Source organism: Camellia sinensis, unplaced genomic scaffold (genome assembly GCF_055761805.1).
Source record: "Camellia sinensis isolate YWXY unplaced genomic scaffold, ASM5576180v1 Unanchor12, whole genome shotgun sequence".
NCBI lineage: Eukaryota > Viridiplantae > Streptophyta > Magnoliopsida > Ericales > Theaceae > Camellia > Camellia sinensis.
In genome coordinates this window covers 8,016,001-8,160,179 of record NW_028128998.1, presented here as the reverse complement: position 1 = coordinate 8,160,179, position 144,179 = coordinate 8,016,001, and the positions used below count along the sequence as shown (strand labels likewise).

Sequence of the window (144,179 nt, the reverse complement as noted above, 5' to 3'; positions counted from 1 at the left end):
TTAGTAGTGTTTGTAATCGGACAAAAGTACTAAGGCCCTGTTTGATTGGGGGATATAAAGATTGGGATTGGATATTATATTCGGTGGGGTCCATATATCCCATGTTTGCAATTTTTTTTTGAAGGAGATATAATATCCGGCGGGATTGTATATCCCCCAAAAGTGGAGGATATACAATACCACACCCCCCCATTATATCATATCCCCTTGGTGGGGATATGATGTAAAAAGTCCAATTTACCCTTTTTTCTATCTAACATAATATAATTTAATATATTTTTTTGAATTTAATATAATATAATTATTGAATTTAATTTAATATTATTGAATTTAATATAATATAAATATTATTGAATTTAATATAATATAATATTATATTATTTAATTTAATTTAATTTAATATAATATAATTTAATACAAATTTTGAATTTAATATAATATAATATTATTGAATTTAATTTAATATAATATAATTTAATATAAAATTTTGCATTTAATATAATATAATATTATTTAATTTAATATAATATAATTATTGAATTTAATTTAATATAAATATTATTGAATTTAATTTACTTTAATATAATATTATTTAATTTAATACAAATTTTGAATATAATATAATATAATATAATATTATTTAATTTAATTTAAGTTAATATAATATTATTGAATTGAATTTAATATAATATAATTTAATATAAAATTTTGAATTTAATATAATATAATTATTGAATTTAATTTAATATAAATATTATTGAATTTAATTTAATATAATATAATATTATTTAATTTAATATAATATAATTATTGAATTTAGTTTAATTTAATATAATATTATTTAATTTAAACCAAATTTTGAATTTAATATAATATAATATAATATTATTTAATTTAATTTAATTTAATATAAATTTTGAATTTAATATAATATAATATTATTTAATTTAATTTAATATAATATAATATAATATTATGAGGGCAATCTTGGAAATTACTTGTTATATCCCACAATATATTTTGTAAAACAAACATGCATAACATATATCCAATCTTATATATCAAGTCAACAAACATGACTTGGGGGATATACTATCCAATACTTATATCCTATTCATTATATATCCTGACTAAATCCCACATCATATTATATCCTCCATTTTATATCCAACGAAACAAACGGGGCCTAAGAAACTAGGTATGTGTAGATATAATTTTACCTTCCAATTTATATCTAGATGATGATTAATTTAATTATACATTTCTTATAATTTCAATACTGAAATTTTAAAATTTTATTTCCCCCCCTCCAAAAAAAAAAAATCTTAAAAACATCAATTAAACCCCAAACTTCATATTGTTTAGGAGTCTAATTGATATTTTGAAAATAATTTGAGGAATAAAATGAAATCTCAAATGAAAATAGTAACAAATGCCGCCTAATTATAGATGGTAATTGATAGCAGGAGTTAAATTGAAAAAAAATTAAATTGTTTAGATATAAAATTAAAATTATAAAAAGTACAGAGGTTAAACTAATTATCAAGATGTAATTTGGAAAATAAAATGAAATTTTCTCAGACATAAGTTAGATAGATGTTGTCTCCTCGGTTGTTTATTCTATAACTCATCTTTTCACATCAATAATTTTATTTCGCTAATGCTAATAAAAAAACAAAGAAATATCATAATCGAATAAGATCACAAATCTTCATGAATAGGACATGATACACATTTTTTAATAAGGACCCTTATAAGAAAAGAAACAAAGATAAAAATACAACAACGTAAAAATATTCAAAATATAAGTTAGGCTAGATAATGATTATTCTCAGTTAGACCTTTTTTTTAATTTTTTTTTAATAACTCAGATATTCTCAATCTTTTAATTTTAAAGAAAGTCAGGACTAATCCTGAGGGGTAAGTAATCGGTGGAAAGCCGTGTACCCTTTTCAAACTATTGCAAGCACTCACCCAATGGAGAATCGAACCGGGGACGTGCGCCTTACCCACATATCCTAGATTTGAACAAAAATTTTAAGAGAGGGAAAAAAAGTGAAAATAATGTAAATGAAATATTAGAATTTTTTTTTTTTCCATTTCTTTCCCTTATCTTTTATTTTTTTAAAATTGTTATTCAAATTCATGATCCAAATATAAATTTAATGATTCAATGAGTACATACCGATTTCCAATGATTTGGTGTAGCTTGATAATTGTTTCTTCTTCTTCCCTAGTGAAGTTTCCTCGCTTAATATCAGGCCTCAAGTAATTAGTCCATCGAAGTCTGCAACTCTTACCACATCTAAGTAGACCTGTAACAAATATATATACATATATATATATATATATATATTACATTTTCAAAGAATTTATTTTGATTTTGGATTAAGAATATTTCCAAGAACCTTCAAAATTTATCTGAACATTAATTTGCAAAAGATTGCTTCAAAAAGCAAATTGAAAAGCAATTCTACAACATACATCATATACAAGTTATAACATTTTATAGTTTTAACATTGCTTAATTGTGTTACAATTAAGTTACTCTCAATCATAACCAAAGAAATAAAGCATAGCCAAAAACCTTACAATCATAGTTAAAAATAACAATCACAATAGATTATAATTAATCCTTATCAACACTATAATAAGCTATAAAAACAATATTAAAATAAGTAAAAATAAAAAGGGTAATGCTTCGGAGCTCTAATTAGAGCTGCAAAAGGATAGTTCTAATGAGCTGTCAATCAATAAAAAAAATAAATAAAAAAAAAACAATGAAGTAAAAGATAAAAAAGAGAAAAGAAAAAGACAAATTAGTGCTCTATTAGAGCTCTTCCTTTAGAGGTCTAAATCATTTTTGAAATAAAAATCATAACTGAGTCATCTATTTTACTTTTTTTTGAGGGGTGTGTTATAAAATTTCTCAAGAAGTTGAATTCCATTTCCATGGTGTGTGCCAACCAAACCAGAGCTAGCAATTACTACAAGTTGTATCAAATTAAGAAGTAGGAGGAGGAGGAGGAGGAGGAGGAGGAGGGGTTTTTGTGTAATTAAAAAAGTTATTACCAGCTTGTTTAGGGAGTGCCCTCCAATTGCCATGGCCATAACTTTGGACGTAAGAAATCAATATCTGATCTTCTTCAGGGGTCCATGGTCCCTTCTTCATCCCCATCTCCTCACAGCATGGAACCCTCATCTCTCTCTCTCTGTCTCTCTCTAGATGTGTGTTTCTTTGCTTTTCTTTAAAGATCACAGAAAAGACTATCCACCCCCTTACTACAACTCTGCTATGTGAAACCCAAAAAAGGGCAACATTCTTTATAAAGCAAACCTTTTATGGGAAAAGAATCTCTCTCTTTCTCATAATTTCAGAAATGCTATAAGCACACAAATAAAATACAAAAAAGGTCCCATGTAAAATAAGTTTTATAAAAACTTTTGTGTATTTTTTGTTATTTTAATTCTATCATTTAATATTTTTGTTTTAGAATATAACTAGGATTCATACTAAATGTGATGAGGGGTCACAATTAAAATAAATCCTCGTTTTCTTTTTTAGATAGAAAAAAAAAAAAAAAAATCTTGGTGTTTGGCAAGAAAGTTTGGGTGGGTTAGGGGCTAAAATAGCCACAAAAAACAAAATAGGCTATTTTAGCCACAAAAAACAAAACATCAAATCCAACCCATAATTATTACAATCTTCTCTCACAAAAAAAGTCAAAAAAGTCAAAAAGTTAAAAAGCCCTTCCCAAACCAGGCTAAAATAACCCAGGCTAAAATAGCCAAAAAGCCAACCCACTTCCCAAATTTTTTGTGTTCTATGTATGTACCCTTAACATTTTTGTTTCTTTTAATTTATCTTTTTGTTGTGTTCGTTAATTACTAAGAGATGGGCCATTGAGGATTTCTTCAACTATCTGTTTTTCTGGATTGTTCATTTTCTGTTTTTCATTCAAATTTTACATCAATTCTTTATTTTCTAATTATGACAATTAAATTATGAAATTTCAATTATTGTTTGAATATAATCCTACTATCAACTCACCGTTAAAAAAGTAAACAGAGGTGGTGTTTGACAAGTGGGTTGGGGCTAAAATAGTCACAAAAGACAAAACAGGCTATTTTAGCCACAACAAACAAAACATCACATCCAACCCATAATCATTACACTCTTCTCTCACAAAAAAAAGTCAAAAAGCCAAAAAGCCAAAAAGCCCTTCCCAAACCAAGCTTTTTAGCCCAGGCTAAAATAGCCAAAAAAGCCAAAAAGCCAAAAAGCCAACCCACTTCCCAAACGGAGGCAGAAAGTGTTCACATGTGTTTAAAATTTTCACCATTCAAATTTCAGTTCCAACATTTATGTTTTAACTTTTATTTAAATTTTAAACCATAGTGTGATAGGAAGACTACACGGAAAATTGGGTTAAAATCTAAAATTGTTACAATTAAAAATAATGGATCAAAGTAAAGTTTGAATGAAAATTAAAAAAAAAAAAAAAAAGTAATTTAATTTTTAATTTTTAAATTTTTTGTTGGGTGATAGATTTTGAGGTGGTGACCATTTGTCATACATGTATGTATGTATGTATTTGCTTTTGACTAACCTTCTTGTTTGCTTCATATTCTTGCAAAGTGTAGTGTGACATCTTTTGTACTTCATTATAGTCAAAAATAACATGCTCTGTCTACAAAAAAACATTTAGCTAGCCGCCCCTTTCAAAATCTACATATGCCTACCGACAATTAGGTCTATTTAGGGTGAATTAAGTCAACATAAAAATAGAATTTTTTTAAAAACATAATCAAGTACGTTGTTAATCCCTCCCAATAATTAAGTTTAAGTGGACATTGTGAGATATGACTCAACTGTGAGCAATAACATTTTGGCCGCCAAAAACATACATACATAAGATATTTATTTATAAATCTTTCTTTACTTATTTATGTTTTACTTACGTTCTATATTTATTTATAAATCTTTTTTTATCTCTCTTTACCTATTTATTTATGAAGAGTAATGTTAGAAATTTTAAAAATTCTATCAAAATTTTTACCAAATGTTTCACATGGGTATGGGACCCATATTCTGTGGATCTCACACCCATGTGAGACATTTGATAGAACTTTTGAAGTTTGTAACATTTTTCTATTAATAAATCCTAATATTCACACGATAATGTTTACATCAACAAATTGTTAAGGGTTCGAAGAATATTTATAATGATAAAACTATTTGTAAAATACCTTAATATGATAATTAGAATTTGATAGATCAAATGTCCAAATAATAGAATTTACTGAAATATAAGAATATATAATGCACTAATTAAATTACAAGTATTTAAAAAAGATTTCCAAATAAATTTTTCATATGTAACTTTTCATCTTTTAAAATTATTTTACTAATTAGTGGTATAATATAATAATTTTTGCAATTTTTTTGGAGTGCGACCACAATCTCCCCCTCCTAGATTCATCCTTGACTATAAGACTTATCGTTGTTTGTTTCCTATTCTCTTCCGACCTTGCAATATCAAAAGTCTTGTGCATTAAACCATTCAAATTTTATTTATTTATTTATTTAAAATTTGCCACTTGTGTCCCTATTTATTTATTTTCAAGAGACTCTTTTGAGTCTTTTGTTTTTTCTCGGTTGAGCCTATTCACCATTTATCTACTTCTATTACAAAAATGTGAAAATGTTGTCATGTTTTCTACTTTTTCAAATTTCAATTTTATCTTCTTGAACTTTATATTTTTTAAAATCATGAAAATTCTATATAAATTAACTATCTCTTTATTTTTAGAGTTAAACACTTAAAAATAATATATCTGCTTTCAAGAGTCCTAAATAAATATAAACAAATCGTCTCACTTCTTATCAAAAAAAAAAAAAAATTGTCTCCATAATTTTACATTGATGATATTGAAGAATAAAAATTAATTACTTTTTTTTATATTTTTTTGTGTCTGCTTCTATATTGATATACATAATATTTATAATTGTCCATCATTAATCAAATCACTACAAATAATTTTGGTTGAATCTTAAAGTTGTATGTATTCGTTTGAATCTAAACAGAGGAAAGCGCATGCATTTTTAAAATAGAGATTTATGTTGTATCTTACAAATTCGCAAGTTATCTTCATACACTTTCTTTTTGTTTAAATTATATACATATATAAAAAAAAATGAAAACCAAAAAATTCAAAACAAAAGTTTGAAAAAACCAAACCAAACCAAATACTATAAACTTCTTTTTTTTTAAATTTTCTTCACTAATCTCTAATTTTGCATAAATTATTCACAAATTCCTTTTAATTTTTATATGAATTTAATAATTTAATTAAAAAATGGTGTATAAACACAAAAATGTAACACTAAATATCTACATTATGACCAACTATTTAATTATGAATAATTAACTTATCATTGTTACTTGTATTATATTGTTGTAAAAGATTTAACATATTATTTTTGTAATATTTTATATATGTCAATGTCTACATATACATGCTACTATATTCATATATTGTCAATCTGTAGTGTATATTACCATCGGATATTTTTAATTTGCTAACATGTATCGCTTTAGTAATATAGTTATATTTGTGAGGAACAAACTGCGGAATTGTGTACTGTGCTTGTTTGGCAGAACTTAAAAGCAGCTTATTTCAGCTTTCAACTTAATTTAAACTATTTTGATGTGTTTGGTTTAGCTTATAGCTTATACCTTATAACTTATACTTTTTTGAAAGTCAGAAATCAGCTTATTCTTTGAGTGGGGCAGGAGATGCTTAATTTATAAGTCAGAAATCAACTTATGTTCATAGTTATAAGGTATAAGCTGTTTACGCATAAGTTATAAGTACTTTCCCACAGCTCTACCAAACAGGGCCACTATTCTCCTATCAACTTATGTTCAATACATATATACATACATATCATACAAACAAATGCCCACAACAAACACTTTCAATAACAAACCAAGACTTTGCAAAACATTTACATCACGAAAATAATTGTATTTTTTATATTTATTTTTTTCACTACAATTGTACAACAACTGTATACTAATGACTAATGTTATATTTTTCATCAGTAATAATTTAGAACTCTAAATAAGGAGCTATAAATCCATCACTAGTGAGGTGAAAAAAAAAAAAAAAAAAACTAGGCACGACATACATTGTGACATCATTAGTGGTAGCTCTAATTAGAACTCCCAAGTATTTTTGATTTTTCATTTTGCAAGATATTCATAGCATATGAAATGAGATTTAATAACTCTTGATATATAAAAATATATTATATATTGATATTAATACATTCTTACACTAATAGTATATAAATAATATGCAATAGTGGGTTCAATGAATTTGTATTATAAGATGAACTATTAAACAAAATTGTGTAATTGTACAATTCGTTTCATACCTTCAATTGTATTGCAAGTACGGATTATGAAAAATTAAAGTCGAAAGTTGATAGAAAAAAAATTGTGTAATACTATATATTTAAAAGATATGTTTATTGTTTACTGTTTAAGATAAGATTGTAATATCAACAATCTAACTATAAATTAATGTTTATGTATATAAAATTTTTCATTTATTATTTAAATTTTTCGGTCGAGTATATATTCATTTCTAGTTTAATTATATTTTAGATATAAATTAATTTATTTATACAGATCTTTAAACTTTATATATATATATCACATACTAATTTAAGAGACATATATAATTATAATATTATAAAGTAATAAAAAATTACATATCAGGTACAATGCATGTGTCCAACCATTAGTTTAAGAAGGGTATATATATATATGAAAAATGATGCAGACCACTAATTAGTAGTTGCACTAGGAATGTGGCAGCCACATGTGTTTTTGTGTCTTAGTTTTTGTTTTTTTTTACTTGTCACATTATTAGTAATAGTGTTAATGATAAAAATTTAATGATCTATAACATTGTTAATATATATATATATATATATATATATCATGAGTCAGATGCATAGAACGTCAAAGTGGACTAAACTTTTCATTTTTGTCAGACTTTTATGCTAAAGGTTCTCTGACGGCAGCTTTGACTATAATACAAGTTTGAACCTGCTTCAAGTTATTGCTGTAAAATAGGGAGAAAAAGAAAAAGAAAATGAAAAAAACCATATATACATAGGTTTAACTTTCCTTCCGTCCGTCGAATTGGAGGATATTGTGTCTGTTTGGTGCAGTTTAAAAGCTGTTTATTTCAGCTTTCAACTTAATTTAAGCTATTTTAATGTGTTTGGTTTAGCTTATAACTTATAACTTATAACTTTTTGGAAGTCAGAAATCAGTTTATTCTTTGAGTGGGGCAGGAGATGTTTAATTTATAAGTCAGAAATCAGCTTATGTTCATAGTTATAAGCTATAAGCTATTTAGGCATAAGCTATAAGCACTTTTTCACAGCTCTACCAAACATGGCCATTATTGGGACTATAAATGTTTATTACGAGTTTTATTTTGATAATTTAAATTATTTAATATATAAAATTCATCGAGTATTATATGTTTGTAAAAAATTACATTGATCAAATATCGACAGTTTCGTGATCAAATTAATTTTGTATTAAAAAAATAGAGTTTGAAAAAATAAATAGTTGACATAAATCTGATCCGATGAAATAGCTATCGATATCTGATCAATATGATTTTTTACAGACATATAATACTCAACGAGTTCTACACATTAAACGGTTTGGATTATCGAAATCCGTAGTAGGCCCTCATGGGTCCAAAAGCACCCCCCCAGCCAATCTCTATATATATACCAGTTTACACGGGTTCGTGCATGGCACGAGCTATTATTATAGTATGTTTATGTTTTGTACTTTGATAATTTTTTAAAAATCAAAATATTGTCATATGAAATTGAATAGAATAAATCATTAAATAAATGATAGAATTATATGGTATGATATGTATATTTTTTGATTTGTTATACATCTAATGATGTCAACTTCAATTCTATTACTTATCATTTTGTGTGAGTTTATGAGTCATTAACATTTTTTTCGAATTTATAAAATAAAAAAATTATGGTGTATAACTTTTCTCAACAGATAAATATAAAATAAATATTAAGATAATTCTCCTATCTAAAAAAAATTACTAAGATAAGTCACTGAACTAATAAAGAAACAAAAGAAAATATATATATATATATATACAAATTACTAAATTTATTAATACATAAATCATACTCGCATAACAAATGATTAATTTTATTAATAATATATAATAGTGGATTCAATGAATTTGTATTATAAGATGAACTATTAAACAAAATTGTGTAATTGTACAATTCATTTCATACTTTCAATTGTATTGCACTGATTATGAAAACATTGAAGTCGAAAGTTGATAAAAAAAAATTTGTGTAATACTATATATTTAAAAGATATGTTTATTGTTTACTATTTAAGATAAGATTGTAATCTCAACAATTTAATTATAAATTAATGTTTATGTATATAAAATTTCTCATTTATTATTTAAAATTTTCTATCGAATATATATTCATTTCCTATTTAATTATATTTTGGATACAGATCAATTTATCCATATAAATCTTTATACTTTGTACACATATCACATATTAATTTAAGAGACACATATATTTATTGTTAGGTTTTTATTCTTGGCAACCCCGTTTGAGAAAACTCCTTTCAGATGTATTTTTTTTTTTGCACTTTTATTTCAGTGAGGCTATGAGTTTATTAGATGCGAATCCAAACCCGAATCGAGCCATGCAGAGAAGTTTGTGATGTTAATGCTTTCAAGATTGCCACTTCGCTGATTATTACGGGGGTCGAGCTGCCTGGTCAGCTCGCGGCCGAAGCAAAATGCAAAATTGCATTCAAAATTGCATGTCCGTCGTTGCTCGCTCGAGCCAAGGAATTCTCGCTCGAGCTAGGGCTTGCTCGCTCGAGCCAAGGAATGCGCGCTCGAGCCAAGGATTGCGTCCATACAAAAACCTGAAAGAGTGTATTCCTCGCTCGAGCCAAGGATCCGTCGCTCGAGCCAAGGCACTAGTAGAAATCATGAAAAATACACTGCTCGCTCGAGCCAGAAAAGCTTCGCTCGAGCGAACCTCAGAATCCGAATTTCTCAAGAAGTTTGTTTTCTTCCCAATCTTGGATTACTTTTGGTTCTCTATAAATACTTGGTTTTCTCCCAAAACTAAGAGATTGATTGAAGTCCTCCAGATCTTCTTTTTGGTTCTTAAAGTTTATATCTGGGGATATTTTGTTTGTTTTCTTTGATGTTTTTATTGAGTCTTCAACTCATGATTTAAAGAGAGTACATCAAAGGTTTGTTTGTTATACACAAAAGAGAGAGTTATTCTTCAGTTGTGGATTCTGAAGAATTCGAGCCTAAAGCTTTGGTAAAATCCGGAGTGGCTCATCAGAAAGACAATTTCGTGGTGAAGATGGGGTTGGAAGAGGCACATAGAGGTTGGTTCAATTAGGCGTTGTGGATTCGCTAGGTAATTGAGAGTATACCTGTGTAATTCCTTTAAATCTTCTTAGTGGATTGTTCTTGTGGCTGTTGCACGTGGTTTTTTGATCACAGTTGGAGGTGTCCAATTGTGGTTCCACGTTAAATCGTTGTGTCTCTTTGTCTTGATTGTTTGATTGAGATTGTTATATTCTGCTTAAAATTGATACATAATCACAAATCAACATCTAGGGGATTTCTAGATTTTTCATTTATAATATTATAAATTGATAAAAAAAAAAATTATATATCGTGTGCAATGCACCAACCATCTATACTATATATTAAGTAAAAGGGGATTTTTAACCCCAAGGCCTGTGAGAGTTTCAATATACCAATCTGAATTTTCTAAATTTTTTATTTTTTTAAAAAAAAAACTCAGCATTTATTGATTTGGTCAAAATCCTCTGATCAGCATTTGTTAACTTTTTTTAATCCACATGTCTTTCTACATGCTTGCATTTATTGATTTGGTCAAAATCGCCTAATCAGTATTTAAAATCCCCTCAAACAAATAATTATAGATACAATCCGTGTATAGTTACTACAATATCCTTTTCAACTTTTTCTATATATTATGGTTAGTAATAAGATTGTTAAATTATTTTTATAAAAAACCTTAAAAACATAATTTGTATATTAAAAAAATTTACAACAAATATAAATATTTATAATTATTCCGCGCGTAGTACAGATGATGGGCTAGTTAGTATTAATTAAAAAGGGTATATATATATACCATGATTAAGATGCATGGAACGTCAAAGTGGACTGAACTAGACTTGAATGCTAAAGTTATTCTGGCGGCAGCTTTGTCTATAATGACACTAGGTTTGAACCTTCTTCAAGTCATTGTTGTTAGATTAGGAGAAAATGAAAAAAACCGTATATATATATATATATATATATGGGTTTAACTTTCTTCCAGTTCGTCAGATTGCAGAACAATCAGTTGTTTAGTTTGATTTTTTTGAATTAAATTTTTTAAAAATTGATTTTTTTAGTTTTCGTGTTTTTTTTATTTATTTTTAGTGAATATTTTTTAAATTTTAATTTTTTTTTTACTTTTTTAGATGCACCTTATTCAGATGTATCTAAAATGTAAAAAAATTGTGACAAAATATTTTAAAAAATTAATAAATACATAAAAATATAAAAAAATGTACTGAATTCTTATATTTTTTTATATTTTTGGTATTTAGTAAATTTTTAAAAGATATTTTTTACAATTTTTTTACTCTTTAGGTGTATTTATGTTAGGTGTGTCTAAAAAGTAAAAAAAAATTACTTAAAATATTAAAAAAATGGCAATTTTTTTTAGGATCCCTAATAAGAGTAATTTACAGCATAAAGGACACCAAAAATATGAATGATGTCTCAGGTCCCTCACTAACGACCGGCGCGTTTTTATTTTTTTTTGGGACCAAAATACCATTCACAGATCAACATAGAACGCTCAACTCGATTGCATTCCGACGACTCAATTCATTCCAAACATCCAACCATTTTCATGAGCAAGAGAACATGAGAATTAGGGTTTCACTATCATCTTCACTGTCGCCATTACGGTTTCATTATCTTCTGCCAAACTCTTTTCAATTCGTTCCTCACAAATTTCTCTGACCCGTTTTCATTGTTCATCGTCATCTCAGTTCATCTTCATCTCATTGCATCTTCATCTCAGGCCATTTCAGTTCGAAACTAGGGTTTTCATCATCACTCTGGTAAGTTTTCTCCAATCCAACTAGTTTTTCTCCAAAACACAGTTGACTAGCCTTCAATTAATTAGGATTTCAATTTCGTAATAAAAACCTACATGAATTTGAAAAATGTTATTTCTCTAAGTTTCGAACTTATTCTTGAAGATGTTTGTGTGATTTTGTCTGTAAATTTCTCTGTCATTTGAATTTCTCTGGTATTTGCTTGATCTATGTGTTTTCTTTGAATTTTCTCTGGCATGTTTATTCCCCCATTTGTTTCTAGTTATTCCCTATTTTTCTCTGGTTTTCTGTAAATTTCTCTGGCATTTTCATATTATGGAATTCATATTTTTTTTGACTTGCCATGTTTAATTTTCTCTGTTATATATGTAATTTTCTCTGGTATGTTTATTTTGTTCCATTCTTAAATTTTCTATGGCCACATCACTTTTCTCTTTTGTGTGGTTCTGTCATGTTCCATTTTCTCTAGTTGTTTGTAAATTTCTCTGGTATTTTCATATTATGGAATACACATGTGTTTAATTTTCTTTAGCTTACCATGTGTAATTTTCTCTGGTATGTTTATTTTGTTCCATTCTTGAATTTTCTCTGGCCACATCACTTTTCTCATTTGTGTGTGTCTGTTATGTTCAATTTTCTCTGGTTGTCTATAAATTTCTCTGGCATTTTCATATTATAGAATGAACATTTTCTCTAGTTTGCCTTGTTTAATTTTCTTTGGCATATATGTAATATTTTCTGGCTTACCATGTGTAATTTTCTCTGATATGTTTATTTTGTTCCATTCTTGAATTTTCTATGGCCACATCATTTTTCTCCTTTGTGTGTGTCTGTCATGTTCTATTTTCTTTGGTTGTCTGTAAATTTCTCTGGGATTTTTATATTATGGAATGCATATTTTCTCTGGCTTGCCTTGTTAATTTTCTCTGGCATATTTGTAATTTCTCCTAGCTTACCATGTGTAATTTTCTCTGGTATATGTTTAGTTTGTTCCATTCTTGAATTTTCTCCGGCCACATCACTTTTCTCCTTTGTGTGTGTTTGTCATGTTCCATTTTCTTTTGTTGTCTGTAAATTTCTCTGGGATTTAATGTTGACATCTTTATGTTTTCATTGTCTAAAAATAACGAAACGTAAAAGCAGCAAAACACTATAAACACCAAGTAAGAAACAGAAACTCTATAAATAAGATAATCTAATTTGAATATTTCTTAAAACTAACTATACCTATAATTTGTATGCAGTGTGGATTGTGGCCTCTTCGTTTGCTACATAATGAGACAATATAGCAACCATGAACCTATCAGCTCAACATTGTCAAAACAAGACGTAAGGTTCACGAGGACAGAAAATCATAGAGAGATTTGCGACCGAAATTGGCCGGTCATGGACAGAACCAATTGAAATACTACCAAAAGAAGAACTGAAAGTATAATAGTGAAAGCATACTAGTGAAACGAAAACAATGTACACAGTGTAATTAGGAATGACCCTTCAATTTTTTTTTTCGTACATTGAAGAAATGACGTTGTTTGACATATATGTATATATATTTTTTTAACTAATGTAAATTTTATAACTATCAATGGTTAAATATTTTTTTTTATAATGCATATTTAGTGGTGATTATCAACACAATCCACATAGAGAAAATTGTCTAAAGAAAATTTTCTTGTATGAAGTTACCAGAATTTCACAGAAAAATTAAACTCGTATCGTGCCAAAAGGGTGCCTATATGATCATGTAATTTGTAATGCACTGTGTTGGTACGAAACAATCATCAAATTCAAAAAACACAATACACATTATAGTTTTCTCTACTATTGGCAAATTTCTCTAGATGAATTTGAGCACACAAAACACAGTGCACTATTGACAAATTTCTCTAGATGAATTTGACCTCACAAAACATAGTGCAGAAAGTAATTTTCTCTGCTAGTGGCAAATTTCTCTAGATGAATTTGCCACAATACACATAGTAAATTTCTCTGGATGAATTTCACCTCACAAATTTCTTTAGATAAATTTGACCTTACAAAACATAGTGCACAAAGTAATTTTCTCTGCTATTGGCAAATTTCTCTGGATAAATTTGTCACAATGCACATGGTAAATTTCTTTGGATGAATTTGACCTTACAAATTTCTCTACTATTGACAAATTTCACTGGATGAATTTGACCTCACAAAACACAATGCACATTTCAACAAACACAATGCACATAGCAAATTTCTCTGCTATAGGAAAATTTCTCTGGATCAATTTGACTGGTATTATAAAGGCACTCCCAAAGTATGTTTCTAAAAACGTAACACAAAAAGTAATTTTCATTGCTATTAAAAAAATTTCTGGATGAATTTGATTGGTATTATATATGCACTATCCAAAAAGTACATTTTACAAAACAAAATACACAAAGTAATTCTCAAATGTATTATTCAATCAATAAATGTAATATCCTCATCTATTTAACAAAGGTTCCTTGTATGTCCTCTTATTATGGCGATCAATCCTATCACATCGACTACACTTCATCACCCTTTTAAACTCTTCAGTAGAAGCAATTCTGTTCTTCTTTGGCCTCCTAGCTGATCTCTTACTCAATGCAAGTAAAAACATAGCATCATCAATTCAATTCACATGAAACATTAATGATAATAGTATCATTCCCATATTTGCATAGCAACAACACTGCAAAAAATACCAAAATAACTTGTTTAATATAAAAATACTTCACAAGAATAACATAAAAGTTTAGAGAAATTTCTAATAATTATAATTTTCTCTGGATTATAATACCTACGTTATAATTTTCTCTGGACTCAAATAAAGTCCAGAGAAATTTACAAACTTAAATTCACCTTCAAGATAACAAAAACAAAATTACAGAAGAATTAATGAATCTAGAGAAAATCACAGAGATATTCAATGCTAACTATTAAACACAATCATAGACAAAAATCACACAGAAGATCAGTTATCAAATTATAAGCTTCTCTGTGATTCTCACTGGACTACAAGCTTATAATTTTCTCTGTCTCATTGTGCATTATTGGACTTAAATCAGAATGCAGAGAAATTTCTCTAGAATATAAACATACAATTTTCCCTGGAATATGAACATATAATTTTCTCTAGAATACAAAGCAAAGTGTAGAAAAATGAAAAGTGCAGAATAAATGAAAAAAACAGAGAACAAAACTTAAGACAGTGAAGAAAAACAGAGCCGGTCTCCAAACACGAAGAACAAAACTTATCATTGATAAACATGTAACACAGAATGAAAAATCAACTCCATTGTCAAAAGCAAAGAATGAAAAATCAACTTCAAAAATCAAAAAATAATTCACTAAGCTGGCTTTTCTATCACATTGATCAAAATTGAAAATAAAAACCTAATTCAAAATAAACTACAAAAAACTTATTTGAAATCGGAGTCCATATATACAAATCAAATGAAAAATAAAAAACTTAAATGATTGTTAAACTTACCTGATTCAACTCTACTGAAAATTCGAGCTTCAACACGACTTCAACTTCTATACGATCAACGAAACTCAACTACTATACGACTACAAAATTCCTATAAAATTTTCACGAAATCTGCATCATCGAAATCTCCATCTATCGCCAAGTTCATCCCAAAGTAATCTTCCACAAAAATAGTAACGTAATCTTCAGATTCCAAAATTGAAAACCACGTATAATATACAAAAGGGTAAAATAGGTATTTTATAAACTAAACTAACATTAAGGGACCTTAGACACCAGAAAATATTATTATGGATCTCTCCTCATACTAAAAGTTGGGTAGGGACCTTAGACCAATTTCCCCCTTTTTTTTTATAAATAAAATGGATTAAACTATTTTCTTAAATAATTTTTATAATCCTACGAAATTCTTATCTTGATTTTTTTTTTTAAATGTTGTAGAAACTATGCAAGTATTATTCAAGTTATGGAGAATGATTACTTACAAATTATAATTAAAAGTTGAGATTTATTCATAATTTGGTCCCACAATAATAATATAAATCATTGATTTAAAATAAGTAAATTTATGATAACTTATACAATTTATTTCTTTTAATGCTTTGTTTTTGTTTTTGTTTTTTTTTTTTTTTTTTTTGGCATGACACTATAGTCTGATACAAATTATTTATGTTAGCAAGTGATTGTAATACTATTATCCTAACAATCTTTATAATTAACAATTTTTTATGTATATCAAATTTTTATTGTGAAATTTTGTAGATTAATTATTGTTAACATCAACCAAGATGGCTTAACATCATGGCTTGCTGCTATTAAAATATAATTCAAGATTAGAATAATTTATATATCACACAAAATATATATAGTTTATTTTTCGATGTATCGCACGGATTATCGCTAATATATATATATATATATATACAAATGATTAAGATGCATAGAACGTCAAAGTGGACTAAACTAGACATCAATGCTAAAGTTATTCTGGCGGCAGCTTTGTCTATAATAAGACTAGGTTTGAACCTGCTTCAAGTCATTGTTGTTAGATAAGGAGAAAATGAAAAAAACCATATATATATATATGGGTTTAACTTTCGTCCAGTTCGTCAGATTAGAGAATAATCAGTGTGTTTAATTTAAGTTTTTTAGATTAAATTTTTTAAAAATTGATATTTTGATTTTCATGTTTTTTTTTTAATTTTTAGTGAATATTTTTTAAATTTTAAATATTTTTTTTACTTTTTTAGATGCACCTTACTGAGATATATCTAAAAAGTAAAAAAATTGTGAAAAAATATTTTAAAAAATTAATAAATACATAAAAATACAAAAAAATATACTGAATTCTTGTATTTGTTTATATTTTTGGTATTTAGTGAATTTTTAAAAGATTTTTTTTACAATTTTTTTACTTTTTAGGTGTATTTATGTTAGGTGTGTCTAAAAAGTAAAAAAATTACTTAAAATATTAAAAAAATTCAGTAAAACCAAAAAAAAATACGAAAAAATAAGAAACTAGAATTTTGTGAAAAGTATTTTTTGAAAAGTGGAAACAAGCAATAGGTTTATAGAGGCTCATTACGGGTCTCATTTTGATAATCTGAATCGTTAATGTATAAAACTCGTCGAGTATTATATATTTGTAAAAAATCATATTGATCAGATATCGAAAGCTACATGATCAAATAAATTTTGTATTAAAAAAATAGAGTGTGAAAAAATAAATGGTTGACATAAATCTGATCCGATGAAATAGCTATCGATATTCGATCAATATAGTTTTCTACAAACATCTAGTACTCGACGAGTTCTACACATTGAACGGTTCGGATTGTCGAAACAGGATCCGTGGTGGGCTCCCATGGGTCCAACAACACCCTCCAGCCAATCTCTATATATACACTAGTTTACACGGGCCCGTGCATGGCACGAGCTATTATTATAGTATGTTTAAGTTTTGTATTTTGATAATTTTTTAAAAATCAAAATATTATTATATAAAATTGAATAGAATAAATCATTTGATATATGATAGAATTATATGTATGATATATATATTTTTTGATTTGTTATACATCCAATGATGTCGACTCCAATTCTATTACATATCATTTTGGGTGAATTTTTTAGTCTTTAACATTTCTTCTGAATTTATAAAATAAAAAAATTATGGTGTGTAACTTTTCTCAAGAGATAAATATAAAACGAATATTAATATAATTCTCCTATCTAAAAAAAACTACTAAGATAAGTCACTGAACTAATAAAGAAGTAGAAGAAAATATATATATATACAAATGACTAAATTTATTAATACATAAATCATACTCGCATAACAAATGATCAATTTTATTAATAAGTAAATCATTAAGTAGATTAACAATTTTTAATAATAAGAAAAATATTTTTCAATTAACCCTTTTGTCAATATGAGAAATATTTTTCAATAAACAATTTTGATAATTTATTAGAAGATTTTTTTTTTCCTTGAGTATTGTGTTAGATTAAGTGCTGGTTTGACATGTTTGAAAAAAGTCAAAAGGTCAAAAAATCATTATCCTATTTAAGTCACATCATCTTATTTAAGTCATTTCACCTCTCTAACACATCACTTCAAACTCAACCCAAACCCAATCCATATTTCATAAAAAGTTAAACAACAATGATTTAGATCACTAAAAAATACATCACTAATAGCACTAATGCATTGGGAATGGTAAAAAAAAGAAGAAAAAAAAAAGGCATAGAAAGTGGGTGGGGGCACTGCCACATCATTAGTGCTCCTTCTAGTGCTCCCTTTTTAGTGCTCCCAAGCATTTTTCAAAGTCAAATAGTGTACTTATTTAGATCATCACAAACAACTCCTAAAATTTATAATAAACGATAGTTGTAATTTCTAGTATTATAGGACCGATTTATATTTTAAACAAATTTTATGAGTGTATTTGTAATTTGTCAAAAAATAAAATATTTATATTTAATAATTAACCAAGAATGTTTGCATAATTACGAAAAAAAAACCTATTTTATAATTGATCAAGAAGGTTTGTGTAATTACGAAAAAAAATCTGTTACATAATTGACTAAAAATGCTTACATAATTACGAAAAAACTTACAATCAACATATAATTAATAAATTATTCAAAATAAAAAAACAAAATCGAAAAGAAAAGATGAACTTCAAACAGCTAAGTGCCTCTTATATATATAGATATATGCGCACACTTTTTCTATTTCTATCTAGCCTAAAGCTAACAATAAAATCTAATTATTAAAGCTTTAAAAAAAAAGAAAAAGAAAAAAAGAAGTGAATAAGTATTTTTGTTTGGTGTAATTATTTATAAGCAGAAAGTTGATAATTAGAAATTATAAAGTATAAGCATTCATTCTCATCTTTTCAATAATAATTTTTTAAAAATTTATTTGAATTATTTCTCTTTCATAAATTGTAAGTAAAAACTATACAAAATAATCTTACATAAATTTCTAAGTAATGACAATTGGAAAAAAATGCTTAGACAACCTAATAAACTGTATTAAGTAGGGCTGTAATTGTTATCCTTACAGGTCAAAAGACATTTACGACAGAACTAAGAGATTGTCTGGAATGACCTAAATAAGTGCACTTTTTGTCTTTTTACGAAAAGATGTGCAGTAAAGTAGAGAGGTGATGTGATGAAAAAAAGATAAAAAGATAAAAAGATAGATTATTTTGCAATTGCCAAACTTGGCCTAAGATTTCGGGCAAAAATTTGAATTAAAATTTTTCACCATATATACTAGTAAACATGTATATATAATATGATATGTAAGTTATATATACACACACAAAAATAAAAAAAAATAAAAAAAATCAAACACTATGGAAGTAATTTGGTATTGGATGAAGAAGTCTTTTTGTGCAAAATAAAATAGAATGCATGATCATCAGAGAAGAGTGAAATATATAATTTTTGTTAAAGCAAACAGTATTCTTCATAGAAATATGGAGGCCATGAACCCTTATAGTTTCCTCTAGTTCCATCACTACTTGTAACTAGGATCAGCTTGTCTCTGGTCTACTTTGTAGATTGAATGTTGGGGTAATTTGTTGGGGAAACCGAGGGCAATTTCATGTGGAAAAAGAAAAGTTTTGACAGAGGGCATTCTAGTTTGAGCTGTAGAGGCAGGGTTTGTAGATGTAGTCGTTTTGTTTGGATTCCTAAAAACATGTCCAATAAGGATGTTCCTGCTTGTGTCTATTCGCCTCTTCATCATCGTCCTTCTCCATTACCACCACCACCATCTTCGGCTACTCCTGAAGATGTTTCACTCTGAAGGCTTCTATTTCATTTATTCCAACTTCACAACATTTATTCCTCCCACTGCACTTTGTGTCTTAGAACACAAAATGTGCAATGTGAATAGGGTTTTTTGACTCTCTCTTTCTCTGTTTGTGTGTGTGTGTGTGTGTGTGTGTGTGTGTGTGTGTGTTTGTGTTTTTACGATGAGCCTGAATCTGAGTCTATCCCTAACCATGGTTGTGGAAAAAACTTGAAAGTGGAAGTTTATGTTCTTTGGGTAAGAGAGGGTGAGTTTGCATCTTTCTTTTGAAATTTGAGGTCAAAATGTAATTTTTTTTAAAAACTTTTTCCGTTTAAATGTGACAATAGGGATAAATTGATACGATTTCAAAAACTTTGGGAGTAAAGTAAAAATTATTCAAAGTCTATGAGTGTAATTGATCAATAAGGCAAAGTATAGGGATAAAAATGAAATTTTCTCCAAATAAAAAATAGAAATGGTACAAGATGTATGATAAAATTAAAAAAATGTGAAACAAGTGCAATATTTTGGTTATTTAATCTTATTGTATTTCAAAAATTAAATTAGATATTAATATAAATTTATACAAAAATATTTAACAAATATGATCGGCGAGGAGTCAAGAAAATTGGGACGGGGAAGTAAATATTGTTCCTCTCCTTGCTTTCTTATTAGAGCGGGAGGACATGGAGACGTAGGAATTAGGAAAAGGGTCCAGCTTCTGTCCAGTTCGGGATCGGATTGGACCGTACTGTTGGGCCCATGGGGGCCTACCACAGGTCTCGTTTTGAAAATATGAACCGTTGAATGTGTAGAACTCGTTGAGTACTACATGTTTGTAAAAAATCATATTGATTGGATATCGATAGGTATGTGATCAAATTAGTTTTGTATAAAAAAAAAATGGATGGTGAAAAAATTAACGGTTGATAAAAAACTATTTTGTTCACATAGCTATCGATATCCGATCAACGTGATTTTTTACAGGCATATAGTGCTCGACGAGTTCTACACATTGAACGGTTCAGATTATTAAAACGAGACCTGTGGTGTGCCTCCACAGGCCCAACAGCACGGTCCAGTCCGATCCCGGACTGGACAGAAGCCATGGCCTTGGGAAAAATATCAACAATGACACAACTAGTGTATTTTAAGTGGTGTTTTTACTTTATGAGTGAGATAACGCTGATCTACTTTTGTTAAGTAATTAAAATATCACAAACGTTGTATCTAATGAATTTTGTGATTTTTTATTTATCAAAAACATATGGGTAACTATGTGAAATGATTATTCTAGTACTCCAAAACAATGTAGTAATTTACTTATTTATTTTTTGTGTCGGCTATAATTTTTTGGGCTATAAATTCAAAACTCACTTTGACTTTTGCACCTCAAAAGATCAGAAACTTTAAATGTAACACGGTGATTAGGGTTAGATTTAAGTTTTTTTTGACGAGACAAGATTTTAGTATCAAAAGAGTCCACCATTCTCTGCTGACCTTTATGTAGCCATGTATCATTTAATCAACATTTGAATTAGTATTCAAATGTTTCTTTTCTGCTTTCTTGTCTTGAGAGAGAAAAAAAGACTTTTTGAAAGAATTAGTGGGGGGAAGGCCTTTTTAGGATTAAAGGATTTCAATGCAAATCCTTGACTTTTACCCACACTAGATTCGGCTAGAAAAAGTAAGCCCAAGCACGCAACATATAAAAAAAAAAAAAAAAAAGTGCAGTTGCCTTTTGCTTAGAAAGTAATTCAATAATTTTAGATAATTAAATTAATTTTAATTTTAAAAATTATAAGAATAAATTAAAATAAAAATTAAATTGCTCTTTCAAAACTATTTATAAAGAATTTATTTTAAGATTTTTGGTATTTTTTCATAATAATATATGAGAAATATATAAAATAAATTAAATAAAAATGACAAAATAATTTTTTATTAAAATGATGAAATACAGAATAAATGACATAATTAAAAATACAGAAATGAATTAGATTACATTACTAATAAAACAAATTATTAACATGGATAGCTAAAGATTAGAACTCATCTTTGTAAACTAAATATTGAAAAATTTAAGAACAAATGTTAAGAAAAGAAACAAACCGAAATCTGCACTAAACAGTTTCCTTAAAACAGATTTACCGCCTCCCGATGGATGCTGGAGGTACACCGGTGTTTGTCTCTCAGGATACGACGGTTGAAACCAGCTAATACAGAAGCACCTTCTGAAGAGTTTCGGTGAATTTAACAATAAATGCACACTCCCTAACAAGAACCAAAGAAGCGGCTAATCAAAGAAGATAGGAAAATTTTTCTTTAGTGTAGAAAACCATCTCCAACTTTTTATTTCAAAACACCATCTCATTTCCATCACAAAACCTCTCTAAAACAATCGACTAAGTTGGAAGAGAAATGTCTCTATTTATACTAGTAAGGGAGAGCTTTAGCGATGAAGGCTAACATTAATGGGGTCATCAAATGTCATCAACTCTAGCTATTAGGGCTAGAGTTACAAATGTTCAAAACTCCAAAACCATTATATAAATCATAATGTGTATATAATGCATAAGTTTTGAGAATTAAACTAGAAGTGTTACAAAATAGATACGGGTATTGGGTCACAACCTGATCCAAGCCCAATCTCAAACACATGCACAAATTAAGCTCAGCACAGCTCAGCCCAAAGCTCAAGACTAGGTCCAAGTCCAAGTCTAAGTCTAAGACCAAACCCAACACATGCACAAGTGCAAGTCTAGGCCCAGTCCAAACCAAGACTAAGTCCAAATCTAAACTCAACTTTATTGATGCCCGTTTTATGACATAATTCTCATTCACAACTCAATAGTTTCAACTCATTATTTTTGTATTGCAATCTTCTCACTTAAGAGAATACAAAACCACTTAGACCCACCTCCCACTTAGACCCACCTCAACTGGCGATTAGATCCCACTTTAATTTTAAATTAAAGTTGCTGAAAAACTATTATTTTTCAACAAGTGATGGTGGAGAGATCTTTGATAATCCTATAATTCTATTATGATCAATGTTAGAATGATTAGTTTTTTTTTTTTTTTTTTTTTAATAGTAATTCCATTCATATCTTTTAAGGTTTAGAAAAAATACAATTAATTTCACACGTTGACATAATTATACCAAACTCTCTTGAAGATAATTGTTACGACCCAAGCCCGCCCCTATAGGCTTAATATCATGACCGGCCAGTAATCCGAAGATTACCGCAGGCCTCTTAAACAAATACATAATATTAGGGCCTAGCAGAAGCAAAATAAAAATATTCTTCGTCCATTGAGCTGTACAGACTTATATGAGACAGACAATATTTAAAATTTTTCTTTTTTATATACATCTATTATTGCATCAATCATGCATCAGCACATATATAAAGAAGATAAAAGGGACTTAGCCCTATATACAGAATAACCAAAAACTTAAACTTTAATCACATAGCCTTGGCATTTGACATATTCGGAACCTTCACAGGAAGCAAATAGGTTGGTTGACAAAACAGAGTCCAGGCAGAAGCTCTAGGCTTGGTCACGCCCCTGATCACCTACATGCATATATAACACAATGAGCTAAAACCTAGTGAATAATAACAGTGTAAAGAGGTTATGAATGATATCCTTACTGCAATCCAAATCGGCCAATTTTAGTAATAAACAGAAGATTAGAATCATATGTTTAGCAAATCCATATTTCATACGGAAAGCATAGTAGTTATACGTGGTACATCCAATAGCAAAACAATACAGGCAGTCATGAAGACCGAACAATCATATATGATGGCCATCAATACAGTAAACAAGAGTTCCAAGGAGTGGAACTGACAGAGATCTCTGTAACAATGGTAGTAAACAGGTGCTAAAGATGCCATGAATACAGTTCAAGAAAATAGGATCATAATTCATTAAGTAGAAGAACCATTTCAGAATAGAGAATAGTGTAATGTAGAAAATAAATACTTTTACTTAAACATATATTTACAATAGTATTACTCACAGATAACTCCAGAGACAGAGTAGACGGACCATAACGCGTGAACTACACAAACAAATAACAAATACACACTGAAACACAATATCACTTCCTTGATCAAACTTAACTTTTATTGTCTTTTCGCTAGTTAAGTAATCTGAAGTTCTACTATACTTATTATTCTTTATTCAAATGAATCGGATTCTCATTTTACATATTCTTTTATTACCAAATCCTTTTTTTCCAGACAGACTGATTTCTTACTTGGCTTGTTAATCAATTACTACTAAATCAATGATTTCAAACTTTTTCTTATAAAACATAAAATTAAAGCTATAAAGCTTTTAGGAGCATCATTGCATGTACGAAATTTAATTCACAATCAAACCAATTTTTGATTCTCAAATTCTAAATTTAGCCAAATTTAGCTTTAATTCATTTTCTTCATATCAAATCCAATTTTAAACCCACAAATTCTAACACATGAATTAAACTTTCAAAATATCATTCCAAAACTTAGGTATAAACACGGTTTGTCTAAAAATATACAAACTTTTAAATAATTAAGAAAACTTGATCATTTTTAAACCATTTACCTATAAAACTCTTCTTCAAAATCAATTATATATTCCATTGTATGGATCAAGTTTTCAAACAATTTTTGTTGGATGTAATTTATAGAGCTTAAGTCAAGACTAATTCTCAAAATTGAATCCAAACTTAACAAATCTAAAGAATCATAATTCATATTCTTCAACCTAACTTAATTTAACATTCAAAATCCAAAAATCATTAATTGATAGAATTAATCTCCAAATTCCTTCATCCTTTCATTATTTCTTTCCAATTACTTGAAATTGAAACCAATTATTTCTTAATTTCAGCTCTTAGCTAAATTATTTATAAAATCTAAGCTCAATGTCTTACTCAAAATCCAATTTCTTACAAAATCCATAAGATTAATTCCATAGCTTTCTTACTTTCAAGTTCAATTCCTCAATTCATCCAAATTATATACAATTGAACCTAATTTCTTTCTAATTCCATAACTATAATCTCAAATCCTTCTCAATCTTTCTCCTTAATTCCTTCCAATTGCAAGATATTGATTCTAAATACATCTTTAATTTCAAGTGTAGTATAAAGATTTTTCAAAAATCAAGCATGATTTCATACCTTTAACTTTAATGTCTAGAAGTTTAGTTGATTCCCTTCAATTCCATACCTTTCCTAACCTTTTCTTCCATATTTTTTCTTCTTCTTGGACTCTTGAGTTAGATTTCTAGCACAAATCTCTCTCTCTCTCTCTGGGTGCTCTCACTTTTTCTTCTCCCTTCTTTGAGCTCACAATGCTTCCAACATACACACATGAACCCTTATATTGGTATGTATATAGGAAAATGCTAGAGACCCTAATAATCTATCAAATGTTTTACCAAATCTCTCATATGGGTGTGAGACTCACACAAACCCACATGTGTGTGAGTCTCACACCCATGTGAGAGATTTGATAAAACATTTGGTAGATTATTTGGAGTCTCTAATATTACTCATGTATATATATATTTATGTCTATTTATTGCCTTAAAGCTTCTAGAATACACCAACACTCAGACTTTTCTACATACCCACACCCATATACACCCTTCAATTAGATTCCTTCCTAATTTAATTTATGTTTGGGATTAATTTAATTAAGCAATATTTAGGCTTACTAAATCTTGATTAACATATAATTAAAATAATCATAACTAATCACAAATCTCACATAATTTAATTAGTTTATTTGACTTCATTTAAAGTCCGATTAATTATATTTAAATTTATCAGTCTGAATCAGATTTTTAATCAAACTCTCAATCAAACTTATTTCCATCTTCAATTTTAGTTTCTCACATCATCAAGGCCTTCCATTTTAGATCAAACTCAAAATCTTCGTCAATAAATTACATATTCAATTAAATACCTCATAAATAAGTTGTATTTATAATAATCTTAATTCCCAATTTTCAATTCTCATAACTTAATTAACTCTAATTCAGACCCACTTAATGAAATATTAATTTTACTAAATTGTATTGAATATTTAATTAAACTCTCATAGGGCTCGATACTCGAAATTAAAATAATTCAAGTCACCAATTATACCTTCTTGAGCTATTTAGGATTTCAATTTCTAATTCCAAAATAAATCCTCAATAGAACCATATACGAATTATAATAATAGGCAATTAAAATTTAAATCTCCTTAATTAATTATGTGCTAATTATTATACGTGATGGGGTCATCACTATAATTATAAAAAAATTATATTTTAATAATTAAACTCAATAAAAATGTACAAAAAATATTTAAAATATCTGTTTTCATTGAATTTAATGACTAAACACACTTTTTTTTTTTTGGAGATAATTTTATCTATAAAAAAATAAGTGAATTATTTAAATTTAAAATAATAAAAAGATTAATATTTAAATTGATAAAATTAAAATTTTAAAATTTATTTTATTGTGACCTTTTTTTTATAATAATTTTTCCAAAATTATTACATTTTGACAATTTTATCTTTATATGGACAATCATGATTCATGGGCCGTCTTGGGCCCGATTGTTTATTGTCGAGTCTGATCTACTCGGTTGGGTCAGGGGCGAGTCGGGTTTCAAACAGCCCAGGGTGAAACTGTCATATTCCGAAGCTCTAGGGGTCAAAAATAAAAATAAACCTAACCACAAGGGCTAAAAAATAATTTATCCTTTCAAACCAGTTGGAACACTGTTCAGAGACACGACAACGAAGAAGAAGAAGAAAGAACAAAGAAGAAAACCATCTTTTGAATAAGAGAAAAATTGTGCAAATCCCAATAAGCTTTTCTCAAGAAAATTCAAAATTTTCTCCAGGAAGAAAGAACAAAGAAGAAAACCATCTTTTGAATAAGAGAAAAATTGCACAAATCCCAATAAACTTTTCTCGAGAAAATTTTAATTTTCTCGAGAAAATCCCAACGTTCTGATATCTTGAATTTGTTTCAATTGCGATGAAACCGAGTAATTGGAGATTAGGGATTGTGTTGATTCTATTTACTTTGTCTCAGCATACGATCCATGCTCTTCAGTCCTCCGCTGAGGCCTACGTGACTCTTCTCTACGGTGATGAGTTTCTACTCGGTGTTCGTGTTCTCGGGAAGTCGATTCGGGACACCAGATCTACTAAGGACATGGTTGCTCTCGTCTCCGATGGCGTCTCTGACTACGCCAAGAACCTCCTACAGGTGTTAATTTTACTCTCTTCCTGTTTGGTTGCTAAGAAAATCTAATTTAAGGATAGAAAATCATAAGAATTAATGTTTATTTGGTTGACGTACCGTTTAAGCTCCTAATTTGTCAATTCTACTTATTGCTTGTTTGGTTAATAAGAAAATTCTGGAAAAATTCAAGTCTTTTTTCCTTTCATAAGGTTTCCCAAATCAGTTTTTGGCAGATTTTGGTTTATAGTAAATCATAAGACTTAATGTTTATTTGGTTGCTTGTTTGGTTACTCAGAGAATTTCGGAGAACTTTTAATCTTATTTTCTTTCATAGGTTCCCAATCAGTTTGAGGCAAGATTTGTTTTTGGGGCAATATGTATGAGAGTTAAATTCTGATGTGTTTGTATGTTGTCTTACTTGCCAAAGTGTCAATTCTACTTCATGTTTGTTTGGTTAATAAGAAAATTCAGGAAAAATTCGAGTCTTATAAGGTTTTGGGTTTGTGGGAAGTTTGGCAGGTTTTGGATTTGTGGGAAGAAGTTTTAAATTCTTTAGTATTGTTATGTTTCTTTACTTGCCTAACAGAGAGATAGTTAGGAACATGGAATTGTTTATGTTAGAGCTTATGAGGACTTCAGATAATTAGTTACCAGTTTTTCTCACCTGTTTTGTTGCCAAGAAAGTTAAGGACAAGGAAAGAGGTTTGGATTTAAGTTAAAAAGAGCTCACTGGATTCAGAACTGAGTTAAGGTCTATCCTTTTTGGAAACATTACTGAATTTGTAGTTGAAACTTTTGTTATTTTCCTCTGCTTTCCACATAATGAAATTAATGTGTAGTTTCTTTATGTTTGGTTGACATTTTGGAAGCCATAATCTTGCTTTTGAAAGCAAGAAGCAAAGTGTGGTTTAGTCTCAATAGGATTATGAGAACTCTTAAATGTTTTCTAACTGCTCTGTTAATGTCTTGAGTTTTTTGGTTTTTGCGAAAAGTTTCCTCAATTTTAGCTTAGTTAGTTTTCTCTCCCTTTCTCTTTAGCATTGATGCGTTTTGGTGATTTTGTATTTGCAGGCTGATGGTTGGATTGTGAAGCTAATTAGTTTATTGGCAAATCCTAATCAAGTGCGACCAACAAGATTTTGGGGAGTCTACACAAAGCTAAAAATATTCAACATGACTGACTACAAGAAAGGTAATGTACTTTTATTTTTTTAATTGCAAAGAAAATGGAGGACTGTCTAGAAGAAAAACTAAAACCCCGAATAAAAAATTTCCTATTCTTTTGGTTTCCATCTAAATGAAAATAAATTACTTGAATCAACGAAGCAGACTAGTTGCATTAAGGAACTTGATTTGATCTGTTTTTGGTATTACATGAGTTATACCGTTCTCTGTGGGAGAGCTTCTATCTTGTTGGGATTATTGATTCTTCTCCGCCTGAAGTAGGATCTGCAGTCCTTTGCCACTCCAGTAGTAGGCAAGTTCCCTTTGCCTTTTCCAGTGCTATCCACCCTATTGAATCCAAATCCAAGTTTTTTCCTACGGGTGCTTTTAGCATCACCAATAGATCTTTCCATGACTAGAGACCTTGTCTCTTTGGGTCTTTTTAACCACCAATTGCTGACTAGTTTTGGGTGGTGTTGGTGCCTATGACCCAATTATTATATGTATGCCCAGTCACATTAAGGTGATCGCACACAACTGGCTTTTACTCAAATTGAATTTTGGTTTATGAAGCTTTCCTTTGAAACTGAGGACAGAGCAACCACAGGTCGATCTGCTTGAATCTCCACACACAGTGACATCGGATAATCTCTCTATGGTGGCTGTAAGTTTATCAGTTGGAAGTGGTTTTCCAACCTTGCTATAATTTTTTCTCAACATGTGAGCAGAAAAATAACACTGTTTCCAAATGAACATGACCTAGTTAAATATCTTGTTGTCTAAGATGAGCATCGGCAAAATCAAATATACAATCCCCCTCACTTAGGGGAATTTTTATGTATGTAAATTATATATATCAATATGTTGTAAGAATTTTTTGTATTCTGGTTGTAATATACGTGTTAAATGTCTACAATATATTACCACTTAAACTGTTAAGCATAGTAATTTTTTAGCATATGTTCTTGTCCCTATTTTGATTTTGATTTTGATTTTGATTTTTTTTTGGGTACATTTGTCCCTATTTTGATTTGTTCTTCATATTTTGCTCTTATTTTCTTCTGATGTAGATTGCTATTTTCATCATTTTTTTTTTATTTCACATACTATGGCTTGGTTTGGGCAGTGGGTTGGCTTTTTAGCTCTTTAGCTTTTTGGGCTATTTTAGCCTGGGGCTAAAAAGCCTGGTTTATGAAGGGATTTTGGCTTTTTTGTGAGAGATAGAATGTAATGATTATGCGTTGGATGTGATATTTTGTCTTATTGGGCTAAAAAGCCTATTTTATTTTTTGTGGCTAAAATAGCCCCAAACCCACCCAAACACACCTCCCAAACAGAGGCTATATATTTGTTCTTTATAGATTTTCTTTTGTCTTGGTGGCCTTCTTTTGTTTCTTTGGGATTCATATGTTTGAGAGGTCCCATCCTATTTGGAACTGCAATTCTATCTCGATGGGAACATGATTCTAACTCGATTCTTGTTTAAAACCGTGGAATCGAAGTTCTAGAGTGAAAACGTCACCTCTAGTAGGTGATTTCTGCAACTAGGCCCCAACATTTACCATATTACTTTCACCTAGTCTCAACTCTCGACAAGTCTTTTCATCAACATGTATGTTGGCTTCACACCAACGACATATCCAGCAGTTACATTCTCCCAAGCTCCGCTTGGACGTCTACAAGTGAATTAAGTGCCTAAGACCCTGGACTATTTCAGGAGAGAATCATGGTCTTCAAGTGGATTGAGCCCATTTGTGTCACTTGGTGACCATCCAAAGCATTTCCAGTCACTGGTTGATCAGGCAGAGCTCCGCTTATGATGATGGATGGATGAGATTGCTTTCTTGTGCAATAAATTTGAAATGGTTGCTGAACGCATAGCCATCTTCATCTAGCTCCTTAATAATATGTCCTTGTTCTGTGATATCCTTCTCAAATTCTTCTGCCTCCTTTGCCTCTAACCAGGAATCTACCCCCTCCGAGGAGTATGAGCTTCTACTTTGCTTCCGCTTAAGAATGATGAAGGAGCAAGTGATCTTGGTCTCCGAAGTTGCTAATGTCATCATGACTGGGAAATGGAAAAAAAATAGTTGATTCAGAACAACCAGCGAGCCCTTCTTTCTCCTTAGAGCAAAGCAGAGCTTACTTATATTTTCCGAGCAAAAATAATTTTTATTGTTTTTCTTTTTAAGTAGCAAGTGATGGAGCTTACTAATTTGTATCCTATGGTTAGCCCAATGGTATTGATGCTTTATTCTCTCTCTTTTCTTTGGTTGTTGCAGTGGTGTATCTTGATGCTGATACAATAGTTGTGAAGAGTATTGAAGATTTGTTTAAATGCGGGAAGTTCTGTGCTAATTTAAAGCACTCAGAAAGGCTTAATTCAGGAGTTATGGTAGTGGAACCGTCTCAAGCGGTTTTTAATGATATGATGAGCCAAGTAAAAACTTTGCGTTCTTATACTGGAGGTACAGGCTTTGCTTCATGCATTATTTGTTGTCTGCTACATTTTATATGTTGTTTATTGTTTATTAATTGCAAAAGTTTTATATTCTATTCTTAGTAAGAGTATTGTCTCTGTATGTTTGCAAGGTCAAGCAGATTAGGCTAGTCCTACTGTCAAATAATTAGCATCCATCATTGCAACAAAGTTCAGAAATTACTTTTTTAACCGTGGAACTATGAAATGTGGGCTTTTTTTTTTTTTTTTGGGTGGTGAATTCAAGAGTTAAATTAAAAGCTAACATCCTATTTACCTCACAGGAGATCAGGGGTTTCTGAACTCCTACTATGCAGGGTTCCCCAATGCACACATTTTTGAGCCAGATTTGCCACAGCATGTGTTAAATTCTCGAACAGTTCCCGACATGGAGAGACTCTCAACTCTATATAATGCAGATGTTGGCCTTTACATGCTTGCAAATAAGGTACTGGTTTCTGAACTTCAAACAATGTTTCTATTTATACTTGATTTCCATTGCTGGACTAGTGTATTTATTTCTTCATTAGAGTTGAATCCATCCATTTGTTTGTTTTTATTTAGCATCCTCCCTAACGCACATTAATATGTACTATTTGGGTGTTGTTTTTTTATCTGTTGACTTCGTATTTGTTTGCACTTGAGGATAACAGTTTAAGTGTAGGTCGATATATCAATCTACATCTGTACATTCTCTCTAATTACATCTATAGCTGCCTTGATATTGGACAATGTTGCTGAGAATTTTGGCTGAAAATTTTGTAATTGTAGATCTGGATGCTGCCAGCAACTGCTGGCCATTTTTTGTTGCAGCCATCTCCTTAACATGATACAAATAACGGTTGAGTTCAAGTGCTGGACCTACCTTCTGTTCCTTCATCGCACTTACTGATTCTATCACAATCCAACTATGATGGTGGCTGAGATATCTGTGATAGTGGATGCCTTCTGTTTCCTGTTTTATCACAATAGCATTTATGAACTTTCTTATTTTTTGTGATGATCTCATACAGATTTACTTTACCAATTAAAGAAGAATTTGTCTTGGTTGATTAACTATATTTGGTTACTCTTTTTTTTTGTTCCCCCCATCCAACTGCTGGCCATTTTCTATTCATGTTTGAATAATATCTAAATTATGAAAATTTAAAAATATGACTGCCATAACTTTTATAATACTATAATTTATGTGTTCACTGTTAGATGGATGACACAGTGGCTTAAAAATAAGACTGAGTGTGACTTTATTGCATCGAATTTGTTAATTAAACTTTCTAATGTTTTTATCAATTGACATGCAGTGGATGGTGGATGAGGATTTACTTCGTGTTATTCACTATACACTTGGTCCCCTTAAACCATGGGATTGGTGGACATCTTGGCTGTTAAAACCTGTTGATGTCTGGCAGGTACTTTTCATTGTTACTCGTAACTGTGATTCGTTTTCTTTTCTTTGCCCACACTATAAATTTCCATATTTTCATCTAGTTTTTCTGCATCGGATCCTTCATGTTTGGCATTTTCTATTCCATATATGGAGAATGGTGCAAGTTGGTTCATGCAGTTGAAGAGCTTCATGTAACAAATCCACCCCATACTTATCTGAATTTTTTGTTTGTTACTACTGCAGAATGTTAGGGAACAGCTTCAAGAATCTCTTCCTGGAACTGGTGGGGGCAGAAATCCTAATGATGAACTTCTTGTCAAACTTCTTTTTCTGCTACCATTATTTGCTTTACTTTTCTGTTATTATCGGTATTTTCTTCAGGTCAGCAGTTTTCTTATAATCTCTCGTTCCTTTTTTTTTTTTTTTTTTTTATGACACTTGGGCAGATATGAGATATATAATTGTTTTTTGGAGCTGAAAGCAGTTGATTTTGGTGCAGACACGTTCATTTTGCGATCATATTAGGCACCTTTCCTACATATTCAGATCTAGGGGTGCTCTTGCTTATTCAGCTGTTTCTTCTACGGCTAATTCCAATCAACAGGTTAATTTTCTCTTCTAACTTCTAGGAAATAGTGCGTGCATGATCATTTGGATTTTTTTTCTCTTTATATATTAATGTTTAATATATATACACTTCTCATTCCAAGTGCTGTGACGATGGCCAATGCCCATATGCCTTTGCTGTCTCACAGAGTTGGTATTAGTCTTGATGCTTTCGACATGTGCAAATGGGAGTTCAACCTTTCCTAGCTTACTGTCTAAGACTCTAAATTTAAAATTATATATACATATTTCTTCTTTTTGGTGTTGGTTAAAACACTTTGTTGTGGTCATTAACAGTTCTGAAATGGAGTGCAGTATTACTTTGAATTATATGTACATATATGTTCTTTTGATGTTTGTTGAAACTATTTGTTGTGATCGTAAACAGTTCTCAAATGGAGCACAGTCAAAGGTGCCTGCGTTTTTGGGTGGACTTTCTGTTTCCGTCTGTTTAGTGGCTGCTCTGGTGTCCCTTGCACTTGCACTTATGATTGTCCCTCGGCAAGTAATGCCATGGACTGGTTTGCTCTTGATGTATGAGTGGACATTCACAATCTTCTTCTTGTTGTTTGGAAGTTATCTATATTTGATTTATCAGTGGGGAAAAATGAAGGCAAATCAAGTGGGTTCCTTTTCTTCTCGTCCTGGATCTATTGATTGTGATTCTGGAAAAGGTTGGTTGAGTTTACGCATAACCAAGTTTTATGTAAGTTTTGTCATTCTTGATTGATGCCAATCAATTCAACTTTTTTTTGGGGTCGTGTTGTAGGCCATCAGCTGCAGGTATCTTCTTATGATGTTGCTATATGTTATTATGGGTTAGGAATGGCATTCCTGGCTATTGCTGCCCCTTCATTGCCTTGTTTTCTCGGGATCACTGCTCTGTTCCCCAGGTACTTTGCAGGAAAAGTTCTGTAGTGATATCACTGCCATGCATTAGGTGGTCATTGATTTAAAAGCATGAAATTTTTTACAGGGTGCAATTCCATAATTAATTATTTGATTCTTGCTTGTGTTTGTGGCCTCATTTCCTGTCAAACAATGGGTTGCATTGATTTTTGATGCACTGTATTGGTGCAAATCATGAAACTTCATATTTTCTCTTATACGTTGTGTTCAAATCTTTATAACATTGTTCATCACACGTTGTTAATAATCTGCATTAAAATGTCTGGGCAATTATAGTTACTAGAAAATTATAATTCTCTAGCTATCTTCTTTTTTGAACATAAATAGCAAAATATGGAATACTTCTGTTAAGTTACTGAATTTCGAATCCGCACAGGTAGCTCAGTGTTGAAGGGGCTTACCTTGGGATGAACTGTAAACCAGGATATCCAAGGTTCGAGTCTTCCTAGTGTTGCTCCCGGCGTTAAATGATATATGTGGTTGCGCGTATCAGGAATTTACTCTGTAGGAATGGGTCCAATGTGGCCCTATCTTGGGGAGGAAAAACTATTGAATGTAACGGTGATACCATCTTATGTGGTGTATCACCGGCCAATAAAAAGTTGCGAATGCCTTAAGTGATCAACCCTTGTCTCCCACTAACCCAACAATATTGTGGTCTCTGCCGCAAATCAACAATGCTTATTAGATGGTGATACTGCCACATGTTATCACCCTTGCATCCAATATTTACTCCTTGGGGAGGTCTCTTCTCAACAAAAACAAAAAAAAAACCTAAATTAAATTTGGAAAATCCAAATAATTCCTCATATCTTTCCATAGTTCCCTCTTGTAAGAAGAAACATAATGAACTTTAGTAGAATAGATAGTTTTCAGAATAATAAAGGATAGTCATACATGAAGAGCTCAATATGTGTAAGATACAAGAAGTTCAAGGCTATGCGTGATTCATCCGAATATCACATATTTCAATAATAAATGAACTTGTGAACTATAATATGTATAACATTTAAATGGCAAGAACTGGGATAGATATTTACTGGATCCATGGAAGAATTAATGTTATCCAAACTCATTTGACAGGGCATTTAAAAGTCCAATTTTCAGGTGAGTACCAACATATTTGAAAGTCCGTTTCTTGAAATTGCTAAGTTCAGCTTGAGTGGACTGAGAATATTCAGATCGAGTTAGCTGAGTGCTTAGGTTGGAATTGGTGAAGTTTGTTAAGAAGTTGCTTTATCATCGCAAAGAAATTAATTGTGTTGGGTGAGTGACAATGATGAACAATGGTCATGTTCTGCATCTGGGCTGTTTATATGTATAGACAGTGTGTGATCTGCATATTAATTATTTCTTCTATGTACACTATCCTTCATGTTCCCTTCCTCTTTGGGTGTGGATGTTGGGAATGAGGAAGGTTGAATTTTGTGATGCATTGAAATTCAATATACTATAATTCAGGTTCTTCCTGTCAAGTATTCCTCCCCCCCCCCCCAAAAAAAAACCACCCACCCACCCACCCACACACACAAAATGATTACGAAGAAAAACTGCTCTTATGGGTCACTAACTCCACTTTGTACTTGTGATGTTGTTTGATACCACCAAAAGTTTGGAAAACTTTCATCATAAATTATTAGTGTCTAAAAAGTTTTTACTGAATTAGTAGCAGTAAGAGTGCCAGACCAAGGGTTATTATAGTTTAAGTTAACACTAATTGTATTTATCAAAAAAAAAAAGAGACACTAATTGTGGATTGTTAAATGCACCTAATTAAGTTTTTAACTTTCAGCATCTAATCTTGTTTCATTGAAGGCAAGTTTGTATTTACTCTCAAGAACTGCAGTGCCTTCTGTTTCTATTTTCCGGAGGCTCAATTATGCTATATGTAGTTAATATTTACACGGTGACCCTTGAATTAAGATGCAATTCCAAAATCCCTGTTTTGCTATTTTTACATAGTGACCGTTGAATTAAGATGCAATTCCAAAATCCCTATTTTGCTATTTTTGTTTGTGATCAAGTCAATAATTGTGTTTTTTTCCTTTGTTATCTATGCGTGCAGGTTAGGTTTAATGTTTGTGGGAGGCCTAGTTTTGGCGTCTTTCATGACGTATGCTTCAGAACACCTAGGGATTGGATCATTTTTGAGAGGTTTTGAAGAAAAGGACACACCACGGACAAGGAGCATATGTTTCTTATGCTGATTGGAGGCTTGAATCTAATGATGTAAGTTATAGACAGTAGCTATCTTTTTCTTCCAGTTTTTATTTTAAATCTGTGATTTGTTTGGCATATATTTCTCCCTAATTGAGTTGTAATATAGTGGTGCCCCGCGTGCAGCCGGGGGGGGGGGGAGGGGGGGAATATTAGGGGGTGTTTGAATTTTGTTAGTTTAGAAATTTCATTTTTTTATCTTTTGGTGTTGCTTCCTCTCTTGTTGAAAGCCCTGGGAATCCTACGTTGATAACATTGGACATGGTACAGTGCTTTTAACCTCCTCTCGTCGAACAACATTAGTTCCTTGGACCTGCTCTACTGCTAATCCGCTTCTGCTATCTGGCACTCAGCCATAACTCGCAATGACAGAATCTTAACTTCAATCGGCAGAACAATTTCCATCCCATAAACCAGAGAATTCGGAGTTGCCTCAGTAGATGTTCGAATTGAAGTCTTGTAGCCCCGGAGAGCAAATGGCAACTTGTCTGGCCAGTCTCTGTAGGTTTCCACCATCTTCTGTTGAATGTACTTGTTGTTCTTGTTGGCGGCTTCAACAGCTCCGTTGGTTTGCAGCCGATATGTAGATGACTTGTGAAAAGGCACGTTGTATTTCTCCAAGTCGACCACTTCTCTTTTGAAGTGGGAACCATTATCTGAAATGATCTCATTCGGGACCCTATAATGACAGATGATATTATTCCTGATGAACTTGGCTACGTGCGATGCTTTTAGTACTGCATAGGATTAGGTTTAGATCCACTTTGTAAAATAGTCTATTGCCACCAACATATACTCATGCCCATTTGACCCCTTCGGAGTAACTGCCCCAATAACATCAATTCCCCAGACTGAAAACGGCCGTGGTGAAGTCATGTTGTACAGTTTCGACGACGGGATATTCATGCGATTTGCATGAATTTGGCATTTGTGGCATCGCCGAACAAAACCAATACAATCTTCCTCCATGGTTGACTAGTAGTAACCCTGCCTGAGAATCTTTCGAGCTAGCATTACCCCGTTCATGTGTGAACCACATTCTCCTACATAAATGGCCTTCATTAGCCGCTTTGATTCTTCTTCATCGACGCACAGTTTGTACATTCCTAGATGGCCTCGTTTGTACAATTTACCCCCGTAGATGATGAACTGAGTAGCCATTCGTCGTATTGCCCTTTTATCTTTGGCATTTGCCCCTAGTGGATAAGCCTCATTTTTCAAGAAGTTCCAAATGTCATGATACCATGGGTTCTGATCTTGCACTTCATCTATTGCGGTGATCAGCTCGTAGACCGGCACATACCTCTGTTCAATAATGATCGGGCGCATCCGGACTCCCAAAGGGATATCTATTATAGAAGATAGAGTTGATAAAGCGTTAGCGAACCCGTTGTTCTTTCTTAACAGGTGCGTGAAGGTTAGCTTCTCAAACCTGAGAATCTGAACATCCAGGGTTTGGTGATAGATTTTCATCCTTTCTTCCTTAATCTTCCAGTCTCCTTTTGCTTGAGACACAACCAGGTTCGAGTCCCGAATGACGTCCAACCATTTTGCCTCTAGTTCCAAGGCGGCTTCCAAGCCAGTGATACATGTCTCGTATTCTGCTTCGTTGTTAGATATCTTGTACTGGAGTTTGAAAGCTAAAGGTATGCGGGAATTGTCGGGTGCTATCAACAACACCCTTATCCCATAACCGTACTGGTTAGACGCTCCGTCAAAGTACATAGTCCAAATCTCTTCCTCGACCTGCAGAATGGCCTCATCTGGGAACAAATACTCTACTGCTTTGTCTCACTCGACTGGGTGATCTGCTAGGAACTTCGCTACCGCTCTCCCCTTCACAGACTTGCGAGTCATATACTTCAAATCAAATTCGGAGAAAAGAAGCAATCAACGGGCTAGCCTACCCCTAAGCGCTAGTTTCTCAAAGAGATATTTGATGGGATCGAATCTCAAAACCAGAATTACGGAGTGAGCTAACAGGTAGTGCCTCAACTTCTTGGTAGCCCATACCAAGGTCAAGCAAGCCTTCTCCAACAGGATGTAACGGGTCTCATATTCTAGCATCTTTTTGCTCAGGTAATAGATGGCTTTCTCCACTCTATCCTTAAATTCTTGCGCAAACATGTAGCCCATTGTCGTGTCGGTTACTGACAGATACAAAATCAACGGCTTCCCCGACTCCGGCAGTGACAACACGGGTGGGTTCTATAGATACTGCTTGATCTGCTCAAAAGCAACATGGCATCGGTCATCCCATTGGAATTTCCTTCCTTTCTTCAGGAGACCAAATAGTGGTTCATAAGTCAAGGTTAATTTTGTAATAAACCGTCTTATGAATTGCACTTTTTCTAGAAAGCCTCGCACCTCCTTTTCAGTCTTTGGTGGTGGCATTTCTAGGATGGCCTTGATTTTGGAAGGATCGACCTCAATGTCCCTCAGTGTAATCAAGAACCCCAGCATCTTCCATGCTGTGACACCAAAAGTACATTTTTGTGGGTTCAGCCTCAACTGATATTCTCTGATCTGTTGGAAAAATTTCTTCAATGCGGTGTAGTGGCCCTCTCTTTCCTTGGACTTGATAATCATGTCGTCCACATACACCTCAACCTCTTTGTGGATCATATCATGCAAGATCATGGTTGCAGCCTATTGATAAGTAGCCCCAGCATTTTTCAAACCGAACGACATCACCCTATAGCAATAAGTTCCCCACGGCGTGGTGAAGGCGGTCTTCTCCCTATCCTTAGGTGCCATCAAGATCTGGTTGTACCCGGAAAATCCATCCATAAAGGAGAGCAAAGCATGGCTTGCGGTGAAGTCCATCAATTCGTCAATGTGCGGTAGAGGAAAGTTGTCCTTTGGACTAGCTTTGTTCAGATCTCTGAAATCCACACATACCCGAATTCTACCATCTTTCTTCGGCACCGGAACAATGTTGGCCAACCAAGTAGGATACTCAGATACTAGCAAGAACCCTGCATCTATCTGTTTGGTGACCTCTTCTTTGATCTTCAAAGCCCAATCCGGGCGTATTCTCCGAAGCTTCTGCTTGACGGGTCAGGCCTTAGGATCAAGAGGGATCCGGTGCTGTGCAATCTCAGGATCGATTTCAGGCATGTCTTTGTAGGACCACGCGAAAACATTTTTGAAATCTTTTAATAAAGCGACTAAGTGCTCGCGTTCCTCTAAAGACAACGTGGACCCGATCTGGACCAGACGCGGATCCTTCTCAGTACCCACATTAATTGAAATGATTTCATCAACCAAGGGTTGTTCAAACCTCTCATCCTCTCGATCAATCAAATGTTTCAAAACTAAAGGAATTCCTTCCTCATCGTTTTTATCAAAATTGTGAAAGTCATGATCAATGCAATATACAAATGGCACAATAAAGTATTCAGAAACAGCAGTGGTACCATTCTTATTCAAAGTTTCCAGTTCGTCCAATTCCTCGGTTACAACCGACTCAAAAGAAAAGGAAAAAGACGACCTGGACAAAACAACGGCATCCGGGTTATCAACCCCAGAAATACCAGACTCCAACTCAGAAGAACTGGAATCTGATTCCGACTCCACGAACTCTATGGAATCAGATCCCCGTTCACTACTTGATTCAGAACTGCTGGACAAAAAGCCCTTCTGGAACTGCCAAACGAGGGAAAGTGCGATAGATGCATCCAGAATACCACCGGAAGGGTCCACAACCGATTGATCTCCGATCATGGAAATGGTGAAGTCATCCCCTAAGCTCTCCGGTTTGATCTGAGGATCCAAAAGGGGACAAGCCAGCGTTGCTCATATCTCAAGTTCACTGCCATTGGACTCATCCTCTATACTTTGTTCAGCCTCAGTTGGTAGGTCAGTCTATTCTTCTGCAACTTCATCTCCTTGCAACTGGAGGTCGAAGAAGATCTCAAAGCCAAGCAAACGCCGCTTCTCAGAGTTCAACCATGGCTCAGGAAAGCTGCAAAATGGAAAATCTTCCCCCTCCCGGACAAAGCGGCTGTTCAGGGTTCCTTGAATGGGTCTATGCACCATCTTATAGTGCTTCCCACTTTGCTTAGCTTTGGCTCTTCCTGCCATTTCCTTTCCTTTTCTTACCCAGTCTTCTTTGGTAGGCGTATAACCTAGACCAAAGGTATGAGGGTTATGTGACACTTTGGCCAATGCAGCAACGCCATTCCGGTCGCTCCTTCCCAATTCCATTCCGGGTACATGCTGTAACTTATTCATGAGGTAGACTGATTGAGCACTGATGTACGACTCCTCATCAATAGCTAGGATATCTTGCACCACCCGGGCCTCAGCCAAGGTAAACCCAGACATGAAAACATCTTCATCACCCTGTACAATTTCCAGTACCGGTGTAGTGACTTTCGGCGGAGGATGTATAGAAGAATTTCCAAAAGCAATGGCTACCTCCTTCCCATGGGGATACTTCAACATCTGATGCAGAGTGGAAGAGACAGCTTTTACTTAGTGCAGCTACGGTCATCCAGGGAGTAAGTTAAAAGTGGTTGGAACATCTAGGATGTGAAACTCAACATCCAGTTGTACCAGGCCGACCTGCGTTCTAACCCGAACTGTCCTCATCACTTCCCGACTTGTATTGTCATAAGCTTGAATCATCTGGGCCGTTGGTACAAAGTATGCTGGCTTCAAGCCAATAGTATAGGCTGTGCGCGACGGGCACACACTAATTGCAGACCCGATATCAACCAAGACGATTGGTACCCACTTCTCTTTACATTCAACAGAGATGTATTGTGGTTTGTTATGCTCAGAGCCCTCAGGCGGCAATTCTTTATCTGTAAAGGTCAAAGTTGGCGAAGCCCTTCCCAGGAAGACCAGTCCCATTAACTGCTCGGGGGTTGTGTCGATAGAGAGCTTAGCCTTATCCATTGCTGATAGGACGGCTTGTCTGTGCACCCATGAAGCCATGAGCAAACCCCAGATGGATATGTCCGCCTGAATATTTTCCAGCTACTTCAGTACAGCTTCCTCCTCTAACAGTTTATCCTTCTGTTTCTCAGCTTCCTTATCTTTCCTAGATGCTTCTGGTTGGTCCAGGTATGGGGACTTAAAGTACCGCCCGTTCCTAGTAATGTGATCAACTTCCTCGGAATACCATGTATCATCTGGCAGATTTTGTCCCCAATCTTTATCTGTGTGGACAAGATGCAAATCATCATCTTCCCACCACATTCCCTCGGCAACCGACAAGCAACTGTCCGGTTCCGTTGTAAATATTCCTACATCCGCATCACAGTCAATCCCTGCAGGGCCTTTGGCTTTTCTAGCCTTCTGATCATTCTCAATTCTTTCATGCTTGAATCGCTTCAGCGCAGCCTCCTGTTTTGTATCGGCTGTACTAACGCTACTCAATTCCTGAGCAAAATTCTTAGTACCGGTGCTTTCTGACAAATTTCCCTTGTCGTCGACCATTCTGGCCGTTGCAGCAATCCCTGTTTCCAGCTGTTTCTGTTTTGGTTAAAACCCCTCATCAACATCCGGTTCATCACTGAGCCATCCCGTATTATCCGTTGATCCATTTATATCAAACCAGCCAATCTGTACACTCCCTAGATCTTGTTCATCGAAGAACTGCAGATTGCTGATGTCCTCCTCGAGCTCGGCTAAGTCATCCAGTCCCTGGCTTGGTCCGTCCTCCCGGGCTACATTAACCTCAATTCCCATCAGCAATTCCACCCCTGGTTTGGCCTGACTGGTTGGCAAAATGTAGCGACATGGGTTGTATTCCTCTTCAGTTAAGCTCACGGAGCCCTCAAGCATGCCTTCTGCAACCACAGCTACCACCACAGGTTCGAGTTAGGATATGGACGCGATCATCATGCACAAGTATGTGCTTTCTGGGATGAACAACGCCGACTTAAGTAGGTGGAAAGGGGTGATGTATGTACTGGGGTCGTACGGGACAGCCAGTGTTTGGATAAGGTTTATTTACCTGGGTAAGGGGGGTTGGTTATGTGGTGGGAGAGGATTTATAGTGACGTTAGGCTTTTGATGAGGCGCTATCACTTTGTTGTCAATGAGATCCTGAATTTCATGACGTAATCTAAAGCATAGGTCGTTGTCGTGACCATGCTATTGGTGGAAAGCGCAGTACTTGGCCGGGTTGTGTGTAGGAGGGAGGGGATTAGGCAATGGGCATGGCTCTAGGGGCTTCAGATGCCTTTTTTTTATTAGGACCTTCAAGGCCGAAGATAGAGACATGTAGAGTGGGGTGAAAACCCTTTGGCCTCGGGGTTGGTGCTTTGCAGGTTGTGAGGTGGTTTCGGATGTACCAGAAAAGGGGGTAGCTGTTTTCGGTGTGGTGGTGACCATACCAACATCAGAGGTTCTTGCAGCTGCATTACTACTCGTAGCTGCATTGGAACTGCGTATAAAAGCCCTCTTGGGCTGCTCATTCTCATGGTCTATCAGACCCTGCTTCATTGCATCCTTTATCTGCATCCCTATTTCATGGAGGTCAGCAAATGTAGGTAGAGGTAAGACTATCATCTTCTGTAGCAACCTTGGTCGTAGATTATAGACGACCATTCTGATCTGGTCCTTTTCGGCTGGTCGGGTGGTCATCATGGAGGCCTTGGCCCTCTACCGAGTGACGAAATCGAAGAAGCCCTCCTTCAGCTCTTGGCGAGTTACTTCGAGATCACGAGTTGTGACCTCGATTTGAGTGTTATAGGAGTATTGAGCAATAAAGGCCTCAGCCTTTTCTTCCCAGTTCCTCTTTACAAAATCCTTAACATACCAAATGGTTGCGATACCCGACAAGGTCCGACCAAAGAGGGATAACTTCTACAGTCTAGTTAGGCCCATTGGCTGCAAACTGTCTGAAAATAGCCGCAAGTGGATCATGGGATCACCCGAGCCATCAAAGCGATCTATATGCGGCATTTTAAACCTGTCTAGCAATGTCACCGCCGCATCAGTATAGCCATCCTCTATATCTGGGATCGAATTGACACCCTGAGCTCATTTGAAAAGCTTCTCAAGCTTGCTCACTTTCAGTGCGGTAGGATCAACCTCAAGCTCAAACGGTGCCTCCGTTGGGTAAACCGGTGCTTTGGAAGTCTGGAGCGGAATCGGATCCACTGGGATGTTTGCATTTTCCTGGACATTGGCTGTGGGAGCAGGAGCTCTGGGTACTGGAATGTTTGCAGGAGGTGGATGAGATGCAGAAGCTATTCCCTATTGCGACTGTTGTTGCTATATAGCCTAGCAATCAACTCAGCTTGCTGGGCTGCAATTTCCACTTGGCGGGCAGCATCCAACTGCATATTCTTGATAATCTGTTAAAGTTGGCGCATTATATCCTCCATGTTGATTGAGGGGTGTTAATCTATCAAAATTGGTGTGTTCTCCCTTTCTGAAGTTGAAACAGATGACTGGGTTTGGCTGAGCACAGGTGAAGTAGTCAGTAACTGTTGAATTGGCGACTGTTGAACCGGTGAGCTATGCCTAACTCTCCTCCGTTTGGTAACCGGAGGTAGCGAAGCAAACACTAGTTGTCCTCCAATAAGATCCTCAAATCGGTAAATTCGCCTTACTCAAGTCCAGAGTGCTCGGGGGGTAATTGCCTCGTCTGAAGCAATTGTGAAACACTACCTTGCAAAAAGAAAAATAAAGAAAAAGAAACAAAAATCAGAAAACACACTGCACCTTGGCTTAGACAAAGACAACACACAGTTGAAATCTTTAAGCTGGACGACTGTACTCAAACACTGATACCCTCAAATTGATACCCGAACTTGCAACTGATACATACATTCCTGCAGAGTTTCACTCTAAAAGTACATACCAAGCAAGTGAGAGCCAAAACACTCCTATGATGGGCTAGGGTTACCCTGTCCTAATTTCGTCAGGAGCTAGGGATTCACTACGCAAATAAGCGGTTTCATATAATCCTGTATTGAGCAACCTATCCTAATTTGGAACAGTCTCTATGGCTTTCAATATGCAACTAGGCTGATTGGTTAAAAAGGGTACCTCAGCAAGACTACCTAATATACCTCTCACACCTAACACCGAGAAGTGAAAAGAGGATCAAACGGTGCAACGGTAGTCCAGATCCAAGGCTTGTGTTCCCATCGTGGCAGAGCCCGCAACCGGTCAGCCTTTCGGCAAGCTTTTCCAAGCAAGCCTCTAGCAAACTGCTCATGAATAGCAGATGGCAAACACTGTGACTTAGGCGCACCAATGCAAATGCAATGCAAAGAAACACATAAATGTAGATAAAATAACATATCATGAGTTTGAGTAAAGTTCTCTAAATCCCCAGCAAAGTCGCCAGAAACTGTTGGCTCGCCTTTTTCCGGGCCCCCAGCCTTTTAGAAAGGGTTTGAAAAGAAAGGCCTCACAGTTCGGACTCTACCTGTGGTTCTGATTCTAATCTCACAAGTGCAGTGTGAAATTGATAAATATCGAAGAGTCCAATCTGGCAAATCATTTTGAAAAATCAATTTTAAATCAAATAATGCCAAAATTAGACTATTTTGCCAAATTACAGAGTCGCCACCTAAATATTTTATTTTTGAAAAATTTAGGAAACCTTGACTCGTGCCAAAGGCCACATGTCCATCATCACCAAAGTTGCATCGACTCGGGAACTTAGGTACGAAAGGAGAAGGTCATGAAATGAGCACCCCCGCTTGCTTGATCAAAGATCTGCCTCTACTAATCACGATATGTTTTATAAACCTTATGTCTTCTTGTTCCAGTTATTAGCTAACTTTACTATGTGACGCACACAAGCAAGTATAGACTAAATAATAAGAACTGAAACATTTCAAGTCATGTTTGTTTTGTGAAAATAGTTTGAATTTGCCACCCTCAAGTGGGCTTGGAAATGCGGATTTGCCACCTCAAGTGGACTTAAAACATGATTTGTCATTTCTCAAAGTAGACTTAAAACACACATTTGTTGAATCGTTCCAATTCAAACAATCAAGCCTTCATCCACAAGCATTCATGCAGTTTAGCAAGTAAGCACATAGCCACATGGCAAGCATGCGAAAACATGGCAATATGGCAATCATACTCATGCAAGTATGCTAAAGCATAAAATTTACCGAGTACTCCAAGCCAAAACAAAAATTAGTTAGAAAAATGTATGATCCTAACTATGCAAGATGCCTAATGCAACACATGCAATATAAAATTAATAGGTTCGGTTACTAATATGACATTTGCAACACTTTGATAGAATGCTTTGAAACACGTATTCAAAGAAGTATCGAAATTACGATGCAGTTTGAATGATGCGTCGAGCCTCGGTGCATGCAAGACAAATGAATGAATGCAAACATGTAAGCATAAGGTATGCTAATCGAAAATGATCCCTAATCTAACCATCAAAAGAGTTTAAATAAAAGGGAAAAAGACGCGGGGTTGGAAGACATGCACACACACGCACACTTATTACAACGATGCGCCCTCACAAAAGATGGTCCGAATGAATAGGCTAAGCTAACTAGCTACGCTAATTAAGCTAAGCTATTACAACACAATTAATTAACTATTCTAGCTAATCATATATTACAAACCGAATTAAGTTAATTAATTACAACACTTGTATGAATGAATTAGCTACGGTTAACTAATTAAACAAAGCAAGTAAATGGCCTCGAGGGTGAGGGACGCATGCATGCTCGGATGGTTTCCTTCCGAATATCCACCACCTTGCCATCGGACACCTCTATTTGCACTCACTTGAACACTAATAGTCCTGTCAACTTCTAGAACATCTATGCTCTAACTCAGGAACCCACTTGTGCAAAAATTCATTTCTGGCCGGTCGGCTACCAATGGTGGCTGTCGGCTACCATTGGTGGCCGGTCAGCCACTACTGGTGGCTAGTCGACCACCCCTTCCCTGAATTTCTCTTTTTTTTGCTGCAACAGAGAGCAAACAGAGACAATGCAGTGTATTCTCAAGGAGTGTATGTACTGCTAACCATGCATGATAGCTAAAGAACCAAGCTTGTACAAGTTTAATGAGTGCAAAACAAGACTCATCAAAACCACTACCCTATCATGCACGATCAAGGGCAATTGTGACCAAGAAAAGTGGCACGTTTCATCACTTTGAGTATGAAACGTCTCATTTTTCTCAGTTTCGAATTAACGTCTGATTCGAACACACGCAATGCAATTGCCTCTTTTACTTGTCATGTTTTATTTACCCATTTTAGATTACCAATCCATTTTTTAATTGATTAGTCCAAAAGATGAGTGTCTTCTAATAGAAAGAGGGCTTAAATCACAAGTACCTTGAGCATGAAAAAGGTCTCATGCTGTTGGTAATGAATTCCCGAAGGAATAAAACCATTAGGTATGAGTGTTTCAATTCCACACTCAAGCTAATAAGGGGTTCAAAGCCACTTTCAAAACAAATGAAATAGTGAAGAATAGAGGGAGATTGCAGAGATTTCAGTGCTGAAATGGAGTGCAACATGACACTAAAACATGCAAGCAACTCATGCAATTCATGTTTAAAAGCCTAAAACATTAAGCTAGTGAAGGAGATTGCACCACAACCACACAATACAAGCGTCAAAGGACCAAACCAGCTGAAAACAGAGCTAAAACAGTCCAAAACAGTAGCAAAAATATGTTGAGATTGAGGTACAAAATGCTAGAAAATCATGCTCACATGTTAAGTTATCTAGACTTGCAAACAAGACACAAGAAGGGGAGGCTACCCCCTCCAATTTTGGACTTCAAAACCAAGTTTTTACCACTGAAATAATTCTGAATTTCAATGGTTTAAAGAGCCAAAAAGTTTGATGTGAATATGCTAAAAGATGGTACAAAAGCTTACACAATAAAGCAACAAGAAGGATGGATTATCCTTATACACAAAATGACCTCAAACCATCACTTTTAGGTCTCAAAAATCAGAGTTTTTTGTAGTTAAAAACTAGGCCAAAAACAGTATAAAAAGATGGCAAAACAAGTGTTCAAAGCAAAGCCTACAATGTAAGTCTTAGACCTCTTGAAGCAAGCACAAAACAGCCACAATTTTAGGCTCAAACCTCCTTCCAAAGCTCAAACTAGGCTCCAAGGGACCTTAGTTCCAAGGTGATCAAGTTTGGTTAAGAGTTAGTGTGCAAAGGTGTAGAGAAAACTAACTACAAAGTACAAAACAAGAAGAGAGGGAGAATTCTATAGAGAGAAAAAATTTTGATCCAAAATGTCTAACCCTCCCAAATGGGAAGGACACCCCCTATATATAGAAAATCAAGATTAAAACTTGTATTCATTCCTCCATACGCGTGTATAGAGATGCACTTCAGTGAGCAACAGTTGGCACAGCTGGCAAACAAATATCTGAAAATGAAGAAAAATGGCCGCCGGCCATCACTAGTGGCCGACTGGCCATCAATGTGGCCGACCGGCCACACTGATGGTCGGCAGGAACAAGCCATGGCCAATGGACTGTGGGAATGGCCAGCAGGCCACCTTCTCCTCCAAACTTGAAGCAACAAGCTCTTGGTCCACAACCAAGCACAAAACAGACAGGTTTAGAGGTTCAAAGGCAAGGCGCTTGGCCGAGACCTTCGGTACTCAAAACGAACACGAGCATGCAAAATCATCGAGTGTTCAAACGATGACGTCCAAGTCTTGAGGATGGTCAAAAATTGGGTGTCTACAATCTCATTTCCCTTCAACAGATGAAAGGCCAAGAAGAAAGAAGAGCCCCATAAAAGTGCCTATGAGTGTAGAGCCTATCCAAACAATATTCCCTTTTCCTAGCTCCCCACTTTCCATTTCTTCTTTGAAGCCAAACATCCCTATTTCTTTATCCCTGGGCTTAACTCCATATCTTCCTCATCTAACCTTCTCATCAGCCCAATTCGTTCTCCCTATAGTCCTTGCTGCTTCTTCCCCACCTGGGGAGGTCCCAGTTATCATTTCTTCTTCAATGATAGCTGATACTCCCAGAGAAGACACTAGTAGCTCACCAATTCCTTGTCCACCACCATCATCCAGCTCTAGTCTTTCTTCTCTTGACTTGCTGGTGGCCAGGACTATAGACACTGCTAAGGACACTCCAACCTCCTCTCTTATCCCTATGCAACCATCCCTTCTTTCCAATAGAGACCTTTATGTACTTTCAATGTCAGTGGAAGAGATGGACATTTTTGAAGCTAGGCTAGCTAGCCTTTTTGACATAACTTATGCCATTCCAGCAGCCAGTAATGAAGCTGAGCCTTGGGTTCTGGCCGACTCTCTCTTGGAAATTTTTGAGAGTTCTTCAACCATCAGTAGGGCTTCCTCACGCCCATTGGACTTGGGTACCTGTTTCGAATTGCTGACATTATTCTCAAGGATCTCATTCGAAGCCTTACAAAGACCTACCATCAAGAATGGTTTCCTCCAGTGCTATAAGGTCATTGAGCAATCCGATATGGCTATTTCAAGTCACTTGTCCCAGGCAACAACTACCATAGATTTTTATGTCAACATCTGCCATATTGCCAAAGCTGTAGAGGAGAAGCTGTTGAAAGACTAGGAATTTGTTTCCCATATAGATGCTGAAGTATATGAATTGAAGGGACAACATTCCTCTACTTCTTAATCTCGAACCCAGCTCTTGGAGAAGAAGGCTCAATTAGAAGAAGAGTTATCAGTAGTTAATCTAGCCTTGGATCGAACTGCTATAAAGTTGTAAATCACCGATCAAGGGCTAGCTGATCGAAGGCAGGACATGGCTACAGCCATTCAATTGTTCCCATCTCTTAGGAGTAGAGAATCAATAAAACATTGTGCTGATTTTTGGGCAAATTTATGGCTGCATGTACTCAACTCTATATAAAATGAAATCCCTATTTATTGTTTAAGTGTTTTGATACTTCTTGTGTTTATTTTGACTTAGCATTTCTCACACTCCTTGTGTTTCCCACAGTTGGATAATAAGGCTTCAAATACTTGCTATTGATTTTCTTGGGGTGTACATAACCATTTAGATTTCTCAGATGGTATGCTCTCCCAGGCAAAATTCTATGGACTTGATATGGTTCTTCCCAATTAGGTGATCATTGACCAAATTTATGGCTTTTAATTCCTATTGGGAGCATTGTTTTCCATACCAAATCACCTTCATCAAAGCTAATATGCTTAACCCTCTTATTGTAGCTTTTGGCTGCCTTTTTCTTTTGGAACATAATATTATTTAATGCAAGAATTCGAGCTTCATCTATACTCTTTAATTCCAAAAACATGCTTTGATAGTTTTGCTCAGAAGTTAACTGGTCTTGGCATTTCACCCTCAAAAACTTAATATTAATTTCTATAGGCAACACTATATCATGTCCATATACTAAGGCATAAGGAGTTACTCTTGTACTTGATCTTGGAGAAGTCCTATGAGCCAATAATACATCCAACAACAAATTATGCTAATCCCTAGGATTGTTTTCCACAACTCTTTGTATTCCTTTTTTCAAAGACTTGTTGGATGATACTGCTTAACCATTTGTTTGTGCATAGTAGGGTGAAATTAATAAAACTAATTCCAAATTCTGTTGTGAAAGACTTAACCATCTTTTCATCAAATACAGTCCCATTATCTATGGTTATGGTTTGTGGGATGCTAAATATGTGGATCGAATTTTTAATGAATCCAATAACCTCAGTTTGATCCGCAGCTTTATATGGTTTAGCTTCAACCTACTTAATGAAGTAATCTATGGCCACTAGGATGAAACAATGGTGCTTCGAAGAGGGTGGATGTATTTTCCTTATCATATCCATAGCCCAACCTCTAAATGGCCAAGGTTTCACAACTACATGTAAATCAATTATTGGTGCATGTCTTATTATGCCATGCTTTTGGCATGCCTGGCAACTTCTAGCATACTCTATACAATCTTTGAAGATGATTGGCCAATAATAGGAATGCTTTCGAAGCAACCATCTCATCTTCACACCAGGCTAATGAGCACCACAAATGCCTTTATGAACTTCAACCATGGCTATCAATGCCTCCTTTGACCCTAGATATTCTAATAACAACCCATCTGCTCCCTTTTTGTAAAGAATATTGCCATACACTACGTATTACATAGATTGTAATTTGATCTTTCTACTGGCTTTCGAAGATGAGCCAGTTAGGTACTGCATTATTGGATGCCTCCAATCTTGATCCTGTAAGTCATTTATGATTGGCTTATAACACCACATTCCTTTTAGCTAAAGGTGGTATTAATTTTCGATATGTTGCTTGACTTATGTTTAATTGAGTGTCATCCATTCTTCTGAAATTCGAAGCCTTCTGAGTTACATCATTGGCTTTGTTATTCATGAACCTTGGGATATAAGTCATATTTGCTCTCTGAAACTGAGAAAACAAGTGTAATGCAACAACATGATATTGTAATATGCTTGCACTTTGACATTTGAAAATTCTTTTCACTTGATTGACTACTAATTGAGAATCTCCAAATATATCAACTGCATGAGCTTGTAATCCAATAAGCATTTCCAGTCCCATTATTAATGCTTCATATTCAGCTTGATTATTGCAACAAGTAGTTTCATCCGCTCTGAAACCATGCGTAGTTTCTACCCCTTGCGGTGACTTAATTACAACACTAATTCCAATCAGACCATTGGCCTTTGATCTGTCGAACCACATCTGTCATGGCTCAACATTGATCATACCGAGATCCATTATCTCTTGGCTTTCCGTTTGACATTGATGATCTGTCAAGAAATTAGCCAAAACTTGTCCTTTTACTGCCTTTTGGGGGACACATTCTAGATGAAACTCCGACAAAGCTAATATCCATTTGCCAATTCTTCGTCTCAACATTGGTCTAGATAACATATATTTAACCAAGTCTGTGGTTATAATTACTAAGACAACAGTAGGCAAAAGGTAATAGCTTAATTTCATTGCTGCAAAGTACAAAGTTAGGAACAGTTTTTCTACAGCTGAGTATTTACATTTATAAGAATTTAAAAACTTACTAAGGTAATAAACTGCTTGCTCATTGCCTTCCTCATTGTCCTGGGCTAAGAAGACTCCTAATGAATCTTCTACTGCAGCAATGTATAACTTTAAAGTCTTGTCGCTCTTTGGTGGCATCAGCACTGGAGGCTTGGCCAAGTAGGCTTTAAGTCCTTCAAAAGCAATTTGATGCTCTGTTGTTCACACAAACTTCTCTTCATCTTTCAATTTTAACAAAGAAGAAAATACTTTAGTTTTTCTTGTAGTGTTAGAAATAAATCTTCGAAGAAAATTAATCTCACCAAGGAACTTTTGTACTTATTTCTTACTTGATAGAGGCTTGGCCTCAATAATGGCTTTGGCTTTGGCTTTATTCTGATCAACTTGTATTCACTTCTTGTACACTACATATCCCAAGAAGTTTTCAGCTGATACACCAAAAGCACATTTGAGAGGGTTAAGCTTTAGCTTTAACTTGAACTTCCTCATTCTTTCGAAGGCTGCTACCAAGTGGGCCAAGTGCTCCTCCATAGACTGGGATTTTACTATAATGTCATCAATGTAACATTCTAAATATCCTTCAATGAAATCGTGAAAGATAGTGTTCATTGTCCTTTGATATGTAGTCCCAGCATTCTTCAGACCAAATGACATTTTCACCCATTCAAAGGTGCCAATGTTCCCAAGACATGTGAATGCTGTCTTATGAACATCCTCTTCTACAATACAGATTTGTTTATAACTAGAATGTCCATCCATCATAGACAAAATCTTGTGCCCTGCTGAACTGTCCACCAATAAGTCTACTATGGTCATGGGGTACTCATCTTTTGGAGTTGCTAAGTTCAGGTTTCTAAAATCGATGCATACCCTCATTTTATCATTCCTTTTAATCACAGGCACAATATTGGACAGCCATTCAACATATCTAGCTGTTCTAATAAAGCCTGCCTTAAAGAGCCTAAGAATTTCCTCCTTGACCTTCTGAACCACTTCGGGACTCATCCTTCTTGGCTTCTACTTGTATACCTTGAAATTAGGCTTCATAGGGAGCCTATGTTCTACTAATGATCTGTCTAATCCAAGCAACTCATTATAAGACCAAGCAAAGCAATCATTATATTGTTTTAGGATTACCAACAAATGGTTCCTATCAAGAGAATTTAACCAAGCATTGATATAAGTGGGTTGTTGTGCAGCACCCTCCCCTAAATTGACTTTTTCCAAGGGGTCTTGTATTTGAGCACTTACTAATGCTTCTCTTTTGACTGTTTCTACCTTCGAAACAACTTTTTTGCTTTGTTCTGCTCCCACATTCTCTGGTTCGACATCTTTGCCTTCTTCTTCATAGACAAAATCTATCCATAAGACTTTTTCTTCCTGTATTTCCTGGACTTTTGTCTCGATGCCCAATGCACAGTACTTATCAAAGGGCAAAGGCCTGACTTGTTGTTGCTCTTGCTTACAGCCAACTACCATGGCTTCCCTCTCTTGTTCATGAACTTTTTGGACTGTTGATTTTAAGTCTAATATCGAAAACTTGACTAAAACCAAGGGTCTGGCTTCTTGGGTTTTTTCTTTTTGCCTATAACCAGACATTATTGTCATCCTTGGTGACAAATTCTTCATCATCACTCTCCTACACTAAGTGCTTCAGGTGTGCTACTTCCTTATCAACCGTCACTTCGGCTGATCCATCAGGTTTTCTCAATACACTGAGTGGTGTCACTCATTCAGTATACAACTTGGCCTCCGCAAAGTCAGCACAAGCGACAAAGGGTTGAGAGTCTGCATTGATCTCTTCTGTCTCTCCATTGCATAGGGCCATCATTATTTTCTGATGTAGAGAGAAAGACACTCTTTGTTGGTGTGGATCTAATCCCTACCAAGCAAAGCATTTTACTTGGCATTACTATCTATAACAAAGAATGTCGTTATGCAATCTCTAGTTCCCACACTTAAGTTGATGGGCAGAATACCCTGAGCCATCTGCTTATCCCCAGCGAAGTCAGCAATAGTTGTGCTGGTTGGGATTAATTTGGGATTTCTTTTTTTCAATTTCTTCAAAGAAGACTTCGGAAGCAGGTTCACTGCTGCCCCATTATCTACTAACATCGTGTTCAATTGTATCCCATTAAAAAAAAACCTTGATATACAAGGGCTTAACATGTTGTGTCATAGATGTCGTAGGATACTCGAATGGATATAAGAGATTAATACTCACTTCCTCACTTTCATCTTTTGTTTCCATTGGTGTGGCTACCTAAGACTAGTCTTGAACCATGCTAACCTGCGAATCTTCACTAGAAACTGGAATAGGGTCATCTTTCTGACCTTCTTGATCTCTATCTTCAGCTTAGAACTCCTATGGCAATATGTATACCATGTATGCTGACACTGGAGGAAATGAGCCAAATTGAACTGTTGGCTGCACTTGTTTTTTTTCCAAATTAACTTGTTCAGTTATTTCAAAAGCATCCTCCATGCTGCACTCTGGTACCTCAATACTGTAACTTCTTTCGAATCAACTCGTTTATGGTTTACACTTGTTGGCTTTTCGACCAAAAAGGTCTGTTCAGCCATGAAGGCTTCAAACATCTCATCTTTAGCCATCTCTTTCTTTTGGCCTAGTTCAACTTCTCCCTCTGTCTCACTGTCGCTTTCCATCAAAGTCTTTTCAAGACCTGCTAAGGTGGATCTTTCCTTGGCTTACAATTCAATATGAACTTTAGCCAACTGCTCTCTGCTAACACTTTTGTTGTTCTGAGGAGCCAATTTTGGACTTTTCTCTATCTGGCCTTTTGACTGGGCCAATGAAGAACTCTCTCCACTTTCCTTCAGATCCTTCTGATACTGAATATACCTCCGCTGGATCTTTCTCCTCTAAGACCTGGAGATTACAGGAACCATATTTGGTTCCTTTGTTTTTGGGTGCTTGAGTAATACCCAATTATTTGGAGCCACCAAGGGAGGTTAATCATTCTGCCCTGATCTCCAAAGACACTTATATGTGCAGGTATTTCCTTAGGCTTGTTCTACATGACAAACCAGTCTAGCACCCCAGGTACCCATGAACTCATCGGTTCAGTTGCTGAGCTCGCTTTCCCAACCTTCGAAGCCAGCTTCGAAGCTGTTTGTGGAGGTCACTGTTTGGCCCTGATCCCCTTGTTTTGAGCCTAATTTAGGCCTTCTGTTAGGGTGGTTACATTCCATCTTGTTCGAGGTTGATCTAGAAGGCCAATCTTCGGCTCTGATTCCATAACTTGAGCCCACTTCAGGCTTCCTCTCAGGATAATTGCTTTATATCCTGTAATAGTTGGGTGGTCTGAACTCATGCAGAGGTCTCTTACCCTTGGAATGCATTCTAGTGGACCAGTTGGGTATGGCCTCTTGTTGTAAGTACTGGTTGGTTTAGGGCGTCTCTGCACATCTTTATAATACCGTTTTCCATCAATTGGGAGACCTTTAAACCATTTGTAACTTAACATGCATCTGGGACATATCATTTGCATGACAGTTGCCTCTAGAGAGTCATCATCCAGTACCTCCTCACTAGAGTCTTCCTTCTGGTTCGCAAAGTCTGTCCATTTGCTGGTGAACTTTCGGTATCTTTCTTGAAAGCAGTCTAGCTGGCAACATGCATCTACACATTAACTTCCTCCAATTCCTTCAAGGATAGGTTTTGGAAATCTAGCACACCAACATTGGTTGTAATTTCCCCAATCTCTGGGAATGGGTTACTGTTAATCCCCATAGCTATCTCTACTTTGGCTGGGATCTTTAAACTTCCCTTTCGAATCTGTTCTTGGATCTTGTCCCGAAAAACAATATAGTTTTTAGTTGAATGTGACTAAGAATTGTGCCATTTACAGTACATCTTCCCTTTAAGTTCCTCTAGAGTAGGGATCTTAACTCCCTTTGGTAACTTTAGGAAATTTGCTACAAGCAAATGATAAAAAATATCATCTACTTTTGTTAAATCAAAAGAATACTTCCTATAAAGGTCTTTCTTTTTGAATTGCTGGTCAATTGTAGTATCCTTATGAATTAACGCCTCACAGGTCATAGGCTCTTTCCTTACGATCTCTGCTGCATCAATTTCATAATTAGGGTCCCTATAATAAGTCTTATATGATGCATTACTTCAATCATGTTCTTCCTCAAGTAAAGATTCATATCTAGACATTTTATAGGTTAATTCCACTAAGTCTCAAAACTCAGTTGAATCAAATTTCTTTCGAAACCTAAACTCTAAACCATTTTAAGCCAATCTCACAAATTCAAGCTCTGGTAGAATGACTCTACACTTGTTTCGTGCTCTTTTGATCTGGCAATAAATTGAGCAGCATTCTCATCAGGCCGTTGGCTCAACCTTGCCAAATTTGCCATGGAAACTTCTAGCTCTGTTTGGAAGAATTGGGCATGAAATGCCTCTTCCATTTGCTGCTAAGTTTGGATAAAACCAGGTGTAAGGTTGATATACCATACAAAAGTTGCCCCAATTAAAGAATTTAGAAAAAGTCTTAACTTCATATAATCATTGTTAGTAAATTCACCACATTGGCCTGCGAACCTGGTAATGTGTTCTACTATTAACTGGTTTCCATTTCCATAAAAGAGATCAAAGTCTAGTATCCTAAACCCCCTTGGGTATTCGTGCACCCTATCCACCATTCTGGGTATGGCTTTCTATATATAGGAGTTTGAACCCCTCGAGCCATAAGTTCACACATTTCTCTAACAATATCAGCAATTTGGTCCCTAGGAACCATATTCTACGCTTGTTGGACTACTACTGGAGGAACAAACACAGAGTTTGGTGGAACCCCATGTGCTTGATGTCCTCTTGGTCCATAGAGAGATATATTTGGGATTGGCTGTCCCTGTGGTACTGGCTGCTGTTGAGGGTATGGCTGACATTTCTGAGCCTGTCCTACGAAATGACCTGCGAAGGTGCTGTAATAGGAGGAACATATGTTGTTTCTCTCCCAGCAGCAGGAAACCCTTCTAACCCCCGGGTGTGAATTTGAACAGAGGATTAGTGAACCCCCTTTTGTCAGGTATGGCTTTGAACATAGGATTTGGAAATATTCTCATGCCATTTTCTTGTGTTGGTCAAAATCCACCAATTTGTATGGCTTCGCTGTTAGTTAATGAGACATTTTGATTTACCACAGGCCTCGAAAGAGGCTCATATCATGACTGAGGTATATGTGATGATCTTTCATAATTTTGATTACTAGTCTGACCATTAGTATGTCCATTACTTTGCATAGGCTATTTATCTCTAGCCAATCTTTGCTGAGGAACATTTGAATTTTCCTCCATATGCCTTGTGCTAGTTGGTTGATGGGAATTCATTCAATCTATAAAGGATGTTTGTCCATCTTTCCATTGTGTACATTAACTGTTGTCTCATGGCATCTACCAAGCCTCCCTATGGATTCATTGGCTGGGTAAATGGAACAGTGGATGGTCCAATTCCATTGTCTTATCCAATACTTTGAACATGTGGTGCATGTTCTGAATTGCTGGTCTGTTCGACCATAGGTTCTAATGAGATAGTTGTTTCCATAGGATATGTTATCACATTATTTTCTGGATCAGGTACTTCTACCTTTCCTTCCACACCTTCTTCCAGGCGTTCATTTTCTTCTTGCCTCCTACGTCTAGCCATTTCAATTAGTCCCACTAGGTGTGCCAAAAATATGTGACGTTTTTGGCTTTCGAAGGTTAATAATGAAATTTTAAGCGTGTCAGAAAGGATCAATTAGTCCTACAGAATATTAATTGCCAACTAATTATCAAACGATTGTGTTTTAGTTCTCTCAACCTCAATGAAGAGGACTTTTATTGGTGGCTTGTTTAGGAGAATTTAGTAAATAACAATAAGTGAAGAACAATTTCAGAATCTGAATTTCATTAAGTGAATGAAAACTTACAATAATCTGACCCAGCCTCATAGAGGTTTACAGCAACAAGCTATTTGAAAACTACTCCTAGGAAATGAAGTGCAGTACAAGAATTGAAGTGCTGAAATATAAAGAACTGTAAAAACTGAAAGGAAAAACGAAGTAAATAAACTGATTTTTTTATCTGAGTCTGGATGCCTCATTCTGAGGCCTTCTCTGCTATTTATACTTTTCAATGATAACCGTCGAAGTGGGCTTTCAACCATCGAAATGTCCTCCCATGATTGCTGAACATGCTCTCTCTCAGTCAGTCCCACTACGCCACTCTTGCAGTTAGGTTTCCTTCCTGATTTTGAATTTAAACTTTGTGAGTAACCGTTAGGCCACATCACCTTGTATCCCTTGATTATTCTGGTACTACGCAGATCCATTATTACCAATACGGGCTGACACATGCCTGACTTTGGTTGGCAATTTGCGTTAACTCCCTAAATTGTCCTCTTCGTACTACGTGTTAAATTGTGATTGACTTTTACAAATTATATAGCCAACAATAGTATTTGGTTCCTATTTTATATAAAATTCTAATATAATATAGCTAATAACAAAGAATCCCACATTAATTAATTTAGCAATTTTCATCCCAATCCAACCATCTATCAAATTAAATCATTTATTTTTATTTTAAAAAATTATATTAAGATTTTTTTTTGGGTAAGTATTATACTAAGAATTTTTTTTAATATTAATAAGTTCTTCTATCCCGTATACGTTCTTCATATATTTATTTTTTGTTTGAACGTTAATTTTATTAACTAATCAATACATAAGTGACTAATATTTTTTATATGTTCTAATTTAATATTATATAAAATTATCATATATAGTTATTGTAAGTTAGTTTTTTTATAGCATAATATTTAAGATTTTTACTTTAAATTATACATATGTCACAACATGTTTTTTATTCAACTTTTAAAATAATTTTTTTATATAGTTTCATTATTTGAATATATTTAATTAAAAAATAAATTAAATAATTAGAATTACACTTTAGTTTTAAGTTATTAATTTTTTTAATTTAGTAATCGTTTCTACTATAAAAGCGAGTGTAACTTGATTATGTTACAATTTAAGATCATATATATTTACATAAATTACAGATTTATATAGTTATTGATTTATTTTACTCATTTTGAATGAAAATAATTACATGCAACTCACGTAAAAATTTTGGCAATTCCAATCTTGCCCCCCCCCCCAAAAAAATATAAAACGTGCAAAATTAGAAAAATTAAACTACAATTCGTAAGAAATTATTAATGACAATTATTAAAAAAACCATATTAACACCAAATTTGTAACGCCTTCAAAATAATACATAAATCCAACATCTAACAGTTTTATATAAATGAAAGATAGATCACTTTTCCATACATACATCAGAGTTAATATTACAAAAGAGGATTTCATACAAGTAACAAATGTTTACAACAATAATAGAATGCCCTGCGGACTTACATCTTTCCAAGTTGCTACTTGGTTACACAAAAGAAGAGTTTTAACTCTTTTACCAGTAAAGCCCTCGGTTTGCATTTACAAGTAATCAATAAAACAAATAGCAAAGTAGTTCAACTCCGAAAACTTCCTAAGCAAAGATCTTGAACTTGGCACGTCTCCTGTACCTGAAAATGGTGTCCCAAGAAGGGTGAGCCAAAGCCCAGTCAGATAAACTAAACCCAATATAAGAAATAACTAAAACATTATTATTCGAGAAATGATTAACACATGCAGACCAATTCATACCCTTCTCATCGCCCGACAACAAATACATCTATGCTACCGTCCACTTCCCTTATTTATCCAATTCAATTTCTCAATATGGTTCATTATCTGACCAAACAATTTAGGTGAGACTACAACTCGACTTATTTATACTTCCGCTATCCACGATTCAAAATTGAGACTACAACTCATGTAATTAATATTCCAATTAACAACTCTATTCATGCATTTCAATTCATAAGGTTTCGGGACTTTCACTCCAGACATTCAAGCCAGCTTAATTATCTATGGAGTCCATCCCTCATTTTCCCCCAATCAAGGATACATATACAATGTATTTAGGCATATAATCACATATGGAGTACATTTTCCATCTCTTCCCCAAACAAAGATACACAAACAATGTGTTAAAATATATAAACACATATGGAGTACATCCCCTATCTCCTCCCAAACAAAGATACATAAACAATGTGTCAAAGTATATGAACACAAATTGAGTACATCCTCTATCTCCTCCCAAACAAAGATACATAGATAATGTGTTAAAGTAACACATATGGAGTACATCCCCTATCTCCTCCAACACACTGGAGTACATCCTCTATCTCCTCCCTAACAAATTTACATATATAATGTATTTTAGCACTTCATCACATACAATAATCAATCAATACACATATTTGTTGTATTAATCCAACCGTCATATTCAATGACATAACACGTTCGACTAGTTTCAGTTTTCCCTAATCAACATGCAGTGTCTACAACAATTAAGACTATCCTCCACCGAAGCCCAAAGCAGTTGTCTCTAAACAGATAGTAAATTTATCCACCGATAAAATATCGACATTTTCATGGGTGAGTGATTACACCTTTCAATCTCATAATTTTCCCAATTTCATGGATATCAACTCAATTTCATATTTTCACTTTTTTCCCAAATTAATTATACAAATTAATTTATTACAAAAGTTAGGGCATTTTCCCGTTTTCTCAAATATTGGTCCTAAGACCAAATTCCACCAATTTAACTCTCAAACTCATATGTCCAAGGCCTTAAATACACATGGAGTTATTGAACACAAAACCCCTCTTTTATAAATTACAACCCAAACCCTAACTTTTTCCAAAATTACCCAACAACACCAACTAATCAAAATGACAAATATTTAAGTCAAAACCCATAAGAAGGAGTAGGATATCCATACCTCAAATGGAGAGACCAAAAAGAGAAGAAGGTGAAATCCTAAAATGCTCCAAACACCAACTTTCTTGGATTGAAACGAAGCCCACACCAAGCTCCACACTTTTTACAAAGGGACTAGGGTAGGAGACCACTAGAACTAGGTGGATTTTTAGAGAGAAGGTATGTAGGAGTAGGATATCCCTACCTCAAATGGAGAGACCAAAAAGAGAAGAAGGTGAAATCCTAAAATGCTCCAAACACCAACTTTCTTGGATTGAAACGAAGCCCACACCAAGCTCCACACTTTTTACAAAGGGACTAGGGTAGGAGACCACTAGAACTAGGTGGATTTTTAGAGAGAAGGTATGTAGAGAGAGAGGGAGCAGCCGTTCTAGGGTTTTTAGAAAAAGAGATGAAGAAAAGTGATGAAGAAGAAGCTGCTGCGATCTGATATATTCAAAGCTCGCTCGAGCGAAGGAGTGGTCGCTCGAGCAACCAAACACAAAGAAACCTCGCTTGAGCGTAGAAAGCCTCGCTCGAGCCAACAATACGAAGCTTCAGGTCTGCAACCCAGAAGCACGCTCGAGCGAAGAAACCCAAAACATACAGCTCGCTCGCTCGCTCGAGTCAAGAAATGCAACTCTCAGGTCAAAATGAGACGCAGACGCACGCTCGAGCGCAAGACTTCTCGCTCGAGCCACCAGACACAAAACTCAACTCGAGCAAAAGGAACCCTGGCTCGAGCGAGAGATCTAAAACAAAGAGCTCGCTTGAGCGAAGGCACAGAATTCTGGACAGCAACACTTGGTCCAAACTCACTACCAACCTGTAACAAACCTGCCCAACGTATCCTATAACTCAAATGCAAAGTATTAAAGGACGGAAAGAAACAAATACAACAACTGACATCTACGGAACCAAGTCCGGATTACAATAACCACTGGAGGGAAAACCGGGATCGTTATAAAATTGAAAACCTGAGAGAAATGAATAAATTATATCATTAATCTCAATAAATTTCTTAGGAATCCTAGTTTAGTTTTTCTAATTTCGCACGTTTTATATTTTATTCCAAAATATTAATGACAATTGTTGAAAAACCATATCTATCTATATGAAGATTTCTAACCCACAAGTTTTGTGGGAGTTCTAATATCTCAATCCTAATTTTCTAATTCTTTGATTTACAAAAAATAAATGACCTCAGTATTTATTAACTTCTCCTAACCCACAAACCTTTTTGACTTCTCTCATAGTTACTGCAGCACCCTTTTCAACTTCTCCCATAAATTATGGTTAATGATGGGATTGTTAAATTATTTTTATAAAAAATCTAAAAAATAATCATTTGTATATTAAAAAAATATCTAAAACAAATATAAATATAAATATCTATATCTATATCTATCTATATATTATATAAGGTAAAGGGGGTTTCTAATCTACAAGTTTTGTGAGAGCTCTAATATTTTAATTCTAGTTTTTTAATTTTTTGATTTAAAAAAAAATCTCAGTATTTATTGACTTCTCCCAACCTACAAACATTTTTGACTCCTCTCATAATTACTGCAGTACCCTTTTCAATTTCTTTCATACATTATGATTACATACAAAAATAAAGAAGATAAGAATTTAGCTATAAAACTCAAAAAGATATAACATCTAAATTTAAATTATGATTTAGTAATATAATTATCTATTTTTTTGATGTATATCTATCAAAATTTTAAATCACTAAATTATTGATTTTTTAATTTATAAAATAGATTAAAAAAACTATTGACTGATTTATTTATTTAATAATAAAAATATTTCATAATCTCTCCATCCTAATATCTCTCACTGATTTTCAACAAAATTAAAATTAAAACTTGCCTTCCTTCTTTCTTTCCCAAAAAATCAAATAACATTTTTTATGAAAGTTGTAGATATTCATCTATATCTTATATATTATACTATAAAATCAAAAATCAAATATACAAACAGATAAAATTAATAAATTTGATTTTCATTTATTCAGTTAAAATCTTTCTTTTACATCTCAATATCCAATTTTAAGTTTTAAAAATCTTTAAAGTTTATCTAAGCTAATCTAATTTGAAAATATCTCCCACCATTATATTTTAAATCAATAAAACTTACATGTCTATCATATATCTAACTTACATCATAACTTACCTAAATAATAATAATTAAAATCAAATAGAAATCACAGATAAATTAAATTTTTTAAAAAAAATAAGAAACTCACAAATCCATCTTAAATAAATTGAAAAAAAAAAAACTCTGAATAGAAACCATACAAAAATAAAATAAAAAAAGATAAGAATTTAGATATGAAACTAAAAAAAAATATGGCAATATCTAAATTTGAATTATGATTTAGTAATATAATTATCTATTTTTCTGATGTATATATATATCAAAATTTTAAATCACTTAATGAAAAAAATTAATCAATTTTCAAGTTTTATTTAAAGAATAATCTCATTAGTCATCTCAACTCCTAAACTTTGCGAGCACTGGCAGATGAGCTAACAAATTGAGTTAGGTGAGGTTTAAGTTGTTGGAGATAGCATTCTCCACTCTATAAATTTATTTATTTTTTAATTTTTTTTTTCCCTGTGTGATTCGCTTTCTCTATTGTTAGTTTGATTTTGGTTTTGGTTTTGGTTTTAGTGAGGTTTATGTATTTCTTTACAGGTTTGCATGGTAGAGAATAATTATTGGTGATTATAGTTGCCATCAAAATATCTATGTCCATTCCATGCCAAGGATTTTCATCGGATTTTGTTTTCTTCAATGAAAGCCATAAAATTGAGCTAAAAGAAATGGGTATTAAATTTTTTTTTTATATTTTTTATTGTCATTTTATTTTATAAAAAATGTGAAAATTTATTGAGACTTCAAGATTTTACTATAACATTAGATTTCTGTATAATTAGGTAAATTTAGAACTTTTAAATATCATTGTTTTCTTTATTTTTATCTTCTTTCTATCCCATTAGACCATTACTACTATTTGTTAGTTTGTTAATTATAATTCAATTAATTGAAAATGAAAGCTTAATATAACTTTTCATATATATTATAGTTAATTTATTACAGTTATAGTTGTATATAATAGCATAATATATAGGGATAATCTCTGAATATGATTTCTATTTTTTTATGTGATTAAAATAGTCCATCTTAATAGTATATATAAAAAAACCCAATCTTTTTTTCTTTTTTTTTTTACTTTTTAATTTTTTAAATTGAAACATCAATTGTTTATGTCCATAAAAAAAATAAAAAATAAAAATAAAAAAACTGATAAATCACATATCAAAAAGTTACATTTCTTTTTCATTTTTTTTTGTCATTTTTTAATATGTAGGATATTTACAAATAGAAAATGTTGGACACCCCAAATTTTTTTCCATAATCCAACTTATAATGATGTAGCCATAAGTGTCAATTTTTATACAAATATGAAAAAAGAATTAATTAAATTATACATTTCAATTTATCATATACTCAAACTTTGACTATTTCAAGATGTTATTTCACTATAATCCTAATTAAGAGAATCTTCAACTGTTAGTATTTTTTTTTATTCAATTATAATTTGATAAAAATTTAAAAAGATGAAACGTTGAAAATTATGTTTTTTTCCATCAAAATTGGTGAAAAGAAAAAAAAATGGGATAAGAATGAAAATTCTTTTAAAATTTATAAAAATTTAATAAAAAAAATAAAGTAATTCATATTAAATCAAAATTTTATTCAAATTTAAAATCAAATTAGATTAAAAAAAATTAAAAGAAAATGATGAAAGTTTGAAAATATTTTGAAACATTCTTATTCATAAAGACTAGAAATTCATATGTGTATTATATTCATATTGTATTTTTAGTTATGAAATTGAAATCAAATGAAATGTAACTTAAATTATTGGATTAATAATAAAAATATCATATTAATTATTATTAAATATCATTTCACTTCATATTTAATAATAAAATAGTATATTTGTTTTAATTATAACTTTTAAATTTGTATATTTTCTTAACAAAAAGAGGTATGTCATAACTTAGGGGTTGTTTGAGATATTCTAAGTGTACTTTTTGACTTTTTATGAAATATGGGTTGGGTTTGAAGTGATGTGGTAGAGAGATGATGTGACTTAAATAAGATGATGTGACTTAAATAGAATAGTGACTTTTTGACTTTTTAAGATTATGACAAACAAGGCCTTAATCTCATTTAATCAGGTTTAACTTTTTTTTAATACAAATTATCAGAATTACACTAAATATATATATATATATATATTTTTTAATTTTTTTAAACTAATAATTTAAAAAGTTATAAATATAAAAGTTAACTTACAAATTTTATGTATATTACAAGATAAAATCTATATCTATATCTATATCTATATCTATATTCTATATCTATCTATCTATATATAAACCTTGTGGGAGTTTCAATATCTCAATCCTAATTTTCTAAATTTTTTATTTAAAAAAAAAACTTCAGCATTTATTGATTTAGTCAAAATTTTCTGATCAACATTTATTAATTTTTTTCAATCTACATAACTTTTCACATGCTTACATTTATTGATTTGATCAAAATCTCATGATCAGTATTTATTAATTTTTTTTAATCCACATGCCTTTTGAGAGTTTTGGTCAAAATCTGTTCATACAAATAATTATAAATACAACCCGTGCATAGTTACTACAACACCCTTTTCAACTTCTCCCATACACTATGATTAGTGATAAGATTGTTAAATTATTTTTATAAAAAACCTAAAAAAAATAATTTATATATTAAAAAAATTCTAAAACAAATATAAATATCTATAATTATCTCGTGCATAACACATGTGATAGGCTAGTATTAAATTACTTCAAAATAATCATAATGATTTTTTTTTTAAATTTATAAAGTACAAATTAGTGTACACACTAGTATACCAACTAGTGTTATGTCATTATTACTGACTCCACCTATTATATAAATTATAAATACCCAAAACTTTTAAAATTATGTCATATTATCAGTTAATATACTAGTAAATACATTGATTGATATATATATATATATATATATATATATACATAGTATTGTTCTATGTTGGTAGATCTACTCATGTCATTAAATAAATTATTGAAATTAAGAGTTAAGGCCAACATAAATTGGAATTAATGTATTATATCATATTAACTCTTTTTCTTTTTTTTTTGCTTGAGAATAGGAGAAGTCTGATATTGTATTTGATTGAAAAAGAAAAAGAATTTATTGAAAACACAAAAAATGATACAAAAATATAATAAAGGTAACATGATAATTAAAATATGGGCATTTATTTATAAATACTTCTTTATCTATTTATATTTCACTTAATTTAAATTATTTTTTTATATTCTAATAAGTTCTATGGGTTAAATAATTATCAAAATATTTCTAATAATAATAGGGTGAAGCGTACATTAATGTTCACACATTGACAGTGTAAATGCTTCACGATGTAAACATTCACACTATCAATATAAACATTCGAGGAGTGATGGAGACCCCCTCCAATCACCACCCCCACCACCCCCCACGAACATGTGGCAGGTGATGATTGGAGGACAAGGGAAACAAAAAAATAAAAAAATAAAATCTAACCAATGAGAGAGAGATGGGGGGTCAAAGGGGGTGGGAAAAAAAAGGGGTCTTAGACATTTTTTATAAACATTCATATTGTTAAATTTATTTAATGTGAATATTTATATCATCAAGTTGCTAAGGATTCAAAATATATTTTTAAGGGTAAAATACAAGAATGTCTGATGAAATAATTGGTATACAAATACTTAATTTTCTAATAAATTTCCCAATAAAGATATAACTAATAAATCATATATATAGTATTAGGTTCCCTATTTATATAAAATTCTAATATAATATAGCTAATAACAAAGAATCCCACATTAATTAATTTAGCAATTTTCATCCCAATCCAACCATCTATCAAATTAAATCATTTATTTTATTTAAAAAAATAATGTTAAGATTTTTTTGGGGAAGTATTATGCTAAGAATTTTTTTTAATATTAAAAAGTTCTTCTATCCCTTATCCGTTCTTTGTATATTTATTTTTTTGTTTGAACGTTAATTTTATTAGCTAATCAATACATAAGTTATTAATATTTTTTATATGTTATAATTTAATATTATATAAAATTATCATATATAGTTATTGTAAGTTAGTTTTTTTATAGCATAATATTTAAGATTTTTATTTTAAATTATACATATGTCACAACATGTTTTATATTCAACTTTTAAAATAATTTTTTTATATAGTTTCATTATTTGAATATATTTAATTGAAAAATAAATTAAATAATTAGAATTACACTTTAGTTTTAAGTTATTAATTTTTTTAATTTAGTAATCGTTTCTACTATAAAAGCTGGTGTAACTTGATTATGTTACAATTAAACATCATATATATTTACATAAATTACAGATTTATAAAGTTATTGATTTATTTTATTTATTTATTTTACTCATTTTAAATGAAAATAATTACATGCAACTCACGTAAAAATTTTAGCAATTCCAATGATCCGTCAACCCAACCCCCCCCCCCCCCCGGGGCGAGAGGGGAGGGGAATGAATAAATTATGAGTAATGTCAATAATTTCTTATGAATTGTAGTTTAATTTTTTTAATTTTGCACGTTGTATATTTTCTTTCAAAAATATTAATAACAATTATTGAAAAATCATATTAACCCCAAATTGAAAACATGAGAGAAGTGAATAAATTATATCAATAATCTCAATAATTTCTTAGGAATCCTAGTTTAGTTTTTCTAATTTCGCACGTTTTATATTTTCTTCCAAAATGTTAATAACAATTGTTGAAAAACCATATTGATAATGTGGAATAATTTAAGAGATTTTTGGTATTTATGATGTAATTAATGAGTGGAGTTAATAATAATATCATAACTAATGTTGGTACATTAGTTAGTACACTAATTGGTGCACATAGCACCACGGCTATCTATATATTATAGGGCAAATTATACTATTAGTCCCTACAGTTTGGGATTCGTGTCACTTTGGTCCCTGTCTTTTCAATTGTGACATATTTGACCATAAATTTTGAATCTTGTTTCAAATAAGGACAATTGAAGATATCATTGCTTAATTTCAAGGGTAAAATCGTCAATTTGATAAAATATAAACTAATTTTACAAAAATAAATGTCAAAAAAATATTTTTTTAAAATTTTTAAAATTATTTCTACACTCCAAAGATAAAATTATGTAAAATTGATAAATCTTGTAGACATTTATTTATTTATTTTACCAAATTAATTTTTATTATATGTTTAGATGATGATTATGTAATGGATAGTTGTTAAACTTTTAATGTGTAATCGATAAATTTAATATATGAAATATTTTTAGTTTCGATTTTTTTTTTGATTTACTGAATTGGTTTAATAATGATATCAAAGTTGTCGTCATATTTGACTTTTAAAAAAATAGAAACTAATTTAATGAAAACAGAAATAACCACCAATTACATGATTATCATCCAAACACATAATAAAAATTAATTTGATAAAATAAATAAATAAATGTCTAAAAGATTTATTAATTTTATATAATTTTATCTTTAGTGGGTGGAAATAGTTTTTAAAAATTTCAAAATATTTTTTTGACATTTATTTTTGTCAAATTAGTTTTATTTTTATCAAATTGACGGTTTTGCCCTTAAAAAACGAAATAATATCTTCAATTGTCCTTATTTGGAACAAGATTCAAAATTCAGAATTAAATGTGTCACAATTGAAAAGTCAGGGACCAAAACGACACAAGTCCCAAATTATAGGGACCGTTAGCGCAATTCACCCTATCTATACTATATGTTAAGCAAAAGTGGGTTTTTAACCCCAAGCCTTGTGGGAGCTCCAATCTCCAAATCTAATTTTTCTGATTTTTTGATTTAAAAAAAAAAAACCTTAGCATTTATTAACTTCTCCCAACTCCCAAGTCCTACCCTCATAATAACACTTTAATGTATTAAAAACAAACATAAAAAAAATTCTTTGAAATTCAACACATGAATTTCTTGAAAAGTCCCAACACATATGATTATTATCCCTCATAATAACATGTTAATGCATTAAGAATAAGCATAAAAAAAAATTCTTGAAAAGTCCAACACATATGATTATTATCGAAATATTAAACTTTAATATAATATAATAAAAAAAAGACATTTAATTCCTCGAATAGTCCAACACATATGATTATTATCAAAATATTAAACTTTAATATAATATAAAAAAGGAAAAAAAGAAGGCAGTTAAAAAAAAAAAGACATTTAAAAATCGCAGTTCACATATATAGATAATTGTAAACACAATCCGTGCATAGCACGAGTGATATGGTAGTATTATATATTAAACAAAAGGGGGTTTTTAAATCCCAAGGCATGTGGGAGCTTCAATATCCCAATCTGAATTTTTTTAATTTTTTATTTAAAAAAAGAAAAAACTCGGCATTTATTAATTTGGTCAAATTCCCTGATCAGGATTTATTAACTTTTTTCAATCCACATGTCTTTCCACATACCTGCATTTATTGATTTGGTCAAAAAACTCCTGATCAGCATTTAAAATCACCTCATACAAATAATTATTGATACAATCCGTGTATAATTACTGCAGTACCCTTTTCAACTTCTCCCAGACACTATGGTTAGTGATAAGATTGTTAAATTATTTTTATAAAAAGTCTTAAAAAACATAATTTATATATTAAAAAAAATCTAAAACAAATACAAATATCTAAAATTATCTCGTGCATAGCACGGGTGATAGGCTAGTCTATACTATATATTAAGTAAAAGGGGTTTTTAACCCCAAGCCTTGTGAGAGCTCCAATCTCCCAATCTAAATTTCTTGATTTTTTTATTTAAAAAAAAAAATCTTAACATTTATTAATTTCTCCCAACTCCCAAGTCTTACCATCATAATAACACTTTAATGCATTAAGAACAAACATAAAAAAAAGGATAAGGGGTCACTGCTGTGTGTGAAGCACAGCAGTGACTGTGGTGCCTCCATTTGAGGTGTTTTATGGTCTTATTTTTATGATCCAAACCGTCCATTTTGTAGGGTTTGTTGAGTACTTCATGCCTACCAAAAATCATATTAATCGGATATCAACAACTATATGATCGATAACCAAAAATATAAATAATAAGTTTTATTGTGAGAAATAACATAAATAATATGCAATTCGATCATATAGTTGTTGATATCCGATTAATATGATTTTTGGTAGGCATGAAGTACTCAACAAACCCTACAACATGGACAGTTTGGATCATAAAAATAAGGCCATAAAACACCTCAAATGGAGGCACCACAGTCACTGCTGTGCTTCACGCACAGCAGTGACCCCTTATCCTAAAAAAAATTCTTTGAAATCCAACACATATGAATTCTTTGAAAAGTCCAAACAAATATGATTATTATCCCTCATAATAACACTTTAATGCATTAAGAACAAGTATAAAAAAAATTTCTTGAAAAGTCCAACACATATGATTATTATCAAAATATTAAAGTTTAATATAATATAATTAAAAAAAAGATATTTAATTCCTTGAAAAGTCCAACACATATGATTATTATCAAAATATTAAACTTTAATATAATATAAAAAAGAAAAAAAAAGACATTTAAAAAAAATATTTAAAAATTACAATTCACATATATAGATAATTGTAAACACAATCCGTGCATATCACGGGTGATATGCTAATCTATACTATATATTAAGTAAAAGGGAATTTTTAACTCCCAAGGCCTGTGGGAGCTTCAATATGCCAATCCTAATTTTCTAATTTTTTGTTTTTTTTTTATAAAAAAAAAATTAACCTTAGCATTTATTAACTTCTCTCAACCCACAAGACTTTTTGACTTCTCTCATAATTACTGTAGTACCTTTTCCAAAACAAATAATTTGTATATTAAAAAAAATTAAAACAAATATAAATATCTATATCTATCTCTAACACACAAGTTTTATTGGAGTTCCAATATCTAAACCTTAATTTCTTAATTTTTTTAATTTTTTTTGGAAAAAAAAAAAAAAAACTTAGCACTTATTAAATTCTTCAAAGTCTTTTTAACTTCTCCAATACACACACACTCTTTTTAACTTTTCACATACCTATTGCAAATCAGCATTTAAAATCCTCTCATACAAATAATTATAGATACAATTTGTGTATAGTTAATGCAGTATCGTTTTCAACTTCTCTCATATACTATAGTTAGTGATAAGATTGTTAAATTATTTTTATAAAAAATCTTTAAAAACATAATTTATATATTAAAAAAAATTTAAAACAAAAATAAATATCTAAAATTATTTCGTGCATAGCACGGGTGATAGGCTAGTATTATATAAGGAAAATGGAGTTTTTAACTCACAACCCTTGTGGGAGTTCCAATGTCTCAATCTTAATTTTCTAATTTTTTGATTTTAAAAAAAAAAAACTCAGCATTTATTGATTTGGTCAAAATCTCATAATCAGCATTTATTAACTTTTTTCAATCCACATGTCTTTTCATATGCCTGCATTTATTGATTTGGTTAAAATCTCTGATCAATATTTAAAATCCCCTCATACAAATAATTATAGATGCAGCCCGTGCATAGTTACTGCAATAGCCTTTTAAATTTTTCCTATACACTATGGTTAATGATAAGATTGTTAAATTATTTTTATAAAAAAATCTTAAAAAATATAGCGATCCCGGGTTTACCCTTGTTGTACAGTGATCCGGACATGTGTCCGTGGATGTTGGTTGTTGTTTATTATCTAGTTTGCATCCTCTTTACTTTGTATATTGAGTTATAAGATGTGTTGGGCAGGTTTGTTACAGGTTGGTTGTGTTTGGGAGCCTAGTGTTGCTGCCCAGATTTTTGGTCCTTCGCTCGAGCGAGGAGTTTGTCGCTCGAGCGAGAGTAGTGTTGCGTCTGGTTCTGGACCTGAGAGTTGCCTTTCTTGGCTCGAGCGAGCTTCCTTCGCTCGAGCGGTCTGGGTTTTTCTTCGCTCGATCGAGAACTTCTTGGCTCGAGCGAGAGTTTTCTGTGTCTGGTCGCTCGAGCGACCAAGTCTTCGCTCGAGCGAGCGTGTTTTATATCAGCGGACAGCAGCGTTTTAAACATCATTTTTTCACTTCCTTTCTTTGAGCAAAACCTAAGTCCGACACTCCCTCTCTCTAAACTTACATTCTCTCTAAGATTTGATCTCCCTAGAGTGTGAATCTAGCCTAGAGCCTTTGTTAAAAAGATAGAGGGCGTTGAGAGCTTCGATTTAATCTGAAAAAGTTTGGATTTGGAGCACGTTGATCTTCGAGTCTTCATCTCCTTTTTGGCTTAAACTTCGAGGTAGGGATATCCTACTCCTCTCTATGGATTTTGTCTTTAAATTTTGGTATTTTGAGATGTTGAGCTTGGTTTGGTAATTTGGTAAAAGTTTGGGGCTTTTGTGTAATTTTACAAAAGTTGGGGTTTTATTCATAATAAACCTAGATGCATGTTTGGCATGGAGAAATGGAATAAATGTTGAATCATTGATGAAAATGGGACCTAAGGGTTGAAATGGTAATTATGGATAAACAACCTAATTACATTGTTTAATTAATTGGGATAATTAATGGTGAGAAATGAGGAAATGAAATGTTGATTGAATATCCATTTGTGCATTTATTTTCTGTTTAGAAATAACTGCTTTGGGCTATCGGTGGAGGATAGTCGTGATTGTTGTAGACAATGCATGATGATTAGGCAAACTGAAACTAATCAATGAAATGTGTCATGGAACTTGACGGTTGATAGAATACATTAACTGTATGTATTGGGTGATTGTATATAGAACCAATGTGTTTATATACGTTATGTGTAGAGGAGGAGATAGGGGATGTACTCCGCGGTTTAGGGGAAGATAGGGGATGTACCTCTAAACCGGATAGTGTTGGGAGAAGATAGGGGATGAACTCCGTAGACACAGCTCATATGCTTGTCTAGAGAAATGAAGATAGAGCTTATATGCTTATCTGTGAATGTGAGATATTGTTGTTATACATATCTGTTGAGAATGTGGATATAGCTTATATGCTTATCTGAATGTGGGATATAGTTTTTATACTTATCTGTGAAAATGATGATAGAGCTAGCATGCTTATCTGTTGAAAAAGGGAAAATGAAAGGAAACTTGGACTCATAAGTCGTATGACATAAATATGTGATTTATGTGATTGTATCAGAGTTGGCCATCTATCAATTGCTAATATTTTAGTCATTGTTCATGGTTGGTTTAGTGTATTTCTACTGGGCTGTGGCTCACCCTATATGGGAATATCATTTTCAGGTGCAGGAAGCATGCCACCTCCAAGGACATAGCTTGGGAGGCTAGAGGCGGACATGTTTTGTCGTTTTACTTTTGATGTATTACATGTAACTTCAAGCCAAGGGCTTAATGTGTAAACGAGTTAGTACTCTTTTGTTGTAACCAAGTGTTAACTTGGAAAGCTGTAAGCCCGTAGGGCATTTTGTTTATGATGTTAACATGTAATACTTATGTAATGGAACTCCAATGAATAAAAGAATGTGGTTAGTTTATATGTAAATGCATGTCTTATCTGATGGGTTTATTGTTGTTATTTTGAGGGCGTTACAAAAAACATAATTTATATATTAAAAAAAATTTAAAACAAATATAAATATCTATAATTATCCCGTGCATAGCATGAGTGATGAGCTAGTCTATACTATATATAAAAAGGGGTTTCTAACTCCCAAGGCCTGTGGGAGCTCCAATATGCCAATCCTAATTTTCTAATTTTTTGTTTTTTAAAAAAAAATTAATCTCAGCATTTATTAACTTCTCTCAACCCACAAGATTTTTTAACTTCTCTCATAATTACTGCAGTATCTTTTCCAAAACAAATAATTTGTATATTAAAAAAAATTAAAAACAAATGTAAATATCTATATCTATATCTATCTATTTATTTATATCTATTTATAATCCACAAGTTTTGTGGAGGTTCCAATATCTCAATCTAAATTTCTTGATTTTTTTATTTAAAAAAAAATAAACCTTAGCATTTATTAATTTCTCACAACCCCCAAGCCTTACCCTTATAATAACACTTTAATGCATTAAGAATAAGTATAAAAAAATTCATTGAAAAGTCCAACATATATGAATTCCTTAAAAAGTCCCAGCACATATGATTATTATCTCTCATAGTAAGACTTTAATGCATTAAGAACAAGTATAAAAAAAATTCTTTAAAAAGTACAACACATATGATTATTATCAAAATATTAAACTTTAATATAATATAAAAAATAAGACATTTAATTCATTGAAAAGTCCAACACATGATTATTATCAAAATATTAAACTTTAATATAATATAAAAAAGAAAAAATATATATTTAAAAATCACAATTCAGCTATATATCCCATGATCAGCATTTATTACATTTTTTCAATCCACGTGTCTTTCCACATGCTTGCATTTATTGATTTGGTCAAAATTCTCTAATCAGCATTTAAAATCCCCTCATACAGATAATTATAGATACAACCCGTGTATAGTTACTGTAGTACCCTTTTCGACTTCTCACATACACTATGGTTAGTGATAAGATTGTTAAATTATTTTTATAAAAAATCTTAAAAAACATAATTTATATATTAAAAAATTTTTAACCCCCAAGGCCTGTGGGATCTTCAATATCCCAATCTGAATTTTCTAAATTTTTTATTAAAAAAAAAAAACTCAACATTTATTGATTTTGTCAAAATCCCTTAATTAGCATTTATTAACTTTTCTCAATCCAAATGTCTTTCCACGTGCCTGCATTTATTGATACAATTCCCCGATCAGCATTTAAAATCCCATCATACAAATAATTATAGATACAATCCGTATATAATTACTACAGTACCCTTTTCAATTTTTCCATACACTATGGTTAGTGATAAGAATGTCAAATTATTTTTATAAAAAATCTTAAAAAATATAATTTATATATTAAAAAAATCTAAAACAAATATAAATATCTATAATTATCCCGTGCATAGCACGGGTGATAGGCTAGTATTATATAACAAAAATGGGGCTTTTAACCCACAAGTTTTGTGAGAGTTCTAATATCTCAATCTTAATTTTCTAATTCTTTGATTTAAAAAAAATAAATAAATAACCTCAGCATTTATTGACTTCTCCCAACCCACAAACCTTTTTGACTTTTTTTATAGTTACTGCAGTATCATTTTCAACTTCACCCATACATTATGATTAGTGATGAGCTTGTTAAATTATTTTTATAAAAAATCTAAAAAAATTAATTTGTATATTAAAAAAATATTTAAAACAAATATAAATATCTATATCTATATATTATATAAGGAAAAAGAGGATTTCTAATAAGAAGCCTCCTAAGAGCTTCAAACTCTCATTATAAAATTATTGATTTTTCAATTTATAAAATAGATTAAAAAAGCTATTGGCTGATTTATTTATTTAATTATTTTTGAAATAATAATAGGAAGATAACAAAAATATTTCATAATCTCTCTCACTAATTTAAAAAAAAAAAATTAAAACTTACATTCCTTTTTTCTCCTCCAAAAAAAAAAAAAAAAACAGATAATATTTTTCATAAAAGTTGTGGGTATATCTTATATATTATATTATAACATAACAAAAAAAAAATTAAAAATCAGATATACAAACAGATAAAATTAATAAATTAGATTTTTATTTATTTAGTTAAAATATTTCTTTTGCCTCTCAATATCCAATTTTAAATTTTAAAAATCTATAAAGTCTATCTAAACAAATCTGATTTGAAAATATCTCTCACTATGATACTTTAAATCAATAAAACTCACATATCTATCACATATTTAACACGCATCATAACTTACCTAAATAATAATAATTAAAAAAAATAGAAACCATAGATAAACTAAATTTAAAAAAAAAAAAAAAAACCCACAACTCCATCTAAAATAAATTGAAAAAGAAAAAAACAAATAGAAACTACACAAAAATAAAGAATATAAGAATTTAGATATGAATCTCAAAAAGAAATAACAATATATCTAAATTTGAATTATGATTTAATAATATAATTATCTATTTTTTTATGTATATTTATCAAAATTTTAAATCTATATATTTTCTATCTATCTATCTATCTATACTATATATTAAGCAAAAATGAGTTTTTAACCCAAGTCTTGTGAGAGTTCCAATCTCCCAATCTAAATTTCTTGATTTAAAAAAAAAAAAATCTTAGCATTTATTAACTTCTCCCAACCCCTAAATCTTACCCTCATAATAACACTTTAATGTATTAAGAACAAGTATAAAAAAAATTCTTTGAAATCCAACACATATGAATTCCTTGAAAAGTTACAACAAATATGATTATTATCCCTCATAATAACAGTTTAATGCATCAAGAACAAGGATAAAAAAAAAATTCTTAAAAAGTTCAATACATATGATTATTATCAAAATATTAAATTTTAATATAATATAAAAAAAGAGAAAAAGAAGATATTCAAAAATCACAATTCACATATATAGATAACTGTAAACACAATCCGTGCATAGCACGGGTGATATGCTAGTATCTATATCTATACTATATATTAAGTAAAACGGAGTTTTTAACCCCTAAGGCCTGTGGGAGTTTCAATATGCCAATCCTAATCTTCTAATTTTTGTTTTAAAAAAAAAATTAACTTTAGCATTTATTAACTTCTCTCAACCCACAAGACTTTTTGACTTCTCTCATAATTACTGTAGTACCTTTTTCCAAAACAAATAATTTGTATATTACAAAAATTAAAACAAATATAAATATATATATATATATATATATCTATATCTATCTATTTATTTATATCTATCTCTAACCTACAAGTTTTGTGGGAGTTCCAATATCTGAACCTTAATTTCTTAATTTTTTTTGATTTTTTTTGAAAAAAAAAAACTTAGCACTTATTAAATTCTTCCAAGTCTTTTTAATTTCTCCAATACACACTCTTTTTAACTTTTCACATACCTATTGCAAATCAGCATTTAAAATCCCCTCATACAAATAATTATAGATATAATCTGTGTATAGTTAATGTAGTACCCTTTTCAACTTCTCTCATACACTATGGTTAGTGATAAGATTGTTAAATTATTTTTATAAAAAATTTTAAAAAACATAATTTATATATTAAAAAAATTAAAACAAATATAAATATCTATAATTATCCCGTGCATAATAAATATCTTTTTTTTTTCGTGGACAATATTGACAAAGTAATATGTTACTGTAAACCAGAGTAACATGTTACTGTCAGAGGTCATAATTTTTTTTTAAAGGAATTTCATAGTCAAATGAATCTTATTTGATAGATCTCAATGAGAGAATTCTAAAAACCTATACTATATATTAAAGAAAAGGGGGTTTTTAACTCCAAGGCCTGTGGGAGCTTCAATATCTCAATCTGAATTTTCTAAATTTTTTATTAAAAAAAAAAACTCAGCATTTATTGATTTGGTTAAAATTCCCTGATCAACATTTATTAACTTTTTTCAATCCACATGTTTTTCTACATGCTTGCATTTATTGATTTGATCAAAATCCCCTAATCAACATTTAAAATCTCCTCACACAAATAATTATAGATACAATCTGTGTATAGTTACTGCAGTAGCCTTTTCAACTTCTCTCATACACAATGGTTAGTGATAAGATTGTTAAATTATTTTAATGAAAAATCTTAAAAAACATAATTTATGTATTAAAAAAATCTAAAACAAATATAAATATCTATAATTATCCTGTGCATAGCACAGGTGATAGGCTAGTCTATACTATATATTAAGCAAAAGGGGGGTTTTTAACCCCAAATCTTGTGGAAGCTCTAATCTCTCAATCTAAATTTCCTGATTTTTTGATTTAAAAAAAAAATCTTAACATTTATTAACTTCTCTCAACTCCCAAGTCTTACCCTCATAATAACACTTTAATGCATTAAGAACAACATTAAAAAAAATTCTTTAAAATTCAACACATATGAATTCCTTGAAAAGTCCCAACACATATGATTATTATCTCTCGTAATAACACTTTAATGCATTAAGAACAAACATAAAAAAAATTTCTTTAAAAGTTCAACACATATGATTATTACCAAAATATTAAACTTTAATATAATATAATAATAAAAAAGACATTTAATTTCTTGAAAAGTCCAACATATATGATTATTATCAAAATATTAAACTTTAATATAATATAAAAAACGAAAAAAAAGGAGACATTTAAAAAAAAATTAAAAATCACAATTTACATGTATAGATAATTATAAACACAATATGATCATTATCAAAATATTAAACTTTAATATAATATAATAAAAAAAAGACATTTAATTCCTTGAAAAGTCCAACACATATGATTATTATCAAAATATTAAACTTTAATATAATATAAAAAAAGAAAAAAAAGAAGATATTTAAAAATAAAAAAAATATTTAAAAATCACAATTCACATATATAGATAATTGTAAACACAATTCGTGCATAGCACGGGTGATATGCTAGTTATATATTAAGCAAAAGGGAATTTTTAACCGCAAAAGGGGGTTTTTAACCCCAAGCCTTATGGGAGGTCTAATCTCCCAATCTAAATTTTCTGATTTTTTGATTTAAAAAAAAAATCTTAGCATTTATTAACTTCTTCCAACTCCTAAGTCTTACCCTCATAATAACACTTTAATTCATTAAGAACAGGTATAAAAAAAAAAAATCTTTGAAATCCAACACATATGAATTCCTTGAAAAGTTCCAACAGATATGATTATTATCCCTCATAATAACACTTTAATGCGTTAATAACAAACATAAAAAAAAATTTCTTGAAAAGTCCAACACATATGATTGTCATCAAAATATTAAAATTTAATATAATATAATAATAAAAAAAGACATTTAATTCCTTGAAAAATCTAACACATATAATTATTATCAAAATATTAAACTTTAATATAATATAAAAAAGAAAAAAAAGAAGACATTTAAAAATCACAATTCACAAATATAGATAATAATAAACACAATCTGTGCATAGCACGGGTGATATGCTAGTCTATACTATATATTAAGCAAAATGAGGTTTTTAACCTCAAGCTTTGTGGGATCTCCAATCCCCCAATCTAAATTTCTTGATTTAAAAAAAAAAAATCTTAGCATTTATTAACTTTTCCCAACTCCCAAGTCTTACCCTCATAATAAAACTTTAGTGCATTAAGAATAAGTATAAAAAAAATTCTTTGAAATGCAACACATATGAATTCCTTGAAAAGTCTCAACACATATGATTATTATCCCTTATAATAGCACTTTAATGCATTAAGAACAAGCATAAAAAAAATTTCTTGAAAAGTCCAACACATATGATTATTATCAAAATATTAAACTTTAATATAATATAATAATAAAAAAAGACACTTAATTCCTTGAAATGTCCAACACATATGATTATTATCAAAATATTAAACTTTAATATAATATAAAAAAAGAAAAAAAAGAAGACATTTAAAAAAAAGAAAAAATATTTAAAAATTACAATTCACATATATAGATAATTATAAACATAATCCGTGCATAGCACGGGTGATATGCTAGTATCTATACTATATATTAAGCAAAAGGGGGTTTTTAACTCCAAGGCTTGTGGAAGCTCCAATCTCCCAATCTAAATTTCATGAGTTTTTGATTTTTTTTTTAAAAAAAAATCTTAACATTTATTAACATCTCCCAACTCCCATGTCTTACCCTCATAATAACACTTTAATGCATTAAGAACAAACATAAAAAAAATTCTTTGAAATCCAACACAGGAATTCCTTGAAAAGTCCCAACACATATGATTATTATCCATCATAACAACACTTTAATGCATTAAGAACAAACATAAAAAAAATTTCTTGAAAAGTGCAACACATATGATTATTATCAAAATATTAAAGTTTAATATAATATAATAAAAAAATAGACATTTAATTCCTTGAAAATTCCAACACATATGATTATTATCAAAATATTAAACTTTAATATAATATAAAAAAGGAAAAAAAAAAGACATTTAAAAAAAACATTTAAAAATCACAATTCACATATATAGATAATTGTAAGCAAAAGGGGGTTTTAAACCCCTAGGCTTGTGGAAGTTCCAATCTCCCAATTTAAATTTCATGATTTTTTTTATTTTTTTTTAAAAAAATCTTAACATTTATTATCATCTCCCAACTCTCATGTCTTACCATCATAATAACACTTTAATGCATTAAGAACAAACATAAAAAAAAATTCTTTGAAATCCAACACATGAATTCCTTGAAAAGTCCCAACATATATGACTATTATCCCTCATAATAACACTTTAATGCATTAAGAACAAATATAAAAAAAAAATTCTTGAAAAGTACAACACATATGATTGTTATCAAAATATTAAAATTTAATATAATATAATAAAAAAAAGACATTTAATTCCTTGAAAATTCCAACACATGATTATTATCAAAATATTAAACTTTAATATAATATAAAAAAGAAAAAAAAAGAAGACATTTTAAAAAAAAAATTAAAAATCACAATTCACATATATAGATAATTGTAAACACAAAAAATAGGAGGGCATTCATGTCTACACGTTTTTTTTATAAGATCTCCTCCATTATAATAAGATAGCACTTTGTTTCTCTCATCTTATAATCTATATATATATATATATATATATATTATATATTAAATATTATTATCTATACTATATATTAAGCAAAAGGAGGTTTTTAACCCCAAGTCTTGTGGGAGCTCCAATCTTCCAATCTAAATTTCCTGATTTTTTGATTTAAAAAAAAAAATCTTAGCATTTATTAACTTCTCCCAACTCCCAAGTCTTACCCTCATAATAATACTTTAATGCATTAAGAACAAGCATAAAATAAATTCTTTGAAATCCAACAGATGAGTTCCTTGAAGAGTCCCAACACATATGATTACTATCCCTTATAATAACACTTTAACGCATTAAGAACAAGCATAAAATAAATTCTTTGAAATCCAACACATATGAATTTCTTGAAAAGTCCCAACACATATGATTATTGTCCTTCATAATAACACTTTAATGCATTAAGAACAAGAATAAAAAAAATTTCTTGAAAAGTCCAACACATATGATTATTATCAAAATATTAAATTTTAATATAATATAATAAAAAAAAAGACATTTAATTCTTTGAAAAGTCCAACACATATGATTATTATCAAAATATTAAACTTTAATATTGAGAGGGTAATTTTGGTGAAAATTGGGCCGAGCTATGAGATGGACTTTATGGCCCAAAGTACGAAGGACTGGGTGAAAAGGGCCGAAAAGTTACTCCGGTCCAGAAGAAATGTTAAGTTACTTCGGTCCGGCAACTTGGAGTTAGGCCGGTCTCAGAGTTAGTCCGGTCATGACGTGTTCTGGATAGATCGGTCAGAACCTTGCTACTCGGTAGCTCGGTCCAAACACACCATGGTTCGTGCATGAGAGAACCGAGATAAGGTGTAGCGAGATGAAGAACCGAACTAATGATAGTACGGCTTATTCTGTGGCTCAGCATAGCCGTGGGTACTTCGGTCATATGGGAGTTCGGCCGTGTTAATAACCATCTCACTTGGTTTAAGCAGTGAGGGGGGTGTTGAAGGATAAGCATTATCTTTCAGGAGTATAAATCCTAAGAGGACTCTGCATGGAGGAATGTAAGTCCTACTAGGATTGTGCCACACAAAACCTATAAAAGCTCACAAACATAACCTTTGGAGAGGTAACACACAACTTTGCTTTCTGAATACACAGAGCTTTGTCTATTTGTCAAGTTTGCTGACTTAGGCATCGGAGAGGTTTTCAGCACACACCCGTCGGCTAGTTCACGTTTGTGTTTTCAGGTGATAAAGCGACGTCGTACGGAGGAGCGCAGACTTGGTCAACAGGATTATACGAGAAGGTTTATTTCTTTCCCGTACAATTGGCGCCGTCTGTGGGAAAAACAAACAGAACGAAACCTCTTGATTAAGCTTCTCCTCTTCAGAAACAATGGCATACATTGAGGAACTGCCGCAGTCCGCCGTCGACGGGCTAACTCCAGATGGGGGCGCAAGGCGTGAAGGATTACCCTCTGTCCCTCCCATGGCGGACTTGGAGCCCCAACGACATAACACCAGGAGGGATACTAGGGGGAGGCGAACTAACAGCCCTCGTCACTCTCGTTCGCAAAGTCCTGATAGGCAAAGGCGGAGGATTGATCCTCAAGCGCTGGAAGACCGCGTGAAGGAGCAAGATGAATTGATAAGAAAGATGGCGGCGGACATGGAAGCCTTGAAGCGCCAGATGAAGAAAAAAGAAGTGGCGACAGGAGAGGGGTGCAAAAACAAGACGCCCTCTCGCCACTTAGAAAATCGTAGTAGGAATACCACACCCTCGCAAGAGGAGAGCAGAAGCCTCAGGACAGGCGACACTCAATCCTGGTCTTCCAGAACTCGTCACTCCAGGTCTGAGAGGACGAGATCTGAAAGATCATACACTGAAGGAAGCACGTATTGGCCCTCGCATTCACACCAGACCAGATCTAGACAGACGGAGTTATCCAGATCATCCGACTTACGAACCGTGCTCGAAGAAAAGGCACGATGCAAGGAGGATGCCAGGGCAATGGATCCACACAGAGTTTCTGCCTTACAGCGGTTGGCTCCTCGGACGCATGGAAGCGTCGAGGTTGGAATGCCAATACCGCGCCCAGCCTACGAACCAACGGACAAAGTCTTAGCAAGACTGCAGACTTCACCGTTTGTTCCGGCGATTGAAAACGCGCCCCTACCAACAGGCTTCCTTCAGCCCAAATTCACTACGTATGAAGGGAAGACGGATCCCTACTCACACTTGAGCCACTTTCGCCAGGTCATAGCTGTATACAGGCGAAACGAGGCCCTAATGTGTATACTCTTCCCATCAAGCCTTGGCGACCTTGGCTTGACTTGGTTCGAGAAACTTCCAGAGGGCAGCATAGCCTCCTGGGCACAATTGGCAGAAGCATTCGTAACAAGGTTCCGAACAAACACCAAAACACCGGTGGAGATCGACTAGCTACTCTCCATCGACATGGGCGATAAAGAGACCCTTAGATCCTACAATAGTCGCTACTGGGAGACATTCAATCAGATTGGGGACTGCCCCACCAATCTCGCCATTGCACAGTATAAAAGAGGCCTTCCAGTCAGGAACAGACTAAGGGACTTGATCACCATGACGCCACCCCTCACCATGGAAGCCCTGATGGAAAGAGTGCATCAGCACATCAGGGTAGAAGAGGATGGCGCACGTGCCAAAGCAAAATCTAGTGCGACCGCAGTACCAGAAAAGAAAACCTCAGCAAAGGTCAATGCAGTAGATCGTCAGAATAGAAACGGACGTGGCAGGCGAGATAACGGAGAAGACCCAGATAAAAGATGGTTGAGAATCTGCACTGCCATAACAACGGTGTTCAAAAAACCGATATATCAGATTCTAAGCGAAATAAGAGATGAGCCTTTCGTCAAGTGGCCAGCCAAGCTAGGAGAAGCTCAGAAGGACTATGATGAAAGATCGTGGTGCACCTTCCATAAAGAAAAGGGGCACCGCACTGAGAATTGCACACCATTGAGACAGCACCTGGAGGAGTTGGTGGCAGCGGGTCACTTGGATAAATACATTGAAGGAGGGACGCAGCCAGCCCCCCAGGACCATAATAACCACCCCAACGGGATGCCAATCGACGCCCCGCCTCAAGGCGTTATCAATGTGATACATGGAATTTTTGAACCTGAGCGTGTATGCGAGCTCAGGGGATCAATCAAAAAGGCTGAGCACTTTAGAGAAGTACTAAGTGCCCAACCTGCCATCAAGAAGGGAAAAACAGAGGCAACAAATGTCATGTCTTTTTCGGATAAAGACTTAGATCGAATATACTGTCCTCACAATGATGCCCTAGTCGTCACTCTCCGAGTCAAGGATTTTGACGTTAAACGGATCCTGATTGACCAGGGTAGTTCATGTGAAATCATGTACTACGAAACATTTAAACAACTGAAGCTACAAGACAAAGACTTGGCACCTGCCGTATCCCCCCTAATTGGATTCAACTCCATGCCAGAATGGCCCGTCGGTAAGATAATTCTTCCAGTCAGAGCTGGAAGCGTGACGAAACAAGTGGAGTTCTGGGTATTGAAGGTCCCCTCCACTTACAACATCATCTTGGGCAGAACATGGCTGCATGCCATGCGATCGGTGGCGTCATCTTACCACCAAGTAATGCGGTTCCCCAACGACACCGGAATAATTGAAGAAGTCTATGGAGATTAGATCATGTCAAAACAATGCTTCGCCACGGTAAATGGCAGCCGCGCTGCCAAAGGATACGTTCATTCGATGGAAGAACCAGAAAGTAATGAGCTATTCGCAGACGTCGGCAAAACGGCGGATCAGAAAGCAGTGGAGGACTTGGTAGAGATAAAAATAGATGAAAAGAACCCGGATAAGTTCTTTTTGCTCGGTTCGTCGTTGTCTAGCACTGAGAGATTAGAGGTCTTGGAATTCTTGACCTCTAACATCGAAGTGTTCGCCTGGACACCCTACGACATGCCAGACATTGATCCAAACTTCATTTGTCACCAACTCAATGTCCACCCATCCGCTAGACCAGTCATTCAGCACACTCGCAGATCGGCACTTCACCATGCCGAAATAGTGGCAGAAGAAGTAGGTAACCTGCTGGAGACAGGAGCAATTAGAGAGGTGCATTACCCAAAATGGATCTCCAACACGGTCGTAATGCCAAAGAAGAATGGCAAATGGCGTATCTGCGTCGACTACAAAACAATCAACAAGGCGTGCCCAAAAGATAGCTTCCCTCTACCACGAATAGATCAACTGGTAGACCTGACGGCAGGGCACAACCGACTTAGCTTTCTGGACGCATACAGAGGCTACCACAAAATCGCCATGCATGAACCAGACCAGGAGGTCACATCTTTTATAACTCCAAGAGGACTATACTATTACAAGGTCATGACCTTTGGCCTGAAAAACGCAGGGGTAACATTCCAACGAATGGTCACCAAGATGTTTGAACCATTGTTAGGCAGAACAATGGAGGCTTACATCGACGACATGGTGGTCAAGAGCAAGGATGAGAATGACCATCTTAAGGACCTAGGCGAAATGTTTGAGATCCTAAAGAAACACAAGTTGCGCCTCAATGCATCCAAGTGTGCATTCGGAGTAGGCTCTGGCAAATTCTTGGGCTTCCTTGTGACCAACCGGGGTATAGAAGCAGACCCCTCCCAAATCAAAGCAATCCAAGATTTGGAGAGACCAAACTCAGTGAAAGAAGTGCAGCATCTCACCGGCATGGCAGCTGCGCTCAACCAGTTTATAAGCAGGTCGTCAGATAGACTACGACCATTTTTTCATGCCTTAAAGGCCAAATTTAAGTGGGATGAAGAATGCAACCAAGCTCTGGAAAGCTTGAAGGAATATATGTCTTCCCCACCACTGCTTGTTACCCCAGTACCTGGTGAAGAACTCTTCTTGTACCTGGTAGTCTCTCAGCACGCAGTTAGCGCAGTGTTGGTTCGTGCAGAAGGAATCCAACACCTGCCCATCTATTATGTCAGCAAGACATTGCTGAGAGCCGAAACAAGGTATTTGCCACTGGAAAAACTGGCATTAGCCTTAATGATGGCCTCCAGGAAATTGGCACACTACTTTCATGCCCACACCATAGTTGTCCTCACAGCTTTTCCACTAAAAGCTTTGTTTGAGAGGGCGGACTTTTCTGGGCGAATCTTGAAGTGGGCAGTAGAGTTGGGACAATTCGACATCAAATTCTAACCTAGAACCGCAGTAAAAGCCCAATCTTTGGCAGACTTCATCGCAGAGTTTACTCCAGGAAGTCATCATATCTGCCCAGTCGACCTAACTGACACAACTGAACTAGGGATAGAAGTTGACGCCGGAATAGCGCAACCCCTAGCAGAAAGCACTCGGTCAGACTCCAAGGCAGACCAAACTAAAGACAGCAAGGAAGAAACAGACCAAGACTCACCAAAAGAACAATCAGAAGGCGAGGGGGCAGACAACAAGCATGGACCTTGAAGAAAACACCATTCTTGACCCCACGACATCGTCTGACCCCTCCACTTGCTGGAAGTTGTTCGTTGGAGAGATGTGGAAGCTCTTTGTGGATGGAGCATCCAACCGGCATGGTGCAGGACTTGGCATAGTCCTCATCTCACCAGACGGCCTGGTTGTAGAGCAAGCAATCAACCTTGGCTTCCCAGCATCCAACAATGAAGCGGAGTATGAAGCGCTTCTTGCAGGACTCAAATCAGCATACTACATGAAGGCCACCGAACTAATGGTATAAAGCGACTCACAGCTGGTGGTAAACCAAATTTCTGGCGACTACGAAGCAAAGGATGATAGGATGGCCAAGTACCAAGAATTGGTCAGAACAGAGATCAAAAAGTTTGATGTAGTAAGGATAGAACAAATCGGCAGGGAGGAAAACAGCAGAGCAGACGAACTAGCAGGCTTTGCCTCAATGGCAGATGCATCCATCCCTCATCCATTGCTCATCGACTACTTACCAAGACCAAGCATAGAAGACCCCGAAACAGAAGAGGTACATTGCACCTAATTAGGCCCCTCTTGGATGGATCCCATCATCCTGTTCTTAAAAGACAACATCCTACCAGAAGAGAAAAAAGAAGCCAACAGAATAAGAGCGAAGTCGCAGCGATTTTGGCTATCCCCATCCTTGGCATTATACAAGAAGTCATTCTCAGGACCTTACCTAAAGTGTGTCCATCCCAGCAAAGTGGAAGCATTCTTGTTCGAAATACACGAAGGGGTGTGCGGAAGCCATCAAGATGGAAGATCACTAGCCTACAGGGCCATTTCACAAGGATACTGGTGGCCATACATGCAGGCAGACTCAGAGAAGTATGTGAAGAGGTGCGAGAAATGCCAGAAATTCGCACACCAAATACACCAACCAGCTAGAGAACTCCTACCATTAACTAGCCCGTGGCCTTTCGCAATGTGGGGCTTGGACATAGTAGGACCACTTCCAACAGCACCCGGCAACAGAAAATTCTTTCTCGCAGCAACAAACTACTTCACAAAGTGGGTAGAAGCCGAAGCATTGGCATCAATCAAAGAAAGAGATGTGAAGAAATTTGTCTGGCAGAATATCATCACTCGGTTTGGTATACCAAAAGCCCTTATCTCAGACAATGGCACTCAGTTTGATGGCAGAATCTTCAGAGGCTTTTGTGAAGAGTACAAGATAGAATTCTACAATTCTACACCAGCATATCCTCAAGCAAATGGCCAAGCAGAAGTATCAAATAAAGTCGTCTTGGATGGACTGAAGAAAAGGCTAGAGAAGGCAAAAGGCAAGTGGGCGGACAAACTTCCTCACGTTTTATGGGCTTACCGCACCACACCTCGACGATCAATAGGAGAGACACCATTCTCCTTAGCCTACGGAATGGAAGCATTAATCCCACTGGAAGTTGGCCTCCCCACAATTCGAAGCGAAAATTTTGATCCAGACTTGAATGGAGAAGCCATAACATTACAGCTTGACCTCGCGGAAGAAAGAAGGGAAAGAGCACTGGTTCACATTGCCTCGTATCAACGAGAGTTATTCAGGAAATACAACAAAACGGTGCATCCAAGACAATTCAAGATCGGAGATTGGGTACTGCGCAAAGTGATGGGGAACACCTTGATACCAGGAGATGGCAAGTTAGGGCCAAATTGGGAAGGTCCTTACAAAGTGGTTGGGTTAGCAGGCAAAGGGGCATTCCACCTAGAAGACAAGGACGACAAAGCAATCCCTAGGCCATGGAACACGGCCAATCTCAAGTTATTTTATTTTTAGCTTTCCTCTTTCAAAAACATGTAATTTTTTCTTTCCTCAATAAAACAAGCGATTCTTTTTCAGCATGAGTTGTTCTCTGTAAAAGTTAGCTTCAGTAAAGTTTTAGGCACATCACGAACATTTTATTCTAAGTTGGCTGGAAAAACTAACTTAGAGGTTGGCTGGATTAAACCAACACCCTTCCTAAGCCCAGGATAAGGATCCAGGCTGCAGGACGTTTGGTCGGAATAACCAAACATTATTCTAAGTTGGCTGGAAAAACTAACTTAGAGGTTGGCTGGAATAAACCAACTCTTGTTACTCTTCAGCCAAAGTAAGGGTATGGCTGAAGAGTGGTTGGCTGGAATAAACCAACTCTTTGTACTCTTCAGCCGAAGTAAGGGTATGGCTGAAGAGTGGTTGGCTGGAATAAACCAACTCTTTGAACTCTTCAGCCGAAGTAAGGGTATGGCTGAAGAGTGGTTGGCTGGAATAAACCAACTCTTTGTACTCTTCAGCCGAAGTAAGGGTATGGCTGAAGAGTGGATTGGCTGAATTAAACCAACTCTTTTGTACTTTTCAGCCAAAGTAAGGGTATGGCTGAAAGAGTAGTTGGCTGGATTAAACAAACTCTGTGTACTCCTCAGCCGAAGTAATTATGTCGGCTAAGGAGTGGTTGGCTGGTAAGCATAGTTAGTTTGACCAGCAAAAATCGAGATAAAAGTTGGAAGTAAAAAGATTATGAAAAAATCATTACAAGTACAAACATACAAATCAAACCGAAGTAAGAGTTCAAGCAAACTTTCATTCATTGAAAGGCAATTACAAAGGAGGGGCATAGCTCGGATACAAAGACAAAAAGTAACAAAAAAGAAAAAAGTACAAAATCAAGAGAAAAGATCATCAATTTCGGCATCGAACGCAGCATCGGCATCAACACGAAGACTGGTTTCAGGAGGAAGCTCGCTCTCGGTCGCAAGGGTGGTTTCGGTCGGAACCCCGGTTTCACCTGGTAGTTCAATAGTCAGGTCTTCCACCGTGGGCTCCAACCGAACTGACTGGTCCGCATTGACAACCGGAGTATCCTCAGAGGCAGAGTCTTCGTCAGAGTCTGAGCCTTTAAGAAATTGCTGCTGCATGGCATCAGCATACTCCACTAGGGAGTTCGGTATGAAGTAGGCTGGAGGGTTGAAAACCTCGGTCTGGGAATCGTGACTGAGCTTCTCAACAGCTGCCCTCCAGCCGCACTTGAAGAACAGTTCCTTGGCGGCTTCACACTGCTTGATATAAGCATCCTCTGCCTTCTTGAAGCCTTGCTTTTCGGCTCCTTTTGCGCTCTCCTTCAGCTGGGTTATCTCGGTATCTTTCTTCTTTTCAAGCTTCACCAGCTCGCGCAAATACTTATCCTTTAGAGCAATGGCAGCCTTCTGCTTTTCTGCTTCGGCCGAACTAACCAGTCCGGCCAGTCGGTCGTTCTCAGCTCGTAGCTCAGCCATTTGCTTGCTGGCCTCCTCTAGCTCGACCGTCTTCACTTCGGCTTCTGCCACGGCTTGCCTTGTTATTTTCCTGAGCTCTAACACTTTCCTATGAGTAATGTTGTTTTTCTGAATGGCCTGACAAAACAAAGACTTCACTTGAGCCGAAGTAAAAGTTGAAAAAACTAGACAGAAAAACGAACGAAGCTACTTACCAGGATCATCGATTTTGTTGAAGACCGGATGGCCTTCAGTTCAGTGTTTAGTTGCTTTTGGTGGTGCTCCATATCTCTGGGGAGGCACACACTCTTGGCCAGGTTGAAGGCCAACTAGTGGTCCTTATCAGCAACAACCGAGTCAGAGTCTTGGATATCTCGGTTGTTGAAAGTAAGTTTTGGTGCCCAGCTACTGGCGGTTCAGTCAGAAGGTTCTGGTTGGGGGCTCGGTGGCGGGCTCGGTGGAAGAACAGTTTCGTCTTCATCAACCAAGCGATGTTCAGTTTCGGTAGTCCGGGCGCGCTTGGTTCGGTGGGATGAGGACGGTTGTTGCGTAGGAAGCGCCACCACTGCTTCTTGGGTTTGACTTGATGGTGGTACTTCGGCCCTGTTGGTTTCGGTTAGAAGCGCCCTTACTCTGTTCTTTTTGGCCATCTCCTCTTCAGCAGTTAGTGGAATTAGTCTGATTTGGGGTAAGGTTGGGTCCGGCTTTGGGGCGTCTTCAAGAAGAAAATCAATCACTTTGGCTTTTCGGCGACCATTGTATCTGTAGGTCGGCTCGAACTTCAGCAATTTGGCCCAACTACGTTTTGGATACCGTAGTGCGGCGCGCAAAGTAGCTAGGTTTGGGTAGCTGTATAAAGAGTGAAGGTGGGCAGAATCTGTGAAAAAAGACAACTGTTAGTCCGGCTGAAAGATTAAAAAACCGAATTATAAAAAACAAGCAAGAAAACCGAAGTAAGTATACCGGGCTCTCCTTTTTTCCAATTTATACGTCGGCCAGGAATCTGGGCTTGATGATCCTCAAAGTTCCCAGACACCCAGAAAAAATCGTCGTCGTTTAAGTCTTTATCCGGTGTATGTTTTATTATCTTCTCTCGGCGACGTCGTATTCTTAAATAGTAGACCCACCCATCTTCTTTTGAACCAATGGAGTATTGGTGGAAGATTTCGGCTAGGCCAAGGTTTAGTCCGGCTTAACGGTTCAGTTCGGCTATTCCCATTATGATGCAGTAGGAATTGGTGGATAGTTGGGTTGGGCATAGTCTGGTTTGCCTAAGAAACTCACACATCAAGGGTTGGACTGGAAATCGCAGTCCGGTTTCAATTATGGATAAGAGGGTGAAGGGAACAAAGCCTTCATTATCCCAAGGAATGACATCTTTTTTGGCTAAAGACAGGTGGACGTCGTCGGGTATGTTGTAGTCTTTTCTGAATTCGGCTAAGCCGCCTGGAGTGTCTACTAGATACCTATACTTCCCCATTTATTGTATAAATTATGAATAATTTAGATCAGTGCAAAAGTTGTGCTCAGTAGCTCGGTTAAGTGCACGGAGGAGTTCCTGGGCAACCTAAGTCTGCAAAGTAGAAAACAAAGGGATTAAGCACAGATCATTGAACCGTGCTACAAATTAAAAGCAAAGTAAAAGAGCCCTACTTCGGCTTTGTGGACAGGTTCTATCTCGGTTTAGCAAAATGCTTGGTAGCTCGGTTTGAGCAGGGTTTTTTAGCCAGACCTTGGCAAGCGTCTCGGCATACTGGCTTTGGAAACAATTTTGTTAGACCAGTTCATCATCTAGGGGTAGCTTTCTGAGTTCGGTCTAAAAAGCTAAGAAAGCTGGTTTAGCTCCCAAGGCCTAAATCGGTTGAACTATGAGTTTTGTTACTTCGGTTGAGCCTCTAGGGGTAGCTTTCTGAGTTTGATTTAGAAACTAAGGAAGCTGGCTTAGCCCCAAAGGCTTAGCTTGGTTGAAGGCCGAGGTTCCTAGTTTACTAAGTTCAAACTTCGTTCGGTGAGTTTATCTCGGCTAAAGTGAAACAGGAGTTGGTAACTTGCTGAAACTACTGTTATTTTTACAAGTTCTAGTTTGGTTATTGTCTGAATTGATCTACGTATATAGCACAAACAGTCTCCTAGTTTGGTTGGGACAAGTTTCTGGATCAAAACTACGTTCTACGGGTTGCTTCATGATATTCATAGTTTTCTTATGAAGATTTTTTCCAGAAAATACAAGACCCATGAAAAGTAGAAACAGAAATGTGTTTTATATTTTGCCAAAAAACACACGAAACAAACTACAAGGAAGTAAATAAAAGCAAAGAAAGATAGATAGATTCCAGTTACTTACCAAACGAAGACGTAGAAACATTGAAGATGGAAAAATGGCAGCAAAGTCACAGTCTGTTCAAGTGCAACGGAAGAACAGCAAGAACACAGGGTGGAGAGGGAAGAGATGTAATAGTAGAGTGGTTAATCCAAAATGTAGAAGGTGTTTTGTGTAAAAGAAGGGGCGAAAGAGAAAAAGCGGGAACTGTTCAAATTTTTCATAGTACGAGGGCGGCGTGACAGCTGCCCCCAGCCTATCAGAGCCTGCCACGTGTCATTGGAAAGGGAAGCGTTACAGTCGCTGTGATTGAAGAGACATTTTGACCGAACAAGTAGAACCCGGAGTAAAATAAGCTCGGCCGGAGAGGCTAAAGGGTTTTTTTAGCTCGGCTGGAAAGGCTAAAGAGTTTTTTAGCTCGGTTGGAGAGGCTAAAGGGTTTTTTAGCCCGGCCGGAAAGACTTAAAAACTTTAGCTCGGCTAGTAGCCAGGTAATCCCAATCATGCTGTGCAGATGGAATTATGGGGCAATTGAGAGGGTAATTTTGGTGAAAATTGGGCCGAGCTATGAGATGGACTTTATGGCCCAAAGTACGAAGGACTGGGTGAAAAGGGCCGAAAAGTTACTCCGGTCCAGAAGAAATGTTAAGTTACTTCGATCCGGCAACTTGGAGTTAGGCCGGTCTCAGAGTTAGTCCGGTCATGACGTGTTCTGGATAGATCGGTCAGAACCTTGCTACTCGGTAGCTCGGTCCAAACACACCATGGTTCGTGCATGAGAGAACCGAGATAAGGTGTAACGAGATGAAGAACCGAACTAATGATAGTACGGCTTATTCTGTGGCTCAGCATAGCCGTGGGTACTTCGGTCATATGGGAGTTCGGCCGTGTTAATAACCATCTCACTTGGTTTAAGCAGTGAGGGGGGTGTTGAAGGATAAGCATTATCTTTCAGGAGTATAAATCCTAGGAGGACTCTGCATGGATGAATATAAGTCCTACTAGGATTGTGCCACACAAAACCTATAAAAGCTCACAAACATAACCTTTGGAGAGGTAACACACAACTTTGCTTTCTGAATACACAGAGCTTTGTCTATTTGTCAAGTTTGCTGACTTAGACATCGGAGAGGTTTCCGGCACACACCCGCCGGTTAGTTCACGTTTGTGTTTTCAGGTGATAAAGCGACGTCGTACGGAGGAGCGCAGACTTGGTCAACAGGATTATACGAGAAGGTTTATTTCTTTCCGTACAAATATAATATATATAAAAAAAAGAAGACATTTAAAAAAAAAATTTAAAAATCACAATTCACATATATAAATAATTGTAAACATAATCCGTGCATAGCACGGGTGATATGCTAGTCTATACTATATATCAAGCAAAAGGGGGTTTTTAACCCCAAGCCTTGTGGGAGCTCCAATCTCCCAATCTAATTTTTCTGATTTTTTGATTTAAAAAAAAAAAAAAACCTTAGCATTTATTAACTTCTCCCAACTCGTAAGTCCTACCCTCATAATAACACTTTAATGTATTAAAAACAAACATAAAAAAACTTCTTTGAAATCCAACACATGAATTTCTTGAAAAGTCCAAACACATATAATTATTATCCCTCATAATAACACTTTAATGCATTAAGAACAAGCATAAAAAAAATTCTTGAAAAGTCCAACACATATGATTATTATCAAAATATTAAACTTTAATATAATATAATAAAAAAAAGACATTTAATTCATTGAAAAGTCTAACACATATGATTATTATCAAAATATTAAACTTTAATATAATATAAAAAAGGAAAAAAAGGAGGCAGTTAAAAAAAAAAGACATTTAAAAATCGCAATTCACATATATAGATAATTGTAAACACAATCCGTGCATAGCACGAGTGATATGTTAGTACTATATATTAAGCAAAAGGGGGTTTTTAAATCCCAAGGCATGTGGGAGCTTCAATATCCCAATCCGAATTTTTTTAATTTTTTATTTAAAAAAAGAAAAAACTCGGCATTTATTAATTTGGTCAAAATTCCTTAATCAGCATTTATTAACTTTTTTCAATCCACATGTCTTTCCACATGCCTGCATTTATTGATTTGGTCAAAAAATTCCTGATCAGCATTTAAAATCACCTCATACAAATAATTATTGATACAATCCGCGTATAATTATTGCAGTACCCTTTTCAACTTCTCTCATACACTATGGTTAGTGATAAGATTGTTAAATTATTTTTATAAAAAGTCTTAAAAAACATAATTTATATATTAACAAAATCTAAAACAAATATAAATATCTAAAATTATCCCGTGCATAGCATGGGTGATAGGCTAGTATATATTAAAGAAAATGGGGTTTCTAAATCCAAGCCTTATAGGAGCTCCAATCTTCTAACCTTAATTTTCTAAATTTTTTTTAAAAAAAAAAAAAACTCAGTAGTTATTGATTTGGTCAAAATTCCCTGATCAGCATTTATTAACTTTTTTCAATTTATATGTCTTTCCACATGTCTGCATTTATTGATTTGATTAAAATCGCTGATCAGTATTTAAAATTCCCTCATACAAATAATTATAGATATAGCCCGTGTATAGTTACTGTAGTAGCCTTTTAAAAAAAATTATTTAAAAAAAAAACTCAACATTTATTGATTTGGTCAAAATTTCCTGATCAACATTTATTAACTTTTTTCAATCTACATGTCTTTCCACATGTCTGCATTTATTGATTTGATGAAATTCCTGATCAGTATTTAAAATCCCCTCATACAAATAATTATAGATACAGCCCGTGCATAGTTACTGCAGTAGCCTGTTTAATTTCTCATATACACTATAGTTAGTGATAAGATTGTAAATTATTTTTATAAAAAATCTTTAAAAACATGATTTATATATTAAAAAAAATTAATAACAAACATAAATATTTATAATTATCTCGTGCACGGGTGATAGGCTAGTCTATACTATATATTAAGCAAAATGGGGTTTTTAATCTCAAGCCTTGTGGGAGCTCCAATCTCCCAATCTAAATTTCCTGATTTTTTAATTTTTTAAAAAAAAAACTTAGCATTTATTAACTTCTCTCAACTCCCAAGTCTTACCCACATAATAACACTTTAATGCATTAAGAACAAGCATAAAAAAAATTCTTTGAAATCCAACACCTGAATTCCTTGAAAAGTCCCAACACATATGATTATTATCCCTCATAATAAGACTTCTATACTATATATTAAGCAAAAGGGGTTTTTAACCCCAAGCCTTGTGGGAGCTCCAATCTCCCAATCTAAATTTTCTGATTTTTTTATTTAAAAAAAAACCTTAGTATTTATTAACTTCTCCCAACCCCCAAGTCTTACTCTCATAATAACACTTTAATGCATTAAGAACAAGAATAAAAAAAAATTCTTTGAAATCCAATACATATGAATTTTTTGAAAAGTCCTAACACATATGATTATTATCTCTCATAATAACACTTTAATGCATTAAGAATAAGCATAAAAAAAATTTCTTGAAAAGTCCAACACATATGATTATTATTAAAATATTAAACTTTAATTGTCACGACCCCAAATCGCCCCTAGTAGTTTGGTGCTGTGATGGCCAGTAATCCGGGATTACCGAAGGCCAGCTTTCAAAATTCACACACAATCAGAGAATAAATATATGGGGCTCACAAGTGCGGAAGCAATAATTTAAAATACAAGTGGTCCATAAGAGTAGTGCATGAGTCAAATGAAACGGCATACATTTTTACACAGTTTTACAACTTGAATACAATTAAAGTAAGGTCCAAAATACATATTACATTTTAACAAAAGGCTTCACAAGCCGACATAAACGCAATCCACGAACTACAGGTCAAGGAACATAGTCTGCCAAATTGCCGACATAACATACACACAAAACACACATCTTGATCAAAAGGCTTCTCAAGCCGACGTGTACGAAATACAAATATTACAAGTCGAGAAGCATGATTTTCAAGACTGCCGATATAATTACAAGTCAAGCCGACATGACAAAAATCCAAAACAAGCTCGCGAATCACATCTAGGCGTCATCGCCTTCTTGCTCATCACCTACATATATATAGAGAGGGTGAGCTTGAACACTCATTGAATGGTATAAATAATAAAGGGGTTTGCATGAATAATAGCCTAAGTCTTTTCAAAACAATACAAGTCAAAACTTTATATAACAAGGGATGGACCTCATCCATCTAACAAATCTTCAAAGCTTCAAGGGATGCTTACTAGCATCAACATATTACAAATGATAACATTCCGGCAAGCATATCCACGCGGTAAACCGTCAGTGGCAAAACAAGACAAGGCAAGGGAGATATCTCAAACAAGGGTGCTACGAAAGTTTAGAGTCCTCTAGCACAAGGGACTTTCAAAGCAAGATGTGCTGCGAAAGTTTAGAGTCCTCCAGCACAAGGGACTTCCAAAGCAAGATGTGCTGCGAAAGTTTAGAGTCCTCCTGCACAAGGGACTTCCAAAGCAAGATGTGCTACGAAAGTTTAGAGTCCTTCAGCACAAGGGACTTTCCGAGGAGGTCATCAAAGCAAGTATAATACAAGATCCAAAACTAGGGACAATCATTCATGCTTAACAAATACTTTTCAAAACAAAGCAAAGCAAAGCTCATCAAAACATTGATAACATAGCTTTATTAAAAATACTACCTACATAGTTCTGCAAACGTCGGGGTCAAGGCAAGTCCAAATCCTACAAACACATGGCAAAGTCTATTGAATGCACTACTCAAAACAAGTCTAGCATACATGCAAATGACCTCGGCATTCTTCAAAAACTAAGTCAAATCAAATCAAAACACAGTTTCTTATCTTTGGAAAAACAAGCTGGGCAACTACCAGGTCTAGGCCGAGGTCCCACACCTCCTAGCCGAGGTGTGGCCTCGATGGCCACATTCAAAAGCGAAGTCGGGAAAATCTGGGTTTCCCTCTTGATAAACATGAAGAACATGAACATGAGGAAGATGAATGCAAAGATCAAAACTTGCTATTACAAAAGCTGAGATTTCATGCTATGAATTCAAAAACATGGACCTGGGTACCCATACTCAAGGATCTTATCAAAACAAACACAAAAAGATGAGCCTTAGTGCAAACTTTCGGATCAAGCGAGGCTTTTCTTCAAGAACACATGAAAACCATTTTCTCTTCCTAAAATCAACTTTAAATCAATGCATGACGTGCCGAACAGGTTTGATTGTGCAATGCAGCTAGATGATCAATAAGAACAACAAAAGTAGGTTAAGATTCTAACCTCAAAACTCGAATCTAACGGTTCGAGCTCTAATGATCAAGCTTGGAAGTTCACTCTCTCTTGCTCAAACTTCTCCTCCTTCTTCTTCCTAGAGTCTCTCTCTCTAAAAGGCAAGATTTGATACAAAATGATATGTTTCTCCCGACAGTCACTGACTTAATTCCTCTGCTGGGACACGTGGCACCGGCTGGTTGGCTTTACTCGAAAAGGTGATTGACTGATTAGACAAGACCATGACAAGGTGTATACAACAAGCTAAACAGCAATATCAATTCGGCAAGCAGCGACATCGGCTAACAACAAGACTCCGACAAGCAAGTGTCAAGGACATCGGCTTGGAAGGACAACACTTGATTAAGTTGTGCCACACCTTGGCCTAGATGTGCCTCACCCCAATCTAGGTCATACCATTCCAGGAACCAAAATCGCTAGTGCAAGGATCAAGGATCTAGGACGCCTAGATATGAACATCTCGGCCTAGATGATGCACATCTCGACCTAGGCGACGCGGGCCTCGGCCTAGATGGTGACATCTCGGCCAATATGCCAGGGTGGAGATGGAGGTCAACCGAAGGGGTTCCACGACAGTTCTAAGTGGAAAAGGTTTCGAAGGTGTCTAGGCTTAAGATGACCTCGGCAACACACCAGGCAAGAACAAAGCATGCAAGCAATCATTCGAGCAAAACAAGACAAGATTTGCAAATGCACATATCAAAACAAGATCACCCATAAATGTATGCAAGTATGACTAAGTTAAAATGAGGGTTGTTACATCCTACCCCATTAAAGAAGTTTGGTCCCCAAACTCGAATTACCTTGATCCAAAAACAATTATGGATGTCGGATTTTCATTTCTTCTTCCATTTCCCATGTAGCATCCTCACCATAATGCTCCTTCCAATCAACTTTCACCATTGGTATCGACTTACTTCTCAACTATTTCACCTGTCTATCGACGATCCGTATCGGCTTCTCTTCATAGCCTAAATCTTCATTAATTACAATTCCAAAATAGTCGATCACATGTAGCGGATCTCGAATATACTTCCTCAACATCGAAACATGAAATACATTATGGACTTGGCTTAATCCTGGCGGCAAGGCAAGTCTGTAGGCAGCGAGGTTAACCTTCTCAAGAATTTCAAAAGGCTCGATGTAACGGGGTGCTAACTTACCCTTCTTCCCAAATCTTGTAACTCCTTTCATCGGCGAAATCTTTAGGAACACGTGGTCCCCGACTTCAAATTCCAACTCTCTTCTTCTCTGGTCGGCATAACTCTTTTCTCGACTCTGTGCGGTTTTGATTCTTTGCTGAACGAGCTTAATCTTCTCGGTTGTTACTTGAATTAACTTGGGACCAAGCAGAGCTTTGTCTCCTACCTCGGTCCAACATATCGGACCTGCACTTTCTTCCATACAATGCTTCATACGGTGCCATGCCAATGCTAGCTTGATAACTGTTGTTGTAGGTAAATTCCACCAAAGACAAATGTACTCCCCAACTTCCTTGGAGGTCCAATACACATAGTCTAAGCATATCTTCAAGTGTCTGAATCGTCCTCTCTGTTTGCCCATCAGTTTGGGGATGAAAAGTTGTGCTAAACCTCAACTTAGCTCCGAAAGCTCTTTGTAGGCTCTGCCAAAATCTGGAAACCAACTTCGGATCTCGGTCTGACACAATTGACATTGGCACTCCATGAAGTCTAACAATCTCATTCACATACAACAAAGTAAGTTTATCGGCGTTGAAGGTGGTCTTAACAGGCAAGAAGTGTGCTGACTTAGTTAGTCTATCCACAATAACCCAAATCGAATCCATACGCCTTTGTGTTTTCGGCAAACCAACCACAAAGTCCATGGAGATGTGCTCCCATTTTCACTCAGGAATCGGTAAAGGTTGAAGAAGTCCTGCTGGCCTTTGATGTTCTGCTTTCACTTGTTGACAATACAAACACTGTGACACGAATTCGGCTATTTGTCCTTTCATATTCGGCCACCAAAACGTTTGCTTCACATCCTGATACATCTTGGTGTTCCCTGGGTGAATAGCAAACTTGGAACCATGAGCTTCCCGCAAAATTTTCCTTTTCAACTCTGGGATGTCAACCATACACAATCTTCTTTCAAACTTGAGCACTTGATTTTCTATGGTGTACCCTGATCTCGGCTTGGTGATAATCTCATCGGCTACCTTCTTGAAGAATTCATCCTCCATTTGCCTTGTCTTTACTTCCTCAACAATAGTCGGTTCCACTGAGATAGTGGTTAGACATGCCAAATTTCTAACCATCTTTCTGCTCAAAGCGTCGGCCACGGTGTTAGCTTTACCTGGGTGATATTGAATTTGCATGTCATAATCTTTCAACAACTCAAGCCATCTTCTCTGCCTCATATTCAATTCCTTCTGAGTGAACAAGTACTTTAAACTTTTATGATCGGTGAAAACCTGACAAGAAGCTCCATACAAGTAGTGGCGCCAAATCTTTAAAGCAAATACCACGGCTGCTAGTTCTAAATCGTGGGTGGGATAGTCCTTTTCATGTGGCTTCAACTGACGAGATGCATATGCTATAACCCTACCTTTTTGCATTAACACACAACCCAGACCCTTATGCGAAGTATCACTATAAACATGAAACTCTTCGTTACCTGATGGTAGTACAAAAACTGGAGCTGCGACTAACTTCGTCTTCAACTCTTGGAAGGCTGCTTCCTTATCCTTAGTCCATTCGTAAGCCGCTCCCTTCTTAGTCAGTTGTGTCAACGGAATTGCAATCCTTGAGAAATCCTTTACGAACTTTCTGTAATAACCAGCCAACCCCAGAAAGCTACGAACCTCGGACACATTAATCTATCAAAATTTTAAATCACTTAATAGGACAAATTAATCAATTTTCCAAAATTATTGATTTTTAATTGACAAAATAAATTAAAAAAAAACTACTGACTGATTTATTTATTTAATAACAAAAATATTTCATAATCTCTCCCTCCTAATCTCTCTCACAAATTTTCAAAAAAAAATATTAAAACTTGCATTCCTTTTCTCTTCCCGAAAAAATCAGATAATATTTTTTATTAAAGTTGTAGATATCTACCTATATTTTATATATTATATTATAACATAACAAAAAAAAACTAAAATATTAAAAAAAAAATCTTTAAAGTTTATCTAAATAAACTTTAAATCAATAAAACTCACATGTCTATCACATATCTAACTCACATCATAACCCACCTAAATAATAATAATTAAAAACAAATAGAAACCACAGATAAATTAAATTTCATAATCCTAATTTTCTAATTTTTTGATTTTAAAAAAAAAATCTCAGCATTTATTGACTTCTCCCAACCCAACCTCAGCATTTATTAATTTCTCCCAACCCACAATCCCTTTTGACTTCTCTCATAATTATTGCAACACTCATTTCAATTTCTCCCATACACTATGGTTACACACAAAAATATAAAAAATATAATAATTTAGCTATAGATCTCAAAAAGATATAACATCTAAATTTGAATTATGATTTAATAATATAATTATTTATTTTTTTTAAGTATATCTATCAAAATTTTAAATCACTTAATAGGACAAATTAATCAATTTTTCAAAATTATTGATTTTTAATTTACAAAATAGATTTAAAAAAACAATTGACTGATTTATTTATTTAATAACAAAAATATTTTATAATCTCTCTCACCTAATCTCTCTCACAAATTTTCAAAAAAAAATATTAAAACTTGCATTCCTTTTCTCTTCCCCAAAAAATCAGATAATATTTTTTATTAAAGTTGTAGATATCTACCTATATTTTATATATTATATTATAACATAACAAAAAAAACTAAAATACTAAAAAAAAATCTTTAAAGTTAATCTAAATAAACTTTAAATCAATAAAACTCACATGTCTATCACATATCTAACTCACATCATAACCTACCTAAATAATAATAATTAAAAACAAATAGAAACCACAGATAAATTAAATTAAAAAAAAAAAAAGATACCCACAACTCCATCTTAAATAAATTAAAAAAAATACCCGAATAGAAACCATACAAAAATAAAAATAAAAATAAAAAGATATATCTATCTATCTATATCTATACTATATATTAAGTAAAAGGGGGTTTTTAACCCCAAGTCTTGTGGGAGTTTCAATCTCCCAATCTAAATTTCCTAATTTTTTGATTTATAAAAAAAAAAAAACCTTAGCAATTATTAACTTTTCCCAACCCCTAAGTCTTATCCTCATAATAACACTTTAATGCATTAAGAACAAGCATAAAAAAAAATTATTTGAAATCCAACACATATGAATTCCTTAAAAAGTCCCAACAGATATGATTATTATCCCTCATAATAATACTTTAATGCATTAAAAACAAGCATATAAAAATTTCTTAAAAAATCAAACACATATGATTATTATCAAAATATTAAACTTTAATATAATATAATAAAAGAAAGAAGACATTTAATTTCTTGAAAAGTCAAACACATATGATTATTATCAAAATATTAAACTTTAATATAATATAAAAAAGGGAAAAAAAAAGACATTTAAAAATCACAATTCACATATATAGATAATTGTAAATATATTAAGAAAAATGGGGTTTCTAAACCCCAAGCCTTGTGGGAGCTCCAATCTTTCAATCTTAATTTTCTAAATTTTTAATTTAAAAAAAAAAAAACCTCAGCATTTATTGATTTGGTCAAAATTCCCTTATCAGCATTTATTAACTTTTTCCAATCCACATGCCTGCATTTATTGATTTGGTCAAAATCTCTTATTAGCATTTAAAATCCCCTCATATAAATAATTATAGATACAGCCCGTGCATATTTACTGCAGTAGTTTTTTTAATTTCTCATGTACACTATGGTTAGTGATAAGATTGTTAAATTATTTTTATAAAAAATCTTAAAAAACATAATTTATATATTAAAAAAAATTAAAACAAATATAAATATCTATAATTATCCCGTGCAAAGCACGAGTGATAGGCTATCTATACTATATATTAAGCAAAAGGGGGTTTTTAACCCCAAGCCTTGTGGAAGCTCCAATCTCCCAATCTAAATTTCCTGATTTTTTTATTTAAAAAAAAAAAAACTTAACATTTATTAACTTCTCTCAACTCCCAAGTCATACCCTCATAATAACACTTTAATGAATTAAGAACAAGCATAAAAAAAATTCTTTGAAATCCAACACATATGAATTCCTTGAAAACTCTCAACACATATAATTATTATCCCTCATAATAACATTTTAATGCATTAAGAACAAACATAAAAAAATTCTTAAAAAGTCCAACACATATGATTATTATCAAAATATTAAATTTTAATATAATATAATAATAATAATAATAATAATAATAAGAAAGACATTTAATTCCTCGAATAGTCCAACACATATGATTATTATCAAAATATTAAATTTTAATATAATATAAAAAATGAAAAAAAGAAGACATTTAAAAAAAAAAAAAAAATTTAAAAATCACAACCTATCTATCTATCTATCTATAAATCTATCTATCTATCTATACTATATATGAAACAAAAGGGAATTTTTAACCCCCAAGGCCTGTGGGAGTTTCAATATATCAATCCTAATTTTCTAATTTTTTGTCTTTTTATAAAAAAAAAAAATTAACCTCAGCATTTATTAATTTCTCTCAACCCACAAGACTTTTTGACTTCTCTTATAATTACTGCAGTACTTTTTCCAAAACAAATAATTTATATATTAAAAAAAATTTAAAAGAAATATAAATATCTATATCTATATCTATATCTATATCTATCTATTTATTTATATCTATATCTAACTCACAAATTTTGTGAGAGTTCCAATATAATATTGGGGGTTGCTTGGTGATTGGTTCAAAGATTATAATTACACTACGGTTGATAAATGGAGAGAGAGAGAGAGGCAATGGCTATGTGACTATGTGGTGTGTATATGTGTGATGAAAAAAAGGGCATTTGCCTTTGGGGGTACCTCCTCGGTTAAGCGCCCACGTTCTTTGCTTTTTTTTTTCTCTCTCTCTCTCTCTCTCTCTCTCTCTCTCTTAATTTTTTTGATTTTTTTGAAAAAAAAAATTTAACACTTATTAAATTCTTTTAAGTCTTTTTAATTTCTCCAATACATATACTCTTTTAACTTTTCACATACCTATTGCAAACAGTGAGTCTCCTTTTTACTTTCTCCTTCTTGACTTCTCACTTCTACACTTTCAAGTTCAGTGACCACGTATGCAAACAGTAAGTCTTCTTTTCGTTTTTTCCTTCTTGACTTTTCCTTTTATTTACTGTTTTAATATTGTAATTAGATAGCGTATAATAATATTTGTGATTTGTCTAGTGAATAAAAAATTATAATTTAATTTTTTAATATGATTGAAATTAGATAAATATAAACCCTCACAAAGTGAAAAATCTGATTATAATTAGTTGAATGATTTTTTTTTAATGTGATTGTAGTTAGTTTAATATTTTTTTTTTCTGCTTTCTCTTTTCTTGACTTCTCACTTCTACACTTTCAACTTCAGTGACCACGTATGCAAACAGTAAGCCTTCTTTTTGTTTTCTCCTTCTTGACTTTTCCTTTTGTTTACTGTTTTAATATTGTAGTTAGATAGCGCATCAAATATTTGTAATTTGTCTAGCGAATAAAAAATTATAATTTGATTTTTTAATATGATTGAAATTAGATAAATATAAACTCTCACAAAGAGAAAAATGTGATTATAATTAGTTGAATGATTTTTTTTTAATGTGATTGTAGTTAGTTTAATATTTTTTTTTCATTTATTTATTTTATTATGAGAAAAATGTGATGTGATTGTAGTTTGTTCAATGACTCTTTTTTCTTAACATAATTGTTGTAGTTAGTTCAATGGTTTTTTTTTAATGTTATTTAATCTTTTTATTTACTATTTTAATTTTATTTTTGATTTTTTAATATGATTGAAGTTAGATAAATATAAACCCTCAAAAAGAGAAAAATGTGATTATAATTAGTTGAATGATTTTTTTTTTAATGCGATTGTAGTTAGTTTAATAGTTCTTTTTTTTCATTTATTTATTTTATTATGGAAAAAATGTGATGTGATTGTAGTTTGTTCAATGACAATTTTTTTTTATTATGATTGTTGTAGTTAGTTCAATGGTTATAAAAATATCTGTGATTTGTCTAGCGAATAAAAAATTATAATTTGATTTTTTAATATGATTGAAATTAGATAAATATAACCCTAACAAAGAGAAAAATATGATTATAATTAGTTGAATGATTTTTTTTTTAATGTGATTGTAGTTAGTTTAATAGTTCTTTGTTTTTTCATTTATTTATTTTATTATGGGAAAAATGTGATGTGATTGTAGTTTGTTCAATGACACTTTTTTTTAATATGATTGTTGTAGTTAGTTCAATGATTTTTTTTTAATGTTATTTAATCTTTTTATTTACTATTTTATTTTTATTTTTGATTCTTTAATATGATGGAAGTTAGATAAATATAAACCTTCACAAAGAGAAAAATGTGATTATAATTAGTTAAATGATTCTTTTTTTTTTTTTTAATGTGATTGTAGTTAGTTTAATAGTTCTTTTTTTTCATTTATTTATTTTATTATGAAAAAAATGTGATGTGATTGTAGTTTGTTCAATGGCTCTTTTTTTTAATATGATTATTATAGTTAGTTCAAATTTTTTTTTTAATGTTATTGAATTTTTTTATTTACTATTTTAATTTTATTTTTAATATGATTGAAATTAGATAAATATAAAGCACTCACAAAGAAAAAAATATGATTGTAGTTAGTTCAATGTTTTTTTTTTAATGTGATTGTAGTTAGTCAATGGTTCTTTTTTTCATTTATTTATTTTTTTTATTATGGAAAAAATGTGATGTGATTGTAATTTGTTCAATGGTTCTTTTTTTTAATGTGAGTTAATCTTTTATTTAATGTTTTAATGATTTTTTTTTACAATTATTTATGAAAAAAATATTATTGTAGTTAGATAGCATAAAAATATTTGTGATTTGATTTGATTTGATTTTTTTTATTTGATGTTTAAAGTACCAATTATTGTTGATGATTAGATTGTATTTTGAAAAAAAAAATTGTAATTGATTTTTTTAACTTACCGTGTTTTGTGAAAAAAAATTATTGTGTTTTTTTAACTATCAATTCACTTAATTTGTGATTTGATTTTTAACTCACTGTATTTTTTGAAAAACTAAGTGGATTGTACTCATTAGGGTTACATAATGTACCAATTATTGATGATGATTAGATTGTATTTTGACGAAAAAAAATTATAATTATAGATTGGTCTGAAGAATATCTATACCTTTCAGAAAGTAAAAAAAAAAATTGTAAGCATAACATTTTTACTTTATAACATTTTATAAATACATAATATATGTGTTGTTCATTAATTATAATACTAACTATCATGTTGACAATGCAGGAATGCTGATGAAAGGCCCACAACATTTTATATTTTAGTTATTTTTTGTCTTACTTATTCAGTGAATTTTGAACAAATGTAATAAATTCTTATTTTTATTACTTTAATTATGCAATGTCAATATTTTCTTTTAAAATTACATATATTTTATGCTAACAATTTAAAAATATGTTTGACATAACTATGAATGTTTTTTTTTTAATTTAATTCTGTGCATAGCACGGGTGATATGCTAGTCTATATTACATATTAAGCAAAAGGGGATTTTTAACCTCAAGCCTTGTGGGAGGTTCAATCTCTCAATCTAAATTTTTTGATTTAAAAAAAAAAATATTTTAGCATTTATTAACTTCTCCCAACCCCCAAGTCTTACCATCATAATAACACTTTAATGCATTAAGAGTAAGCATAAAAAAAAAAAAATTGAAATCCAACACATATGAATTTCTTGAAAAGGCCCAACACATATGATTATTATCCCTCATAATAACACTTTAATGTATTAAGAACAAACATAAAAAAAATTTCTTGAAAAGTCCAACACATATGATTATTATCAAAATATTAAACTTTAATATAATATAATAAAAAAATAAGACATTTAATTCCTTGAAAAGTCCAACACATATATTATTATCAAAATATTAAACTTTAATATAATATAAAAAAAGAAAAAAAAGAAGACATTTAAAAAATATATATATTTAAAAATCGCAATTCACATATATAGATAATTGTAAATATATTAAGAAAAATGGGGTTTCTAAACCCCAAGCCTTGTGGGAGCTCCAATCTCTCAATGTTAATTTTTTAAATTTTTGATTAAAAAAGAAAACCTCAGCATTTATTGATTTGGTCAAAATCCCTAATCAACATTTATTAATTTTTTCCAATCCACATGCCTGCATTTATTGATTTGGTCAAAATCTCTGATTAGTATTTAAAATCCCCTCATACAAATAATTATAGATACAGCCCGTGTATAGTTACTGCAGTAGCCTTTTTAATTTCTCATGTACACTATGATTAGTGATAAGATAGTTAAATTACTTTTATAAAAAATCTTAAAAAACATAATTTATATATTAAAAAAAATTAAAACAAATATAAATATCTATAATTATCCCGTGCATAGCACGGGTGATACGCTAGTATTATATAAGGAAAATGGGATTTCTAACTCAACCTTTGTGGGAGCTCCAATATCCCAATCTTAATTTTCTAAGTTTTTAATTTAAAAAAAAAAAAACTTAACATTTATTGACTTCTCCTAACTCACAAGTCTTTTTGACTTCTCCAATACCTACTACTACACCCTTTTTAACTTTTATAGCGATCCCGGGTTTACCCTTGTTGTACAGTGATCCGGACATGTGTCCGTGGATGATAGTAGTTGATTATTACCTGGTGTACATCCTTTCTTACTTTGTATTTGAGTTATAGGATGTGTTGGGCAGGTTTGTTACAGGTTGGTTGAGTTTAGAAACCAAAACTAGTTGCCCAGATTTTGACCTGTCCGCTCGAGCGGGGGTTTTGGCGCTCGAGTGGGAAGTTCACCCATCCAGTATTTCCTGTGCAGTGTTGGACGCTCGAGCGTGGGATTGGCCGCTCGAGCGGGCTTGTGTGAGTGCCGCTCGAGCGGGGAGTTGGTCGCTCGAGCGGGAGACTTGTCTGCAAAAGTTCTGGGAGTGTGCATCCGGAGCTCGAGCGGGGGATTGGCCGCTCGAGCGGGAGTCTGTGAGTGCCGCTCGAGCGGGGAGTTTGACGCTCGAGCGGGGCGACTTTTATATAAATTCGAGATCCGACTTTTGGATCACTTTTTCAAGATCTTTTCTCTCTCTTACTTTTCCAAAAAGCCATTTTCAGAGCTTCTCACTCTAAAACCGGCCCTTCTCTCTTAGATTTGATCTAGTAGGAGTTGTTTGCTCACTTTTGGTCTTTACGAAAGTTGTGTTGATCGTCGAGGGCTACATTTTAATCTGAAAATTTCAGAATTTGAAGCATTTTGGTTTTGGTCTTCATCTCCATTGGAGCTCAAACTTTGAGGTAGGGATATTCTACTCCTTTCTATGAGCTTTGTCTTTAAATTTTAGTATTTTGAGATGTTGGGGTTGGTTTAGTAATTTGGTGAAAATTTGGGGCTTTTGTTTAAATTTACAAAGGTTGGGGTTTTAGCTAAATAAAGCCTAGATGCATGTTTGGCATGGAAAAAGTGAAATTAATGTTAAAACATTAATGAAAATGGAACCTAAGGGTTGTAATGTTAATTATGGAAAATGCCCTAATTACATTGATTGATTAATTTGTATAATTAATTGTTGGAAATGAGGAATTGAATTGAGAATGTGGAAATTGGAAAGGGAAGGGGTTAAAGGGTGTAGTTGGATTATTTATCGCTCACCTAGTTGAAATGTTGATTATATATCCATTGTTGCATTTATTTTCTGTATAGAAATAACTGCTTTGGGCTATCGGTGGAAGATAGTCTTGATTGTTGTAGACAATGCATGATGATTAGGCAAACGGAAACTAATCACTGGAATGAGTCATTGAGTATGATGATTGAAAGAACACGTTAAATTTATGTGTTGTGTGATGATGTGTATAATTATTGTTTATATGCATTGTGTTGTGTTGGAGGAGATAGGGGATGTACTCCACGGTTTAGGGGAAGATAGGGGATGAACCTCTAAACCGGATGTTGTTGGGAGGAGATAGGGGATGGACTCCGTAGATAGAGCTCATATGCTTATCTAGTGATGTATTGACAGAGCTCATATGCTTGTCATTGGAAGTGTGATAGTGCTCATATACATATCTGTGGAATTGATGATATAGCTTGTATGCTTATCTGTTGGTTTGTGATATAGCTAGTATGCTTATCTATTATGAAATGAGAAGTGCTTGAGATGAGTTATTGTCTCATATGAGTTGTTTGGCCAGGTTCTGAGCCATGGTTTTAAAATGAGAATTGAAAGGAACTGGAAAATGAATTGTAACATGGACTTGCATGTCAAGAAACTATAAAGTGTGATAAGAGAAAGTATCAGTGTTGGCCATCTATCAACTGCTAACCTTTTAGTCATTGTTCATATTTGGTTTAGTGTATCTCTACTGGGCTGTGGCTCACCCTATATGGGAATATCATTTCCAGGTACAGGTAGCATGCCACCTCCAAGGACATAGCTTGGGAGGCTAGAGGCGGACACACTTTTGTCGTTTTATTTTTGATGTATTACATGTAAATTCAAGCCAAGGGCTTAATGTGTAAATGAGTTAGTACTCTTTTGTTGTAACCAAGTGTTAACTTGGAAAGCTGTAAGCCTTTAGGGCATTTGCTTTTGTCGTTAACATGTAATACTTTTTGTAATGAAACTCTGATAAATGGAAGAATGTGGAACTTTTATATATCAATGCATGTCTATATTGATGGGTTTAATGTTGTTATTTTGAGGGCGTTACAACTTGGTATCAGAGCGTATCGGGTTCGAATACTTTGGGTACGTGGGAAGTGATTAGTATCACAATGGGTTTGTCTCGCTTGGTAGAGACTTAGATGTAGTGTCACATGCTATGTGCTTAAATTGATAACATGCTTATGTGTTTATGTGGGTATGGGATTTAATTTCTAGGATGTTGATTGGATCCTTGGGTTTCTGGGAGTCTTGTTGGAAAGGCACTTGATCAATGCCGTTTCTAACCGGAACTCTAGTAACGCCTCGGGACTATCATTATCCAGAAATGAAATTCGTAAGTGCTTATGTGTTTATGTTCTTACGTGGAGTGAATTACAATTGTCCATGCATTAGGACGTGAGTGTTTTGTTTTGGCACATTTGTGAATGTGCTAACGTTCTGTATTACCTTTATTAGGATGTCAGGACGAGGAAAAGGTGCTAGGCATGGTAGGCCTGCGAGGCAGGAGGTACGTTTACCGGATGATATTCCGGCAGTGCAGGAGGGAGTTGGCCAGGCCAATATGGCCGAGCCAGCGGGTCAGCAGGCTATGAGTGCCTTGGCACGAGAGATAGCAGGGGCTTTGGGTATTCTCCGGGCTAGGAATCAGGCAGCTGAGGCAGGGCCTTCTTTCTTGAAGAGGGAGTTCTTCCGGTCTAATCCAGACGAGTTTGTTGGGGATCCGAAGGAACCACTGAAGGCTGACGAGTGGTTAGAACAAATGAGTAAGACGTTCGAGATGCTTGGCATCGAGGACGGAGCATTGAAAGTGACCTTGGCATCCTTCCAGCTGAAAGGAGATGCGGGTCAATGGTGAAAGTACGAGAAAGCTCGTGTTGGTGGTACATGGGAGGCATTTGTGAATGCTTTCCAGGAGAGGTTTCTATCTGCAGTTGCTAGGGAGAAGCTGAGGGATCAGTTTAGCAGGCTTAATCAGCAGGGTATATCTGTGGCAAAGTTTGAGGCCACTTTCACTAGTTTGTCCAGGTTTGCACCTGAGTTGGTGACGTCCGAAGAACGCTGTTGCTATGAGTTTGAGTGGAAGTTGAGGCAGGGCCTCAAGTTGAGAGTTGGTGGGTCTTACATCCGAGAGTATAGACACTTAGTGGATGCTGCAGCTCATATGGAGCTCATGATACAGGAGGAGGATGAGGGGCAGAGAGGCTCCAAGAGGAGCCAAGATGGTTAGGGTGATGGCAGGAGACAGAGGGGTTCTAACCCTCAGCAGTCTCAGGGAGGAGTTGCTAGATCGACCTTTCCGGTGCCGAGTGCAGGTTCGGGGAGAGGTAGTTAGGGAGGCCTGACTTGTTTTGCGTGTGGCCAGCTGGGTCACAAGTCTTCGGTTTGCCCGCAGAAGGGAGGGGGTCAGCGAGCTGCTTCTTCTTCAACTATACCTCAAGGCCAGAGTCAGGGCAGGGGCCAGCCTTTGTCTTGCTATCAGTGTGGTCAGCCTGGGCACTTGAAGAGGTATTGCCCGCAGTTGAGTGCTACTTCAGGAGCGTCTGGTTCTAGGCAGACGCAGGGTTTTCAGCCAGCTCAGTCTGTGCAGGCCTCGATGGCCAATCTGGGAGCTTCGTCATCCCAGTCAGTGCAGCAGTCGTATGCTCCGAGGGGTGAGCAGGTAGATCAGGGGCCTACGGGGCGCGTATATGCTGTTACCGCGCAGGATCTTGTACCGGCTCCATCAGTAGTGAGAGGTACTTTTCTGTTTTGCAACTCAGTTGCTAGTGTGTTGATTGACACGGGTGCATCTCATTCTTTTGTATCTGTTGCATTTGCATCTGTTTTGGAGTTGGAGTTAGCACAGTTAGCATCTCCTATTTGTGTAGTGTCACCTCTTGGGGGTGAACTGATCTTGAAACAAGGTGTTAGAGGTTGTGATATAGAGGTCGCCGGCCATAGGCTTTCTTTTCCGTTTGTTGTCATGCCCATGAAGGGCTTTGATGTTATTTTGGGTATGGACTGGCTATCTTCATACCGGGCTGTTATCGATTGCTACCGCCAGAGGGTCACGGTTTGTACCTTGAGCAGGGAGTGTTTCCATTTCTTGGGGGATCGGGTTGGTAGTGTGTTGCTACCGATGTATGATTCGCGAGGGCGAAATGAGCTTAGTGGTCTACTTGCTAGCTTTGAGAGTGGTGAGTGTGATGAGACCCAGATTGTGTTGCCGATGGTGGTTTGTGAGTATTTGGATGTCTTTCCCGAGGACCTTGTTAGTTTGCCACCTCATCGTGAGATAGAGTTCTCTATTGATTTAGTACCCGGCACGGCGCCGATTTCTATGGCACCTTATCGTTTTGCACCAGCCGAGTTGAGTGAGTTGAAGATTCAGCTCCAGAAATTGCTAGATAAGGGTTTCGTTCGCCCTAGTGTTTCACCGTGGGGAGCACCGGCCCTCTTTGCTAAAAAGAAAGATGGTGCCTTGAGATTGTGTATAGACTACCGGAAGTTGAATCGGGCTACGGTCAAGAATAAGTACCCTATGTCCCGTATAGATGATCTGTTTGACCAGTTGAAGGGTTCCCGTTGTTTCTCTAAGATAAACTTGAGATCGGGTTACCACCAGTTGAGGGTCAAGGAGGAGGATATTCCTAAGACGGCATTCCGTATGCGGTATGGCCATTATGAGTTTCTGGTGATGCCATTTGGGCTCACCAATGCACCGGTAGTCTTTATGGACTTGATGAACCGGATCTTCCGGGAATTCTTGGATCGATTTGTAGTCGTTTTCGTGGACGACATTCTTGTTTATTCGCCTTCAGATGAGGAGCATGAGCACACTTGAGAGTGGTGCTTGAGTTACTTAGAGCCCATAAGTTGTATGCCAAGTTTGGGAAGTGTGAGTTCTGGCTAGGAGAGGTGAAATTCTTAGGCCATGTGGTATCTAGGGAAGGGGTGTCTGTTGATACATCCAAGGTTAGGGCAGTGCAAGACTGGGCACAGCCTAAGAGTGTGTTTGAGATTCGCAATTTTCTGGGATTAGCTGGGTATTACCATCGGTTTGTGAAAGATTTTTCCAGGCTAGCTTCGCCGTTGACTAGGTTGACGCGGAAAGGGGTCAAGTTTGTATAGAGTGAGACTTGTGAAAAGTCGTTCCAAGAGTTGAAGGTTAGGCTAACCATCGCTCCGGTTTTGATTATTCCAGAGAGAGGGTTGGGTTATGCGGTTTATTGTGATGCCTCAAGGGAGGGTTTGGGTTGTGTGTTGATGCAAGAGGGGAAAGTGGTAGCTTATGGCTCACGTCAGTTGAAAATTCACGAGAAGAATTACCCTACACACGACCTAGAGTTAGCAGCAGTGATCTTTGCCTTGAAAATCTGGAGGCACTACCTTTATGGTGAGAGGTTCGAGGTGTTCTCGAACCACAAGAGTTTGAAGTACCTGTTTACCCAGAAGGACTTGAATTTGAGGCAGAGGAGATGGATGGAGTTCATTGAGGACTATGATTTTGAGTTGCATTATCACCCGGGGAAGGCCAATGTTGTGGCCGATGCCCTTAGTAGGAAATCCATTAGTGATGTAGCTTGTATAGCCATCCGGGAATGGGGAATGTTGGGTGTACTTGGCGAGTTTGATTTGCATCTGGGCGAATCTGTTAAGGCTGCGGCCTTGTTTTCTGTTGTTGCACAGCCCACACTTGTGACTAGAGTGTTAGAGGCACAGAGAGGTGACCTTGAGGTAGAGTCCTTCCGAGAGAAGATCTCCAGTGGGAAGGTTGAAAAGGGTTTGACGGTGTATCCCGACCTGAGTGTGAGATACCGAGACCGTTTGTTTGTGCCGGAGTCTTGCCGAGAGGAAGTACTCTGAGAGTTTCACCATTCACGTCTTGCGGTGCATCCGGGAGGCACTAAGATGTACCGGGATTTGGGTCGCCAGTTTTGGTGGCGGGGTATGAAGAGAGATGTGGCTGTTTTCGTATCGAAGTGCCTTACTTGCCAGCAAGTGAAGGCCGAGCATCAAAGGCCAGCGGGTTTGTTACAACCCTTGCCTATTGCCGAGTGGAAGTAGAAGCATGTCACTATGGACTTCGTTGTAGGTCTTCCGAGGACTCAGCGGGGTAGTGATGCCATTTGGGTGGTTGTAGACTGGTTGACTAAGTCGGCGCACTTCATTCCTATGCGCGTGAGAGATTCGGTAGATCATCTTGCCGACTTGTATGCTCCGGACATAGTGAGACTGCACGGGGTCCCAGTGACGATCGTCTCAGATAGAGATCCTCGTTTTACTGCTAGGTTGTGGCAGAGTTTGCAGAGTGCCTTGGGCACTAAGTTGACCTTTAGTACGGCTTATCATCCTTAGACTGACGGGCAGTCCGAGCGTACTATTCAGATCCTTGAGGATATGCTTCGAGGTTGTGTCCTTGACTTTAGTGGGACGTGGGAGAGGCACTTACCATTGGTGGAGTTTGCCTACAACAACAGTTTTCAGTCTAGTATCGGTATGGCACCGTTTGAGGCCTTGTATGGCTGACCGTGTAAGTCTCCAGTTTGTTGGGCCGAGGTGGGTGATGCACCTTTATTGGGTCCAGAGTTGGTTAGGGAGACGACGGAGAAAGTTGAGCTTATCCGTAGGAGGCTTGTTACAGCCCAGAGTCGCCAAAAGAGTTATGCTGACCGTAGGAGGAGGCCTTTGGCGTTTGAGATAGGTGATCATGTCTTTTTGAAGATATCACCTAGGCGAGGTTTGATGAGGTTTGGGAAGAGTGGGAAGTTATCCCCTCGGTTTATTGGGCCTTTTGAGATCCTTGAGAGGATTGGCGCGGTTGCTTATCGTTTAGCCCTGCTGCCGCAGTTGTCCGGAGTACATAACGTCTTTCATGTTAGTATGCTTCGGAAGTATGAGCCGGATCCGTCCCATGTGTTAGATTGGACCGACTTAGAGGTAGATGAGGATGCCTCGTATGAGGAGAGACCGGTTCGGGTCTTGGATAGACGGGATCAAGTCCTGCGTGGCAAGACCATCCCTTTGGTAAAGGTTTTGTGGAAACATCACGGAGTGGAGGAAGCCACTTGGGAACTGAGTTGGAGGTCCGCGAGAAATATCCGGACATGTTTATTGATGTGTAATCTTGTATTTAGACTTTGTAGTATTGTTGGACTTAAGAGCTTTATATATGCCTTAAGTTGTAAAACATTGATAATGTTTTGGTTTAATGGAAATATGTTGTAGAACTTACCCTGATATGGGAGTTGATTATAATATTGCATATGTTGGCTATATTGTAGAAATGGAGTTGTATCGTGTATATTGATTATGATATGAATTGTGAACCATGTATGCTAGAAATGGTTAGAAATGGAAGGGTGATGCATGCTGATAATGCACTTGTAAATTATGTTGTGAAATGCCTCTTGATAAGAGATAGAATGACCGGTAATGGATCGAATTGTTGAATGTTAAAAGTGTAACACTGTTTAAAATGGAGGAAAACCTGTTTTTTTTTAAACTTGTGCCAAATTTCGAGGACGAAATTCTTTAAGGGGGGGAGGTTATAACGATCCCGGGTTTACCCTTGTTGTACAGTGATCCGGACATGTGTCCGTGGATGATAGTAGTTGATTATTACCTGGTGTACATCCTTTCTTACTTTGTATTTGAGTTATAGGATGTGTTGGGCAGGTTTGTTACAGGTTGGTTGAGTTTAGAAACCAAAACTAGTTGCCCAGATTTTGACCTGTCCGCTCGAGCGGGGGTTTTGGCGCTCGAGCGGGAAGTTCACCCATCCAGTATTTCCTGTATAGTGTTGGACGCTCGAGCGTGGGATTGGCCGCTCGAGTGGGCTTGTGTGAGTGCCGCTCGAGCGGGGAGTTGGACGCTCGAGCGGGAGACCTGTCTGCAAAAGTTCTGGGAGTGTGCATCCGGAGCTCGAGCGGGGGATTGGCCGCTCGAGCGGGAGTCTGTGAGTGCCGCTCGAGCGGGGAGTTTGACGCTCGAGCGGGGCGACTTTTATATAAATCCGAGATCCGACTTTTGGATCACTTTTTCAAGATCTTTTCTCTCTCTTACTTTTCCAAAAAGCCATTTCAGAGCTTCTCACTCCAAAACCGGCCCTTCTCTCTTAGATTTGATCTAGTAGGAGTTGTTTGCTCACTTTTGGTCTTTACGAAAGTTGTGTTGATCGTCGAGGACTACATTTTAATCTGAAAATTTCATAATTTGAAGCATTTTGGTTTTGGTCTTCATCTCCATTGGAGCTCAAACTTTGAGGTAGGGATATCCTACTCCTTTCTATGAGCTTTGTCTTTAAATTTTAGTATTTTGAGATGTTGGGGTTGGTTTAGTAATTTGGTGAAAATTTGGGGCTTTTGTGTAAATTTACAAAGGTTGGGGTTTTAGCTAAATAAAGCCTAGATGCATGTTTGGCATGGAAAAAGTGAAATTAATGTTAAAACATTAATGAAAATGGAACCTAAGAGTTGTAATGTTAATTATGGAAAATGCCCTAATTACATTGATTGATTAATTTGTATAATTAGTTGTTGGAAATGAGGAATTGAATTGAGAATGTGGAAATTGGAAAGGGAAGGGGTTAAAGGGTGTAGTTGGATTATTTATCGCTCACCTAGTTGAAATGTTAATTATATATCCATTGTTGCATTTATTTTCTGTATAGAAATAACTGCTTTAGGCTATCGGTGGAGGATAGTCTTGATTGTTGTAGACAATGCATGATGATTAGGCAAACGGAAACTAATCACTGGAATGAGTCATTGAGTATGATGATTGAAAGAACACGTTAAATTTATGTGTTGTGTGATGATGTATATAATTATTGTTTATATGCATTGTGTTGTGTTGGAGGAGATAGGGGATGTACTCCACGGTTTAGGGGAAGATAGGGGATGGACCTCTAAACCGGATGTTGTTGGGAGGAGATAGGGGATGGACTCCGTAGATAGAGCTCATATGCTTATCTAGTGATGTATTGACAGAGCTCATATGCTTGTCATTGGAAGTGTGATAGTGCTCATATGCATATCTGTGGAATTGATGATATAGCTTGTATGCTTATCTGTTGGTTTGTGATATAGCTAGTATGCTTATCTATTATGAAATGGGAAGTGCTTGAGATGAGTTATTGTCTCATATGAGTTGTTTGGCCAGGTTCTGAGCCATGGTTTTAAAATGAGAATTGAAAGGAACTGGAAAATGAATTGTAACATGGACTTGCATGTCATGAAACTGTAAAGTGTGATAAGAGAAAGTATCAGTGTTGGCCATCTATCAACTGTTAACCTTTTAGTCATTGTTCATATTTGGTTTAGTGTATCTCTACTGGGCTGTGGCTCACCCTATATGGGAATATCATTTTCAGGTACAGGTAGCATGCCACCTCCAAGGACATAGCTTGGGAAGTTAGAGGCAGACACACTTTTGTCGTTTTATTTTTGATGCATTACATGTAAATTCAAGCCAAGGGCTTAATGTGTAAATGAGTTAGTACTCTTTTGTTGTAACCAAGTGTTAACTTGGAAAGCTGTAAGCCTTTAGGGCATTTGCTTTTGTCGTTAACATGTAATACTTTTTGTAATGAAACTCTGATAAATAGAAGAATGTGGAACTTTTATATATCAATGCATGTCTATATTGATGGGTTTAATGTTGTTATTTTGAGAGCGTTACAACTTCTCTCATACACTATAGTTAGTGATGGGATTGTTACATTATTTTTATAAAAAATCTAAAAAAATAATAATTTTATATTAAAAAAATTCTAAAACAAATATAAATGTCTATATTTATATCTATCTATCTATACTATATATATAACCAAATACCAAATGTAGTTGTTTTGTCAAAAGTCTGCAAATATTTATTCCTAAATTCTCATAATTTTAAAACTCTCTCTTTCCTACGTGGCAACATTTTTTGATTGCCTTTCAAGTTTTCTATTTTTCTTCATTTTCTATTTGTTTGATTAATTAAAATTAAAATTAATTTCATTGCTTATGGATAAAGATTTGAATTTCAAAATTCCTCCATATAGATAAACATATAAAAACTAAAAATTAATTTTATAGTCTACAGATAAAGATAAAATTAAACAATCAATTTAAAAAAATTAATTTCATAACTTATAGATAATTTAAAATTTCTTCCCATAAATAAAGAAATAAAAGTTGATAAATAACTTATAAAAATTAATTTCATGCCTATAAATAAAGATAAATATTAAATAATTGATTTTTTTTAAAAAAATTACTCCTTTTTTTTTCCCCTTCATTTCGTACTTTAATTAATTTCATTATAGATAAACATATAAAAATTCATAAATAATTTATGAAATTTATTTCATGACCTATAGACAAAGACAAAAATTTTAAAAATAATAATTTCATGACTTATAGATAAATAAACATATAAAAATTGATAAATAATTTATAAAGATTAATTTCGTGGTCTACAGATAAAGATAAAGATTAAATAATTGATTTACAAAAAATTAAAATAATAAAATTTAGATGAAGATATGATTTGTTAATCTATATATCTATCAGAAACATATATATCTAAATCTTTATTTTGATTTACTCATATTTTTTTTTTCTCCTATCACATATTATCTTTTTTTATTTTAAATTTTTTATCTTATGAAATACTCTTATCTATAACTTCTTATCTCCTATTAAATTCTTAACATTCTCTTGATAATTTTTATTATTCGTTATTATCTACCAAGTGATAAAAATTATTTTAAAAAAATATTATTGGCTCTGAATGAGAAAAGTATTAATAATGAAATTAGTTCTGAATGAGAAGAGTATTAATAATGAAATAATAAAGGTTACATGGGAGAAGGCAGCACAAAAATCTAACAAAATTAATTTTGTTCACTATATTTATAAAATGTAATAATTTAATATTCTTTCTATTAGTTATTAAAAATAATTTGCATTACATCATTGTTATTTATTTATTTTTTTATAAGGCTGTCATTCGTTATAGTATTTCTTCAATCACATCTCTAAATTCTCTCTTTGAAATTTTTATTTTTTTCAATAATTAAGTTTAGAATCAATTTCTTATCAAATTTGTTTTCTTGGTCCTTATTTTTTTGAAGGATCGAGTCAAATAAAACTTTCATATAATATATGAAATTAATGCATATAATACACAGAAGATAGAGAGATACTACATATTTGTCAATATCTTTGTGTTATTATTAGTTGATTTGCTAGATTATATTATCAATTTAGAGCCCATATGATTTAATTCAATGTCCATGAATTTATTTGTATTCGACCATTTTTTCGTTGAGTAACCAATATAATTTTTTTTTTTTGGGTATATAACGATTAAAGCTATCATTTGTTATATTTCTTCAAGTGCAATTCAAATAATTTTTCATTATTTTTTTATAAATAAAATAGATTAAAATTATTCTCTTATATAATTTTTATGATACCATGAAATTCTTATCGTGATTAATTTTTTTTAAAATGACCTAGAAACTATGCAAGTATTATTCAAACTATAGAGAAGGATTTATACTTTGATATGATACACGTGTGTCATTGATAGAGGAAATCAAAGATAGGGAGTTGCTAATATAATCAATTAATGATTTGTTTAAGAAGTTCTTTTTATAAGCAAGGCAACAAACTTAGATTAAAATTTTTTAAAAACTATTTATAAATTATAGTTAAAAGTTGATATTTATTCATAATTTGATCCCACAATAATAATATACACCACTGATTTAAAAGTTCAAGTAAATTTATGATAACTTTTCTGAGCTTATATAAATTCTCTCTTTTAATGTTTTGTTTAGTTTGATACAAATTATTTATATTATCAAGTGATTGTGATACTATTATTCTCAACAATTTTTATAATTAATAATTTCTTATGCATATCAAATTTTATTGGGAAATTTTGTGGGTTAATTATTGTTAACATCTACCCAGATGGCTTAACATTATAACTTGTTGCTATTAAGACATAATTTAAGATTAAGATAATTTATTTACTACACAAAACATATATAGTCTATTTTTCCGTGCATCGCATAAGTTGTCTAACCTCAGCATTTATTGACTTCTCCCAACCCACAATCTTTTTTGACTTCTCTCATAGTTACTGCAACACCCTTTTCAACTTCTCTCATACACTATGGTTAATGATGAGATTGTTAAATTATTTTTATAAAAAATCTAAAAAAATAATTTGTATATTAAAAAAATATTTAAAACAAATATAAATATCTATATCTATATATTATATAAGAAAAAAGAGGGTTTATAATGAGAAGCCTCTTAAGAGCTATAAACTCTCATTATAAAATTATTGATTTTTCAATTTATAAAATAGATTAAAAAGTCTATTGGCTTATTTATTTATTTAATTATTTGAGAAATAATAATGGGAAGATAACAAAAATATTTTATAATCTCTCCATCATAATCTCTCTCACCAATTTTCAAAAAAAAATAAATTAAAACTTGCATTCCTTTTCTCTCTTCCAAAAAAACATATAATATTTTTCATAAAAGTTGTGGGTATCTGTCTATATCTTATATATTATATTATAACATAACCAAAAAAAAATAAAAATAAAAATCAGATATACAAATAGATAAAATTAATAAATTATATTTTATTTATTCAGTTAAAATATTTCTTTTGCCTCTCAATATCTAATTATAAATTTTAAAAATTTATAAAGTCTATCTAAACAAATCTGATTTGAAAATAACTCTTACTATCATACTTTAAATCAATAAAACTCACATATCTAATCACATATTTAACTTGTATCATAACTTACCTAAATAATAATAATTAAAAACAAACAGAAACCACAGATAAATTAAATTTCAAAAAAAAAACCCACAACTTCATCTAAAATAAATTGACAAAGAAAAAAAAAACAAATAGAAACCATACAAAAATAAAGAAGATAGGAATTTAGATATGGATCTCAAAAAGATATAACAATATATCTAAATTTGAATTATTATTTAATAATATAATTATCTATTTTTTTGATATATATCTATCAAAATTTTAAATCACTTAATAGGACAAATTAATTAATTTTCTAAAATTATTGATTTTTTAATTTATAAAATACATGTAAAAGAAACTATTGATTGATTTATTTATTTAATTATTTTAGAAATAATAATTATCCTTAAGTTTATGAATTTCAAATGGAAAGATAACAAAAATATTTCATAATATTTCCATCCTAATCTCTCTCACTGATTTTCAAAAAATTATTAAAACTTGCCTGCCTTCTCTCTTCCCAAAAAATTAGATAATATTTTTCATAAAAGTTGTGAATATCTATCTATATCTTATATATTATATTATAACACAAAATATATATATAAAAAATAAAAATCAGATATAAAAACAAATATAATTAATAAATTTGATTTTTATTTATTCAGTTAAAATCTTTTTTTTTTTGCATCTTAATATTCAATTTTAAATTTTAAAAATCTTTAAAGTTTATCTAAACAAATCTAATTTGAAAATATCTACCACCATCATACTTTAAATCAATAAACCCACATGTTTGTCACATATCTAACTCACATCATAACTTACCTAAATAATAATAATTAAAAATAAATTGAAACCATAGATAAATTAAATTGAAAAAAAAAATAGAAGCCCACAACTCCATATTAAATAAATTGATAGAAAAAAAATTAAAAAAATAAAAAACCAAATAGAAACCACACAAAAATAAAAAAATTAAAAAAATATGAATTTAGATATGGATCTCCAAAAAAATATGACAATAGAAAATTTTGAATTATGATTTAATAATATAATTATCTATTTTTCTTATGTATATCTATTAAAATTTTAAATCACTTAATGAGACAAATTGTTCAATTTTTAAGTCTTATTTAAAGAATAATCTAATTAGTCATCCCAACTCCTAGACTTCACGGGCATTAGCGGATGAGCTAACGGATTGGGTTAGGTGAGGTCTAAGCTGTTAGAGGTAACATTCTCTCATTCCATAAATTTATTTGTTTTTAAATTTTATTTTTTTCTATATGTGATTCTCTTTCTGTACTGTTGGTTTGGTTTTGGTTTTGATTTGGTTTTGGTTTGAGTTTTAGTGAGATTTAAGTGTTTGTTTACAGGTTTGCATGGTGGAGAAGAATTATTGGTGATTATGGTTACAATCAAAATATCTATGTTCGTCCTGTGCCAAAGATTTTGATCGGATTTTGTTTTCTTCAATGAATAACATAAAATTGAAGTAAAAAAATGGATATCAATTTTATTTTTTTATTGTTATTTTATTTTATAGAAAATGTCAAAATTTATTGAGAATTTAAGATTTTACTATAACATTGGGTAAATTTCAAACTTTTAAATATCATTGTGTTATTTATTTTTATCCTCTTTCTATCCCATTATACAATTACAACTATTTGTTAGTTTGTTAATTATAATTCAATTAATTGAAAATGAAAGCTTAATATACCTTTTCATATATATTATAATTAATTTGTTACAGCTATATTTGCATATAATACCATAATATATAGGGATAATCTTTAAATATAATTTCTATTTTTTATGTGATTAAATAGTCCATCTTAAATAGTATATAAAAGAGTTAGATGGCTTCTTTTATCTCTAAAAAAACCCAATCTATTTTTTTTTTTTGCTTTTTAATTTTTAAATTGAAATATCAATTGTTTATGTCCATAAAACAAAATTGATAAACACATATTTAAAAGCTACACATTTTTTTTTTAATATGTAGGATATTTATAAATGGAAAATGTTTGACACTTCAAATTTTTTTCCATAATCTGACTTATAATGATGTAGTCATAAGTGTCAATTTTTATACAAATATGAGAACAGAATTAATTGAATTATACATTTCAACTAACCATATACTCAAACTTTAACTATTTCAAGATGTTATTTCGCTATAATTTCAATTAAGAGAATCTTCAACCCTTAATATTTTATTTTACCAAATTCTAATTTGATAAAAATTTAAAAAGATGAAATGTTAAAAATTATTTTTTCATCAAAATTGATGAAAAGAAAAAAAAATGGGATAAGAATGAAATTCTTTTAAAAATTGATAAAAATTTAATGAAAAAGTTAAAGTAATTCATATAAAATCAAAAATTTCATTCAAATTTAAAATAAAAAATTTTATTCAAATTTAAAATCAAATTAGATAAAAAAAATTAAAAGAAAATGATGAAAGTTTGAAAATATTTTGAAACCTTCTTATTCTTAAAGACTAAAAATCCATGTGTGTATTATATTCATATTGTATTTTTAGTTATGAAATTAAAATCAAAAGAAATGTAACTTAAATTATTGGATTAATAATAAAAGTATCATATTAATTATTGTTAAATATCACTTTACTTCACATTTAATAATAAAAAAAATTGTATATTTGTCTTAATTATAACTTTTAAATTTGTATATTTTCATAACAAGAAGAGGTATGTCATAACTCATTTAATCTCATTTAATCAAATTTAACTTTTTTTTTTAATACAAATTATCAAAATTGCACTAATTAGACTTATATATATATTTTTTAATTTTTTTAAACTAATAATTTAAAAAGTTGTAAGCATAAAAATTAACTTATAAATTTTATGTATACCACAAGACAAAATATTAAATTATTTTAAAATAATTATAATAATTTTTTAATTTACAAAATCCTGTGCACAGCACGGGTTACCACTATCTATATCTATATATCTATCTATATCTATATCTATATCTATACTATATATTAAGCAAAATGGGGTTTTTAACCCCAAGCCTTGTGGGAGCTCCAATCTCCCAATCTAAATTTCCTGATTTTTTGATTTAAAAAAAAAAAAAACTTAGCATTTATTAACTTCTCCCAACCCCCAAGTCTTACCCACATAATAACACTTTAATGTATTAAGAATAAGTATAAAAAAATTCTTTGAAATCCAACACATGAATTCCTTAAAAAGTCCCAACACATATGATTATTATCTCTCATAATAACACTTTAATGCATTAAGAACAAGCATAAAAAAATTTTCTTGAAAAGTCCAACACATATGATTATTATCAAAATATTAAACTTTAATATAACATAAAAAAGGAAAAAAAGAAGACATTTAAAAAAAAACATTTAAAAATCGCAATTCACATATATAGATAATTTATCTATACTATATATTAAGCAAAAGGGGATTTTTAACCCCAAGCCTTGTGGGAGCTCCAATCTCCCAATCTAAATTTCCTGATTTAAAAAAAAAAAAAAAAAAAAACCTCAGCACTTATTAACTTCTCCCAACCCCCGAGTTTTACCCTCATAATAACACTTTAGTGCATTAAGAACAAGCATAAAAAAAATTCTTTGAAATCCAACACATATGAATTCTTTGAAAAGTCCCAACACATATAATTATTATTCCTCATAATAATACTTTAATTCATTAAGAACAAGCATAAAAAATATTTCTTGAAAAGTCTAACACATATGATTATTATCAAAATATTAAAATTTAATATAATATAATAAAAAAAAAGAAGACATTTAATTCTCTGAAAAGTCCAACACATATGATTATTATCAAAATATTAAACTTTAATATAATATAAAAAAGGAAAAAAAGAAGACATTTAAAAAAAAAAGATATTTAAAAATCGCAATTCACATATATAGATAATTGTAAATATATTAAGAAAAAGAGAGTTTCTAAATCCCAAGCCTTGTGGGAGCTCCAATCTCTCAATCTTAATTTTCTAAATTTTTGATTTAAAAAAAAAACTTCAGTATTTATTGATTTGATCAAAATCCCCTGATCAGCATTTATTAACTTTTTTCAATCCACATACCTGCATTTATTAATTTGGTCAAAATCCCTAATTACCATTTAAAATCCACTCATACAAATAATTATAGATACAGCTCATGCATAGTTACTGGAGTAGTTTTTTTAATTATTCCTGTACATTATGGTTAGTGATAAGATTATTAAATTATTTTTATAAAAAATCTTAAAAAACATAATTTATATATTAAAAAAAATTAAAATAAATATAAATATCTATAATTATTCCGTGCATAGCACGAGTGATAGGCTAATTATATATTAAGCAAAATGGAGTTTTTAACCCCCAAGGCCTGTGGGAGCTCCAATATCCCAATCTGAATTTTCTAAATTTTTTATTTAAAAAAAAAACTCAGCATTTACTGATTTGGTCAAAATCTTCTGATTAGCATTTATTAACTTTTTTCAATCCACATGTCTTTCCACATGCCTGCATTTATTAATTTGGTTAACATTTCCTAATCAGCATTTAAACTCATCTCATACAAATAATTATAAATACAATTCGTGCATAGTTATTGCAGTACCCTTTTTAACTTCTCTCATATACTATGGTTAGTGATAAAATTGTTAAATTATTTTTATAAAAAAATCTTTAAAAACATAATTTATATATTAAAAAAAATCAAAAACAAAAACAAAAAAATCTATAATTATCCCGTGCATAGCATGGGTGATAGGCTAATCTATACTATATGTAACGCCCTCAAAATAAACCCATTATATGTATATCATCAACATGCATTATTTAAAGAAAACAATTTATTAATTCATTCATCAGAGTATTACTAAATAAAAACATTACATGTAACATCAAATTAAATGCCCTATGGGCTTACATCTTTCCAAGCCAACACTTGGACACAAAATAAGAGTTCTAACTCAAATACAAATAAAGCCCTAGGCTTGATTATTTATCAAATAAAAACAAACAACTAAAGATAGTCTTCAAAATCCAAATCCTTCCAAGCTAAGTCCTGGGAGGTAGCTTATCACCTGGACCTGAAAATGATGTTCCCATAAAGGGTGAGCCACAGCCCAGTAGAAATATACTAAACCAAATATAAGCATTGAATAAAGCATTAGTCTTTAATAGATGGTTAACCAAGATAATCAATTACATCATTATACAGTCTCATGACACTAATGTCTAAAACACGTTTTACTTTCCAACATTATCAATATGGCTCAGAACTTGGCCAAACTTACAACAGTGAACTATATATACATCATATTCACATTCTTCCAATGTCAACAAACAATTGAGACTCAGGCTCAAATCAAATCACTTCATACTTCCAGTTTGATACACATTTTAGTGTTGTATCAATAAAACACTTCAATATAAATAAGCACACATAAAAGTGATGCTAATGGAGTCCATCCCCTATCTCCTCCCAAACAAAATCCGGTTTAGAGGTCCATCCCCTATCTTCTCCTAAACCGTGGAGTACATCCCCTATCTCCTCCCACACAAAACAATGTATGCAAACACATAGCATATACAACACACAATCAATACACATAATGTCTGTATTAATTCAGCAGTCAAAATTGATGACTTAATCAATGATTAGTTTTAGTTATCCCTAATCCACATGCAGTGTCTACAACAAGCACGACTATCCTCCACCGATAGCCCAAAACAGTTATTTCTAGACTTGGAAATAAATATACCAACAATTCAATAGGCGAGTGATTTACATTATCCAACTACACCATTTAATCAATAAATTTCCCAATTCCCTTAAATTAATTATAAAAATTAATTAATTAATACAACTAGGGTTTTTCCCAAAATTATCAAAGTAACCCCAACATATCAATATACCAAAACTTAGAACAAAACTTATAAAATAGAGTAGGAAATCCCTACCTCGAAGAAAATAACCCGAATGGAGAAGACAGAGATAAATACCCAAATTCCAATGTGTTCCAAATCACCAAATGTTCAGATTAAATGGAAGCCTTCGACTCACTCTATCTTTTTAATAAAGGATCTAAGGTAGAAACTCACTCTAAGTAGATCAATCCTAAAAGAGAAGGTGTGTAGAGGGAGAGAGAACTCGTAACTTGGGTTTTGGAATCTGAAAGTGTATGAAAAACTGATCAGAAACACGCTGCTGCCTATTTAAACCTGATAGGCTCGCTCGAACGAAGACTTCGTCGCTCGAGCGACAAGACACACGAAAACCTCGCTCGAGCGAAGAAAAGCTCGCTCGAGCCAAGAATGCAATGCTTCAGGTCTGCAACCCTGGAGCACGCTCGAGCGACAGAATGCTCGCTCGAGCAAGGAACTCGAAAACATACACCTCGCTCGCTCGAGCGAAGAAAAACTCGCTCGAGCGAATAAGCACTGCCCTCAGGTCTATACCAGACGCAGTCGCTCGCTCGAGCGAAGAAAATCTGGATCGAGCCAGAGGACACAAAAACAAACCTCGCTCGAGCGACCAAATCCTGGCTCGAGCGACCAACCCAAAAAACTGGACAGCAACACTTGGTTTACGAACCCAACCAACCTGAAACAAACCTGCCCAACACATCCTATAACTTCAAATGAAAAAATAAAGGACGACAACAACAAATATACAATGACTGAATAAACGGAACCCAAGTCCGGATACAATAATCAAAAGGGAAAAGACCGGGGTCGCTATACTATATATTAAGCAAAATGGGGTTTTTAATCCCCAAGGCCTGTGGGAGCTTCAATATCCCAATCTAAATTTTCTAAATTTTTTATTTTTTATTTTGAAAAAAAGCTCGGCATTTATTGATTTTGTCAAAATTTCCTGATCAGCATTTATTAAATTTTTTCAATTCACATGTTTTTCCACATGCCTGCATTTATTGATTTGGTCAAAATCCTTTAAAATCTCCTCATACAAATAATTATAGATACAATCCGTGTATAGTTACTGCAGTATCCTTTTCAACTTCTCTTATACACTATGGTTAGTGATAAGATTGTTAAATTATTTTTATAAAAAAATCTTAAAAAACATAATTTATATATTAAAAAAAAATCTAAAACAAATATAAATATCTATAATTATCTCGTGCATAGCACGGGTGATAGGCTATCTATACTATATATTAAGTCAAAGGGGGTTTTTAACCCCAAGGCCTGTGGGAGCTCCAATCTCCTAATCCTAATTTTCTAATTTTTTGATTTAAAAAAAAAAAACCTCAGCATTTATTGACTTCTCTCAATCCAACCTCAGCATTTATTGACTTCTCCTAACCCACAATCTCTTTTGAGTTCTCTCATAAATATTGCAACACCCTTTTCAATTTCTCCCATACACTATGGTTACACACAAAAAAAAAAAAAAAAATAAAAATTTAGCTATAGATCTCAAAAAGATATAACATCTAAATTTGAATTATGATTTAATAATATAATTATGTATTTTTTTTATGTATATCTATCAAAATTTTAAATCACTTAATGAGAAAAATTAATCAATTTTCCAAAATTATTGATTTTTAATTTACAAAATAGATTAAAAAAAACTATTGACTGATTTATTTATTTAATAACAAAAACATTTCATAATCTCTCCCTCCTAATCTTTCTCACAAATTTTCAAAAAAAAAATATTAAAACTTGCATTCATTTTCTCTTCCCCAAAAAATCAGATAATATTTTTTATTAAAGTTATAGATATCTACCTATATTTTATATATTATATTATAACATAACAAAAAAAACTATAAAACTAAAAAAAAAATCTTTAAAGTTTATCTAAATAAACTTTAAATCAATAAAACTCACATGTCTATCACATATCTAACTCACATCATAACTTACCTAAATAATAATAATTAAAAACAAATGGAAACCACAGATAAATTAAATTTTTTAAAAAAAGATTCCTACAACTCCATCTTAAATAAATTGAAAAAAAAAATACCCGAATAGAAGCCACACAAAAATAAAAATAAAAAGATATATCTATCTATCTATCTATATATATATTAAAAAAAATAGGGTTTCTAACCCCCCCCCCAAGTCTTGTGGGAGCTCCAATATCCCAATCTAAATTTCCTGATTTTTTATTTAAAAAAAAAAAAAAAACCTTAGCCTTTATTAACTTCTCCCAACCCCCAAGTATAAAAAAAATTCTTTGAAAAGTCCAACACATATGAATTCCTTGAAAAGTCCCAACACATACGATTATTGTCCCTCATAATAACACTTTAATATATTAAGAACAATCATAAAAAAAAAATTCTTGAAAAGTCCAATACATATGAATTTCTTGAAAGTCCAACACATATGATTATTATCAAAATATTACACTTTAATATAATATAAAAAAAGAAGACATTTAAAAAAAAAAAAGACATTTAAAAACCACAATTCACATATATAGAAATAATTGTGAAGTACATAGGAATTCCTTGAAAAATCCAACACATGATTATTATCCCTCATAATAACATTTTAATACATTAAGAACAAGCATGAAAAAAAATCCTTAAAAAGTCCATCACATATGAATTCCTTGAAAAGTCCAACACATATGATTAGTATCAAAATATTAAATTTTAATATAGTATAAAAAAAGAAAAAAAAAGACAAAGTGGTAAAATACAACCCGTGCATAGCACAGGTGATATGCTAGTATTATATAAGGAAAATGTGGTTTCTAACCCACAAGCCTTGTGGGAGCTTCAATATCCCAATATTAATTTTCTAATTTTTTGATTTTTTTTATTTAAAAAAAGCCTTAGCATTTATTAACTTTTCTCAACTTACCAGCCTTTTGGAGGATTTGGTCAAAACCCTTTCATAATAAAATTTTAATGCATTAAGAATAAGCATAAAAAAATTTCTTAAAAAGTCCAACACATGATTATTATCAAAATATTAAACTTTAATATAATATAATTTTGATGTAGATGTCAGTTTGTAATAAAATTAATACTAGCCTATCACCCGTGTTATGCACGGGATAATTATAGATATTTATATTTGTTTAAGATTTTTTTTAATATATAAATTATGTTTTTTAAGATTTTTCATAAAAATAATTTAACAATCTTATCATTAACCATAGTGTATGAGAGAAGTTGAAAAGGGTACTATAGCGATCCCGATTTTCCCTTCCTTTGTTTATTGTATTCCGGACCTGATTCTGTGGTTATGTTGTTGTCTTATTCTCATTTTTCATCCTTTGCTCTTTGTATTTGAGTCTTGGGTTGTGTTGGGCAGGTTTGGAACAGGTTGGTTGTGTTTAGAAACCCAAGGTTATTGCCTAGATTTTGGCCTTCACGCTCGAGCGGGCCCTTTGTTTTTGCTTCTCCACTCGAGCGAGCGTTTTGATGCTTGAGCGTGAATATTAATCTTCCAGTATTTTTTTCTCTGCAGGTCGTCGTACGCTCGAGCGAGAGTTTTGATGCTCGAGCGGGCCCTTTTGATTTTGTTCCTCCGCTCGAACGGGGAGTCTGACGCTCGAGCGGGGACCATGTCTGCAAAACTTCTGAAAGTGTGCAATCGACGCTCGAGCAGCGCTTTTCACACTTGAGCGTGAGTCTGTGTCTGACGCTCGAGCGGGGGCGACTTTTATATCAGTCCGAATTTTGACTTTTTGGATCACTTTTCAACTTCCTTTCTCTCTCTAACTTTTCAAAAACCTCCATTGGAGAGCACCTCACTCTAAACTTCAACTTCTCTCTAAGGTTTGATCTAGTTTGGGTGATCTCCTACCTTAGTTCCTTTACAAAAAATGTAAAGCTTGGCTTGGGCTACATTTCCATCCGAAGATCTTGGGATTTGGAGCATTTCGAAATTCTTCATCTTTTCCTTTTGGTCTCATCTTTTGAGGTAGGGATAACTACTCATTTTTATGGTCTTTCATATAAACTTTTAGTCATTTTGATATGATGTTGAAGTTGGGTAACTTTGGGTGTTAGGGTTTCAATTGTTTAAAGAGGGGTTTTGTTCTTTGGGCCATTACATGTGCATTTTGGGTCTCAAATGAGGTCATTGTTGATATTTGAGCCTTTTGGTCAATGTTGAGAGAGAGGGGAGAAAATCCTAATTTTTGTTATGAATTAATTTATATAATTAATTTGGGAATGTTATGGGAATATGAAATTGAGTTAGGAATGATGAAATTAGCTCATTATGTAGTAGAATGGTGGAGTTGGATTTAATAATCACTCACCTTTGAGAATTGTTGATAATTTATCTGTTGATGCATTTATTATCTGTTTAGAAATAACTGTTTTGGGCTATCGGTGGAGGATAGTCTTGATTGTTGTAGACACTGCATGATGATTAGGTGAATTAAAACTAATCAGGTTGAGTATGTCATTGAATATGATGGTTGGAATAATACAGCGAATATGTGTATTAATTGGTCATTGTATATGATAAGTATTCGAATACATGGGTACCGAGTCCCGCGAATGAAGTTTCCGTAAAATGGCAAATTTGAAAATATTAGACATGGGTGCCAAGTCTTGCGGATGAAATTTCCGTAAAATGGCAAATTCGAAAATATTTATACATGGGTGCCGAGTCCCGCGGACAGAATTTTCGTAAAATGGCAACTAGAAAATAATTATACATGGGTGCCGAATCCTGCGGACGCAATTTTCGTAAAATTGCAGTTTGAAGTATTGTTAGCATGAGATGTAGTCTCATTTAAGTTGTTTGGCCAGGTTCTGAGCCGTGTTTATAAGTTGAGAATTGGATAAGTAAAAGATTATGGAACTAGATTATACTGTATGTTAGTTTTTTTATCAGTTAAACATTTATCAAATGCTAATGTTTTAGTTATTGCCCATATTGTCACGCCCCACTTTTTATTACTCGAAGTCATTACCAAATTCATTAGCTTAATTCAAGTTCAGAGATAACATGCGGAAATAAACTCTTCAGTCCCATGAATAGAAGTAAATAACAATTCTCTCATTCGAATGCAAATTAAATACAACATGAGCATACTGAATAAAATGCCCGAAGGCTTACATCATTAAAGAATCAAAGAAGGGTGTAACCATTTTACATATATGGCACTCCGCCAACACAAAAGAGGCCCCGTGGCCAACAAGTAAGAAGATCCACATCTTGTAACACATCCTGCTTAACACCTGAAAAAGATTCAACAACGTGGGATGAACATATAGTCTAGTAGGGATCTCTACACGATCCTCAACAACAACAACTTACAGATAGCTATGATCATGAATGCTTAATCTCGTACTAGAATAATAACGTGGCAGTTTATACAAAAGTATACATAAGTATAAGCTTTTCTCAAAACAGTCAATCCATTCAGCGCTATAAGCAATTCATCTTTCATTTCATTTCATTAACCCTTGTTCCCAAACTTTCACAACAATAACAACTTCTTAGGAAACCAATTTCTCTAAGCCCATTATCTTTCTTACATTTTTCATACTTACAACAGATATTCCCTTTTTCAAAATATACTTTCAAATACCCATTTTTTCCTTTTTAACTTTCCCAAAATCTCACAATGGCATTTTGGTTTGTTTTCAATACAACCATAACTATACATGCATGCCTTCAATAAAAGGGAGACAACAGATCATCAACATATATAAAATTAACAATTGAGGCAACTAGGCCCTCCAAAACTATAACCATCACAATCCATGATATACTCAGATACACTAAGACAAAACAATAAAAAAACTCTGCTCTACCGGCTCTATGTACAGTGAGCCAAGGATACAACTCTCACAACAATATGCCATTTTATCAGGCGCTAGCTGGAAGGTAACGGTACCTCTGATTATAAGTACAAGGTATAACACCAAGAATCACCATACAACAGAGTATAACCAACAAGCGTAATACGTACACATAAACTATCATAATACATAAGCAATGTGTTAAAGTATATGAACACATAAGTATGTGTGGAGCACATCCCCTATCTCCTCCCACACACTGGAGTATATCCCTTTTCTCCTCCCTAACAATTTATACATATATAATGTACAATAGCATTTCACTACATACGGTGTTCAACCAACACAGGTGTAATGCATACACGACAATTCAACACAACCATGTCATCCTCCACCAATGACCAAGGACAAAACCTCTAGATGCATGATTTTAGTACATCTATTATAAAGACTCAACTCTCATGAGATCTTAAATCCAACAACAATTTTCCCCAAATGTGCGTATTCAACACTCAAGATACAACAATTCAATTCTCATATTCATTTTCTAAAACTCACATAGAGTTAACACTTCATTTCCCATTTCCAAGGTCGACTTCCAGGATTTTTCAATTCCAAAACCCCATTTTCATTTCATAAAACCAATACCGTTCTTCTCATAATTTTCCAAATCAATTATGCAAATTAATTCATAATAATAAATTAGGGCTTTTCTCCCTCTTTCTCAATATTGACCCCAAAGGGCTCAAATACCAACAACAAACAACAATAATTTCATTTGAGACCCAAAATACACAAGTATTGGCCCAAAGTACAAAACCTCTCTTTTAATTTATCAAATCAAATATAAATTAGGGCTTTTTCTTCTATCAACAATAATATACTAATTTACACCCCAATTAGTCCAAATCATCATCAATGATAACAAACCCATTTTCAAACAACCAACCCTAGGTTCACTCCCATGGTTTTCAAGCAAATCCAACATGGATAAAATTTTCATGCAATACAAAACTACCACATGTCTATCTATAGACGAAGCATGTAAAAGAACAAGGAAATCCCTACCTCAAACGGAGAACCCAAGGGGAAGAAGAGCCAAACTCGGAAGTGCTCCAAACCCAAAGTTTTTTGGATCAAAACAAAGCCCACGCAACCCTCTACCTTTCTTACAAAGAGATTAGGGTTGGAACACCCAAGAACCAGATCAATCCCTAGAGAGAAGGTGAGTGTAGAGAGAGAGAGAGAGTAGAATCTAGGGTTTTAGACAAAAGGGGAAATCAAAAAGTGAAAAAGAAGCTGTTGCTGCAAATTGATGTACGTATGACCCGCTTGAGCTGAGAATAGGACACTCGAGCGTCAAACACAAAAACTGAACCTGCTCGAGCGCAAAAGACCCGCTCGAGCGTAGATTTCACTCATCTAGTACTTTTACAGAGTTCGAACACCCGCTCGAGCGCCAAGAGGCCCGCTCGAGCGTAAGAAAATCCGCTCGAGCGTGAAAAACACATCTGCAGAAGTTTTGCAGAGGCACAAGATACTGCAAGTATGCGGACTTCGCTCGAGCGCAAAGGGACCCGCTCGAGCAGATCACCTAAAACCTGGGCAACGACACTTGAGGCCAAAGCTCAACCAACCTGTTCCAAACACACCCAAAACATTTCTAAACTCACTTACTAAGAGTTAAAGGATGGAAATTCAACACAGACAATAACCATCAACCGCGAAACCGAGTCCGGAATAATAAAAAAATAAAAAAATAAATAAATAAATAAAAGGGGATCGCTATACATATTATGTTTAGCATATTTCTACTAGGCGTTGGCTCACCCTATATGGGACATTATTTTCAGGTACAAGCGACATGCCGCCTCCAAGGATGTAGCTTGGGAGGTTGTGGGAGCTGAAGGCTTCCTTTTTGTGATTAATTGTGTATTACATGTAAATCAAGCCAAGGGCTTATTTTGTATTAAGAGTTAGTACTCTTCTTTTGTAACCAAGTGTTGGCTTGGAAAGTTGTAAGCCCGTAGGGCATTTACTTTTGATGTCAACATGTAATACTTTTGAAATGAATACTCTGATAAATGAAATAATACTTTACTCTCTTATGTCTAATCATGTTAAGAATGTATGATTTATGGTTTATTTTGAGGGCGTTACAGGTACTGCAATAACTATACACAGATTGTATCTATAATTATTTGTATGAGGAGATTTTAAATGCTGATTAGGGAATTTTGACCAAATCAATAAATGCAAGCATGTGGAAAAACATGTGGATTGAAAAAAGTTAATGAATGTTGATCAGGGGATTTTGACCAAATCAATAAATGCTGAGTTTTTTTTTTTAATAAAAAATTTAGAAAATTCAGATTGGGATATTGAACCTCCCACAGGCCTTGGGGTTAAAAATTCCCTTTTGTTTAATATATAGTATAGGTTTTTAGAATTCTCTCATCGAGATCTATCAAATAAGATTCATATTGACTATGAAATTCCTTAAAAAAAAAAAATTATGACCTCTGACAGTAACATGTTACTCTGGTTCACAGTAACATATTACTTTGTCAATATTGTCCACGAAAAAAAAAAGATATTTATTTTGTCCTTGCTTAATTATGTATTTTCTCCTTAGGGGTTTTATGAAACAAAATAATTTGAGATGTCCTTTTCACTAAACAATGGTCCAATAGAGGGGTTTTTGCTAAATTTTTCAAGCCTTTTTGACTTCTTCCATACATACTGTCGTACATTTTTCAATTTCTCTCATACACTATGGTTAGTGATGGGATTGTTAAGCCTTTGTTTGGGAAATGAGTTGGCTTTTTGACTATTTTAGCCTGAGGTTAAAAAGCCTGGTTTGGAATGGACTTTTGGCTTTTTTGGATTTTTTGTGAGAGAAAATATAATGATTATGGGTTGGATGTGATGTTTTATCTTATTGGGCTAAAAAGCTTATTTTGTTTTTTGTGACTAAAATAACCAAAAAAAAGCCCAAGTTGGGGCTTCCTAAGCGAAGGCTAAATTTTTTTTATAAAAAAATCTTTAAAAAAAAATTTTATGTTAAAAAAATATCTAAAACAAATATAAATTTTTATTAAAAAATAACAGGATGCAATTGCAAAAAAAAAAAAAAAAAAAAAAAAGAGAAAAAAAATATTACGTTGTGCATTTCATTAATAATGCTAAAAAATGTGCTTAGTGTTTGTATAAAAACTTAACACGTGTCCACTCTCAAATTATCAAGTGAATATAGATAAAATCAAATAACTCAGTTTTAATGGCTAACAAATATTAGAAACCCGATCATTGAAGCCTAATAACTATTGATTAATAAAATTCAGCAATTGAAAGGTCTCAAACCACATCTCTTTATCTTCTCAAACGTTTCATTTTTTTAGTTCATACATTCAGTTTAATATTGATAGAGAATTGGACGTGTAGAAAATTGAGAGATATTAAAATTATATATTAAGTTACGTAATTGTTGTGATGAAAAATAAAGGTTATCTTCCTATTCTATAGCGATTTATCTGGTTATATCTCCAATTAAAATGTCAAGTGTGTTTATATATTTTTAAATTTGAAATTAAAACTATAGTAAATTTATGTAAGCATAATTGCTAATCACAATTTTTTTACTTAATGTATAGTATTATATTGACTACATTTTTCATGTTTATTTTTTTAAGAATTTATATAGAAGTAAAAAAATATCGGTAGAGATAAATTTTTCCTTAATTTAGTTATAAATTTGTCCCATACATTATTTTTAAATTTTGAATAAAAGAAACATAAAATAATTAATTGAAGATATGCTACATTTGTTATATTTCTTTTTCTCTGTGCAAAAAAAAAAAAAAAAGATATTTAAAAATTATAATTTATATATATACAATTAATTAAAAACATAACCCGTAGTTAGTACGGGTGGTACACTAGTTCATTAAGATCATTGGAATACAAATGGGACGTTTTGCAAAGTGGTCATTAAGATTGGAATACAAAGGGAACGTTTTGCAAAGTGATGGTATTATTATTATTACTGGTTGTTAAGTTCTAATTTTGTTTCACAACAGTTTTAATATTAATGAATAAATACATCTGAATATAGTCACGTGGCTCCAAAAATAATAATAATAATTATGGATAGTTAACAAATTATAAATATCTATAATATTAATAAAGAGAACATATTAATTGGTGTCCTGAAACCATTGATTAAGTGTATCTTCTATTTTAATGCCAAATGTTGATTTTGTCATTTAAAAAAAAAAAAACATTAGACAAATAAGGAGCATGAGACTTGAATTATAGACAAATACTTAAATTAAACATAATATATATGGTAAATATTTTGTATGTCAACAACTAGTAACAATTAAAAACCACAGTTCATAGGCACAATAGCCTGTCAACAATGATAGAGAACACTAATTTTGGAGCTTTAAAAAGACCACTAATGACATGGCACTCAATAAAAAAAGAAAAAAAATACAACACCAAGGCGAAAACATCAAATCATTCCTGGTGGGGCCCACTGCCACATCATTAGTGATAGCACTAATTAGTGCTCTCACACATTTTCCATAGCCTGCTCATAGGAAAACTTACATATTCACATGTGGTAATTCATTGATAACTATCATAATTTAGCAGTGTATATATAACTTATTACACTAATTAACTAATTAAATTTAAAATACACCAACAATGACATAACAAATTGTGGGGGTTAATTCCTAACCACACAATCAATCAAGTAATTTACCTGGAGAGCACTGATAGAATAGATTGAGCTAACAAGAAGATGAGAATATCGGTAATTCAGCTGGAGAGTACCGATAGAATAGATTGAGCCAACTACTTACCAACAAGAAGATGAGAATACCACGGCGGTTCATCCATTTGGGGCACTTCAACGATCAAGTCAGTAAATCTTATCTCTCACATATATCAAAATAGTGCTTAAACTCACAAAACATACCCTTTTCTTTTTTTTTTATCAACACAAAATATACCTTAGACTTACGAAGGTGTCTCATTTTTATAACCAACAGTGACCTGATCACCTAGAAGCCTCACTTCACTGAACTTAGACTCAAAGCTCATATTGGGCTCTCGGCTAGATATGGATAAACTCCTTATGAGCCTTATCCTTATCCAGACTGGGAGCCTCTTCTATTCTAAGACTCCTGTACCTTATCTAAATATTTTGGGATTTCGACATTAACGCATAACATCTCGGCAATGCTATAGTCAGCTCGACAACATGACTCATCCACGTGGCACCTTAGCCGACATCTCAGGGCTATCTCGGCCACGTGACGTCGTTCGCAAAATACTTCCCCAAACAAACTAATTTTGTTTCCAAAGAGCCATTTAAGGCTTTTTAACTATTGAATATATACACATAATCTAAATAAATTAAAAGTAAACAAATATTTTACATATAAAAAATATATAATATAATTTTATATGGTAATTTATTTGACCTTTAATGATAAATTCATTAGTATATTCAGTTACACATTATTTACCAATCATGTTGTATCAAAGCGGCATACATACTAGTATATTATATAAGGAAAAGGGGGCTTCTAACTCACAGGCCTTGTAAGAACTCCAATATCTCAGTCTTAATTTTTTAATTTTTTGATTTTAAAAAAAATAACCTCAGCATTTGTTGACTTCTCTTAACTCAGAAGTCTTTTTGATTTCTCTCATAATCACTGCAACACCCTTTTCAACTTTTCACATACACTATGATTAGTGATGTGATTGTTAAATTAATTTTATAAAAAATCTAAAAAAAATTAATTTGTATATTAAAAAATATCTAAAACAAATATAAATATCTATATCTATATCTATATATATTATACAAGGAAAAAGGAGGTTTCTAATGAGAACCTCTTAAAAGTTCCAAACTCTCATTCTAAAATTATTAATTTTTCAATTTATAAAATAGATTAAAAAAACCTATTGGATGATTTATTTATTTAATTATTTTAGAAATAATAATTATTTATTAATTTATGGATTTCAAATGAGAAGATAACAAAAATATTTCATAATCTCTCCATAATAATCTCTCTCACCAATTTTCAAAAAAAAAAAAAAATTAAAACTTGCATTCATTTTCTCTTCTCCAAAAAATCAGATAATATTTTTCATGAAAGTTGTGGGCATCTATCTATATCTTATATATTATATTATAACATAACCAAAAAAAATTAAAAATTAAAAATCAAATATACAAACAGATAAAATTAATAAATTTGATTTTTATTTATTCAGTTCAAATATTTTTTTTGCCTCTCAATATCCAATTTTAAATTTTAAAATTTAAAAATCTATAAAGTCTATCTAAACAAATTTGATTTAAAAATATCTCCCACTATCATATTTTAAATCAATAAAACTCATATATCTATCACATATTTAACTCACATCATAACTTATCTAAATATTAATAATTAAAAACAAATAGTGACCATAGATAAATTAAACTTAAAAAAAAAATAGAAACCCACAAAAAAACAAAAGAAAATAGAAACCAAATAAAAATAAAGAAGATAAGAATTTAGATATGGATATCAAAATGATATAACAATATCTAAATTTGAATTATGATTTAGTAATATAATTATCTATTTTTTTTATGTATATCTATCAAAATTTTAAATCATTCAATGGGATAAATTAATCAATTTTTTAAAATTATTGATTTTTCAATTTATAAAATAGATTAAAAAAACTATTGAATGATTTATTTATTTAATTATTTTAGAAATAATATTTATCCCTTAATTTATGGATTTCAAATGGAAAGATGACAAAAATATTTCATAACCTCTCCATCCCAATCTCTCTCACCAATTTCCAAATATTAAAACTTGCCTTCATTCTCTCTTCCCCAAACAATCAAATGACATTTTTCATGAAAGTTCTAGATATCTATCTATACCTTATATATTATATTATAACATAAAAAAAAAACAAAAAACTGAAAATCAAATATACAAACAGATTAAATTAATAAATTTGATTTTTATTTATTCAGTTAAAATCTTTATTTTGCATCTCAATATCCAATTTTAAATTTTAAAAATCTTCAAAGTTTATCTAAACAAATCTAATTTGAAAATATCTCCCGCCATCATACTTTAAATCAATAAAACTTACATGTCTATCGCATATCTAACTCATATCATAACTTACCTAAATAATAATAATTAAAAACAAATAGAAACCATAGATAAATTAAATTAAAAAAAAATAGAAACCCGCAGCTCCATTTTAAATAAATTGAAAAAAAAACAAATAGAAACCATATAAAAATAAAAAAGATAAGAATTTAGATATGAATCTCAAAAAAATATGATAATATCTAAATTTAAATTATGATTTAGTAGTATAATTATCTATTTTTGTGATGTATATCTATCAAAATTTTAAATAACTTAATGGGACAAATTAATCAATTTTCAAGTCTTATTTAAAAAATTATTTGATTAGTCATCCTAATTCCTAGACTTCGCGGGTACTGGCGGAGGAGCTAACAGATTGAGTTAGGTGAGGTCTAAGTTGTTGGAGGTAACATTTTCTCACTCCATAAATTTATTTATTTTTTAATTTTATTTTTTTTCCTATGTGATTCTCTTTCGCTGCTGTTGGTTTGGTTTTGGTTTTGGTTTTGGTTTTGATTTTGGTTTTAGTGAGGTTTATGTGTTTGTTTATAGGTTTGCATGGTGGAGAAGAATTATTATTGATTATGATTACAATTGAAATATCTATGTCCGTTTTGTGCCAATGATTTTGATCAAATTTTGTTTTCTTCAATAAAGACCACAAAATTGAAGTAAAAAAATTGGGTATCAATTTTTTTTTTATTGGCATTTTATTTTATAGAAAATGTGGAAATTTATTGAAAATTCAAGATTTTACTATAACATTAGATTTTTGTATAACTAGATAAGTTTAAAACTTTTAATATCATTGTGTTCTTTTTTTCATCATCTTTCTATCCTATTATACCATTATTGTTATTTGTTAGTTTGTTAATTATAATTCAATTAATTGAAAATGAAATCTTAATATAACTTTTCATATATAGTATAATTAATTTGTTACCGTTATAGTTATATACAATAGCATAATATGTAGAGATAATCTCTAAATATAATATATATTCTTTTATGTGATCAAATAGTCCATCTTAAATAGTATATAGAAGGGTTAGATGGCTTCTTCTATCTCTAAAAAACTCAATCTATTTTTTTGTACTTTTTAATTTTTAAATTGAAATATCAATTGTTTATGTCCATAAAATAAAATTGATAAACAAATATCCAAAAGCTACACATTTTTTTTTTCTTTTTCTTTTTTTTCTTTCTTTTTTTTAATATATAGGATATTTACAAATGGAAATGCTTCACACCTCAAAATTTTTCCATAATCTGGCTTACTATGATGTAATCGTAAGTGTCAATTTTTATACAAATATGATAAGAGAATTAATTAAATTATACATGTCAACCAACCACATACTCAAATTTTGACTATTTTAAGATGTTATTTCACTATAATTCCAATTAAGAGAATCTTTAACCCTTAATATTTTTTTAATCAAATTATAATTTGATAAAAATTAAAAAGATGAAATCAAAATTGGTGGCAAGAAAAAAAAATGGGATAAGAATGAAAGTTTTTTTAAAAAATTGATAAAAACTTAATGAAAAAGTTAAAGTAATTCATATCAAATTAAAATTTTTATTCAAATCTAAAATCAAATTAGATAAAATAAATTAAAAGAAAATAATTAAAGTTTAAAAATATTTTGAAACTTTCTTATTCTTAAAAATTAGAAATTCGTATGTGTATTTTATTCATATTGTATTTTTAGTTATGAAATTGAAATCAAAAGAAATGTAACTTAAATTATTGGATTAATAATAGAAACATTATATTAATTATTATTAAATATCACTTCACTTCACATTTAATAATAAAATTGTATATTTATTTTAATTATAATATTTAAATTTGTATATTTTCATAATAAGAAGAGATATGTTATAACTCATTTAATCGCATTTAATTATGTTTAACTTTTTTTTAATACAAATTGTCAAAATATATATATATATATATATATAATTTTTTTAAACAAATAGCTTAAAAAGTTATAAACATAAAAGTTAACTTATAAATTTAATGGATATCATAAGACAAAATATTAAATTACTTCAAGAAAATTATAATAATTTTTTCTTTAAATTTATAAAATTCCGTGCATAACACGAGTTACCACTAGTTAAAACTAAATTGAAAACGTAGGAAAATGAATAAATTATATCAATAACCTCAATAATTTCTTATAAATTCTAATTTAGTTCTTCTGATTTCGTACGTTTTGTATTTCTTTTCAAAATATTAATAACAATGGTTGAAAAATCATATTAAAACCAAATTGAAAACGTGAGAGGTAAATAAATAAAATAAAAATTACAAAAAGCAATAACCAATAATATGTAATTTACCCTTATTAGTTTGGCATGTCTTAAAAAAGACAAAAAGTCAAAAAGTTATTATCCTATTTAAGTCACATCATCTTATTTAAGTCACATCACCTCTCTAATACATCACTTCAAATCCAACCCATATTCCATAAAAAATTAAAAAATACACTTATTTAGATCATCTCAAACCACCTCCTAATATTCAAAGTCACATGACACGTTATGACACCTTACGCAAGCAATTACACCATAACTCCTTTTCTCTCTCTCTCTCTCAAATTAACCAACCACTAGAATATTCCCTCAGATCACCTCATCCTCTCTCTTTGCTCACCTTTTTTTTGGAAAAAAAAAAAAAAAAAAATTTAGAGTGGCTCTTGCTTCCTTTATTTGAGAGAAAAATAATTTATATTTGATTAATGGAAAACGAAATTTATAAAAAAATTATTCCGTGATCAATAAAAAATAAACATATTTGATTGAATTTTTTTTTATTGTTAAAAGATATAAAATATTTTTTAAACTAAAATTTTATTAATGTTACCATCACCATCATCACCGGAACTTGTACTTGAATCTTTATAAAATTTCTTCAATCTAGTGGTCCTATAATTTCTTACAAATTTCACTTAAATTTTCTAATTTTGCACCTTTTTTTATTTTAAAATGTTAATGGTAATTAATGAAAAATTATATTAAAATAAAATTAAAAGTGTAAAACACAAATTAATAAAACTAAAATTAAAAATTTTATCAAACTAAATGGACAAATAATATAATTCAACCTCACCATATATACATAGCATCCTCTCAATATTATTATTTCAAATTTATAAATGAATTATTAATTATTAACTGATAAATATTAAGAAAAATATTTGATGATTCATTTTAAAATTATTTTGATAAAAATTCTCTCCAAATATTTAAATAAATTCACACACCACATCTTACGCGAGCAATTACCCAGCGCGGAGGACTCTCTCTCTTTCCGGTTCTCTAAAAATTACTAAGGCGAATATTCCCTCAGTATACTCTTTTTATCTCTCTTATAAAACTCTCTCACCTCCTTTTGAAACAACACTAGATTCAACAGGTAGAAAAAGCAGAGAAATGTGCGAGACGTTAAACAAGGATTACCAATTGTGCGAAGAGATCGGCCGCGGCCGATTCGGCGTCGTTTACCGCTGTTTCTCCGCCGTCTCCGGCGGCGACACCTTCGCCTGCAAATCCATCGACAAACGCCTCCTCTCCGACCCCACCGACCGCGACTGCCTCGACAAAGAACCCAAAATCCTCCACCACCTCTCCGCCACCAACCACCCCAACATCCTCCACCTCCACAACCTCTACGAAGACGACCACTACCTCCACATCATCACCGATCTCTGCGACTCCGCCTCCCTCTACGACCGCCTCACCACCCCCTTATCGGAACCCTCCGCCGCCGCGATCTTCCACCAACTCATCTCCGCCGTCAACCACTGTCACCGCATGGGTATAGCGCACAGAGACATCAAGCCCGATAATGTGTTTTTCGATTCACGGAATAAGTTAAAATTGGGGGATTTTGGGTCGGCGGAGTGGTTTTGTGGAGAGAGGGCGGCGATGAGGGGGGTGGTGGGGACGCCGTACTATGTGGCGCCGGAGGTGTTGTTAGGGAGGGAGTATAATGAGAAGGTGGATGTGTGGAGTGCGGGTGTGATTCTGTATATAATGCTTGCTGGTGTGCCGCCTTTTTATGGTGAGAATGTGGAGGAAACTTTTGAGGCGGTGATGAGAGGGAATCTTAGGTTTCCGACCAGGATTTTTAGGTCTGTGTCGCCCGAGGCCAAAGATCTGTTGAGGAAGATGATCTGTAAGGATGTTTCGAGGCGGTTTTCAGCTGAACAGGTTCTCAGTAAGTCAATTCTCATCTCTCTGTAATATTTAAATCCCTAAATTGAAGAATCTGAATTTTAACCCTCTGTTTGTTCGCTGAGAAAATAAAGGAAAAATAGTAGAGGACAATGTTTGGTCCAACTTTGTATTGGGTTAAAGTTTGTTTACCCTTTCTTGGTTCCTGATTTATAAAAAAATGGAAGTTTTCAAGCAACATATATATATATATATATATTTCCCCCCCCCCCCCCCCCCCCCTTTTTCTTTCACTTTCTCTGCAACCAAACAGTGTAATTAGAATTGATTATGGGTCGAATTTATTTTTATTTTTTTTGTTTTGTTTTGTTTTGTTTTGTTTTGCATATTCACCCAATACTTTGATTTGATTCATGTAGATACATGTCTTGACTCGAATTCTTTTGTATTTTGCAGGGCATCCATGGATGATCAATGGAGGAGAGACCAGATCAATGAATGATCCGACCTGAAAATCAAGCTTCAAAACTAACTAGCCTTTGATGTACATATACACCACCCATGAAAGTAGAATGGATAGATGGTCGGTCCCAAGTAACCCAGGTTTCTTTCTTGCAGATTTAGAGAGTCAAGGAAAGAAAGAAAGTGAAAGAGTCTTCTGCTGCACCCATGGGAGACTTGAGGGTCTTCACTTTTTGTGATGTTTTTGCAGAGAATCTTGAGGGAGTATAATAGTAGTAGTGGTAGTATTATGTGAGGGTATGGAGAATAAGGGTGGGATATGTATATGAGAGAATGAGAATCAAATCCCTTTTTCTTTTTCTTTTTTTTGTGTTTTTGTATGAGGAAGTGATGGAGAAGTGTTTGTTTGGAAGGAAGGAATCTAGAAGTTATATCATGAGCATGAATTTCATGAATCTTGCTTTCTTTCTGAGTAATGGGAATTTGCTAAAGCTTTGGTATTTTTGTATGGGAATAAATCAATGAGAATCATGCTTTCTTTTGTTTGAATGCCTTAGTGGTGGGGGGTGCAACTTTTTTTTCTTCAAGTTGAAAGTTAATCCAGAAGACTGAAAAAATAGTGATATTCTAGAAAAGTAAGTGTGGGCATGCACCTGCAAGTGTGTTCTGTAGAGCAATAGAATGAGTTTCAAACAATCATCTAAACTTTTCTTTGAAAAATAGTAGTAACATAATGATTGATTTTTTATTTTTTTTTAGGAGAACATATTGATTGATGCTTTAATAGGTTGTGAGCTATATTTTGTGAGTAAATAAATAATGGCAGTGAGTATATAAATAATGGCAAGTTCTTAGAAACTGTGATTCTAATTCAAACTCGAACCATATTGCATTTCACTCGTTCAATTTGGTGTGGTTTCATAATTTGATTTATTAGTTTAAAATTTCATAAAATCGTCGATAGTGGTTATGTATGGAAGGAATTTAGAAGTTATATGAGCATGATATGTCTTTTTATGAGTAATGGGAAACTGCAAGAAATTTTTAGATTTTGAAATCTTGAGTTAAAACCATCTTTCTAATTTTTGATTAAATTGGAAGGATTTTACTTGCATAATCCTTTTGTGTGTTTGTATGAGAATGAGTCAATATATCAAGTTTTCTTTTGTATGAAGGTGATGGGGAAGTAGTATATATTATTTATGAATTAATGTGGTCCCTTCTTATAACTGATGTTAACTTTAGATTGAAAATGCTGACATGAACTTCATAGTAGTTGATATTCAACTCATATTTTGGATTTAAACAATCCATATATTTTTCTTAAAAACTCCTATTTGGAAAATATTAAATTGAACATAAGCGAATAAATTAATTTTAAGAACTAAAATATGGCTCCGTTTAGGAAGAGCTAAACGGGATTTTTTTAGCTATTTTAGCTATAAAAGGCAAAATAGGTTATTTTAGCCATAAAAAATAAAATATCACATTCAACCTATAATCATTATACTCTTCTCTCAAAAAAAAAAAGTCAAAAAAGTCAAAAAGTCAAAAAGTCCTTCCCAAACTAAACTTTTTAGTCTAAACTAAAATAGTCAAAAAAATTAAAAAATTAAAAAACTAATGCACTTTCCAAACGGAAGCTATATATTGTAACGAGGAATGGAGTCTTCT

The 144,179-nt window shown here is 32.9% G+C and overlaps 3 protein-coding genes and 1 long non-coding RNA gene across 11 annotated transcripts in view; 2 read left to right on the top strand and 2 right to left on the bottom strand.

Moving 5' to 3' along the window:
* LOC114311274 (transcription factor MYB4) overlaps nucleotides 1-3,478 on the bottom strand; it is a 6,690-nt gene extending 3,212 nt beyond the window's left edge. Inside the window, exons 1-2 of the mRNA XM_028257396.2 lie at nucleotides 3,073-3,478; nucleotides 2,186-2,315 (exon numbers count right to left, since the gene is read on the bottom strand). Coding sequence (XP_028113197.2) covers nucleotides 2,186-2,315; nucleotides 3,073-3,202 — 260 coding nt within the window. The 5' untranslated portion in view covers nucleotides 3,203-3,478. The remainder of the gene's footprint in view (nucleotides 1-2,185; nucleotides 2,316-3,072) is intronic.
* A 19,892-nt stretch (nucleotides 3,479-23,370) lies between these two features.
* Nucleotides 23,371-25,406, bottom strand: LOC145814604 (uncharacterized). Its single transcript, XR_014357941.1, has 2 exons — nucleotides 25,263-25,406; nucleotides 23,371-23,661 (listed from the first exon to the last, which is right to left on the bottom strand). It is a non-coding gene; the product is annotated as an uncharacterized LOC145814604 (long non-coding RNA).
* Nucleotides 25,407-26,859: 1,453 nt separating this feature from the next.
* On the top strand, nucleotides 26,860-107,878 carry LOC114311272 (inositol phosphorylceramide glucuronosyltransferase 1). Of its 8 annotated transcripts, none has more exons than XR_003646424.2 (12): nucleotides 26,863-27,356; nucleotides 28,404-28,524; nucleotides 30,779-30,964; nucleotides 31,260-31,423; nucleotides 32,277-32,384; nucleotides 32,606-32,743; nucleotides 32,862-32,966; nucleotides 33,357-33,642; nucleotides 33,738-33,861; nucleotides 34,254-34,310; nucleotides 35,943-36,106; nucleotides 72,415-72,673. XR_003646424.2 is itself a non-coding variant. In XM_028257393.2 (11 exons), exons 1-10 carry the CDS (start codon nucleotides 27,123-27,125, stop codon nucleotides 36,082-36,084), a joined length of 1,608 nt encoding a protein of 535 aa, XP_028113194.2. In that variant the 5' UTR covers nucleotides 26,860-27,122; the 3' UTR covers nucleotides 36,085-36,106; nucleotides 62,663-62,947. The 8 variants fall into 8 exon arrangements, 6 of the variants coding, with proteins under 6 accessions (XP_028113194.2, XP_082767786.1, XP_082767785.1 ...); XR_014358023.1 differs by lacking the exon at nucleotides 72,415-72,673 and adding an exon at nucleotides 62,663-62,947; XM_028257393.2 differs by lacking the exons at nucleotides 34,254-34,310; nucleotides 72,415-72,673 and adding an exon at nucleotides 62,663-62,947 and having other exon boundaries at nucleotides 26,860-27,356.
* Nucleotides 107,879-141,145: 33,267 nt separating this feature from the next.
* LOC114311270 (phosphoenolpyruvate carboxylase kinase 1) lies at nucleotides 141,146-143,054 on the top strand. The gene is made up of 2 exons (XM_028257392.2): nucleotides 141,146-142,086; nucleotides 142,500-143,054. The coding sequence occupies exons 1-2, from the start codon at nucleotides 141,300-141,302 to the stop codon at nucleotides 142,553-142,555; spliced, it is 843 nt and encodes a 280-aa protein (XP_028113193.2). The 5' UTR covers nucleotides 141,146-141,299; the 3' UTR covers nucleotides 142,556-143,054.
* Nucleotides 143,055-144,179: the final 1,125 nt, after the last annotated feature.

What these genes read in the sequence shown, in the direction of transcription:
- LOC114311270 (XM_028257392.2), top strand. Translation starts at nt 141,300, where the DNA reads ATGTGCGAGACGTTAAACAAGGATTACCAATTGTGCGAAGAGATCGGC. An exon ending in TTCAGCTGAACAGGTTCTCA is followed by an intron (nt 142,087 to 142,499) that starts GTAAGTCAATTC and finishes TGTATTTTGCAG; the next exon opens with GGCATCCATGGATGATCAAT.
- LOC114311272 (XM_082911660.1), top strand. Translation starts at nt 27,123, where the DNA reads ATGAAACCGAGTAATTGGAGATTAGGGATTGTGTTGATTCTATTTACT. An exon ending in TTTGCGTTCTTATACTGGAG is followed by an intron (nt 30,965 to 31,259) that starts GTACAGGCTTTG and finishes TTTACCTCACAG; the next exon opens with GAGATCAGGGGTTTCTGAAC. An exon ending in AACCTGTTGATGTCTGGCAG is followed by an intron (nt 32,385 to 32,605) that starts GTACTTTTCATT and finishes TTACTACTGCAG; the next exon opens with AATGTTAGGGAACAGCTTCA.